The sequence below is a fragment of the Rhinoderma darwinii genome, chromosome 4 (genome assembly GCF_050947455.1).
Source record: "Rhinoderma darwinii isolate aRhiDar2 chromosome 4, aRhiDar2.hap1, whole genome shotgun sequence".
Classification (NCBI taxonomy): Eukaryota; Metazoa; Chordata; class Amphibia; order Anura; family Rhinodermatidae; genus Rhinoderma; species Rhinoderma darwinii.
Genome location: NC_134690.1, coordinates 380332804 through 380476982, shown reverse-complemented (window position 1 = coordinate 380476982; position 144179 = coordinate 380332804). Strand labels below are relative to the sequence as shown.

The following is a 144179-nucleotide window of genomic DNA, read 5'->3' as shown; positions in this document are numbered from 1 at the left end:
ATTGAAATCAATGGGCATATGTTTGGAGGCGTTCTGCTTCCGATTTTTCGGCTGTTTTTTTGGCCGTTTATGGCCCGAAAAACGGCGGAAAATAAGTAGTGTGAACATACCCTCAGGGTATGTTAACACGGGCTATTTTCAGCCATTTTTCGGGCCATAAACGCCCCAAAAAATGGCTACAAATGCGGGGGCTGAACGCCTCCAAACATATGCCCATTGATTTCAATGGGAAAAACGGCGTTCTGTTCCCACGGGGCATTTTTTACACGGTCGTTTTTTGAAATCGGCCACGAAAAAAAAAACACCTCGTAAAAAGAAATGCATGTCACTTCTGGAGCTGTTTTTCATTGACTCAATAGAAAAGCAGCTCCAAAAACGGCCGTAAAATGTTGCTTAAAAAACGTCTGAAAATCCCTTGAAAACAGCTCCGTATTTTCAGCCGTTTTTTGTTAAGCGTGCGAACATAACCTAGGGCTATGTTCACACGCTTAACAAAAAACGGCTGTAAGCAACTAGCATTTTTTTGTGGCATTTTTTACGGCTCCAAAAACGGCTCAAGAAGTGACATGCATTTCTTTTTCCGAGGCGTTTTTAACGTGGCGTTTTTAAAAACGGCCAGGTAAAAAACGTCCCATGGGAAAAGAACGCAGGTTTTCCCATTGAAATCAATGGGCAGATGTTTGTAGGCGTTCAGCCACAAACTTTTTGCCATTTTTCGGGGCGTCTACGGCCCAAAAAACGGCTGAAAATAGCCCTGTGAACATACCCTATAGCCTAAAAATCAAACTGAGGACAACCCCTGTGTAAATGCCATATTAGGGCACATTGACATCATAGACAGAGCCCCCTGGGGAAATGTGTGGTTGGCCACAGCTTCACCTGGTGATAACAGCTGATTACCAGAAGTGACAGGGTAAGGCCACACGGAGCGGCCCTGACACGGTCGCAACGCGGCCAACAACCGCGCTGGCACTATGTAGGAGCGGCTGTCAAATACCTTGTTAAGGAGTATTCCGGATACATGCGCATGCGCACTGCCGCTCCATTCATTCTCTATGGGAGCGCCGGAGATAGCCGAGTGCAGTGTTCGGCTTTTTCCGGCGCTGCCATAGAGAATTAATAGGGGTAAGTTGTTGTAATTTGCAAAATCGTGGGGCCATAAAGGGTGTATTAATTCATGACCGCACTATTTTGCAGATAAAGGGACAGCTTACCCGCATTAACATGCGGCCACTAACAGGCTGTTTGACAGTCGCACCGAACATGGTGCCGCGTGGTTGTTAGCTGCGCTGCGATCGTGTCAGGGTCACTCCATGTGGCCTTACCCATAGAAGCCCATCCATGGCGATCAGCTGATTGTCGTGCTAGCTTCTTTTGGATAAGGGTTTGTCTTTATGCGATGGGATGATGGAGGGGGCGCCCCCCCTGATTCTAACAATTTAAATTCCGCGGTCGCGATTGAACGCTGCATTTAAGGTTTTAAACGAGCGGAATCAAAGATCACTTTGATTCCGCCCGTTGCAGTGAGGTGTCAGCTGTGTAACACAGCTGTCACCCGCTGTGTATGGAGCGAGCTCACCTCATGAGCCCGCCCCATACTTCCTCTTAACGGCTGCTGCGTACCAGTACGTGACATGTCGTTAAGGGGTTAAGGATGTATTTTAAGTAATTAAAATACATGGGTTAAGTCATTTTCTTGTGTCGCAGGTTTTTAACAAAGTTTTCTAATTTTGCCACGTTTATGAAAACATAAAACAAACTTACACTAGAAATGCCTATATCTTGACCAAGAGTTAAAAAACACAAATGCATAAATACTCATGCACACCTCTGCAATATCATTGAATACAGCAGAACCTTTAATCCAGGTACACACAGGGCAGTTTGATTAAGTTTTTTAGCTAAAGCCATCATCACAGAAGAACTGAGATCATACACACATATATCCTATTGTGACACACAAAAACACTATTGTGACATCATTGCAATTGAGCAGCACAGCCTATAAATTCACAGAAGCACTATTGTGACATCATTATCATTAACAGAACAGAGACATATACACATACTATTGGGATATCATTACAATAGAACACAGCCTATAAATATACAGACACTGTGGCTTTTGTGGGCATTTGTCTGTGGCTTAGCTTTTTCCTATGGGACATGAACTGTTCCTTTTCTTAAGAGGCTTGTGACTGCATTGTTTTTTGGGGGCTTATAGGGTTATGCCAGTTCTTGAGGGCATGGGGCTGCGCTGTTTCTTGGGGGGAATGGAGATAAGAAATTGAATGTATTGAGTGTAATGTGTGGCCCTCAAATAAAGTCAAGGGATTCATCTGAGGCCCCCATGATGTAGTGGATTGCCCACCTCTGCCCTAAAAAACCCCCATGATGGCTACTGTGACATAATCATAATAGATTGCTGTAATGGATCTGCCAGGCACTACGTCTGTGGATACTCCCAGGATTAATCAATCGACACCTGAGGCCAGACCTCTTAGACTGACACCGGCTCCCACCAATCAGGGTGGCAGGCTCAGGAGTGGGAGAGCCTATCGCGGCCTGGTCAGTCGGAGTTAGCTCCGTCCCCTGTCCATTTATACCTGCCGTTTTCTCTTCCTCATTGCTTGTGATTCTTCTTGGTTTCCTGGCCCCACTGCTGCCTTGCTCCAGCCTGCTTCTGCCGTGCTTGTTATGGCAGGAAGGAGGTGAAGGGAACAAGTGAGCCCTAATCTACCCACCGCCCTGTCCCTGCCTACTTACAACGACCCGTCCTAGGCGACGGGGTACAACTTGGCGGCGGTCCCTACGCTGACTAAGTGCAAGGGGATACAAACAGGGAACAAGCAAGGGAAGAGGCAGTAGCCCACGGAACACCGTGAGGAAACGAAGTGGTGAACGAGCCGGTCAGGATCAGGATGTAGTGGAGTATACAAACGCAGAGCACGGAGCAGGAAGCAAGCCAGGGGCAGAGCGAAGCAGGATAAGTGGGAACTGAAGCAAGGCAGAAGCACGGCAGAAGCAGGCTGGAGCAAGGCAGCAGTGGGGCCAGGAATCCAAGAAGAATAACAAGCAATGAGAAAGAGAAAACGGCAGGTATAAATGGACAGGGGGCGGAGCTAACTCCGACTGACCAGGCCGCGATAAGCTCTCCCACTCCTGAGCCTGCCACCCTGATTGGTGGGAGCCGGTGTCAGTCTAAGAGGTCTGGCCTCAGGTTTCGACTGATTAATCCTGGGAGTATCCACAGACGTAGTGCCTAGCAGATCCTTTACAGTACTCCCCCTTTTATGAGGGGCCACCGGACCCTTACTAGGAGGACCCGGTTTAGTGGGGAAGAGAAGGTGGAACCTCCTGACCAATACCCCAGCGTGAACATCTCGAGCAGGTACCCAAGTCCTCTCCTCCGGCCCGTATCCTCTCCAATGGACCAGGTACTGGAGGGAGCCCTGGATCATCCTACTGTCCACAATCTTGGCCACCTCGAATTCCACCCCCTCAGGGGTGAGAACGGTAACAGGAGGTTTCCTCGAGGGGGACCAGGACGGGGAGCAGCGTTTAAGGAGGGAGGCATGAAAGACGTCGTGTATGCGAAAGGATGGGGGCAGCTCCAGATGGAAGGATACAGGGTTGAGGACTTCAATGACCTTATAAGGCCCAATAAATCGGGGAGCAAACTTCCTGGACGGGACCTTAAGGCGCAAGTTCCTAGACGACAACCACACCAGATCCCCGATGACAAACCGGGGGTTAGCAGAACGTCTTCTATCAGCCTGAATCTTTTGTACGCTCTGGGACGCCTCTAGGTTCTTCTGAACCTGGACCCAGACTGTGCACAGTTCCCGATGAACGTCCTCTACCTCGGGATTATTGGAACAACCAGGAGAAACGGAGGAGAACCGTGGATTAAACCCAAAATTACAGAAAAAGGGGGAGACCCCTGACGAGTTACTGACCCGGTTATTCAGGGAAAATTCGGCGAGGGGAAGGAATGAGACCCAATCAAATTGACAGTCAGAGATGAAACACCTTAAATATTGTTCCAGGGATTGATTAGTCCTTTCCGTTTGGCCATTAGTTTCGGGATGGAAGGCGGAGGAGAAGGACAGATCAATCTCCAACTTTTTACAAAAAGCTCTCCAAAATAAGGAAACAAATTGTACCCCTCTGTCAGAAACGATATTGACTGGGGCCCCATGGAGACGCAAAATGTGTTTAACAAACAAAGAAGCTAACGTCTTGGCGTTAGGTAGTTTCTTAAGGGGCACAAAGTGGCACATCTTGCTGAAGCGGTCTACTACCACCCACACCACCGACTTGCCCTGAGATGGAGGCAAATCGGTGATAAAATCCATGGAGATATGGGTCCAAGGTCTCTGGGGAATGGGCAAAGAACGTAGTAAGGCCGCAGGTCGGGACCTAGGGGTCTTGGACCTAGCACAAACGTCACAAGTGGCGACGTAAGCCCTAACGTCTTTAGGCAACCCAGGCCACCAATAGTTTCTGGTAATGAGGTGTTTGGTACCCAAGATGCCAGGATGACCAGATAGTGCGGAGTCATGGTTTTCCCTGAGTACCCTTAGCCGGTATTGCAGGGGGACAAACAGCTTGTCCCCAGGGAGGTTCCCGGGAGCTGAACCTTGATCAGCCGCAATGTCAGAGGCTAAATCAGAATCAGTGGCAGAAACGATTATACCAGGGGGTAAAATATATGTTATGGCAGGAAGGAGGTGAAGGGAACAAGTGAGCCCTAATCTACCCACCGCCCTGTCCCTGCCTACTTGCAACGACCCGTCCTAGGCGACGGGGTACAACTTGGCGGCGGTCCCTACGCTGACTAAGTGCAAGGGGATACAAACAGGGAACAAGCAAGGGAAGGGGCAGTAGCCCACGGAACACCGTGAGGAAACGGAGTGGTGAACGAGCCAGTCAGGATCAGGATGTAGTGGAGTATACAAACGCAGAGCACGGAGCAGGAAGCAAGCCAGGGGCAGAGCGAAGCAGGATAAGCGGGAACTGAAGCAAGGCAGAAGCACGGCAGAAGCAGGCTGGAGCAAGGCAGCAGTGGGGCCAGGAATCCAAGAAGAATAACAAGCAATGAGGAAGAGAAAACGGCAGGTATAAATGGACAGGGGGCGGAGCTAACTCCGACTGACCAGGCCGCGATAGGCTCTCCCACTCCTGAGCCTGCCACCCTGATTGGTGGGAGCCGGTGTCAGTGTAAGAAGTCTGGCCTCAGGTGTCGACTGATTAATCCTGGGAGTATCCACAGACGTAGTGCCTGGCAGATCCTTTACAGTGCTTCAGCCTTGCTTCAGTTCCCGCTTATCCTGCTTCGCTCTGCCCCCGGCTTGCTTCCTGCTCTGTGCTCTGCGTTTGTATACTTCATTACATCCTGATCCTGACTGGCTCCTTCACCACTCCGTTTCCTCACGGTGTTCCGTGGACTACTGCCCCTTCCCTTGCTTGTTCCCTGTTTGTATTCCCTTGCACTTAGTCAGCGTAGGGACCGCCGCCAAGTTGTACCCCGTCGCCTAGGGCGGGTCGTTGCAGGTAGTCAGGGACAGGGCGGTGGGTAGATTAGGGCTCACTTGTTCCCTTCACCTCCTTCCTGCCATAACAATTGCAGCCTATAAATACACAAAATCACTATTGTTCCAGCATCACATTAGAGTCCAGCTTATAAAGACACAGAGTATCGTCATCCAATATTAGCGTACAAGTTGACGTCCGCAAAACGTCATCTTTATTTTAATGTCTGATACCACCAGGCAACATTGGCTTATACAAAACCCTTTTTCAAGCCTTTCCATAAGCCAAAATGTTGCCTGTTGGTGTTGATGAGGCATGAAAATAAAGATGAAACTCTGCTGATATGAGCTTGTATGCTTTTATTGGTTTGGATATTGTTGGATATGGACTTATCCATCTAGATGGTGTTTGCATCCTCATCTTCTCCTACAGTGGAGACATTTAGGCTTTATTCAGACGAACTGGAATTACGTCCGTGCAACGCGCGTGCAACGCGCGTTGCCTTGGTGACGCGTCCTTGGTGACGCGCCTCTCTTGACATCGGGCCCCACCTCCCTGGATGACGCCGCAGTCCATGTGACCGCTGCAGCCTGTGCTTGGCCTGTGATTGGCTGCAGCCTGTGCTTGGCCTGTGATTGGCTGGAGCTGTCACTTGGACTGAATTGTCATCCCGGGAGGTCAGACTGGAGGAAGAAGCCGGGAGTTATCGGTAAGTCAGAACTTCTTCTTTTTTTTTTACACGTTCATGTATATTGGGATCGGAAGTCACTGTCCAGGGTGCTGAAACAGTTTAACTCTTTCAGCACCCTGGACAGTGACTATCTCCTGACGTCGCGTACCGGAAATTTTTTTGCCGGGTTCGGCCAAAACGAGTTCGGCCGAACCCGGTGAAGTTCGGTTCGGTTGTCCAGGTTCGCTCATCTCAAAGACACTCCGTTTGGATGTTTGTAAACAGAAAAGCACATGGTGCTTTTCTGTTTACATTCATCCTTTTGACAGCTGGTGCGCGAAAAAGGCAGTTCGCACGGAAGTGCTTCCGTGCGACCTGCGTGGTTTTAACGCACCCATTGACTTCAATGGGTGCGTGATGCGCGAAATACGCGGAGATATTGACCATGTCGCGCTTTTTGCGATGCAGACATACGCTGCGCAAAAAGCACGGACTGTCTGTACTGCCCCATAGACTTGTATTGGTCTGTGCGTGGCGCGTGAAAACCACGCGGCCCACACGGACCCAATACACGTTCGTGTGAATCCACTCTTATAGAGTGTGAGCTGTTAATACGCAAAAAACACTATGATAGCATCATAATAGAAGGCTGCTTTTAAATTAACATATACTATTGTGACATCATTATAGAGCACAGTCTATACATACAGATAACCAATTTTGTAAATGCATCACAATAGAACACAACCTAAAAATAAACACACTATTATGACAGAAATATAATAGAGTAAACACTATAATCCCACACAAGCACTTTTGTGGCACCGTTATAACAGAATGCAAACAATAAATACACACTATACTGTGACACACATAACAAAGTGCAGCATAGCAATATAAACACACACTATTGTGAAATGATAGTAGACCATAGCATCATGAACAGTACTGTGATATCATCACAATAGAGCAGTGCTCTGCATCACAATGTAGAAATGCACATACACACTGTTATGACTGCGGTCGCAGACCGCTGCCGCTCACCTTCGGCGAACGGCCACAACCGCAACTTTCTGTCAGTTTGCCAGCGTCTCCCTCCCGGAGACGCCAGCTAGTGCAGCCTTCCCGTCCTGGACTGTGTGATAGGGGTCATGAGCTCGTCCCCCAACTTAAAGGGCCAGCGCGCACACTCTTACTCCCTAACCTAACCTATAAAGTTCCCTAACCTATCCCCAGATAGCATTTTCACACAATATATGTAAGCTCCAAATAAATTAATTAAATTATAGTGACACGTAGCCACAACTTTGTGTGGCCAATAACTACTATTATTCTCGTAGAAATATCAAGAACCCTCTTCACACTATGCGATTTATAGCAGCACTACTGCGTTTGACCTTGAGTTCTCATACCCGATATATCATCTCTTCAATGATCTACATTTTACATGCATCACATGCCAGACAAATACTTAATATCATGATATATTAGTAGATCCATGTTTTATGTTCTTGACTTATTATACACTGCTGTGTTCTATATTGTATATGCATTATATGTGGCTAATAACAACTATTACTCTCTTACGAATATTGAGAATTCTCTTTACATTATGTGATTTACAGCAGCATCGCAGCATTTTCACACAATATATGCAAGCTTCAAATAAATCAATTAAATCATAGTGACACGTAGCCACAACTTTGTGTGGCCAATAACTACTATTCTCGTAGAAATATCAAGCACCCTCTTCACACTATGCGATTTACAGCAGCATTACTGCGTTTGACCTTGAGTTCTCATACCCGATATATCATCTTTTCAATGATCCACATTTTATATGCATCTCATGCCAGACAAATATTTAATATAATGATATATTAGCAGACCCATGTCTTATGTTCCTGACTTATTATACGTTGCTACGTTCTATATTGTATTTTGCGACACATTACACCTCAAGAACAACATACAAATTCTATCTTATATATTCAAATAAGAGTTCCCCCATCTTTATGTAGTTTACAAGTGCATCTGCTTGTTGTATTTCATTTATTTTGTGTCCCATTATGTGGCACATACTTATATTACAGCTCCCCTTTTGAATTCTATATCCCTAATGGTTCATAACCTATTTCAATTTACATTCTCCAAGCATAATTGTATATTAAGGATATTTCTAAAAAAATTAATTCATCTATACACTCATGTTCTACACCAAATAGTCCAAAGGACATGCTAATATATGTTATAATTATTCATGTATAGTGTTTCAAATACCTTCTCCCGTGTATACATTAATTGGTTATTCCTTAGGCATACATCGTGATTTTGTCATATGCAGTTTTTCAAATATTTGACATTATGATATATGGTTATATCTTTTTCAATTGCTTCTCTTTTAACAACATTTAACTATCTGTTTAATGTTTTTAATTTTTGCCTTCATATTTTGTTGTACTTTGTATATTTTTGAGTAAATAAAGTATAAATTTATTTCTTTGATCGTGTGTCCCGGTTTCCTCCACCATATGCCAAAATTCAACATTTAATTTGAATTTGTTTAGTTTAATATTACGCACAAATTTATTTTACTTATTTAGTTGAAATAACTACTTTGTTCAAAATATACAAATTCAGATAAATTCTTTTATTTATTCCCTGCATTGCCACTCCGTTATTCGTTACACATTAATTGCCCGGAGCTAATTACTGGCATTTGCATACTAATTTCAACAGCTGATATCCTGTGCATATAATGGAGTCCCAGACACACGTTCAACATCTTCCTGCCATGACTAAGAACGCAGACCGCGTTCGAAACGCGTAGGCTTTGGGTATCTACCCACATATCTCCTACCTTTGCCTTGGGACTGCGTCTCCTTTCCAATTTTAATTTTTTTCTACAATAAACATGGGACGTGCTTTTCCCTTTTAAATCAATATCAGCGCTGGATCAATCTTTTCTCTTCTCTACTACCATACCGTGGGCCGTCACGGGGATCCGACTGACGCTACCTGAAGACGCAGACCGGTGAGCTGGAGGTTTCTCCTTGTTTCTATATTACCTATTACGGCATATCCTCCGTGCACACTGGTGATCTATTTGTTATATGCACTCGCATCATTCTGACTTTTATGTCATTATATCTTGAAGACTTGAGCACTCTTGATAACAGTGTTGCTTCAAAAATATTTTCACCACGAGTGCAACAACCATTATTCCCGTGGCATATATACAATTGTACGCATGTATATGCATCTTATCAACAAATAAATCTCTGTTCATGCATGTTTTTAAAGAAGCATTGAAGATTACCATTATCATCTGATCCTTTGCAAATAAGTATTCACCTGTATTATTCTAAGGACAATACGATTACAATATGTCTATGTCTCAAACACCCCAACGGTCAAGGGCTGAAATGGCAGCTATTGTGTTTGGAGATTCTGATTTCTCTGATCTATCTAATGTTTCGTTGCATAATAAATTCAAAGAATTAGAAAAGCTATCAGTTACAGAAACTAAAGTTTGGTGGGATCTAACCACCCTCCAAAACTATATTTCTAAAAATATGATTCCACGAGGTCTGAGACTTAAAAAGATACCAACTCACATTTATTCAGATGAATTTTCCACAGAATGGAATGGTATTTTAACGGATTGCTCCATCAGTCTTATGCGGCTTATTACCAAACAGGAACAAACCAAACTATCAGAACTACAAATTGACATCAGTAAACTAAAACAGGAGATTAATTTATCCTCCAGCTCACCTGATTTTTCGGTATTGCAAAAACGAACCAATGACCACTTGGAGCAATTAGAAAAATCTATCGCAGAAATGAAGAAAAACAAATTTCAAAGAGATAACCAGGACTACAGTAAAAATGAGGTGTACACCTGGCACAAGTCCAACTTCAATAAATATAAGACGAAATCAATCTTAAGGAACAGGCGCTCTTCATACAAACATCATGCGGATTATCGCAAAGTTAGCTTCAGTTCTACAGAAGCCGAAACTACGGATGGAGCAGAAGAGGAATCGGACTTTGACATACCCAGAGCTAACACACCATCAAGATTTAGCCACACTGGCATACGAGATGCTTCAAAAAACGTGGGAAGAGGGGGGGTAGAAAACACAAGTCAAGCCAACATCGCACTACCCAGGAGATTGAGGAACCAGAAACACCAACAACTTTAGATGTGGTTAACCTCTCCTCCACCCCTTTAACTAAATCTCAAATCAAGGTCCTATCATTAGGGTTGAATTTTGTACCCAACCTAGACTTTGATTTATTTAATACTCTTCTTGATTTAAATAAGTTTATCCGCAACCTCACCATCCAAAGGCATTTCCTGACCCCAGAAGAATCCTTGACAATTTCACCACAAGTACCGTCTCAAACGCCAGTGGTTACTAATGTCTACAAAACATTATCCTTCACAGAACAAACGACATTATTACATCTTGAAGAATTAGCAGGACAGTGCACCAACCAGTCCCCTTTGATGACAACTAAATTTGAAGTAAAGAATCCGGGTTTTTATCCTATCCAATCCCGCACTGAATCTATGGATTTATTCCAACAAGTCATGGAACGTGAGCTTTATAAGATCCAAGAATCACTTAAAATTGAAGGATCCTCACATAATTTATCAGTTTTGGAGAAACAAGCTATTAAAACCTTACGGGACAATTCAGACATTGTTGTTCGCATGGCAGACAAGGGGGGGAGCATTACAGTCATGGACAAAGATGTTTATATTAGTCAAATCATGACACTATTGAATGATTTAGACACATATACCATACTACATCAAGATCCAACTACAAAATTCAGTATTTCTCTTAAAAAAATAATAGATAAAGGTTTAGTTCAGGGTTTTATCTCAGATAAAGAACACAAATATCTGTTGGTAGAACACCCCATCGTTCCCATACTACATGCTCTACCCAAAACTCATAAGGGAATCAATCCCCCTCCCATGCGTCCAATTGTCTCAGGTATAGGATCCCTGACAGAAAGAACTTCCGAATGGCTGGATACCTTTCTTCAACCCCTAGTTACTAGAGTACCAGGACACCTTAAGGATACTAAAGATGTCCTACGGGCTTTTCATAACAAAATATGGTACCCTAATTTCACCTGGTTATCCTGTGACGTTGTTTCCCTCTACACTAGTATTCCACACGCAATTGCCATTGAAGCTCTCACTTATCACCTGCATAAATACAGTGGCTATGATCCAGCTTTGCAGGCATTTTTGATAGAGACAGCCCAATTTCTCATGTTACATAACTACTTTAATTTCGCAGGTAAATTCTACCTACAAAAAAGGGGCGTATCTATGGGGGCAAAATTTTCTCCATCCATTGCCAACCTCACCATGGCTTGGTGGGAAGAGTTTCATATCTTCTCCCATACTAATCCATGCTCCCAATTTATTCACTGGTATGGTAGATACATTGATGATCTCCTGTTCATTTGGGAGGGAGATGTGTCTACCATACCGCAATTTCTATCATTCCTTAACAACAACACATCGAATCTCAGATTCACTGAAAATCAGGATGCAATATCCATAAATTTCCTTGATCTCAAATTGTCCTGCAAAGCTGGAGACACTATCCAATCTGTTATTTATCGCAAACCCGTGTCAGGCAATACTATATTGCACGCCTCTAGTTGTCATCCTACCCATACCATCTCTGCAATTCCCATATGTGAGCTAACGCGTGCAAAACGCAATTGTAGTTCACACACAGGTTATATCAAAGAAGAATCTGCCATATGTCAGAGACTTAGTGCTAGAGGGTACAAAGATTGGACATTAACCAGGGCCAAAAATATAGTTGGAACTAAAAACAGAGAATCCCTACTATTTGCAGACAAAACTAAAGCAGTCGCAACTAATTTTACTATGAACAGCAATACTCCAACTCTTGTACTTCAATTCAACAAACAATTTAACATTATCAAAAACATGGTTTTGAAATATATTCCATTGCTATGTGAGGATGCTAAATTAGATATACTTTTGAAAGACGGTTGTAGAATAGTTTCCAGACGAGCACAAACGTTAGGCAATATATTGTCCCCATCACTTCTTACAATGGATTCTCCCAAACCATCCTGGTTGACACACAAGGGATTTTTCAAATGTGGTGTTAACCCTTGCAAGGTTTGCACTTTTGTTAAAATAAACAAACAATACTCTAATTCCACAGAAACTAATACTTTTACAATTAAATCTTATATCAACTGTAATAGCGATTATGTTGTATATATCATTGAATGTACAACGTGCAAACTTAAATATGTAGGGTGCACCACAAGAAAATTCAAGATTCGCATTTTAGAACATTTAAGTTACATCAGGAATCCCTCTATTGTTAACATCTCAAATGCAGCAAGGCATTTCATTACATGCCATAATCGAAATATTAATACTTTCAGCACCTATGCCATTGAAAAAGTAAGAGGGACAATTAGGGGAGGAAATCTTAAACATCGACTTCTCACACGAGAGGCTTTCTGGATTTATAATCTGGAAACTCGCTCTCCCCAAGGACTTAATCTCAAAAAAGAACTTATGTTCCACTACTAAATATCGAGAATATCTATATTTGCGTTCTATGGTTCTCATTAATATTTATATTGACACTTCCAATGTCGGTGATTTTTGTCTTTATAGCCTCAATACAACTTATTATTTTCTGATAATTAATTAATTTTTACTCACCCTTGTGGTAAATATCATTCTCAAATAATATATGTAAGCTTTAAATAAATCATTCTAATTACAATGACACGCAGCCACTATTTTGTGTGGCTATTAACAATTATTATTCTCTAAGGAATATCGAGAACCCTCTTCACACTATGCGATTTATAGCAGCATTTCTGCGTTTGACTTTGAGTTTCTCAAACCCGATATATTCTTTTTTCAATGATCTACATTCTATATGCATTTCATGTCAGACAAATACTTAATATCATGATATATTAGTAGATCCATGTTTTATGTTCTTGACTTATTATACACTGCTGTGTTCTATATTGTATATGCATTATATGTGGCTAATAACAACTATTACTCTCTTACGAATATTGAGAATTCTCTTTACATTATGTGATTTACAGCAGCATCGCAGCATTTTCACACAATATATGCAAGCTTCAAATAAATCAATTAAATCATAGTGACACGTAGCCACAACTTTGTGTGGCCAATAACTACTATTCTCGTAGAAATATCAAGCACCCTCTTCACACTATGCGATTTACAGCAGCATTACTGCGTTTGACCTTGAGTTCTCATACCCGATATATCATCTTTTCAATGATCCACATTTTATATGCATCTCATGCCAGACAAATATTTAATATAATGATATATTAGCAGACCCATGTCTTATGTTCCTGACTTATTATACGTTGCTACGTTCTATATTGTATTTTGCGACACATTACACCTCAAGAACAACATACAAATTCTATCTTATATATTCAAATAAGAGTTCCCCCATCTTTATGTAGTTTACAAGTGCATCTGCTTGTTGTATTTCATTTATTTTGTGTCCCATTATGTGGCACATACTTATATTACAGCTCCCCTTTTGAATTCTATATCCCTAATGGTTCATAACCTATTTCAATTTACATTCTCCAAGCATAATTGTATATTAAGGATATTTCTAAAAAAATTAATTCATCTATACACTCATGTTCTACACCAAATAGTCCAAAGGACATGCTAATATATGTTATAATTATTCATGTATAGTGTTTCAAATACCTTCTCCCGTGTATACATTAATTGGTTATTCCTTAGGCATACATCGTGATTTTGTCATATGCAGTTTTTCAAATATTTGACATTATGATATATGGTTATATCTTTTTCAATTGCTTCTCTTTTAACAACATTTAACTATCTGTTTAATGTTTTTAATTTTTGCCTTCATATTTTGTTGTACTTTGTATATTTTTGAGTAAATAAAGTATAAATTTATTTCTTTGATCGTGTGTCCCGGTTTCCTCCACCATATGCCAAAATTCAACATTTAATTTGAATTTGTTTAGTTTAATATTACGCACAAATTTATTTTACTTATTTAGTTGAAATAACTACTTTGTTCAAAATATACAAATTCAGATAAATTCTTTTATTTATTCCCTGCATTGCCACTCCGTTATTCGTTACACATTAATTGCCCGGAGCTAATTACTGGCATTTGCATACTAATTTCAACAGCTGATATCCTGTGCATATAATGGAGTCCCAGACACACGTTCAACATCTTCCTGCCATGACTAAGAACGCAGACCGCGTTCGAAACGCGTAGGCTTTGGGTATCTACCCACATATCTCCTACCTTTGCCTTGGGACTGCGTCTCCTTTCCAATTTTAATTTTTTTCTACAATAAACATGGGACGTGCTTTTCCCTTTTAAATCAATATCAGCGCTGGATCAATCTCTTCTCTTCTCTATCCCCAGAGCACCCTGGACTATAAAAAGGGCTCCGCCCCTCCACTCCTTGCCTGAGCATTGTTGTAGTTTTCCCATGTCTGTATTGAAAATGGTCCCTTAGTGTTTTCCTGCTCCCAGTGTTCCCGTGCCCTGCTACCTGTCTCCTGTATCCCGTGCTGTGTTTCGTTCCTGAGACTGTTTAGTGTCGGAGTCGTGTTGTGCCGCCTACTGGAATACACCACATCTGGTGTCATCTGCCATCCCTGGTATCATCCGCCACGTCTGGCTCAACCTGCCACACCTGCTGGAATACACCACGTCTGGTGTCATCTGCCACTCCTGGTGCCATTCACCACGTCTGGCGCAACCTGCCACATCTAGCCCCATCTATGCCAGAAACTCTGCCGCCGTCTGGACTATCTCAGGTACCCTTGTGTTACGAACCTCTTCCATAGACTTTGCATAGACTGTGAGTTGGTCAGCCGCCTCTCCGCTACGGTGAAGCGGCCTAGTGGGTCCACATACCCCTAGATCGTAACACATAGAGTTACTACTATGACACTGTTACAAACAACAGGTGTAATAAACCTGCCAAACGCATCGCTCATTTGGCATATAAAGATTGTGGGTGCGTTACAGATTGGTATACAGCCGTATGTGCCAGACATAGTGACCAAACAGGTTGTTAAAGGCTATGTAAACCTTTGAAAGGCGATATATATATATATATATATATATATATATATATATATGTATGTATACAAAAATGTGTATCAGTGTGTTTGGTGCAACTTTACAAGTACTTTTTATTAAAAATTATTTTTACTTTTTGAGATATAGCTTCTTTGTATTCTCTATACAGAGCAGCTGTATCTAGTGCTATTCACTAAATCAGTCAATCCTGCGGACCTCACTGGTTCAGTGACAGAGGGGGACACGGAGGATCCACCCGTAAGCTATCACATCTAAGTTCATAGATCAATAACAGGTGGATCCTGCACCAAACACACTGATACATACACCTTTTTATTAAAAAAAAAAATAATTCCCACGTCGCGGATTTGCCACAGATTTTCATCGCAAATTTTACCCTTTGCAAAGCGTGAGATCTGCGTCAAAACGCAACAAAATCTGCGACAAATTTGCGACGTGTGAACTCAGCCTTTAACTTAGCATGAGCTACATTTCCATTACAGCTGTTACTTCATACATTAGGTGCAGTATGACCTTGAACACTAGAGGGCAGTGATTGACAAAAAAATAGCCGTAATCTAAAATCATGAAATTCTATGATCAGCTACTAAGATACTAAGGTATCTGTATTTAAAGAGAAGGTTCATCGTAGCATCCACATTACTTACGGTCCCACTGCAGTAAATTGGGAATTCTGACAAGTCAGAAGACAAAGTGGAACAGCAGATGTAGGAGCCCTGTGGCCCCTTCATTCTAGAGGTCGTTGGGTTCACAGTGCACAGACCCTTCACTGATGACATCTATCTTATTATAATTACAATAAAATAATAATAAGTTTCCATTTTATGTCAATCAGAAGAGATTTTATTTACAAAATACCCCTTTACGAAGACCTCACAATACATGTGATTAAAGAGGCTCTGTCACCAGATTTTGCAACCCCTATCTGCTATTGCAGCAGATCGGCGCTGCAATGTAGATTACAGTAACGTTTTTATTTTTAAAAAACGAGCATTTTTGGCCAAGTTATGACCATTTTCGTATTTATGCAAATGAGGTTTGCAAAAGTACAACTGGGCGTGTTGAAAAGTAAAAGTACAAGTGGGCGTGTATTATGTGCGTACGTCGGGGCGTGTTTACTACTTTTACTAGCTGGGCGTTCTGATGAGAAGTATCATCCACTTCTCTTCAGAACGCCCAGCTTCTGGCAGTGCAGATCTGTGACGTCACTCACAGGTCCTGCATCGTGACGGCCACATCGGCACCAGAGGCTACAGTTGATTCTGCAGCAGCATCAGCATTTGCAGGTAAGTAGCTACATCGACTTACCTGCAAACGCCGATGCTGCTGCAGAATCATCTGTAGCCTCTGGTGCCGACACGATGCAGGACCTGTGAGTGACGTCACAGTGCTGCACTGCCAGAAGCTGGGCGTTGTGAAGAGAAGTGGATGACACTTCTATACACAACGCCCAGCTAGTAAAAGTAGTAAACACGCCCCGATGTACGCACATAATACACGCCCAGTTGTACTTTTACTTTTCAACACGCCCAGTTGTACTTTTGCAAGCCTCATTTGCATAAATACGAAAATGGTCATAACTTGGCCAAAAATGCTCGTTTTTTAAAAATAAAAACGTTACTGTAATCTACATTGCAGCGCCGATCTGCTGCAATAGCAGATAGGGGCTGCAAAATCTGGTGACAGAGCCTCTTTAACAGATAAATTATTCACATGACTAATGTGCAGTCCACGGACATTATTTTAAAGCCAGATCTTTGATTAAGGTTCATTATTCTTCCATTTCTTGAAAGCATTCCCTCATAGACATGAATACGACATTTCTGCCAGTCTCCATTTGTCTCCATAACAGCAGAAGCAAAGCGTAAATGAAGGTGGCATCCATTAAGAAGACTGAGTAGTAAATCCCATATTGTATGCTACCAAGGAATGAGTCAGTCAGTAGCTGCACTTCTTAGGTCCCACGCACACAGGTGTATTATGGCTCTGAGTTTTCGCAGCCGTAATACCGCACACATAGCCGTCTATGGGACCATACTGTACCTCTGAATGGCGTACAGAATCTGAGTGATTAGTAAATCATACGGGCGTACAAATCATAGTGACAGGCTATGCGGCTGCATTGGGGCCCTTGGAGAGAGGGAGTCCAGCCCTAGGTGGTCCCATATTCTTTGATATCAGATGACAAGAGCCTGTGCAAGACCCTCCCTAGAGGACAGTGGCGGATTATCATATGGGCGTTTCGGGCGGCCGCCCGGGGCCCGAGGCTTCCAGGGGGCCCATGGCAGCCCGAAACGCACATTATCTCGTAAATCTATTCAGCGCGCTAGCGCTGCTAACGGCCGAAGATGGGGAGGAGCAGGGAATTCGCCGGGATCCAGGGGTAGGACACGCCTCCCTGACAGTGCGGGCCGCCGCCATTGAGTAACAGAACAGCGACGGACGGCTGTTCTGTTACTCCAAAGCAGCAAGAGAAGAGCCGGCGGGCGGTCACCGGCGCTGAGGTCAGTACAGGATTATCCTCCTGCCCAACTGGTTCCCGACCGCTGGCTGTATTTTTACGGCCAGCTGTCAGGGACGGGTGCTTAAAACCCGAGCCATAGACTTTCTACGGCTCGGGTTTTAACTTGCTGCCCGCGCGATCGGGCAGCTGAATGTCGGGTCTCCGGCTGTCGGACCCTGAGGAGAAGACAGAAGCAGCTTTCGCTGCTTCTGTCTTCTCCGATGTCTTCTTACACAGCGTTCAATGAACGCTGTGTACAGGAATAGAGACAGCAGCAGCGGCGCTGTCTCTATTCCTCCCGGTGATCATGTGACAGGTCACATGATCGCCGGGTGCCGTTAGTGGCAGACTGTTGCTGGGTCTTACTAGACCCAGCACAGCCCTATTAGTGACAATCGTCACTGTGAGAGGGCTGATTTCCCCTGTAACTGGGGCTGCTGTGCAGCTCCAGTTACAGTGGAAAAACATGGTGTAAAACAAAGAGAAAGTAGATATAAGGTTCCCCAAAGGTCTTTTTTGACCTTTGAGGATCAGAACATAGTAATAAAAAATAGTAAAGTGCAAAAAAAAAAAATAATAATAAATACACATAAAATACCCACCCCAAAAAAAACGTTCCCCCCCGCCAATCATTGTTGTAACGCTAGCGCTGACCCAATTACCCTAATATAGACATGTAATATATTAAAATTTACGGTAGACAATGACTATCACAAATAAAAGGTCTATTTTAGGGTAAAACAATGTTATTACCAAAAAAAAATAGCTGAAACGTAAAAAAGCTTCTTTTTTTACTATTATTTTCAAACTTTATGAATAAAAATTCTAAAATGGCAAAAAATGTGTGCATAAAAACGATAAAAAACGAAACCTGCATTGTCTACGGAAAAAACGTCGCAAAAATAACGTCGGTTTTATTTTTTTTTAATAAAAATGTGTGTTTGGTGCAACTTTGTAATTACGTTTTATTAAAAAATATTTTCACTTTTTGAGATACAGCTGCTTTGTATCCTGTATCCGTCAGGTCAGCAGGACTGACGGGATCAGTGAAACGGGCCCTGCGCTAAATTATAATCTTAGATGTGATAGATTTGAGGTGGATCCTGCGTGTCACTGATCCCGTCAGTCCTGCTGACCTGACGGATACAGGATGCAAAGCAGCCGTATCTCAAAAAGTAAAAATATTTTTTAATAAAATCAATCAATCACACTGATACACAGACATACTATATATATATATATATAATTATAATATAAAGTTTTTAAATGTGTACATAACCTTGTGGCACTATATACAAGGGGGAGCGCTGTGTGGCACTATATACAAGGGGGAGCGCTGTGTGACACTATATACAAGGGGGAGCGCTGTGAGGCACTATATACAAGGGGGAGCGCTGTGAGGCACTATATACAAGGGGGAGCTCTGTGTGGCACTATATACAAGGGGGAGCACTGTGTGACACTATATACAAGGGGGAGCGCTGTGAGGCACTATATACAAGGGGGAGCGCTGTGAGGCACTATATACAAGGGTGAGCGCTGTGAGGCACTATATACAAGGGGGAGCGCTGTGAGGCACTATATACAGGGGGGAGCGCTGTGAGGCACTATATACAAGGGGGAGCGCTGTGAGGCACTATATACAAGGGGGAGCGCTGTGAGGCACTATATACAAGGGGGAGCGCTGTGAGGCACTATATACAAGGGGGAGCGCTGTGAGGCAAGGGGGGGCTGTGTAGTGCTATCCACCGTGGTATGTGTGTGGCGCTCTTTATAGGGGGGGCTTTTTGGTGCTATTTACAAGAGGGGGAGGGCTGTGTGGCGCTCTCTACAGGGGGGCTGTATGGCACTATCTATAGGGGGCTGTGTGTAACGCTCTCTACGAGGGGGATGTGTGATATATAGAGGGGGCTGTGTATGGCGATATCTATGGGGGTGTGTAATATCTACAGGGGCTGTGTGTGGCACTATGTACAGGGGGCTGTGTGTATGGTGTTTTACAGTGTGTGGTATTATATTCAGGCGCGCAGTGTTTGGTGCTATTATATTTAGGGGTACACTATGTGGCACCATGATAACTTTATTTTCGTTTATAGGTGTGGAAATGTTGGAAAAGTGAGGAGACGTCTAAGTGGCAAATTCTGCAGAAATGAGTCATGGCCGGGAGAAGTCGTCATGAGCGCTGGACCGGATGGAGAAGAAAAGAGGAAAAAAACTACTAGAATCTGAGACGTCGTCACCTGTGAGTCACTAGATTTATAGAGAATCTGTCACCTCTCCTGACATGTTTATTATAGGAAATCCTTGTATTTCACAAAAAGTCTTTCTGCGGTCCAGGACTGATAGACAATTCCCCTTGTCAGAAGGTTGTGTCCCTGCACAGTGTGATCCTGTCAGTATGTAGGGACACCGCGCTGTGACAAGGGGAATCGTAACACTGTTAATGCTTGCCCAAAAAGGTAGTGTTAAAAATAGTTACGGTGAGGAAGGGGGGCCCAAGTTTGGGTAACAGCCCAGGGCCCATGGTCTACTTAATCCGCCACTGCTAGAGGAACTGCATTGATAGCAAGCAAGGGGATCGGGAATTAGACAAAGGGTGATGGAAAGTACATGGAGGAAGAAACAAAAACATCAGGACCCTCTGTCATAGGGGGCAAAATCAGCCCCCTCTCTTCTATGTAAGCCATTGGTGAACAGGATTTTTATAAATATTGCGTAACCCAAAATCATTGTTGCATTTGTTTCAAACTGCACAATGTACTACTCTGCTTTTTTAAATAAAAAGAAAAATGTGTATCAGTGTGTTTGGTGCAACTTTCTAATTACTTTTTATTAAAAAAATATTTATACTTTTTCAGATACAGCTGCTTTGTATCCTGCATACCGAGCAGCTGTATATAGCGCTGAGACCTGAATCCGTCAGGTCAGCGGGACTGACGGGTTCAGTGACAGCAGGTCCTGAGTGTCTCTGACATGCAGGATCCACCTGTTACCGATCACATTCAGGTCTCAGCGCTATATACAGGATGCTCGGTATACAAGATACAAAGCAGCTGTATCTCAAAAAGTAAAAATATTTTTTAATAAAAAGTAATTAGAGAGTTGCACCAAACACACTGATAAAAAATTTTATTAAAAAAAATAACAACGTTTTCAAAGGTGTACATAGCCTTTAAAATACAGTGAGAAGGGGGGCGCTCGCGAGCTGCAAACCAAGATGGCCGCATGCTGAGGTAGCTCCGCGACTCCTGGGCACAACAGCTACAAATAGCTTATATTTGAGGTGAATTCCCTCGCTCACTTACCCTTCTCCTCCATCCGGAGGATCTTCTGCCCGGATTGTCCATGGTTCGGAAGAGTGCGGTGGGGCGAAAGGACTTGAAACCACCGGAGTCCTCCGTCCCTGCCCCCACACCTGAGATTGCAACATCGCCCGCCATGTCGACCGTTTCTGAAGACGAACTACAGGCCTCGCCTGAGCTCATCGCAGGCTCCCAAGAAGACGGTTCACAGCTACCTGAACCCCAGTTCACTACCAGAGATGCCTCTCTGCTGCAGAAATTTAAACAGCTCTTACAGCAAGAACTGCAACTTACCGCGTCTAAGCTGTCGAGAGATCTTACCCGAGAGATACGTGAACTGGGAGCCAGGACTAATGTCCTGGAAACCAAGATGGACGACACCATCGAAGTTCTGAACGCGCACGATGCCGAATTTGACTCGATGAGAGCAGACCTGGATTCTACAATGCTTCGTTTAGAGGACTTTGAGAATCGTGCACGGCGGGGGGAACCTCCGGATACGAGGTTTGCCTGAGACATATGAGGACCTTAGTTCTTCCATTACAGCCCTGTTCCAAGAGCTGGCACCGGGCCTTCCAATAGACAGGTTGGAGATGGATCGGATCCATAGGTCGCACGGCCCTAAGCGACAAGGCGGCAAGCCACGAGACATAGTGGTGAAACTCACCTACTATGCCACCAAAGAAACCCTGTCCCAGAAGGCCAGAGCATCACCAACCCTCAAGTTTCAGGGCCACGAATACCAGATTTTTGCTGATCTTTCCCCGATCACTATACAGAAACGACGGAATATGAGAAACCTGCTAGCTGTTCTACAGAATCGCCAGATAAGATATCGCTGGGGATACCCCTTCAAACTCCAATTCACTCTGGATAATAAATATTATTCGGCCAACTCAGCGGAAGAGCTCAAGCAAATTTTGGTCACCCTGCAGCTTTTACCGGCTGACGCTGAACGCTCAAGCCAACCTTCTCAGGGACGCCGGGACGGGCCGCAGCTACGTCCCATTTGGAATAAGGTACCTCCACGCAGACCGCCTGGGAGAGCTGGAGTTGTTGCTGATGTCCGAGACGATCCCGGCTGATGGATGAGTACTTTTAACATGTTTCACCCTGTGTATTGGCCCACCTACAGCGGAGACTATTCTATGTTCTGAGGATTGGGCTGCCATGGCGGCCATGTTTTGCTGTATCCGACAAAAGTTTGCCGTTTAACTGATTGCAATGTTTATTAATTTGGTTCTAACCCTTCCCTCCATTAATATGGTTGTCATTGTTCTTTTTCTGTCTTGCCGGCCAGACACCCTTTGCCTTGCTTCCCGGCGGCATTGAATGTATGGCCCGCAGGGGTTCAATCTGCGATACAATTTGAGGTTATTGATGGGCCCGGCCCAGCCTTATGCTGATCGGAACGGGGACGTGAGTCTTGGCGCGGTGCGGCCTGCCTGTCACTCACTGCCCCAAGATTGGGGGTGGTGGGTGGCGGGTATGCGGCCCCGTGGCAGGCAACACAGTGCGGCGGGTTATGTTTAACTACACTGAATAACTGTCCGAGACGATCCCGGCTGATGGATGAGTACTTTTAACACGTTTTAACTTGTGTATTGACCCACCTACAGCGGAGACTATACTATGTCCTGAGGAATGGGCTGCTATGGCGGCCATGTTTTGCTGAACCTGACAAAAGTTTACCGCTTAACTAAATGCAATGTTTATTAATTTGGTTCTAACCCTTTCCTCCATTAATATGGTTGTCATTTTTCTTTTTCTGTCTTGCCGGCCAGGCACACTTTGCCTTGCCTCTCGGCGGCGTTGTGTGTATGGCCCGCAGGGGTTCAACCCGCGCCATAATTTGAGGTTATTGATGGGCCCAGCCCGGCCTTATGCTGATCAGAAGAGGGACAGGATTCTTAACCGTGGTGCGGCCTGCCTGTCACTCTCCGCCCCAAGACCGGGGGTGGTGGGTGGCAGTCATGCGGCTCCACGGCAAGCGACACAGTGCGGCGGGTTATGTGCAACTGCACTGAATAATAGACATGTTTGAACTTTGACCATATGATTGTAAAGGTCTCGGCGCGCCTGGTCCGCCATTTTATTTGAGGCAGAATGTTTTGGGAGATTATTGTTTGCAGGAATTTGGGCAATGCTCGGGATACAAAGTCAATATAGCTAAGAGCGAACTGCTGGAGTTGGGCAGGCCATTGCCAAAGACCTTTTGGCAATCCTTGGGTTGCGGGATATCACCGGTGGAACACTGCATTACCTATCTGGGTATCAAAATAGGGAGGGTACCAGACACTCTGTATGGCTTAAATTATCCCCCGTTAATTAAAAAAATACAAGCGGAACTCACTAGATGGGGCCAATTGCCGTTGTCCCTCCTGGGAAGATGTCATCTGATCAAGATGGTTAGTTTTCCTAGATTGCTATACCCCTTTCAAACGCTACCTCTCTTATTGAAGCATGTGGATGTCTCGAAATTGACGGCTTCATTCACTAAATTTATATGGGCAGGAAAAAGGCCGCGTATAGCACTCACCAAGTTCATGATGGGTAAACAAGAAGGGGGTGTGAACTTTCCGAATGTCAGGGGTTATAACGTGGTCTGTCTTTTGCGTCATGTAGTAGATTGGCTTCATGAAACAAGCAATTATTCCAATTTAGATCTGGAAGGGGAGTATGCTTCACCTTGGAACCTGAAAGCTTTGTTACATTGTAGAATCGCTTCTCTTCCGTGCCGTCTCAAAACCTCCATTGTATTGAGAGATACAGTTCTAGCTTGGAAAGTGGTACGTAAGCAGTTTAGGTTACCCCACCTGGTATCGAAGTATATGCCGTTGAGCGGTCATCCGGAGTTTTTACTGGGAATGGACAAGGGGGACGGAATTGCCTCATGGGGGAGGGTAGGCATTGGTAGCGCAGGGGATCTTATGCATACAGAGGAAAAGAGGTGGTTAACTGGGGAGGAAATCACCGCTAAACTCAGACCCATAGTAGATAGAGTCAATTTTTTGCAAGTACTTCAGGTACGAACATTTTGTACCTCCAGGCTCAGGGATTTGAGTAAGGAAGCTACTACGTACGCACACTCTGGATGATGTCATAGGTACAACAACTGGGCGGGCGACCATTTCAGGAATGTATAGAGCATTGAGAGAGGGTTTTGTTCGTCCGAAATTAAGGATTAGTTTTAAAAGCTGGGAACGGTGGACTCAGGATCCAGATATAGGAGAGACCATACTGGGGGGTTGGGAGACGGTACGGAAGAGTGTGATAAATGAGAGCTGGAGGGAAACCTATTTCAAGTTGATGCATACAGCTATATATGGCTTTAATATCTTGCCCTCACAATCTTTCCCTGATCGCATTACAAGTTGTCCCAAGTGCAATACACCACTGACGAATTTGTGGCATGGAGTGTGGGGGTGTGTACATACGAAACGATTTTGTGGGATGGTACAGAAATATATTAAGGACCATTGGAAAACGAATCTCCCAATGACGCCTCAAGCGCTACTATTCCATCAGGCGCGGCCGCCAGAGGAAGAGGGTGCTCGAGGAGTAAGATCACCTCCCGTGTTGGTGCACACGATTTTACTGGTAGCTTTGAGATGCCTCCTGAGTCACTGATTAGAGGCAGATACGCCGGGGTTAGAATTGATTGTGTCACGGCTGAAACAGTTATTGGTTCTGGAGAGGGTGGAGGTGGAAAGGCGGAAGGAAACGGGACCAAGAAGCTATTTGATAAGTGGCAAGTATTTATAGAAACGCAATGTACAACAGCCGAAATAGCGGAAATTGTTAGGCCTTTCCAGTACACAAAGTGGTACTGCACGCAGCTCTTGGCAGGCGTTTTAGGGAGGATGCAACTGTGAACCAGCTGGGGGAGAAAGGATGAGTGGAAACTCATTGATGATCTAGGTGGTGTTGGAGTTGGGGGAGTCATGTTTGTTTGGTCCATCTGAAGATCGACAATTATGTCATGTTTCTATGTTGGTGTGTTTATATGTTATGTTGAATTTAATTTAAAAGTTAATCCCATGACAGTTGAGTGCTGCGCACTCATGATGTAACTCTTACGTGAAATGTTTGTAAGAAAATGTGAAAACTGACAATAAAAAGGATATTTAAAAAAAAAAAAAAGAAACAGTTCTAGTAACATTTCCTATAACTGTCTCTTTAAAAAAAAAAAAAAAATCATGACATGTAATGCAACATGTGCCCTGGACCTTACTATGCCATTATTACCTACTCTTACATACCACAAGTATTTGTTATTTCATGGACCACTTGTAGGATGCCCTGACTACTAATAACCAAGTCACGACACCACCCATGACCCGTATCTCTAGTAGAAGTGTTGCTGGAACCTTAACTGCTTCTTCCTCATCCTACCTACAATAGGACTTTTCCAAGCTGGTAGATGCATGTCTTTATTGGGCCCATCAGCAGCGCCGTTATTACGTGTATTACCTGTGGATTTTGGAGCGGAATCACAGCGTATTTCACCCCTTCTACATTAAAAAGGGCGGAATCCGCTGGGAACATCAGTAACAGGAAGCGCATGCTGGGGATTTGAAAAACAGCAGCATGCCCTGATTTCAGTCCGGAAAATGCTCAGCAGAATGTGGGTAATACTTGTACAAATATCATCTACATGGCGGCGGCTGCTGCTGTAATCCCCGGCAGACTTTCCATGCACAAATCCGCACGAAAAATCCGCAGCATTTCCCTTCCATGTGCAGGGGGACTGAGTCGGGTCACATAGTGGAGTGTTTTTGTAAATATTTTTGTAATATAATGTGTATCCTACATGAATAAATAAGCAAAATTCTTCAATTTCTTGAGTGCCAGGATTTCATTTATTATTGACTTTGGGGCGGAAACATTTCCACCATCACCATGGCAGGATTGGCAAAGTGTCGACCACCATATCTTTGGAATCATGGCGCCCATCAATGAGCGTTCTTGTCTGGAGTATGGCATATGACAGCTGAGGTTTCTGATTGGCTGCAGTGGTTACATGTAAACACATCGGGAGGACCGCCGAAGCATCAACGCCTTCGGACATAATGTGAGAGGTAGCTCTCTGGCGGTATTCACCCTAGGCGCCCAGGGTCTTATGTCCCTTAATTCAAGCTTGGATCTGAAAATGGATGCCACCAAAGATATCTTGGCAGAATATACATCCTATTACAGCACGCTATATAAGATCATAGGTCGCTACACTGATTTGCCGGAGGCTCAACTGTCCTGGAAAATGTCAGACTATTTAAATAGTCATACGCTACCTAAACTACAGGAGGATGTGATCATTATATTAGAAGAAGATTTTAAGTCAGAGTTGGAGTTGGAGGTTGTGTTGAGGGACCTCAAGTCCTGGTCCTGACGGATTTACCCCTAAATTTTATAAAACTTTAAAGAGGTTCTGTCACCAGATTATAAATGCCCTATCTCCTACATAATATGATCGGCGCTGGAATGTAGATAACAACAGTGGTTTTTATTTTGAAAAATGATCATTTTTTAGCAAGTTATGAGCAATTTTAGATTTATGCAAATTAGTTTCTTAATGCCCAACTGGGCGTTTTTTAAATTTTGACCAAGTGGGCGTTGTACACTTCTCTCCATTCGTGTCCATTTGTACTCAGCACATCGCGATCTTGCGAGATCATGCTGTGCTGTCACATACACCCACATTAACTTTACTGAAGTGTCTTGAGAGTGAATAGACATCACCTCCAGCCAGGACGCGATGTCTATTCACAGTCCCGACACTTCGGTAAAATTTGTGTGGGACTTAATCACAGCACTGTGTGATCTCGCGATTGGTCAGCGCCATACACTTTTCTTTACAATGCCCACCTGGTCAAAAGTTAAAAAACGCCCAGTTGGGCAATAAGAAACTAATTAGCATAAAGTAAAAATTGCTCATAAATTGCTAAAAAATGATCGTTTTTCAAAATTAAAAACACTGTTGTTATCTACATTACAGCGTCGATCAGATTATGTAGGAGATAGGGCACTTATAATGTGGTGACAGAGCCTCTTTAAGACAGGCTTTGGGTGGCCCTATGTTGAAGTCCTTTAATGGTGTATTTGAAGAATCTTCTTTTCCGAATCATACTATCTTTGCCCACATTACGATATTACCAAAACCAGCGAAAGCGATCACTGCATCTTAGAGGTTGGCAGCAAATCGGCAGCCCTTCATGAGATCGCAGGGCTGCCGAATAATGCTATGGCAACAGGAGGCCTAACAATGGCCTCCTTCTCTGCCATTACGGAAGCTGATTAGACCCCGCCCGGAGGCGAAGTCTAATCGGCTAGCTGTCAGTGAACGACTGACTGATCTAATACATTGCACTACATAGGTAGTGCAACGTATTAGAAAAAAAAAATCAGACAGTTGGACCAGTGGGACTAAAAAAAAAAAGTGTCAAAATAAAAGTTGTAAAAAATATAATAAAACGTTTCAAGTAATAAAATAAAACACAATCGCCCTTTTCCCTTATCAAGTCCTTTATTATGGAAAAAAATAAATAAACCATACATATTTGGTATCGCCGCATCCGTAACGGCCTGAACTATAAAAATATTATATTATTCCACGTGGTGAACGACAAAAAGTTATGGTTCTCACAACATGGCGACACAGAAAATACATTATTTTTCCAAAAGTAATTTTACTGTGCAAAAAGTTGTAAAACATAAAAAAAGTGCTATAAATTTGGTATCGGCAGAATCGGACTGACGCATCGTGAACGCTATACAAAAAAACCTAAAAAACTATGTCAGAACTGCTGTTTTTTGGTCACCTGGTCTCCCAAAAAATAGGATAAAAAGTGATCAAAAAGTCGCATGTACCCTAAAATGGTAACAATAATAACGACCGCTCGTCCCAAAAAAAAACAATCCTCATGCCACTACGTCTATGAAATAATAAGATTAGTTAAGGCTCCAATAAGTCAGGAAATAAAAAATATGCAACTGTGCAAGCCCGAGGGGAACATTTCTCCTTCTTCAAGCGGCGATTTATCAACGCCCTAAAATTAGGGAACCAGGAAGGGAAGGATTCAAACATATCCGCTGGAAGCGAGGGCGCCCGTATTATACCAGGACAACACTTCCCAGCAAAATTCCCTAAAATTCAAAAGTGCGGAGTGTGGACTAAAAGGGGAATAAAAAAGGACACCATTTATCAGTGCGACATATCTATGGAAAAAATTCCCATCGCACACTAATTTCTGCAAAACACGTGCAGGGTTAACATGCTCACTACACCCCTAGGTGACTACCTTGAGGGGTATAGTTTCCAAAATGGGGTCACTTCTGGGGGGTTTCTACTGTTTGGTCCCAAAGGGGCTTTGCAAATGCGACATAGCGCCCAGAAACCAATCCAGCAAAATCTGCACTCGAAAAGCCAAATGGCGCTCCTTCCCTTCTGAGCCCTGCTGTATGCCCAAACAGCAGTTTATGACCACATATGGGATATTTCCATACTGCAGAGAAGTTGCTTTACAAATGTTGGGCTGCTTTTTTTCCTTTATTTGTTGAGAAAATGAAAATTTTTTAGCTAAAGCTACGTCTTATTGAAGAATTTTTTATTTTTTTATTTTCACTGCCCAATTCTAATAAAATCTATGAAATACTTGTGGGCTCAAAATGCTCACTACACCCCTAGATGAATTCCTCAAGGGGTGTAGTTTTGTAAATGGAGTACATTTTGGGTAGTTTCCACTGTACTGGTACCTTAGGGGCTTAGCAAAAGCGACATGATAAGAAGAAACCAATCCAGTAAAATCTGTACTCCAAAAGCCAAATGGCGCTTCTTCCCTTCTGAGCCCGGCCGTGTGCCCAAACAGCAGTTTATGACCACATATGGGGTATTTCCATACTAAAGAGAAGTTGCATTACAAATGTTAGGGGGCTTTATCTTCTTTATTCCTTGTGGACATTGTTGTTTTTTTTAGCTAAAACAACATCTTTTTGGAAAAAAACAAAAATTTTTAATTTTCACGTCCAAATTCTAATAAAATCTATGAAACACCTGTGGGGTCAAAATGCTCACTACAAAATGGGGTCTTTTTTTGGGGGTTTCCACTGTTTTGGCATCACAGGAACTTTTCAAACCTGACATGGTGCCTAAAATATATTCTAATAAAAGAAGGCCCCAAAATCCTCTAGGTGCTCCTTTGCTTCTGAGGCCGGAGCTTCAGTCCTTTAGCACATGATATTTCTAAAAACTGCAGAATCTGGGCAATAAATATTGAGTTGCGTTTCCCTAGTAAAACCTTCTGTGTTACAGATTTTTTTTTTATTAAATATGAATTGCTGCAAAATAAATATAGTTTGTAAATTTCTCCTCTACTTTGCTTTAATTCTTTTGAAACGACTAAAGGGTTAAGAAACTTTCTAAATGCTGTTGTGAATACTTTGAGGGGTGCAGGTTTTAAAATGGGGTGACTTATGGGAGTTTGTATTGTGTAGGCCCCTCAAGGCCACTTCACAAAAGGAACTGGTCCCTGTAAAAATGGCCTTTTTAAATTTTCCTGAAAACGTGAGAAATTTCTGCTAAAGTTCTAAGCCCTGTAACGTCCTAAAAAAATAAAAGGATGTTCAAAAAAACACATAGTAGACATATGGGAAATGTTAATTAGCAAATATTTTGTATGGTATTACTATCTTTTTTACAAGCAGATACATTTAAATTGATAAAAATTCAATTGATAATAAATTTTGGTGTATTTCACAATTAAATACTAAAGCCCCATGCACACGGCCGTATTTTCATCTATCCCGAAATACTCTCCGTAAATACGGCCCGTATTGCATACGTATTCCATCCATATATACGGATCTGTAAAAAAAGGGAAGATGCAAATGACATCATCGGCATGTTGCATAACAACACTTCCGTAAATACGGACGTATACGGATGCACATCCGTATACGGTCCGTATTTATGGAAGCTCCCATAGACTTCTATGGGAGAGTCTTTGCCATAATTACTGACAAGAATAGGACAGGTTCTATCATTTTTTCAGCACGGACACACATCAGTAAAAATGAAAGGTGTCCGTGGCCAATAGAAATGAATGCGTCCGTAATTACTGCCAGTAATTACTGTCCGTAATTACTGATGAAAAATACGGTCGTGTGCATGGAGCCTTAAAGTACAATGTGTCACGAGAAAACAATCTCAGAATCGCTTGAATAGGTAAAAGCATTCCGAAGTTATTACCACATTAAGTGACACATGTCAGATTTGAAAAATAAGGCTCTGTCAGGAAAGTCAAAAGTGCCTGCAGCAGGAAGGGGTTAAGAAAAGGTGACCATCAAGAAGACCACAAAATCTAGGTAGAAAATATGTACCTGAGTTGTCTCCGGAGCTGTGCTTCATAGGATCTTATAAGCAGATAAAAGAGAGCAAATGATCAAACAATGGAACTATGTCCAGAAGAAGCGGAGAGGAGGCTGGAGAACATGAAGCTCCAAAGTCCCAGGTAGTTTGGGAACTACGCACATCAATCATCAATGTCAAGTATTCCTGCAAGACCCAAAGACAGCGTTTCCCTAATTTCCAGACAATCATTACCAACATTGCAAAAAAACAAAAAGACCAAGAGGAAAGTCTACTAAACAACAAATGTTGACAAAATGTCCTTTCAATAAAGTGTTTCCTGCACACAATTGGGTTTTGTTATAACATGTCTTCTATATTTTTTTTGTTCAAAACTTTGTTTATTGATTTTACAGTTTTACTTGCAAACATTTCAATATACAAAAGACAAGTTGCAATAGACATATACAGTCATAAAGAAATTACAGCAGATCACATCAAAATAGAACAATTACAAATTTACATAAACAAGTAGATCCCAGTGCAATAACAAATAAAAACAGTAAACATATCCATCATAGTACCAACACTCTGCCCAAATAACGTATTATCATGTAGAAAGGCAAAGGAGCAGAAACCCATCCCAATAGATCCACTAAAATTCTGAAGGTGTGAGAAGTATTAGACACCTAAACATCTATTGAAACCATCAGGGTCAGATAGGAAATTAAGTCAGGGGAGCCAGATTTTATAGTATTTACCCATATTTCGTTGTGCCAGATAGCTCAATTCTTCCAACCTGGACATTTGTGCTATTTTCTGTAGCCAATGAGCAACAGATGGAGGACCCTCTTTGCGCCAATACAAGGGGATCATAGCTTTTCGCCGCTAATACTAAATGTGACCACAGAACCCCTCTAGAAGCTGATGAGGAATCAGGCAGTAAATTTAAGAACAATAGGGAGATAGATAGAGTAGGAGCTGTTGGACCGATAATTCTCAGAATCCGTTCCACCTCCTCCCAAAAAGGCTTTATTAAAGAGACTCTGTCACCACATTATAAGTGCCCTGTTGTTAGGGATCTGCCAGGTACTACGTCTAGGTATACTCCTGGGATTAATCAATCCACACCTGAGGCCAGACCTGTTCGACTGACACCATCTCCCACCAACCAGGGTGGCAGGCTCAGGAGTGGGAGAGCCTATCGCGGCCTGGTCAGTCGGAGTTAGCTCCGCCCCCTGTCCTTTATTACCTGCTGTGTTCTCCTCCTCAGTGCTTGTAATTCTTCTGGATTCCTGGCCCCACTGCTGCTTGCTCCAGCCTGCTTCTGCCGTGCTTCTGCCTTGCTGCTGTTCTGCTTAACCCGCTTTGCTTTGCCTCCGGCTTGCTTCCTCCTCCGTGCTCACTTGGGTATACTCCACTTCATCCTGGTCCTGACAACTCATTCACCGCTCCGTTTCCTCGCGGCGTTCCGTGGGCTACTGCCCCTTCCCTTGCGTGTTCCCTGTTTGTTCTCCCGTGCACTTAGACAGCGTAGGGACCGCCGCCCAGTTGTACCCCGTCGCCTAGGGCGGGTCGTTGCAAGTAGGCAGGGACAGGGCGGTGGGTAGATTAAGGCTCACTTTCCCTTCACCTCCTTCCTGCCATTACACCTGTCTCCTATATAAGGAGATGGGCGCTGTAATGTAGGTGACAGTAATGCTTTTTATTTAAAAAAACGATCTTTTTTCACAAGGTTAGGAGCGATTTTGGTTTATGCTAATGAGCTTTCTTAATGCCCAAGTGGGCGTACTTTTACTTTCGACCAAGTGGGCATTGTACAGAGGAGTGCATGACGCTGACCAATCGGCATCATGCACTCCTCTCCATTCATTTACACTGCACTAGCGATATAGATATATCACTATGTGCAGCCTCATACACAAGCCCTAACATTACTACAGTGTCCTGATAATGAATACACATGACCATCCAGCCTGGACATCATGTGTACTCAGAATCCTGACACTTCTGACTCTTTTTTGTGAGATTCCAGCAACGGATACGAAATCTCGTGAGATCACGGAGCTAAACGAGATTTGGTTTCACTTGCCGGAATCTCACAAAAAAAGAGTCAGAAGTGTCTGGCTCTGTCACCAGATTTTGCAACCCCTATCTGCTATTGCAGCAGATCGGCGCTGCAATGTAGATAAGAGTAACGTTTTTATTTTTAAAAAACGAGCATTTTTGGCCAAGTTATGACCATTTTTGTATTTATGCAAATGAGGCTTGCAAAAGTCCAAGTGGGCGTATTTAAAGTAAAAGTCCAACTGGGCGTGTATTATGTGCGTACATCGGGGCGTTTTTACTACTTTTACTAGCTGGGCGTTCTGACGAGAAGTATCATCCACTTCTCTTCGCAACACCCAGCTTCTGGCAGTGCAGACACACAGCGTGTTCTCGAGAGATCACGCTGTGTCGTCACTCACTTCCTGCCCCAGGTCCTGCATCGTGTCGGACGAGCGAGGACACATCGGCACCAGAGGCTACAGTTGATTCTGCAGCAGCATCAGCGTTTGCAGGTAAGTAGCTACATCGATTTACCTGCAAACGCCGATGCTGCTGCAGAATCATCTGTAGCCTCTGGTGCCGATGTGTCCTCGCTCGTCCGACACGATGCAGGACCTGGGGCAGGAAGTCAGTGACATCGCAGCGTGATTTCTCGAGAACACGCTGTGTGTTTGCACTGCCAGAAGCTGGGTGTTGTGAAGAGAAGTGGATGATACTTCTCGTCAGAACGCCCAGCTAGTAAAAGAAGTAAACACGCCCCGATGTAACAAACATAATACACGCCCAGTTGTACTTTAACTGTAAACACGCCCAGTTGGACTTTAGAAAGCCTCATTTACATAAATATAAAAATGGCCATAACTTGGCCAAAAATGCTTGTTTTTAAAAAAAAAACAAACGTTACTCTTATCTCCATTGCAGTGCCGATCTGCTGCAATAGGAGATAGGGGTTGCAAAATCTGGTGACAGAGCCTCTTTAAGTGCCACAGATTTAGTAGGGTTAATCCTAAAATTGGAGATCTCTTCAAAACAAACAAAAGCATTAGCAAGAGCCAAAAAGGATTCATTCGGATTTGAAGTTAAGATCAATAGATCATCTGCGAAGGCTGCTGTCAGATGCGTCTGGTCTCCAACTCTTATTCCCCTAATCTGTGCATTTTGGCGAATATTCTGAATTAGGGTCTCTATTGTTAATACAAATAAGAGAGGCGATAGTGGACAGCCCTGCCTCGTGCCATTTGAGATTCCAAAATAAGGAGGTAAAGTACCAGTAACATGGACTCTAGCTGAGGGACACGTATATAAAGCCATAATTTGAGTAATGGTAAATTCCGGTATGCCATATTTCCGAAGAGCTCCGACCATAAAAATCCAATCTACACGATCGAACGCCTTTTCAGCGTCTGTTGACAACATAGCTAGGGGAAGTTTCCTCTTACGAGCCAATTGGATTAAATGGAGCACCCTCAAAGTATTATCTCTGCCCTCTCTCCGAGTCACAAAGCCCACCTGTTCAGGGTAAATCAAATCTGGTAATAGTAGTTTCAATCTAATAGCCAGTGCTTTAGCATATAACTTTTCATCGACATTAAGCAGCGAGATAGGGCGATAACTACTACAAAGAGTTGGATATTTGTCTTCCTTAGGAAGGATGGAAATGTGTGCTTCTAATGTCTGACGGGTAAAACTACCAGCTTCAGAAAGAGAGTTAAACGTAGAAAGCATATGTGGTAAAAGCATTTCTCTAAAAGTTGTATAATATATCACTGGGAGGCCATCAAGACCCGGGCTTTGCCCTAACGGCATATCTTTCAAAGCAGCTTCCAGTTCAGCCAGAGAAAAGGGCTGAGACAATGTATCTTGTTGGGGACCCTTAAGAGAAGGTAGTTGTAAGTACTTCAAGAAATAACCAATCGCTATTCTCCTCTGCACAGCGTCACGGACACTGGGTTTGTGGACCCACTAGGCCGCTCTGCCGTAGCGGGGAGGCAGCTGACCAGGTCACAGTCTATGCGAACGTAAAATGGCAGACAGTAATGTTTGGGTACCTGAATTAGTCCGGGCGGTGGCTGTGGCTTCAGCACGGGTGGAGGCAGGTGCGGCAAGTGGCGCCAGATGTGGCGGGCAGTATCCGATGAGCGGTAGACACTTGACGTGGCAGATGGCACTTGACGTGGCAGATGGCACTTGATGTGGCAGAAGACACTTGATGTGGCAGATGGCACTTGACGTGGCAGATGGCACTTGACGTGGCAGAAGACACTTGATGTGGCAGATGGCACTTGACGTGGCAGATGGCACTTGACGTGGCAGAAGACACTTGACGTGGCAGATGGCACTTGACGTGGCAGAAGACACTTGATGTGGCAGATGGCACTTGACGTGGCAGATGGCACTTGACGTGGCAGAAGACACTTGAACGCGGGTAGACACAGGAACAATACGGAATACAGGAACGGTAACAGGGCACGGGTAACAGCTGGAACGGGAGACACTAAGGGACCATTTGCGAGACAGACTGGGAAAGACTAACAACGCTCAGGCAAGGATTAGAAGGCCAGGGGCCTTCTTATAGACCAGGAAATCGGGCCAGTTGATGATGATGATGATTTCCTAATTTCCTTTAAGGCCGGGCGCGAGCGTGCGCGCGCACCCTACGGGAGCCAGCCGGACGGAGCGGAAGTGAGCGCTGGCATCTCCTAGGAGGGAGACGGAGGCCAGCGCTCACAGATCCATGGCTGCGGGCGTCAGGAGGTGAGTAAACCCGACGGCCCGCGGCCATGGGCGCTACACACAGACTGTTCCCCAGACTCCCGGTTCCTAAGATTATAAAGAGCCTCATAGTATGTCTTAAATTGATGCGCAATCGCATCAGTATCCGTGATGTCCACTCCACTATCAGATCGAATAGTTTTAATATAGGCTTGGTCCTGTCTCTTTTTAGCCAAAAGAGCCATCAGCTTGGATCCCCTGTTACCATGTATATACATCGCATGCTTGGAGTTTAAGTAAGCCTTAAGGGTATGTGCACACACACTAATTACGTCCGTAATTGACGGACGTATTTCGGCCGCAAGTCCCGGACCGAACTCAGTGCAGGGAGCCGGGCTCCTAGCATCATACTTCTGTACGACGCTAGGAGTCCCTGCCTCGCTGCAGGACAACTATCCCATACTGTAATCATGTTTTCAGTACGGGACAGTTGTCCTGCAGCGAGGCAGGGACTCCTAGCATCGTACATAACTATGATGCTAGGAGCCCGGCTCCCTGCACTGTGTTCGGTCCGGTACTTGCGGCCGAAATACGTCCGTCAATTACGGACGTAATTAGTGTGTGTGCACATACCCTTAGAAGCTCTGGACAGTCAATTCATGTTGTGTCTGAAGAGCAAGAGATCATTTATGTTGGCCTTCCAGCAACAGGATCTTCCTCAATGTTTCATCAATGTCCCGTCTGTGTGCTTTCTTCACTTGTGAACCTAGTGAAATAAACTCCACTCGGATTACGGCTTTGTGCGCTTCCCAAGTTGTTGGCATGGAAACGTGGTCATCCACATTTTCCTCAAAATATTTATTTATACAGCTAGAAATATTCTGAGTGTGAGTACTAGATTTTAACAGCGTTTCATTTAGCCGCCAAGTATATGTTTTCTTGGGCGAGGATATTATATTGAAATCCATAGCAACTGGGGCATGATCAGATATGGCTATCTGCCCTATGGTTACCTTAGACACCATGGAAAGCTGTGAAGCCCTGACAAATAAGTAATCAAGTCGTTGATAAGAATGATGAGGTGCAGAAAAATGAGTGTAATCCCTATCCGTTGGAAAAAATGACCTCCACACATCCCGCAGTTGCAAGTCCAAAAGTGCCCTATGCAATAATCTGAGACTTCTATAAGACATTTGTGAGCGGCCCTTGGAGGAGTCAAGAGAAGGCTCTAAAGTTACATTAATGTCCCCCCCTAAAATACAGATACAGGTCTGAAATAATTTAAATTGCGTCAAGGTCTCAACTAACCATGGGATTTGCTGGGTGTTCGGGGCATATATACCTGCAATCGTAACAGGTGTATTGGCGATTACGCCTTTTACAAAAAGAAATCTGCCTTCTGGATCAGACAATTGGGAGGTGAACGTAAAGGGGACAGATTTTTTGACTGCTATAGTCACACCTCGTTTTTTCAAAGCAGGATGTTGCGAATTATACCATTTGTTAAAATATGAAGATGATAACAAAGGTATCTTCCCAGTAACAAAATGCGTTTCTTGTAATATAGCAACATCCGTGTTTTGAGATCTCAGCATCTGAAAAAGTCTGGATCTCTTAGTAGGTGAATTCATCCCCTTCGCATTCCATGTAGTAACGTGTACTGTGGACATGTTTGACAAAATAAACTAATAATACGTTCACATATGTGTTACAAGTATGAAGTCTAAGAAAACCCTAGAAACACAAGTAGTAATCTATGTAATTAAATTACAAATATAGATGGATGGAGAGAGGAAAAGGTTGTATACAAATTCTATACAGAACAACCATAAGCCATATCTAACAGCCATATTTAGCATGAAAACATTCACCCTACTAGGTAAGGAGAAAATCACAGATAAATATCATAAACATTATGAATCGAAGCCACATTCCAACATAACAGGAGTTAGAGAGAAAAGACAAACATCTCAATGAAATGGGTCTGAGGGACCCAAACAAAAAGGATACAGCAAGAAAAAACTCCACTGTAGAGGCAAATTATGAACACAAAACAATAATGTCTTCTCAGGGAGTCTCATGTAGATCTGCATCCGGAGGAGTAGAAAGACTCTTATGGCTGGTTTTCCCCCTAGCCGATGACCAAGGGGTAACTCTGTGTAGAGCTGGTAGAGAAGCTATGTCCGTGATCTGTAACCAGGACAGAGGCCGGTGAGGATCCAGACCGAGATCGTCGTATAAAGAGAAGAGGTCATCAGGACATCTAATATTTTTCATAGAGCCATTGAGAACAAAAGCAATTCCAAATGGAAATAACCAGCGGTACGGGATATCCTTGGCCTTCAATGCCTCGGTCAGCGGTTTGAGCTGTCGACGCTTATTCAAAGTGACCGGAGAAATATCTTGAAAAATAGTGTAATCATATCCATTATGTGACAAAGTGTGAGTTTCTCTAGCTTTTCGAAGAATCAGATCACGGTGAGTAGAATTCAAGAGCCAACAAATTACATCCCAAGGAGGATTCCCATCTTTCGGTTTCGGTCGCAAAGCTCTATGCGCCCTTTCAACCACCAGCGCATTAGCGTGATCTTTAGGCAATAACGATTTCAACATATTGAATACAGTGACCTGTATATCCGAAGGTAGAATCGATTCCGGAATACCTTTCAGCCGAAGATTATTTCTCCTACCCCTGTTATCCTGATCTTCCACGTATGAAAGAAGGCTGTTTGAATGTATCTAACAATTTTCCAAAGAGGTTGTGGTAGATTTGCCATGGTGAAGTAGTGAGATTTGGTTCTCTTCTAGTAGCTCGACTCTATTGTGCATGTGTCGCACTTCTTGTTTAATGTCCATAAGCTCCTTCAAAACAGGCTTAAGTGCAGTTTCTATTATCTTTTGCATAGCGGTCTTTGATAAATTCATGGAGCTGGAGCTGGCTCCTCTAGGAGCTTCATCCCCTGTGCTATCACCAGATGAATCCATCAATTCAGATTGTTGAGAAGTAGCTTCCATACTTTTATGGGCATCTCTCTTCAAAGTAGGCGATCTCTTACTCAGAAATGTATCTATGTCGGATTGACATTTTTTCTGTTTGGGGGTATCCCAGCTCTCAGCTTTATTGCCTTTGACCATGGCTATGCACTGAGCAATATGTGAGAAATGGCAAGACAATCGTCCCGAGCTAAACAAGCAATCCCTCCTCTCTCATTCCAGGAAATTAGGCTGAAACCATTGTACAGATAGTCCCAGAAAAAATTGGGCCACAGACACCAGCAAGAACAATATGAGATGTAGAGTCCCTGAGAGCCTCAGGTCCTCCGTAAAAATTTTAGCTATGCTCAGCAGATGTACTGGGTACGCAATGTCTGTCAGTATCACAGGGCCGGAGTTAGCGGCAGAAAGTCGACCCGGCAGTAGAATGCGCCACACAATAGTTGGGTAGCGAGCGAAATCCAGGCCGTGGTCGCAGGTGTCCAACAGGCCGCAATGAAGGGCAGCGGAAACCTCCAGATATCCCGGTGTAGGAACCTCCAAGAGTCCGGTCGGACAGTCAGGCAAATCCAGTAGCCACTCACCCCACTTGTATCCAAAGATGTGAGAGGAGGAGGAGCGGGCGTGCAGAAGAGAGCGCCTCGTGGCAATGCAGGCCCCAATGACAGAGCCCGGCTCATTTCCCAAGGTGTATCAGTGACGGAAATAATCACTGCAACTAGATCCGGAATACTCCTGTGCCGGTACAGCACAAGATCCAGGTGGAATAGTACCGCTTAACTGCAGGATTAGAGCAGATACAGGCAATCTCGGAGAGAGCTCTCTTCCTATGCGTCCATCTTGTTCAGCGCTCTATCCACGCCCCTTCTATATTGTTTTTTAACAGCTGATTTTGGCTATGTTCACATCTGCGTTTGTATTTATCTTTTTCGGGTCCGTAATTGGAACTTAAAAACAAACATAACAGAAGTGCCCGATCTGTCACATGACAGACACCAATGGAGCCCGACGTACCTGTTCATTCTAAAGGGGTCCGTCGGGTTTCCAACGTGGTGTCCGTAATTACACCAGAAAAAAATAGCTATTCTTGCTGCTCTATTGTTTACTTTAAAAACAAAAAGTTTGTTGTTCAGCTCACCTTTGGCGCTGTAACGTCCGTGGTCGCTGACCACAAACTCCTTCCATTCAGTCAACGCCCTTCTCTCCAGAGATGTCTGCACATGCGGCCGTCCGGTTCCACAGTGACCACCAGGGTGCGCTCCCGAGCTCAGTAGAGACTTAAGGGACTTAAGGAGCCAAAGCGCACACAGGTGGGAGATTGAGCTGATTGCTCACAGAGCACCCTGGGCTATAAGAAGGGCTGTGCCCCTCCCTGCAATGCCTGAGCGTTGTTGTCGTATCCTAGTTGTGTTTAAGCAAATGGTCTCCTAGTGTTTCCCAGTTCCCAGTGTTTCCCGTTCCTGCTAACTGTAACCTGTATCCCGTGCTATTCTGGTTAAGTACCGTGTTGAGCTGAAGTCGTGCTGTGCTATATACCACGCCTGTTTAGCTACACCACGCCTGGAGCCTGCCTGCTGCCTAGTCATAGCCGAGCCTGTCTTGCTACTGTCTGAGCTACCACAGGTAAACTATACGAACTATAGACTGTGACCTGTGTCCTGTTGGCCAGCTGCCATACCGTCAAGGCGGTACGGCCCAGTGGGTCCACGTACCCATCGTGACAGGCGATTGTACTGAGAGGCTTGCATGAGGCGATGCACGGAGCAGTACACTGAGCCGGTTACATGTTAAAACTTGTATACTTGGAATAGAGAGAAACTCCAGCAAGCGCATAGTAGATAAAAGTTATAAACTAACTTTTAATGAAAGAACAGGATAAAAACCATATGTGCACATATAAAAAATGGAAGAAAACCGCTGATGCATTTCGGACACCCTGTGTGTCCTTAGTCGTAGCCCACGACTTGTATCTACTATGCGGTTGCTGGAGTTTCTCTCTATTCCAAGTATACAAATGCGCTATTGTTTCATTTGCGTTTCAGCTCCAACGTATATGTGAATGAAGCCACCAGCCTACAGCAGATCAGCCTTCATAAATGTTATTTTTCTTAAATATTATGACTATTACAGAGAAAGTGTACATTTTAGGACTCATTCAGACAAAAGTGAATAACGTCCGTGTGCTGCGCAGGGAAATCACGTGCAGCACACGGACCCATTGATGTCAATGGGGCCGTTCACACATGCAGGAGTTTTCACGCAGCGTGTGTCCATTGCGTAAAACTCACTGCATGTCCTGTATTGGTGCGTCTTTCACGCACCTATTGCCCATTGAAGTCAATGGGTGCGTGAAAATCACGCACAGCACACGGATGCACATCTGTGTGCTGTGCGTGATTTACGCATCAATTCAATTGAAAATAATAATAATAATAAAAAAAAGATGTGTTTTGCAAGTGCGTGAATAACGCATGCCACTCGCAAAGCACACATGCAATAACGCAACACACGGACCAGATTCACGCCCGTGTGAATGTAGCCTTAGACCCTGCAATAATTTTAGAACCCAGGAATGTATATTAGTATATTAATAAATGACAGGTACCAACAACAATCATATGCTAAGGCTATTTTTAATATCTATCATTGCACCCTTGGGTGCTATTCAGGTGTGCCGCTCCATTAAAACATATGCCGAGGAGCTATTTCACTCTTAGGTCCATTACAATATTCTTCCGTCTAACATAATATTCTCCTCTCTGCTATTGTTTTACAAAAAGGGGTTGTCATAAAAAATGTATGGCCTATCCTCAGGATAGGCCATCGATACCTGATGGGTGGGGGTCCGCCTCCCGGTACCTTTGTCGTTCAGCTGTTTTGAAGGTTCCGCAGCGCTTGTGCGAGCGCTACTTCCCCTTCATTACTGTCGCTGCTCGTACTCTGAATCGCCAACACACTTGAGGTGACGGTTCACAGTATTACAGCCTTTTCCTATTCACTTGAATAGAGAAGGCATTTTTGGGGCATGTTACCTGACTTTTTTTTCCCAGCATTATTTCCTTTAAAAAAACCAAAAACATTTGCAGCCAGATGTTTGCTGTAAGCCAATAGTGAAATGTAAAACGAGCTACAAACACTGGGGCAGATTTACTAATACTGTTTTAGTTTTAGATAGTGTAAACTTAGCCAAACCAGTCAGAAAATATGCCAAATTTATTAAAACGGTGCAACCTGCATGATAAATTTGGCGCATTTAGCTAGACATACTAGACACTTTTCTCTTCCTTAGGGTCAGTTCACACGCTGCGTAAATACTACGGTTTTTCCGCAACTAAATTAGTTGCGGAAAATGTGCAGCAAATACAGTAGCAGCAAAGTGGATGAGATAGAACAAATCCCATCCACACGCTGCGTAAATACTGAGCGGAAAAAACGCTCAGAAATTTACCTGCAATGCAGAGTTTTATTCCGCAGCATATCAATTGTATTTGCTTAACCCCTTAATATCGAGCAATTTTGTAAGTTTTTCCATCGTAGCATTCAAAGATCTATAACTTTTTTATTTTTGTGTTGACATAGCTGTATAAGGACTTTTTTTTTTGCGGGACAAGTTGTATTTTATAATAGCACCATTTTGGGGTACATATAATTTATTGATTAACTTTTAAATAACTTTTTTAGTGGGGTACTGGAAAAAAACCTGAAATGTTGCCATTTTTTTTGCATCTTAATTTTATGCCGTTTACCGTGTGGTATAAATAACATAATAACTTTATTCAGCGGGTCGTTACGATTGCGGCGATACCAAATTTATATGGATTTTTTTTATGTTTTCCTACTTTTACACAGTAAAAACACATTTTTTTCAAATTTATTTGCTTTTGTGTCGCCATATTTTAAGAGCCATAACTTTTTTCTTTTTTCACCGATGCGGTTGTATGGGGGCTTTTTTTTTTTTATTGCGGGACAACTTGTAGTTTTTATTGGTACCATTTTGGAGTAGATGCGACGGTTTGATCACTTTTTATCAAATTCTTTTGAAGGCAGGATGAACAGAAAACAGCAATTCTGGCGTTGTTGTTTATTATATTTTTTACGGCGTTCACCGTGCGGATTAAATAATGTAATCGGTTTATAGTTGGGTTCATTACAGACGCGGCGATACCAAATATGAGTAACTTTTAACTTTTTTTCATAATAAAGTATTTTGTAAGGTGAAAAAGTGGGGGGTTTTATTTATTTTTACTTGGGACATTTATTTATTTATTTCAAACTTTATTTAACTTTTTTTTAACTTTATTTTTAGTCCCACTGGGGGACTTTACTGTGCAAACTTTTGATCGCTATTATAATACACTGCAATACTTCGGTATTGCAGTGTATTATTGCCGGTCAGTGTAAAACTGACAGGCACCTGTTAGGTCATGCCTTTGGCATGGTCTAACAGGCAATTACTAAAGGCAGACCAGGGGGTCTTTGTTAGGCCCCCAGGCTGCCAAAGAACCCATCGGCACCACGCGATGCACGCGGGGATGCCAGTGGGATGAGAGAGGAAGCTCCCTCTAAAATCACTCAGATGCGGCGCTCTGCGTGAACTCAGCTTTAGGGCGGATTTACACGAACGCGATATACGTCCGTGCAACCCGCGTGCTTTTCACGCGGGTCGCACGGACCTATACAAGTCTATGGGGCAGTGCAGACTGTCCGTGGTTTTTGCGCAGCGTGTGTCCGCTGCGTAAAACTCACGACAGGTTCTATATTTCGGCGTTTTTCGCGCATCACGCACCCATTGAAGTCAATGGGTGCGTGGAAATCACGCGCGCCACACGGAAGCACTTCCATGGGATGCGCGTTATTCGCGCAACAGCAGTAAAAGAATGAATGTAAACAGAAAAGCATCCAAACGGAGTGTCATAATGATGGCGGCTGCGCGAAAAGCACGCAGCCGAGCACCATATGAACATGACACACGGAGCTGTCAAGTGCCTTTTGCGCACACAAAATGCCGCGGTTTTTGCGTGCGCAAAACGCACACGCTCGTGTAAATCCGCCCTTACACCACCTATAAGTTGGCTTAGTTGATGCCAGTTTTTTGTTGATTTTTTTGCGCACAGTCACACTTTAAACCACGCTCCTTTTTCCTAGACTATGTCCCTTTGCCGCTAAGCCGCACCCTTTGTCAAGTGTGTCGTAAAAAGTGTTTAAAACTGTTAATAAATGTGGTGCACGGCTTGTACGACAGAATTTTGTTGCATTTTGAATAATCTGCCTCAGTGCTTTTTTGTTTGTAGCGTTTTCCTTTATTTTTGGTGCGTTTTTTTACTCTATGGTGTTTTGTTCAAATCGCAGCATGGTCTAAGTATTATTTTTTTTCCAGACGTTTCTCATGGGCTTCTCTAAATCACTTCAAATAAACACCAGAAAAAAAAACGCACGTTAAAAATTCTCTGAATAAAAAAACTTCACCCCAGAAGCACTTGTAACAAAACGTATAACATTTATGGCGTTTTTGACAAGCCAAAGAAAGAAAAAATGCCACAAAAAAACATGGGGGAAATGAATCAAAATAGATAAAAAGGAAAAGTAAAGTTGTTACCCATAGCAACCAATCAGGTTACACCTTTTATTTCTCAGAGGTTCTTTGAAATATGAAAGCACCAACCTGATTGGTTGACATGAGCAACAACTCCAATTTTCCTTTGTGCCAGTTTTAATAAATCTCCCCCTATGTGTGACTGCAGCCTTATGCATATTAGGGTATGTTCACACGACAGCGTCCGTAACGACCTGTCACATCTTGGGGCGTAATTGGAGCCGTTATTCATTGACTCCAATGAAAAGCAGCGCCAATTACGTCCGTAATGGACGCGGCGTTGAAGCGCCTGCACATGCCGTTACGGCTGAAATGACGGGGCTGTTTTCTCCTGAAAACAGCCCCGTAATTTCGGCCGTTACGGACGCTGTCGTGTGAACATACCCTAACGGCATGTGCAGGCGCTTCAACGCCGCGTCCATTACGGACGAAATTGGCGCTGCTTGTCATTGGAGTCAATGAATAACGGCTCCAATTACGCCCCAAGAAGTGACAGGTCACTTCTTTGACGCGGGCGTCTATTTGACAGCGGCGCGTAAATATACGCCTCGTGTGAACAGACAAACGTCAGCCCATTGCTTTCAATGGGCAGATGTTTTTGTCAACGCATTCAAGCCGTAATTTTGGACGTAATTCGGGGGTTAATACGCCCGATTTACGTCCGTAATTAGTGTGTGTGAACATACCCTTACATATTTTTCATTTTTGGAGGGTCTTTTATTTTAGAATAGGTGACATTATATTATATAACTGCAATATGGGCAAAAAGTAAACTTGCACCTGGACCAGTTCTTACACAGTGAGTGAGTGGTTCATCAGTTATACATGTGAGTGCTTTACACGGTACTATTAGAATGATGCCCTTTAGATGCCAGCCTGCTGTATGCGTATATATGTGCAGCAGCTGGCAGCAGTGACATGTGGCACACAGCAGTCCTCTTCGTCCAGTGCTGCAGGAGGTTCTTTGGAGACGGTCCCTTAATCAGCCTGTGCTCTCCCTGCACCCCCCACAGCCAAGCTAGGCTGAGACTGCAGCGCCGGAAAGTGCTGTGCCCTCACAAGTTGGGGGAGGGGGGACAAGTGCACACTTTGGAAGAAATAATCTTATTTTACAGGAGGAGGAAGAGGAGGAGGAAGAAGGATCCGTGTGTGTTCCTGGCCAGCAGAGCAGTGACGCTGGGAGATGCGCTGCACAAACTTCCCGGCAGCTCCATTGTGTCATCTGTGCCACTGCTGCTGGGGACTGGCACACACTTTTGGGAAAGCGCTTTAGGGCATGTCATGCGGGGCACTGTGACCTGGCTTTCTCCCTATGATGAGGAGGATCCATGGCGAATGGGAGTGGAAATATCATGCTGAAATGCGTGGTGGTGGGCGATGGGGCGGTGGGCAAAACTTGTCTGCTCATGAGCTATGCCAATGATGCCTTCCCGGAGGAGTATGTGCCCACTGTGTTTGACCACTATGCTGGTAAGTTTTACTTCGGTGTCGTGTATATGTGCAGGGTACTGGTGCCCACCGATGCCCTGGCAAGTGTATCGCGTGACTCGAGTGGCGCCATAGGACTTTTTGAGTCTCACAACTTTTTATTTCCCTCTAAAAATTGGCAGTCATGTGCTTTTCATCGGTTTCTATGAATGTCAACTTTTGCGCAACTCGGAGTGCACCGAAGTTGTATTACGTTACCCACGCTATGGGTACAGTGTCGCCCGGTCTCCTACAGAAGTAGATAGAAATGTCACCTGACTGTCATGGTAACGTACGGTTTCCAGTTACGGTGGAGAGCAAATGGCCATGTTGGACAGTCAACGTATTTGGCGCTCGCTACGTCATATTAGCGTCATGCGTAAAAACGGCTCCAAGGGTCTTTTTTTAGGGCCTGTTCACATCTGCGTTAGGGACCTCCGTCACAGATCCGGCAGAGATTACAGATTACATGCTGCGCTATTGTTTCCAGTAATACTACGGACGCCCCAACGGAAAGCAGATGGGACCCATTGAAGTCGATGGTGTCCGTGTTGCAATGGAACCGTTGCGTCCGGCATTTCCTTGTACTGCTCCTCTGATGGAGCAGAACAATGGAGTTCTCCTGACACAGATGTGAACAGTGCCTTATCTGCAACATGGCTTCCGTTTATATCAGAACCTACGACGCAGTGCCGGATCAGTAGTATGACTACTATGGATACTCACAGAGCCCGACGGACCCCATTGACTAACAATAGGGTCTATCGGGGTATAGTTGTGGTGTCCATCATTTTGATATCTGATGGAGTTTGCAACTGAGTCTCCAACGCAAATGTGAACGTAGCCTAACAATTTTTTCTCCCCAAAGATGCCAGCGTTGCCGTAGCAATCAGAGTATGGCATCTGTTTTTTTAGGTTCTACTGTATTTTCGGACTATAAGACACACCCAGGTTTTAGACAACAAAAAAAATTACATTTTTTTTTTTTTTTTTTTTTACTACTTTTACAAAGCAAAAACTATTGTGATTGGTGCAAATTTTAAAATAGTCTTTATTAAAAATGTAACTTTTTTTAGATAGTGCTGCTAGCTGTATTTAGCGCTAAATCCTGCTCCGGTCAGGTCAGTGGGACTGACGGGTTCAGTGTCAGCAAGTCCTTTGTGTCTGTGACATGCAGGATCCACCTGTATTCTATTACATCTAAGGCCCCGTGCACACGACCGTAATTTTGATTCTAGGATCAAGGTACGGGTCCATTAATTTCTATTGCCCATGGACACCTTTTCGTATATTTATAGGGAGGTGTCCGGGCCGTAGAAATGATCTGCAAAAAATATAGGACATGTCTGTCAGATGACTGTCCGTGGCCGGTCGTGCCCATAATCACGGACCATGGCTACGGCTGTGTGTAGGGGGCCTGGGTTATGAACACATCAGAGACAAGCAGGACCCGCTGTCACTGAACCCGTCAGTCCTGCAGACCTGACGGAACAAGATTTTAGCGATACATAGAGTTTCTCTGTATAGTATCTAAAAAAGTAAAACACATTTTTAATGAAGATTAATTAAAAAGTTGCACCAATCACACTGACTGACCTGTTTATAAAAAAAAATGCCCATCAAAGATTTACATAGCCTTTAAGTCCTGAAAAGCGCAGTAGACGACGTATGGATGACGTTTGCATACGTCACATGTATGTTTTTGTCATCCAATATTGGAAATTACCCAGATCATGTGACAAAACAGCATCTCCCCCTGCCGATCCCCTCGGAATGGCGCCAGAAAACACTTCAGCCGCTTCTACTACTTTTATACAGGGTGGGCCATTTATATGGATACACCTAAATAAAATGGGAATGGTTGGTGATATTAACTTCCTGTTTGTGGCACATTAGTATATGGGAGGGGGGAAACTTTTCAAGCTGCGTGTTGACCATGGCGGCCATTTTGAAGTCGGCCATTTTGTATCCAACTTTAGTTTTTTCAATGGGAAGAGGGTCATGTGACACATCAAACTTATCGAGAATTTCACAAGAAAAACAATGGTGTGCTTGGTTTTAACGTAACTTTATTCTTTCATGAGTTATTTACAAGTTTCTGACCACTTATAAAATGTGTTCAAAGTGCTGCCCATTGTGTTGGATTGTCAATGCAACCCTCTTCTCCCACTCTTCACACACTGATAGCAACACCGCAGAAGAAATGCTAGCACAGGCTTCCAGTATCCGTAGTTTCAGTTGCTGCACATCTCGTATCTTCACAGCATAGACAATTGCCTTCAGATGACCCCAAAGATAAAAGTCTAAGGCCTCATGCACACGACCGTATTTTTTCCCACCCGTAAATACTGGCGTAAATACGGGTCCGGTGTCACACGTATTCCACCCGTTTTGCACCAGTATTTACGAACCCGTGCCCGTAAATATGGGTCCGGTGTCACACGTATTCCACCCGTATTTACAGGCACGTTTTTGGCGGCAAAATAGCACTGCACTAATCGGCAGCCCCTTCTCTCTATCAGTGCAGGATAGAGAGAAGGGACAGCCTTTTCTGTAATAAAAGTTAAAGAAATTCATACTTACCCGGCCGTTGTCTTGGTGACGCGTCCCTCTCTTCACATCCAGCCCGACATCCCTGGATGACGCGGCAGTCCATGTGACCGCTGCAGCCTGTGATTGACCTGTGATTGGCTGCAGAGGTCACATGGCCTGAAACGTCATCCAGGACGTCGGGCCGGATGTCGAGAGGGACGCGTCACCAAGGCAACGGGCGGGAGACCGGACTGGAGGAAGCAGGAAGTTGTCGGTAAGTATGAACGTCTTTTATTTTTATTTTTTACAGGTTTATACTGATCGGTAGTCACTGTCCAGGGTGCTGAAAGAGTTACTGCCGATCAGTTAACTCTTTCAGCTCCCTGGACAGTGACTATTTACTGACGTCGCTTAGCAACGCTGCCGTAATGACGGGTGCACACATGTAGCCACCCGTTATTACGAGAGCTCCATAGACTTCTATGGACTGTCCGTGCCGTTATTACGGCCTGAAATAGGACATGTTCTATCTTTTTCAACGGCACGGGAACCTTCCCGTGAGAAAACGGGAAGGCACCCGTCGCCAATAGAAGTCTATGAGCCCGTTATTACGGGAGTTTTTACGGTCGTGTGCATGAGGCCTAAGGGGGTCAGATCGGGAGGCATTTCTTCTGCGGTGTTGCTATCCGTGTGTGAAGAGTGGTAGAAGAGGGTAGCATTGACAATCCAACACAATGGGCAGCACTTTGAATACATTTTATAAGTGGTCAGAAACTTGTAAATAACTCATGAAAGAATAAAGTAACGTTAAAACCAAGCACACCATTGTTTTTCTTGTGAAATTCTCGATAAGTTTGATGTGTCACATGACCCTCTTCCTATTGAAAAAACTAAAGTTGGATACAAAATGGCCGACATCAAAATGGCCGCCATGGTCAACACCCAGCTTGAAAAGTTTCCCCCCTCCCATATACTAGTGTGCCACAAACAGGAAGTTAATATCACCAACCATTCCCATTTTATTTAGGTGTATCCATATAAATGGCCCACCCTGTATTTTGACTTTATTGATCTTGCTAATGAATAAAAAATTTATACGCTTTTTGAAGTGAGAACGGACTCAAACGTATAACAATGTATACGTCAAAAATTTCTTTAACGTACACGTCTGTGTAAACGGAAAACGTGCGCACTAAACAAGGTGTGGGCTGAGCCTAATTTGGCTACTTGAGTTGTGGGTCGCTGGTCACGTGATGGGGCTTTTTTCCTCCATAGAAGTCAATGTTTGATGGATGTGCGCAATATCTACAGACCTTTGCGGACTTCTGCTCAAAACTATTGTAAACTAATTATAACAACACAACGTTGCCGCAGAAAGGCCTCCTGCACACGTAGCGGAGTTGTTGAAGATTTTCCGTGCGGAGCACCAGGCCAAAAATTTGCAGTGAAAAACTGTTGCAGGAATGTGGATGAGACTTAATAAAAATCTCATCCACATGCCGCTGAACATTTTCCGCACGGAAATAGGAGCATGCTGTGATTTTGTAATCGGTCAGCATGCATATTTTGGATGTTCACTGCGGATTTCACCCTCAGGCCGCGTTCACACTGAGTTTTTTGCAGGAGGAAAATCTGCCTCAAAATACCGTTTGGAATTTTGAGGCAGATTTTCCTCTGCCTGCATGCAAAATTTCGCGGCGTTTTTCACTCGCGGCCATTGAGCGCCGCGGGCATAAAACGCAGCGAAATACACTTTCTCTGCCTCCCATTGATGACAATGGGAGGTCAGAGGTGTTAAAGCCCGAAGATAGGGCATGTCCCTTTTTCCGGCGAGCCGGTTTTTCCCCTCGCGGTAAAAAAACGCCTCCGCCTCCCATTGAAATCAATGGCAGGCATTTTCAGCCTTTTTTTGGCGCGTTTTGCGGCGCGGCTTCCGCGTCAAAAAACGTGTAAAAAAACTTAGTGTGAACTCACCCTTAATGTAGAAGTGGTGAAATCCGTAACAAAATCCACAGCGGAAATGTTGCATAAACCACCTGTGTAGGTACCCAAAATTTGTTTTTGTTGCCCATAGCAACCACAGTTCAGATTTTGTTTCCAGAACTGCACTGAGAAAATGAAAGCTCAACTCGTGGTCGCTATGGGCAACATTGGCACGAAGGCTAGATTTACATATAGCGTATTAATCCGCCGCTATCAATCCACCACAAAATCTACATATTTTACATGCAAATTTTGCTGCGGACTTGCTGAATGCACAGTATTACGTGCAGATTTGCCGCGCGTGGTTTCATGCGGCAAATCCGCAGCGTAATACAGGACCAGCAAAGTAAATGAGATTTCAAGAAATCTCACCTACACGGTGAAAGATTTTTTTTCTGCGAGTAAATTGACCCGCACGTCCATTTATCCTGCGTTTTCTCTTGCGAATTGTATCTGACTAGATTAAAAGAAAAATGCACCAAAATACGCAGCATAAAACCGCACCTATTTCCGCATCAGAATGTAAATACTGCACCCGAAAACGCATAAAGAAAACGCACCATCAGCTGCGGAATTAAGTGCGTTCACCTGCGGTTTTTGTGTGGATTTTCCGCATCAAATTACGCAAAGTGTGCATGTAGCTTAAACCTTTGGATATGGATTTGCTGCGGACTTGCTGTTAATTTCACTTTTTGTAAGGGTAGGAACACACAGAGTGTGTCCTTGGCGGATACGCTGCGTCAAACATCACAGCGTATCCGCCCTGAATCCCACAGGGAATGCCGTCCGAAAAAGCAGTGACGGAAAAATTTGAAAAAAATCCTTCATACTTACCCCCTCCGTCTTCTCTGTGCGCAGTCTGTCTTCCTGGGATGACATTGCAGGCCGTGTGACCGCTGCAGCCTGTGATTGGCTCCGGCGGTCACATGGGATGAAACGTCATCCCAAGAGCCCGGACTGGGGAAGAAGCAGGGAACTCTGGGTAAGTATAACTTTATTTAACTTTTTATTACTTGCGTTTTTTGCGGCGGAATCGCTGTGATTCCACCGCAAATGTCGCAACTCACACCACTTTGTTGTGGATTTAAGCCCCCCCTTGAATTCAATAGGGAAAACCCGCAACAGAAGAGCTGCTGTTCCGCAGCATTAATTGACTTGCTGCAGCTGAGGAATCTGCACCGCAGGTCAATTTATGTGCGTTTTTTTCTACGCCTTTTTTTTCGCAGTGTGGGGAGGAGATTTGAAATCTCACCCACACTGCTGCTACTGTAATATGCTGCGGATTTTCCGCTATCAATCCATTGCGGAAAATCCGCAGTGTTTACGCCGTGTGTGTTCGTACCCTAAAAGTAAAATCTGCAGCAAGTCCATGGCAAATCTACAACAAAATCCACATTGAGGCACATTGTGTGACTAGTTACACGTCCTGGCATCTGCCATGTGCCAACGTGTGGCAGATCTATTCTAGCCTTTGCCTAAAGCCAGGCTTGTGTTACTACTTGTGGTGTGCGATTGAGTTGCGTGATTTTGTTTCTTCTTTGCAGAAGTCAATAGTAATAGTAATGTCACATGACCATCATGGTCGCCTGGGATTCACGTTGACTAATGCAGAATGCCGCGGTCGTGCGACACTCATCAGCTACAACACTTGTCACGTCGCAGACTGATGGAGCCGTGCGCATCGTGCTACTTAGTGGCAGTGTCTGGGGGGGGGGGGGTGTGTGGCACGCCTCATATAGATATGTCATGTACCAATTTGCAGCAGATGTCAGGCCTATCATTCTATGACTTATGCCCATTATACGTGGGCCTTCGAGAAACATTGGGGCATATTTTTCAATGCAAGTGAATTACGCCCGGTACGACTTCTCTAATCGGAGAACATGTAGAACCGCTGCCTGTTGGTTGTCCGCTCCGTGAGGGAGCTGCAGAAATGACCTCTGATTTCTGGTTATATGATGCCAGGTCAGTGGCACTGCCTTTGCCCGAGTTTCTTATTGCAATGGCTGCTGCTCCTGTCTGAGGCTGTCTCCTAGCTATCAGCAGCTGACCCTACATCCCACTCACATATACAATAGTTCTGTTGTCTGCTCTCCGCCTCCGCCCCATGGTTTCCTGGAAAGCAGTGGAATAATCCATAAAGATAACTGATTCCAATTGTGTCATCCTCGGTCCATATAATGTGATGACACTGAGGGCAGGAAGAGTTTACGATGGTGATCTGGGATTGAGAACGGAGACCATTATCTGGATGCAACGTGGGGTTTGGGAAACATTTGCTATGGTTTGTGTCGGTTTTATAATAAGCCTTAAGTTTACGTCCATGTTGCGGCCACGAGACGCTTAGCCCCCCCCCCTCACCGCTCTTATGAACTGAACTTAGATCACTATAGGATTCTAAGTACGGATGTTAAAATGCGGCCATATTATGACTGACGAAAACCGACCTTGGGATGGATTTGTAATATCTCCGGGAATACTACTTCCTTACTTCATTATTTATTTTCTTAAAGGGAACCTGCCGGGTGACTTCAGCTGCCGTATCTGAGAGCAGCATATGATAGAGGGAGAGAAGCTGAGCGCTGTGGTATATAGGTTTATATGATATGAAGCAGGATTTCTGAGTAAAAAGCAGAGAAAATCTTGACAAGACTCCTAGGAGCGACAGAGTCCTGCTTACCCCACCACACGGGCTGATTGCCCCCATAGTGCCTCCACGCAGTATCATACCTTCATAGTGCCCCTTCACAGTACCATGCTCTCAAAGTCCCCCAGGACAGTGGGACATAGCTGGAAATCCAGGACTGTCCTGCTGGATTTGGGAGTCATGCAATTGCTGGAGCACCTCGGCCCCTTCACCGTGCCAGACAGGGCAGCGCTTTCATACATGTGGCTGTATCTGGTACTGCAGTATATCCCAAGCTCAGCACCATGAATGGGGCTGAGTGCCAGTACCAGGTCCATCGATTTGTGGGGGGGGGGGGCAGTCACCCATTAATCCGCTATTGGAGCAGGAGAAGCTGTGACAAGACATACAGTGAAGTTTCAAATGGATAAGGTATTCTTAGATATTTCTCAGTTCCATGTGATCCGATGGTCTTGAGGTAAAGCTTTAGTTGATATTGTATTTGGCTCTGCTGAAACTTCCTCTTTCTCCGCTATATCGGGATGTGATACTGTGCACGGTCTGTCTGGGCCGTCATGAGAAAGCTGAACAAGTGTATGACATTGAGCCAATGTTCCCACATACTTCGCAGAATAGTCTGATACGCCAGGAAAGCCCCGTCAGCTGGAGCAGTCTTTTCTGGAGTATTTCACTGCATAGGCTTTGGGTCTTCTAAAGACATTGAAATTTCACATATTTCGTTTCAAAGTATTTTATTATGAGAAAACCTGATCATATGTTACAGAAAAAAGCAAATAATGCCAGGCAGGGGGCTAAAAAGCACTGACATTGTATGATAACACAATAGAAAACAAAACATATACGCTCCTTAACCCCTTAATGACCAGCCTATTTTAGACCTTAATGACCAAGCCATTTTTTATGTTTTTCCATAGTCTCATTCAAAGAGCTATAGCCTTTTCATTTTTGCGTCGACACAGATGTATAAGGTCTTGTTTTTTGCGGGACAAGTTGTAATTTTTAATAGCACCGTTTTGGGGTACATAGAATTTATTGATTAACTTTTATTAACTTTTTTTGGGGGGGAATAGAAAAAAAACAGCAATTTCGCCACACTTTTTTGCGGTCTAAATTTACGCCGTTTACCGTGTGGTATAAATAACACAATAACTTTATTCAGCGGGTTGCTGCGATTGCAACGATACCAAATTTGTATAGTTTTTTGTATGTTTTACTACTTTTACACGGTGAAAACACTTTTTTTTTTCAAAATGATTTGTTTTTGTGTCTCCATATTTGAAGAGCCGTAACGTTTTTATTTTTTCGCCGATGCAATTGTAGGAGGGCTTTTTTTTTGCGGGACGACTTGTAGTTTTTATCGGTACCATTTTGGAGTAGATACGACTTTTTGATCACTTTTTATCACATTTTTTAAGGCTGGATTCAAAGAAAACAGCAATTTTTGCATGTTTTTTTTTTATTTTATTTTTTACGACGTTTAACGTGCGGGTTAAATGATGTAATAAGTTTATAGTTGTGGTCGTTACGGACGCGGCGATACCAAATATGTGTAACTTTTTTACTTTATTTTGTTTGTTAATAATAAAGCAGTTTGTAAGAGGGAAAAGTGGGTTTTTCATTTATTTTTTTTTCCCACTTTTTATGAAAAAAATTTTTAAACTTTTTTACTAGTCCCACTACGGGACTTAACTATGCGATGGTCCGATCGCATTTATAATACACTGCAATACTTCTGTATTGCAGTGTATTATGCCTGTCCGTGTAAAACGGCCAGGCATCTGCTAAGTCATGCCAGAGGCGTGATCTAGCAGGCATTCATGACAGGCAGACCTGGGGGCCTTTATTAGGCCCCCAGCTGCCATCGGAGACACAGACACTCGGCGATCTTATCGCCGGGTGTCAGTTGGATGAGAGGGAGCTCCCTCCCTCTCTCCAAAACCACCCAGATGCGGTAAACGCTATTGTGCACCGAATCTGAGGGGTTAAACGGGTGAGATCGATACTAATATCGATCTCACCCGGCAGAGCAGGGACGCCCCCAGCTCTCAGCTGCCTCTGGCAGCTGAGAGCAGGGACATTTGACAGCTCCCTGCTCTGTTTACTTATTCCGATGCAGCGACGTAAAAAGTCTATGGCATCGAAATAAGGCCCGTTAGTGACCGACGTAGAAACACTATGGGGCGGTCACTAATGGGTTAACATTGAAATTGCAACACCAAGTAGGACAAGCCGTAAGGTTATACAAATGGAGGAAGCAGCGGGTGTTTCTAAGATCTGCACATCATCAAATTTTCAAGCACCCGGCTCCAATTTGTGGCATGTGTAAAGGGCGTAAATTCAGATTGAAAGCAAAAATCGGATCAAGTGGTGTGGGATGATGGTGCTGTTTGTCGTAGTGCCAGTTGACTTAACTTTGGAATATTTTTGTTTCCATTTTGTATCATTTGCATATCCTTAACATGTCTATCGATCCTGTGATTTTCACAATTCCAAAACTTTTCCTTCTTGGTGTTGCAATTTCAATGTTGAGGAGCGTAGTAGACAAGAATTAAAAGTGATCTGTACAAATAATAAACCGCTCTATACAGATAGCTAAACCCTAATAAAGGTAGGGAAAATGAAGAAACATAATTAAAAAGGGGGGCACACATTAAAAAAATAAGATAAGAAAAAGAAGGAGCAAATGGTTAATGATTCATGAGTTAGGTAGATATTACATGATGTATGACGGCAAGACAGAGTCCAAAAGGATGTCTGTCAATGGAAGCCAATGGACACGTTTAGTACGTCAAGAGTCTTCCCCGCATACACGTAAAAATGTATGGGAAAACTGTGATGTGAATGGGGCCTTAGGCCTTATGCACACGAACATAAAAATGCCCGTAATTACGGGCCCATAGACTTCTATTGGTCACTGGTACCTTCCCGTTTGCATACGGGAAGGTGCCCGGGCCGTTGAAAAATATGGAACATGCCCTATTTCAGGCCGTAATGACGGCACGGGCAGGCCCATAGAAGTCTATAGGGCTCCCGTAATTACAGGTGGCTACGTGTGTGCACCCGTAATTACGGGAGCGTTGCTAGGTGACGTCGGGGGATAGTCACTGTCCAGGGTGCTGAAAGAGTTAACTGATCGGCAGTAACTCTTTCAGCACCCGGGATAGTGACTACTGCTGGAGTTAATAGTATTCAAAGTTAACTTACCTGCTTCTTCCTCCAGTCCGGCCTTCCGGGATGACGTTTCATCCCATGTGACCGCTGCAGCCAATCACTGCGTTCCGCTGTGGAAACTCTGCCCAAAATGGCTGTCCCTTCTCTCTATCCACCACTGATAGAGAGAAGGGGCTGCCGATTAGTGTAATGCAATTTTGCATAGAAAACGGGTCCGTAAATACGGGTGGAATACTGGTGACAACGGGCCCGTATTTACGGGCACGGGTCCATAAATACTGGTGGAATACGGGTCGAATACGTGTGACAAAGTACCCTCATTTACGGCAGTATTTACGGGAGGAAAAAAATACGTTCGTGTGCATGAGGCCTTAGTGTGGGAAATTCTTTTAGAAAGAGTCTCGAGTTAATCTCCGACTTAGGGAAATGCCGCAGTGTTATCTTCCACAAAACAACAACTGATACACACACCTCTTAATAGATAAGGAGCATCTCTGGTGGTCCGTGAGCAAGAAAGGGAAATTTAAGCCACCTAGGAGCTGCCGTACATCTCCGCTATAATTTACACGAGTTTCCTGCGTAAATTATAGTCGATATGTCTGGCAGTGGGTGGCCACACCCCTTCCGTTAAGCCCTACCTACTTTTTTTTAGGTGGAGGAGGCATTAAATGGCAAGAACCTTTGATTCCCAAATTTACGGGAGATTTGTTAGGCCTGGCCTATTTTAAACTGTCATGAACAGACTAATATTTACGCTTTGTATGAACCGAGCCTAAGGCCTGATTTACACGAGCGTGTGTGTTTTGCGCGCGCAAAAAACGCTGCGTTGTGCGCGCGCAAAAGGCACTTGACAGCTCCGTGTGTCATCCGTGTATGATGCGCGGCTGCGTGATTTTCGCGCAGCCGCCATCATAGAGATGAGGCTAGTCGACGCCCGTCACTGTCCAAGGTGCTGAAAGAGCTAACTGATCGGCAGTAACTCTTTCAGCACCCTCGACAGTGAGTTCCGAACACAATATACACCAACCTGTGAATAAAAAACAAGACGTTCATACTTACCATGAACTGCCTGCTTCCTCCAGTCCGGTCTCCCGGCCGTTGCCTTGGTGACGCGTCCCTCTCTTGTCATCCGGCCCCACCTCCCAGGATGACGCGGCAGTCAATGAGACCGCTGCAGCCTGTGATTGGCTGCAGCCTGTGCTTGGCCTGTGATTGGCTGCAGCTGTCACTTGTTCTGTATTGTCATCCCGGGAGGTCGGACTGGAGGAAGGAGCCGGGAGTTATCGGTAAGTCCGAACTTCTGTTTTTTTTTACACGTACATGTATATTGTGATCGGAAGTCACTGTCCAGGGTGCTGAACCAGTTTAACTCTTTCAGCACCGTGGGCAGTGACTGTCTCCTGACGTCGCGTACCCGAACATTTTTTGCCGGGTTCGGTCAAAACGAGTTCGGCCGAACCCGGTGAAGTTCGGTGCGCTCATCTCTAATTTGACACTCCGTTTGGATGTTTGTAAACAGAAAAGCACGTGGTGCTTTTCTGTTTACATTCATCCTTTTGACAGCTCTTGCGCGAATCACGCAGTTCGCACGGAAGTGCTTCCGTGCGGCATGCGTGGTTTTCACGCACCCATTGACTTCAATGGGTGCGTGATGCGCGAAAAACGCACGATTATAGAACATGTGAGTTTTACGCAACGCACTCGCGCTGCGCAAAATTCACGCATCGTCTGCACTGCCCCATAGAGTAATATAGGTGCGTACGACACGCGTGAAAAGCACGCGCGCCGCACGCGCGTATATTACGCTCGTGTAAATGAGGCCTAAGGGTAAGTCCACATGTAGCAGACTTTTCCAGCCGTGGATTTTACTGCAAATCTGCATGTAGATTTATAAAAATTGATATGCCGCCAATTTGAAAATCTGCAGCATAGCCTGAAAACTTGTTTTGAAAGCTCCATTTAAATGCATTGTACTGTAAATTGCTGCTGATTTTTGTGTGGAATGTACACCAAAAATTCGCAGCTAATTCACAACGTCTGAACATCCACTAAGTCCTTATTCACACAGACATGTTTCTTGTCAATGTGCTGATTGTTTTAAGAACGGACAGCACCCTGATACATACATGTCAATGGGGCTATTCACACATCGTTTTTTGTTTTTTTTCAACGGAGCGTGTCCATTGTGAGAAACTCACAGCGTGTCCTATTCTGGTCCGTTTTCTTGCCCATTGAAGTCTATGGATGTGTGAATAAACCATACAGCACACGGACTACATTTGTGTGCGGTCTGTATTTCACGGATCAGTTGCTAGAGAAGTGCAGAAAAAGAAAGTGAAACCAGGAAGTCCTTGTAGAGGGGAAATTTGGACGAGAAAAGCGGATGACACACGGATACCTCACAAAACGGTAAACCGCATAAAACGGTCCTTTTTTTGCAGACGCAAATCGGAAACCCTCGTGTGGATAGTGCCTAAAACTGCAGCATGCCCTATTCATTGCCGATTTCACTAAATTTCTTATGAAAGGTAAAATCCATATGTTAATACATCCGGATTCAGTAATGGATATATGTTGTGATCGTGGCCGTACAGGGTTCTTTTCTACCTACTGTCTCTTTCATAATTTAATTCCACTTCATCAATTCAGCATGGACAAAACTGAGGTCATCATCGCTTCAATTGAATGGCCGAGAGCGGTACTGGGGAGGAATAAAGCTGACGGGGGTCACCACTTCGCTATAGAGATCCGAACCAGAGGTTGGACCCTCTACAATCAAAGATTTATATAATGTCCTAGATATACCTGTATTCCATCAATGTCTATAGTCGAAAATTGGAATCCCCTTTACGTACCATCTCGGCCGATCCTGTAAACGGCTTGCGCTACTCCAATCTGCTGTCTCTTTCCTCAATCTTGTAAACTTGTCTATTATAAACTTTTTATATCTTTTATGAGTTTGTATATTGTGTGTATATTTATGTATCCACCGCTATTAATGATAGGGAAATAAGTGACACCGTAGTACAATGAACACATCATCCATCGTCTTAGTATTTATTAGGGTATGTTCACACACAAACGCCAAATACGTCTGAAATTACGGAGCTGTTTTCAGGCGAAAACAGCTCCTGAATTTCAGACGTTTTTGCAAGTGCACGCGTTTTTCACGGCGTCCATTACGGACGTAATTGGAGCTGTTTTTCTATGGAGTCAATGAAAAACGTCTCCAATTATGTCCCAAGAAGTGACAGGCACTTCTTTGAGGTGGCCGTCTTTTTACGCACCATCTTTTGACAGCGGCGCGTAAAAAAAAGCCTGTCTGCACAGAACACCGTAAGACCCATTGAATTCAATGGGCAGATGTTTTCCGACGCTTTGGAGCCGTTTTTTGGGCCGTAATTCCAGGCGTAAAACGCCTGAATTACGTCCGTAAATAGGGCGTGTGAACATACCCTTACTTCTGCTGCTTTGTGAAGACATTATGTAGGAATGGGTCCATCGCACACTGTCTAAGCTGATGTGTTTGCTTTTTCAGTCAGTGTTACCGCCGGTGGTAGACAGTATCTCCTTGGACTTTATGACACTGCGGGGCAAGTGAGTATAACATGTGGCTCTGTGTTTTGGATTATTGTTCACTATTTCTCTATGTTCTCATTCATACTTCCCTACTCTCCCGGATTTTCCAGGAGTCTCCCAACCAGCAAATCAGGCAAGTCTCCTGTAAAAAGGTCTGCTGTAGGCACCACGACAAGGCGTGCTCTATAAGGTGGGTTCCTACGCTGCACATACACCCAGAACTGGGACTAAGCCTTCATATATCTGGGGATGGTAGGAACCAGCATTAAACTATTTAAAATCACCCTGGGCAGAATGGGAGGAGGGCAAGATCAAAAAATGGAGGCAGTTACTAACCCCACATGTATGCAGTACATAAGAAACAACACTTTATAAGGACCCACCTTATAGAGGACGCCTTGTCGTGGCAGATGGGCTCACACAATTTAGGCAAAATGTGCGCTAAGAACCTCACTATTGTAAGTAGATTCAGCAGCAATGCATATTTATTTATTTATAATGCTTAGGTGCCATTGGTGTTCGCAGAGTGCGGTCGCCATTTTCTTGTGTACTGTATTTTGCAGGCACAGGTGTTCTTGCATCTTTATACGCGTTTTGTTTCGTTTTGCTGGAATGTGCTGATCAAACTTCTGCGTCTCTTATGTATTGCATATATGCATTTTGTGATCTTGCACTCCTCCCATTCTGCCCTGGGTGATTTTAGTTAGTTTAATGCTGGTTCCTACCATCCCTTAGTATATGTAGGCTTAGTCCCAGTTCTGGGTGTTTGAGCAGCGTAGGGATCCACCTTATAAGAGAGGTCGTCGCCTTGTTGTGGCAGGTGGGCTCACACAACTTCATCAAAATGTGCGCTAAAAACCTCCCTATTGTAAGTAGATTCAGCAGTAATTCATATTTATTTATTGATAGAGCTTAGGTGCCATTGGTGTTCGCAGTGTGCTGTGGCCATTTTTTTGTGTAATATATATATATATATATATATATACTAGTCCTAATTAGAATATCATCAAAAAGTTTATTTATTTCAGTAATTCAAAAACTGAAACTCCTATATTATACAGATTCATTACACACAGAGTGATCTATTTCCAGCATTTGTTATGGACGCCAGGTTGCTTTGATAGCGGCCTTCAGCTCATCTGCATTATTGGGTCTGGTGTCTCATCTTCCTCTTGATAATACCCCATAGATTCTCTATGGGGTTTAGGTTGGCCAATCAAGCGCAGTGATACTGTGGTTATTACACCAGGTATTGGTACATTTGGCAGTGTGGGCAGGTGCCAAGTCCTGCTGGAAAATGAAATCAGCATCTCCATAAAGCTGGTCAGCAGAGGGGAGCATGAAGTGCCCGAAAATGTCCTGGTAGACGCTGCGTTGACTCTGGACTTAATATAGCACAGCCCACTGAAATTGGGCTTATTAAATATTCTAATTTTCTGAGATACAATATTTGGGGTTTTCATTAACTGTTACCATAATCATCAACATTAAAATAGAAAGATGCTGGAAATAGATCACTCTGTGTGTAATGAATCTATAGAATGAGTTTCACTTTTTTAATTGAATTACTGAAATAAATTACATTTTTGATATTCTAATTCATTGAGAAGGACTAGTGTGTGTGTGTGTGTGTGTGTGTGTGTGTATGTATATGTGTATATATATATATATTGCACTAGGACATGGTCCTGGTAATGGATGTTGAGGTGTGCTATTTGTCTGTGTCTCTGGACGATCCGTTTCCATTTTATCACTCTTGCTCTTCCATATATTTTTAACTGTTTATTAAAGATATAATTTATATATCTGTTGGGCGCTTTATTCTTTTAATTATTTAAACTAGAACATAAAGTATAAACTTCACCTTTTGCCTACTATTTATCATATAACCAACAAAGTAAATCTAGCATCGTTTTAATCCACTATATCTTCATTACCCTTTTTTGCTGTACTTTTTGAGTATAGTTGCTACCTGCAAACCATCAACAAAAGTTTTTTCTTTTTTACACTGCATTAAAAGCTAACCAAAAATTAAAAAAAGACAAAACTAATGAAGATCTATAATGAAAATCCTGGATTTTACACTTGCTGACCTAGAACCAATGTTAAGCAAAGGTAGAACTTCCTTTATTATCCCACATGGTAAACCATAAGTAACCACCTAGAGAATCTGAAATTGCAGCAGTAAAAATGTAGACCTCGAGGGGGAATATCCCTTTATCAATTCTTTATTTATAGAAATAAAAATTCACAATATTTTGCATAGCAAAGGAGATGATGACATTTTAGAGAAGCTCTACAAGTCATATGCCAGCAAATAACCGGTACAGACACAAAATATACACCAGAGATGTAATAAGCAAATACAGCAATATGAAGTACAGAAGAAACCTAACATAAATGTAAAAACTATGTACAAGGAGAGAGTGAGAACTGTGCTAATTAAAGACCATGCAAGTTAAGGGATTGAGAGACAATGGTAGAGAAGCGTAGGAAGAAAGCAAGGGAATGGACTAGGTACCTGAGGGGGGGGGGGGTAAATCAATCCAAAGCAATAGCGTCCCTGGCAGCCCTCCAAGGACCCCAGGTCTTCTCAAATCTAGCATGATTCCTATCTTCCCAACTAGCAAGCTCCTAAATCCTGCAGAGGTGATCAACCTTATCAACCCACATTCTAATAGAAGGTGGGTCAACAGACCTCTATTTAAAGGGGATAAGTAATTTTGCCGCGGTAATCACGAAAGTCACTAGATCATGTTTTGCGGGTTGAAGTGTTGGATCAGGTTTTCCACAAGAGAACTAAAGCGGCTGACAAAGTCACATGTTTGTTGCATACAGCTAGAATGGAGGAGGAGATTGCCCCCCAGAAAGGAATAATCTTTGGACAGCTCCACCAAATGTGCGAGAGTGAACCAGTGTGAGCTCTGCAACGCCAACCGAGATCATCTGGGGAGAAACCTAATTTGAACAACAATCCTATACAACCGAGTGAGGGTTTTAAAGGAGTTTTCTTGAACTCTCACACATCTAGTGAAACCATGAGAACCCCTAAGTTTCTGGGTTAAGTTGGGTTTGTCTATAATCCTCCCCAATTCCACTTCCCACGCCTGAATGAAATTCGGTTTTCCGCCTGCAGGGACTTTACAAATCATTGTCAGAATGGATTTTGGACAATAGTTTTTTAGGGGGTGAGGGGAAGCGGGTGAGAACATCTAGCCAGGAGGCTGCAGGAAGAACAGGGTAGCTATTTTTGAAAGTGTTACAGGAATGGCGAAAACCCAACAAGTGCAAAGAGTCAGTATGGTGCGATGGTAAAATGGATGAGACATCTGCGGAAATCAGGTTATCAAAGACCTCTGAAATAGGGATGTTCCATAATGAGTCCCAGATGCCCTCCAGTGGGGGTTTACCGCCCAATATAATAGGGACCATACGCAAGGGAGCATGCGGGGAAAACTGTGTGGTCGGATCTGAAGAGGCAAGATAGGAGCGAAAAGCTATTATAGTGCCTCTGGAGAGTGGGCTAATGTTTTTGGGGACCGGAAGGTGCGGAAACAATCCCCACAACAGCGGGGAGTGTATATCACCCAATAAGTGACGTTCAAGCGTGACGTGGGGGGGGGATCTTCACTTCCTCTGCACAAGGAAACCCATCTACTTAAATGTCCCGCCTGATAGTAATTAAACGGGTCCGGCAGACCAGCGCCACCCTGGTGCAGTTGTAGAGACAGTGAACGATACGACAGCCTGGGGTGTTTTTTGGACCACAAGAAACGCGCAAACACTCTCCTTAATTTAATAAAAAAGGACAGGGGTAGGAAAATGGGTACTGCCTGAATTAAGTATAAGAATTTGGGGAGAATGTAGGTCTTAAAGTTTTTCCTGCCCAACCAGGCCACAAAGGGTAAGGTTAGACCGTCCAAGTGTGTTTGAATGTGTTGTAAGAACGAACAAAAATTGAGAGAGTATAAAAGGGCCGGATCTCTAGGTAAGAGGATACCCAGGTGTTTAATCGCAGTGTCTGGCCATTTAAAGGGTAAGCTTCTTCGAATAGGATCTACAACCGTAAGGGGAGCCGACACGTTTAGAACTTCAGATTTAGTAAAATTGATTTTGAAAGTAGACGCTAGGCCAAAGTTTGCAAAGATCCGAAGGATCACCGGGAAAGCGGGTCCAGGGTTTCTGATAATGAGCAATAAACCATCTGCAAAGGCAGCAGTCTTGTGTGTAAAATTTCCTACCTTTAGACCCCTGATCTCATCTGACCCCTGGATCTTCTGGATGAGAGTTTCCATGGTTAGTATGAAAAGGGAAGGGGATAAGGCACACCCTTGCCTGGTGCCATTCAGTATTTGAAAGGATGGTGAAAAAGTGCCGTTAAGTTTCAATCTAGCCCTAGGGGAAGAGTATAATGAGAAAATGGCCTGAATAAACCCAGGAGGGAAACCAAATTTTGACAAAACGGCTCTCATGTATTCCCAATTGACGTGGTCGAAAGCTTTCTCCGCGTCAGTACTTAAGAATAGCAAAGGGACGTGTGATTTTCTAGCATAATGTACGAGATTTATTAAGCGGGTAGTGTTGTGTCTGCCGTCCCGGGACGAACCCAGCCTGCTCTGGACCAATCAGGTTGTGCAACAAGGGTTTAATCCTGTTTTCAAGTAACTTAGCCCACAGCTTCACATCCACATTCAGTAGGGAGATAGGGCGATAGCTACCACAGTCAGCCTTGTCCTTCCCCTCTTTGGGGATAAGGGTAATATGAGCTTCGAGGGCTTGAGGCAACAAATGGGAGCACTGGAGTAAGTCATTGCAAACAGCAAGAAATTTGCTAAGAAGGAGACCCTGAAATCGTTTAAGGTAAGAGATGGGAAAGCCATCAGGGCCCTAGCTTTTTCCCTTGGGTACCGAACTCAGCGTGAGGGTCAGTTCCTGTAGGGTAAACGGGGCCAGTAAAGCAATTCTATCCGTTTCGGAAAGAGAAGGCAGACTCAAAGAGCTCAAGAAATTTTCGATGTGAGTGGAGGATTGTGCATCTACCGGCAGATTATAGAGAGAGGTGTAAAAGGACAGAAATTCCTGGGTAATATCGCCGATATCCGATACGGTAGAACCCGTGTTCGTTTTCATTTCCGATATATGAGCCACCCCCACCTGTTTATTAACCAGGGAGGACATAACTTTAGATCCCTTATCACCGTGCGCATAGAATTTAAATTGACTACGTTGATATAGTTTGGCTGATCTGAAATTGAGAAGGTCCCTAAGTTGGCGTCGCAATGCACAGAGGTCGTCTTGCAGTGAGATCGCTAAGGATATCTTACCTATAGTTTCCATAGAAGACATTTGGGCTAGTAAGGAATTTAGTTTGGACTGTCTCTGTTTTTTTCAATCTGGAGCCTAAGGCAATGAACTCGCCCCGAATAAATGCCTTATGTGTTTCCCACACTAAATGAGGGGAAACGCCCGGAGTCTCATTCCTTTAAAGAAAGTCAGATAAGGCGTCCTCTAGTCTAGCAACCTCTCTATCGTCGTCCAGAAGTGTCTCATTAAGTTTCCATGAGCAGCATCGAGGAGGGAGGGAAGTAATAGCAAGTCGTATGAGAATAGGTGCATGATCAGATGGTGTGATATGTCCAAACTGCGTGGAATGTAAGATGAGAATCAGAAACGAAAAGGTAGTCTAGGAATATCCCTTTAAATATCAGCTAAGCTTTTCTCATAGCAGTCCATAGAAATTCGACTCATTCCACACTGTCAGGCACATGGTTATATTGCTTAATCTGTGTCATCTGTCATTGTAGTCCCCTTTTTAGATGAATGGGTGAAATGTTTTATTACCCGCTGCAGTGGAAAAAGAAATTTCAACAAATGCATACAGGGATCTCATTTTCGTTGGGGATTATACTCTCCACTGAGCAGGGCAGACGCGCAGTCCATCTGAATAGCTGGGCTTTACATATTGAAATCTGCTGCGCTTGTGTCTGTTCTGTTCCTGGAGTTTTCAGAATGGCAGCCGATCAGTAGTAATTGGATTTCTCCTGTGATATTCCTCGAAGCACTGGCATTTATTCAAGGTCGGAATATAAATTCTAAATACATGATATAAACTTGCCAATCCTTGTAAATATTATTTGCTGTGGTTTTTTTTTGTTTGGGTCCTCCGTTGCAGATCCGGCCGAAAATACAAGAAACAATAGCGCAGCATGCTGCGCTATTGCTTCAGGTAAAATCACGGATACCCGAGGGAACCTATTAAAGTCAATGCGTTCTGTTGGCCGCCGGTTGTGTCCGACGGTCAATGGAACCGGCTTTTCCGGTATTTGCCATGTTCTGCTGTTTTGACGGAGCAGAACAACGAAAAGCTGAACGCAGGTGTGAACGAAGCCTCATCCGTTCTGTGACTCCAGCCTGCATTTGCACAGGTATATATAATTGCTGCTTAAGCCACAGCTTTTATACACATGCGCATGTGCAGAGAATGCTACAAATGATGCAGTCACGTGATACATTACCTGATGGTCGAGTTCATCAATGCGCCTGTAATGGCGGGGAGGGAGACAGACAGGTGAGCCACTCAGTCCCTGCCTACTTGCAACGACCCGTCCTAGGCGACGGGGTACAACTGGGCGACGGTCCCTACGCTCAGTAAGTGCACGACAGACAAACAGACAAGGGTACACAGAAGCTAGGGAAACGGGGAGCTGCCCACGGAGACACCGTGAGCAACGAGAGTAGTGAACGAGCCGAGTCAAACCAGGAGTGCACGAGGTACAAAACGCTGAGCAGGAGAGTGGTCAGTAAGCCAAGGTCAATAACAAGCAGAGGATCAGTAGTTCAAGCAGCAGCAGAGCCAGGAAACAAGCAGAGCAGAGCTGAGTGGTGGAAGATGGAGTCAGTCTCACAGACATAGGAGCAGGTGCAGACTGATTACCCACGGGCGTCGACACAGAAGCTGTGTCTGACAGATCCTTTACAGCGCCACATTTGTTTACATGCTCCCCATTCTGCGGCGCATGTTTCAGATCTGACCTGGGGGGAACAAAATTTATAAAGACCTCTTATGGATCCATGAAATGCTTGGAAATAAGACATTCATATTTAAAGAGTGGCCAACCCCTTTAAGACAATCATGGCTTAGCGGTGGGATAAGCTATCATTGTCAGATTTGTTAGGGGTCTGACTGCTATGACCACAAACCATTGCAAGAAAGAAGCCGCAGTGGTTCTAGGAAAATACTGCACTATGCTGCATTTTTGGTATTGACCAGCCTTGCAGCCTCATTGCTATCAATACTTTCATTGGGGGAAACTCCTTTTAATGCGAACACCACCGATATTCGAGAGAAGTCACTGGATGATCACTGTGTCCCTGCCCTGTGTATACTTAGGACATTAGGCACACGCTGTAGCACATGGTATAGGTTTGTCTGACTTTGAGCTTGTTAACTGTTTCCAATAACAACCGACAGTATTGTGAATTCAGCTCTGGACTCTAAGGTCCCCTGCACACGTGGCAGATTTTGTTGCAGATGTTGTGCTTGTTGCAGAAACAACCCCGTCTAGATGAATGGAACTGATTTGCAGTCGCAGAAATTTCTGCAACAAAATCTGCAGGGTGTGCAGAGGGCCCTAAAGAAAAGCTCCCATTATTTTTTTGCCTGTTTTTAATGGGCATCTTGTACATCTAAATGATATTTATTTGCTCACCGAGAGTCTATTATACAAAACGCAAGCTCCGTTCGGCTCCCCCGTGTTGTCGCACAGCGTCTTGTGTGGACCAGAAGCCAGTTTCTCTATGCAAGTCTATCAGACTCCGTATGTAAGTTTATCGGAGTTCTTCTTTAAAGTGGCTAAACGAGCGGCAATCTGCAATACAATATGTTGATCGGCGATCATTTGCTCCATTTAAACGGATTAATGATCGTGATGTATGGGGTCAGACGATCGATAATACCACTGTTCAGTCCCATACATATGCATCTTGTCAGCAGTACATCCACCTGCTTACACAGGGAGACGTGCTGCTGACATGCGACCATTTTTCGGGCCGCATAAAAGATCTGATAAGCCGACAAACGTTTAGTTGCCAGCTGATCGCTGTCCCGTTATCCTCATGGGCCTGTGTAAAAGGACCTTTAGTTTCACAGTGGTAGCCGTCTGATCCGTGTACCTCATATGTAAGTAGGTCGTCTGAAGTCCTCACTGACTTTGCTGTAAAACTTTGACAAGTAGATGACCTCTTCTTGTGATAATCTGTTTAGTTTGCAGATATTTTGCTGGTCGTGTGGATTCGTCCCTCTGATACGTGATGATCTTGTAGTATAAAATGTTTCTATTTCCTCCCCTTGTGTTCAGGTTACTCCGCATTGTCATTCAGTACATTCCTCCTGGTTTTTGGCATTAGGTCTTGTATGGGTGTAAGACATTACGGTGGGGAAATAATACATTTTGATTAAATCCAATAATTACAAACTGGACGCGGTTACTATACACGAGACTGAACCAATGTTTCCAATACACTAAATACAAGACCTTGTACATTTCATACACTTGTTAGTATCTATAAGCTGCACTTATCACGGTCCTTTCATGGTTAAATATTGGAGTGGTGCCCAGCATTTATTTTCGGCTATACCGGATTGTGTCTCTCGGAGAGGCAGACTAGAATTTCTCTTTAAACCACAGATGTAACAGATGGTCTCTGATTTAAGGATCAGAAAATAAGAGCTGCTAGTTTGTAATTTCACTTTTGATATGACGCCTCACAACTATTCTCAACTCTTTAAGTTCAGTCTTGTGCATGGCGAGACTAAGGGGCATCTAAAAACTAAAAAAAAGCATCTTCCTAAATGGAAAATTACAGTTAAAACGTTACAAATTGAGGTGAGACTGCAGCTAACCCCAAGATGATACTTCATCCCCCCTTTATGTCACACTCCTAAGGGTCCAGGAAGCTGAGATATGGGGATATGGTTGGATTCCTCACGCAGTAGAGCGGCTTCAGTTAACCCTGCCTGTTATATGGAGGGAACCCTTTGGTCTTCAGTGATCTACAGGGTAAATAAACTTTCTAAAAAACTTTTGACATGTCAGAAGTTTTAAATGGTGGGGGACCGAGCACTGAGACCCCCCACTAATCACTAAAGCAAAGTGGCAGAAGTGCTTGGGTGAGTGCTGTGTCGCTTCGTTTCTGATTGGTTTTCCAAGGAAAGCCGGGCAAGCGTTTACGGACTTATGGACTTTCTGTTGAGCCAGTACAGCGCTCCGAGGAAAGCCACTAGAAATTAAACGGCACAGCGCTCACCTGAGCACTTCTGTGACTTTGTTTTAGCAATTGTTTGGAGTCTCAGTCCCCAGACCCCACCAATCAAAAGTTTTTTTAAAGTTTAGTTACACTTTAAAGGGCTGCGTTATTGGTGTTTTCGTCACCTGACAGAAGTTTGAGGGTATGTTCACACGGCGGGGGTCCGTAACGGCTGAAATTACGGGGATGTTTCAGCCTGAAAACATCCCCGTAAATTCAGCCGTACCGGCATGTGCAGGCGCTTGAACGCCGCGTCAATTACGGCCGTAATTAGCGCTGCTATTCATTGGAGTCAATGAATAGCGGCTCCAATTACGGCCAAAGAAGTGACAGGTCACTTCTTTGACGCGGGCGTCTATTTACGCGCCGTCATTTGACAGCGGCGCGTAAATATACGCCTCGTGTGAACAGACAAACGTCTGCCCATTGCTTTCAATGGGCAGATGTTTGTCAGCGCTATTGAGGCGCTATTTTCGGGCGTAATTCGGGGCAAAAACGCCCGATTTACGTCCGTAAATAGGCCGTGTGAACATACCCTAAGGCTCTGTTCACATATGTATCGCGGCTTCCCTATATAATGGAGGCCACGACACTGTGCCGGATCCGTTGCATGATGGATACCAGTAGCGCCTGACTGAGCCTCTTCAACTTACAATGGATCTGCCGTGTTCTGCTAAGGTGTCGGCGCTATTTTTTTTTCGGGAATCTGTGATGGAGGCCTAAAACTAACGGTGGTAGAGGCAACTATAGAATGTCTGAAGTCTGCATGAGAGATTTGCTGGAGAGACTTTGGGCGTTATACAGTTGCTTGACAACATTGGAGCTACCTTTTTAGCTGTCTATCCTGCACAACTCCCCCTTAGACGTGCATATTCAGATTGGCCAAGCATTACCATGTTAATTTAGTAGGCACAGGATGATCCCCGTGGAGTGCAGAGAATGCCAAGATCCTCGAAGGGGCCAGATGTGTATTTTTCACTGTAGATATAAAGAGTGGGTGGGTATTCCCTAAAGGGGAGGAGCTTAGTGTATTTTTGCTCTACATTCCATACAGGGCAATAGAGCAGAATAAGCCCTGCCCCTTTCTCCAAACTTTTGGTTGCACTGGAGAAGGTTGGGAGAGACCAAGTAAAAGCCTCCAGGGACACGTATAGAAGACTTATTATACATATATATATATTCTCTTCATTTTTCTTGCCATATGGGACAGAACAAGCTCTAGTGTCGGGGAAAGCATCCCTGGAAAGTAACTAATCACGTTCTGTGCTGTGTATAAGTATGTGACGACGTTCATGGTTTATCCGGTGAGCCTACATCACACGATTATTCAGTCACCCGCCTTAGGCAGTAATTCCAGTCATTGCATCAGTCACTGTCACTCTAAAAATAGTTTTCAACTTTCCAGTCACTTTGTCCTTGTTTATTTATCGCTCATTAAAACTGACGGGTTTTCTGTACATTAGTAAATCATAAAAATGGCCATTAAAATGCGTTCCCTCCGCTCTGTACGTCTGATCGCTGAGGCTTGGTAATTGCCAATATGTGCACAAGTAACTCATGATTCTGCTGATGAATAGTTTGTTGGCTTTGAATGGATGTATACATCCCGGAGCGCATGTAGCCTGAGGTGGATAGCTTACAATATTCAGTGCCCTGTAAAAGTATTTACCCCCACAATGTTTTTTCCTGTTTTTTTGTATTACAACGTTGAAGTAAAACTGATTTTTTTGGGGGTTTGTATCATTTGATTTACACAACATGCCGACCACTAGGTGCCAAATATTTTTCCCTGAAACAAACAATAATTTAAGACAAAAAAGAGAGATGTTAATGTGCATAAGTATTCACCCCCTGAAAGTCATTACTTTGTGGAGCCTTTTGTTGCAATTACAGATACAAGTCTCTTGGGCTATTTCTCTATTGTCTCGGCTCTTCTCGACACTGAGATTTTTGCAGATTCTTCCAGGAAAAACTGCTCCGACTCCTTTGTTAGATGGTTGTGTTTGGTGTTCAGCGTCTTCATGTCACAGATTCTCAGCTGGATTGAGTTCTGGGCTTTGACACCAAGACGTTTAATTGTCTCCCCTTAAACGCCCCCAGTGTAGATTAGTTCTATGTTTAGGGTCTTTGTCCTGCTGGAACGTGAACCTCCGTCCCAATCTCAAATCTCCGGCAGACTGAAACAACAGGTTTTCCTCAAAAATTTCTACTGCCATCCATCTTTCCTTCAATCCCGACCAGTTTCCCAGCCCCTGCCCCCACAGCATGATGCTGCTCCCACCATTCTTCACTGTGGGAATGATGTTCTTGTGGTGATGGGAAGTGTTGAGTTTGCACCGCACATGGCGTTCCCCATGATAGTCAAAAAAGTTACATTTTAGTCTCATCTGACCAGAGCACCTCCTTCCACGTGTTCGGGGAGTCTGCCACATGATGTTTGGAGAACTCATTAAGCAATGTTTCTTTTTTCTGCCACTCTTCTATAAAGCCCCTCTCTGTGGAGTGTACGGCTTATAGTGGTCCTATGGACAGATTCTTCCATCTCCGCTATGGATCTCCGGGGGTCCTTCAGTGTAATGGTTGGTGTCTTTGATGAATCTCTGATTAATGCCCTCCTTGCCCGGGCTGTGAGTTTTGGTGGGCACCTTCTCTTGTCAGGATTGTAGTTGTGCCATATTCTTTCCATTTTGTTATAATATATCAATGGTGCTCATAGAGATGTTCACATTTTGGGATCTTTTTTAGAATTAAACCCTGATCTATATCTCTCCACAACTTTGTCTCTGACCTGTTTGGAGAGCTCCTCGGTCCTCGTGTGACTTAGTTGTGTTACAGACTCTTCCGGAACAGGTGTATTTATACTGAATCATGTGACAGATCACGTGACGCTTTGATTGCACACACACGTATAAGTTTTTAAAGTTACAAAACCGTATGCATTTGTAACATATGCTTGCGGTTTTTGTAGTATGTTTGTGCCCTTACTTTTAGATACTTTTTTTTTGTTCTTTAGCTAACTCAAACTTTGTAAAGTCAAGATTTCCCATATATAGTGACCAAAACGTATACATTTTACGTATGCAATAGTTTAGGATTGCATACATCACCATTGACTTCAATACAAATAAAAACATGGGTTTTGGAAAGGTATTGAAAAGCATAGTAGACTACGCTTTTCAGGACATGGGGGGGGGGGATAGAACGTAAGCACACAAAACGTATGCACAAACTGCATCTGTCCTGACCATAGAAATCAATGTGGACGCTGTTTTTTTATGTCAAAACGTGCACGTCAGACGTATAGTAAAAACGAGATGTGAACTTTGCCTTATTATGTGACTTCTGAAGATAAATGGTTTCACCAGACCTTAAAGTGTGACTAAACTTTCAAAAAACTTCTGACATGTCATAATGACACGTCAGACGTTTTGATCGGTGAGGGTCCGAGAGACCCTCATCGATCGCTAAAACAAAGTGGGAGAAGCGCTCAAGGGAGCGCTGAGCCGCTTCGTTTCTGATCGGCTTTTCTTGGAAACCTGAGCGAATGGTGTACGGATTCATAAACTTACTAGTGAGCCCGTACACCAATTGCTCGGCTTTCCAAGAAAAGCCGATCAGAAACAAAGCGACTCAGCGCTCAATTGATTGAGATCTTCTGCCGCTTTGTTTTAGTGATTGGTGGGAGTCTCAGTCCTCAGACCCTCACCGATTAAATTAAAACTTCTAACATGTCACTATGACATATCAGAAGTTTTTGGAAAGTTTAGTTACCCTTTAAGTCTGTATTCACACGTCGCAATAACATATATTATTTTTTGGCTGCGAATCGCGTCAAAACCGAGGTGTTTTGCCATAATTTTAGGAAAATTGTGGCATAATGGCATGGTTGTGCTGTCAACCATGGCAATAACACATTTTGACCGCCATCTGAGAACTCCGCCTTAGGCTAAGTTCACACTACTGTTAAATTACGTTTAGCGCACTTCCGTCGTAGTATCTTACTTAGACATTGTAAATGCTACCATCATAAAGCTACAAAAAAATAATGTACTGTACAATGTCTAAGTAATATACATACATACTAAAATACAGTGATTAAATAATATGTGTGACTTTTGATGCCCCTGTAGCGCCTCATTTAGAAGGTGTAGCTAATGTGCCCTTGTGTGACTGGTAGCCAAGCTTAAATTATTGGTAAACGCGTTCTTTACTTTCGACATTTTGTGCTCGTATAGATGAACACATCAGGTTATTAACCCTTTGGAGTTTATAAAGTATGGCAGTGCAGGCCGGAGTGGGACCACATATATATATATATATATATATATATATATATATATATATATATAGTCCATGTATAGACAGTACACAGCACCTCCGAGCAGACTTGGTGCCTGAGATCTCGGCTGAGGGACCACTATAGTGTATATTGCTCATATACACCGTTCAGCCATAACATAAAACCACTGACAGGTAACGTGAATAACATTGATGATCTGGTTACATTGGCGCCTGTAAAGAGGTGACCTATATTAGGCAGCAAGTGAACAGTCAGTTCTTGTAGTTGATGTGCGCGAAGCAGGAAAATGGGCAAGTGTAAGGGTATGTTCACACGCAGTGGCTTCAGGCATATTTCGGGGCGTCAGCCATTGTACCGGTGACAGGGGCATGGGTGCCTACAGCTCATTAAAGCGCGTGGGGAGTGAGGGCTAGCCCATCTGCTCCGATCCCACAGAAGAGCTACTGTACCACAAATAGCTAAATACATAATTGCTGGCTATGGTAGAAGGATGTCAGAACATACAATGCATCACAGCTCGCTGGGTTTGGGTCTGCGGAGCCACAGACCGGCCAGAGTGCCCATGCTGACCCCTGTCCAACTTGGAAAGCGCCTACAATGGGCATGTGCATATCAGAACTGGAGAAATGGAGGAAGGTTTCCTGGTTTGATGAATCTTGTTTTCATTTACATAATGTGGACGATCGGGTATGTTGCTGACCTGGAGAAGAGGTGGCACCAGGATGCACTGTGGAATGATGTTGATGTTACTTTGTCACGTGCCACCTACCTAAACATTGTTGCATACGGAGTACACCCCTTCATAATAGTGTTCCTTAATGGTAATGGCCTCTACAAATGGATAATGCGTCTGTCACTATGCACAAATTGTTTAGGAATGGTTTGAGGAACATGACAAAGAGTTCAAGGTGTTGACTTGGCCTCCAAATTCCCAGATCTCAATCCGATTAAGCATCTGTGGGATGTGCTAAAAATCCAATCCATGGAGGCCCCACCTTGTAATTTACAGGAATTTGGTTGACCAGGATTAGAAAAACATGGCTGCCTTTTTTTACCGGAATCCGCGCCATACCTGTACAAAGGTTGTCTGATATTGCAGCTCAGCCCCATTGAAGTGAATGAGGCTTAGCGGCTGCACACAACCTGTGGACAGGAATCACACTGTTTATGGAAGAAAGCAGCCATGTTTTTCTAATCCTTACCAATCCTTTAAAGTCTTAAACATCTCTGCCAGATACCACAGGACACCTTCAACGGTCCTGTGGAGTCCATGCCTTGACGGGTCAGAACTGTTCTGGTGGCACAAGGGAGACCTACGCAATATTAGGCAGGTGGTTTTAATGATATGGCTGATCGGTGTATGTAAGCACAATATACATAAATCATGTGCTCTGTGATAAGTGCACATCTCATAGGCTCTTGGTACACACATCCGGCACAGTAATGTATTCCTCAGTGTGAACAGGATGATATAATCTCCAGTATTTGGCTGCGTGTTCCTCAGAGCATTAATCATTCCACTTTCTTCTTCTTCCAGGAAGATTACGATCGCTTGAGACCCCTGTCTTATCCCATGACCGATGTTTTCCTGATCTGTTTCTCAGTGGTTAATCCGGCCTCATTTCAGAACGTGAAGGAGGAATGGGTGCCCGAACTAAAGGAATATGCACCAAATGTGCCATTTTTACTGGTGGGCACACAGGTAGGCTTTGGTAACATTTAGAACTTCATGGGTGAATTATGACTGCACATATCCCCCTTACAGGGGTGTAACTAGGAAAGACTGGGCCCCATAGCAAACTCTTGACTGGGGGCACCCCACCAGGTGCCACACACAGCTCCCATTATAGATAGTGCCTTCTGTAGATTGTGTCATACAGCCCCCCTGTAGACAGTGCTATACAGCCCCGCCTCTAGACCGTGTCACACCCCACTTGTAGATAGCGCCCCCCACCTCCGCCTTCTATATAGTGCCATACAGCCCCCCCTTCTATATAGTGCCATACAGCCCCCCCTTCTATATAGTGCCACACAGCCCCCTCCCTTCTATATAGTGCCACACAGCCCCCTCCCTTCTATATAGTGCCACACAGCCCCCTCCCTTCCATATAGTGCCACACAGCCCCCCCCTTAGTAGATAGTGCCACATAGCCCCCCCCTTAGTAGATAGTGCCAAACACAGACCCCTGTAGATTGCGCCACACACAGCCCCCGTGTAGATAGAGCCAGTGCCCTCCCCATTGTAAATAGTGCCATACAGCCCCCCCTAGTAGATAGTGCCACACAGCCCCCACTTAGTAGTGCCACACAGCCCCTTGTATATAGTGCCACACAGCTCCCCCTTGTGTATAGTGCCACATGGCCCCCCTAAGTAGTACAAGGCAATGGCGCATCCAAGAAATTTGTATCAGTCAGGGGATGTCAATCAAACATGGAAAGGTGGGTTTGGAGGCAGGACTATGTTACTCTTCAGGATAGCGGCATCGCCCCATTACCCTTTTAATGAGTAATTAGCATATAGTGTGCGCCATTTTAAAAGTTGATTTTATAGATTTTGCTGCATCTGAAATAAACATGCATTTGGAAATATTGTTAGGTCATGTATTGCAGCATGGTGGTGGTTCAAGGGGTTAAAACTACCAGACAGGTTCCCATTAAATATACAATGAATTTAAAAGAATTTCATCTGCCCTGCAATTTTGTTATTGTAAATATAGCCTATAAAATTTCAGCTCCAGAACCAAACTCTGTACATATATACATCCCTAGAACCAAGCTCAGTACATAAATACAGCACTAGAACCAAGCTCATACATATATACAATACCAGAACCAAGCTCAGTACATAAATACAGCACCTGAACCAAGCTCAATACATATATACATCCCCAGAACCAAGCTCCGTACATATATACATGCCCAGAACCAAGCTCAGTACATACATACAACACCAGAACAAATACAGCTCAATTTAGTGTAACCCTTGACATATAGTTTTGTACGGCGTAAAACTACAGCTCTCAGAATGGCCCGAACAATGGTGAGGATATGCTGGGAGATGCTGTTTCACAAAAAAAAAAAAACATACCACCCATCATCTCGCTGCAGATCATACAGTGACTACAGTGCTGATTAGAGGCAGAATAAACATTTACATTAAGTGACTCACCGGTGACGTCTCAGATTCTAGTTCTTTTCTTCTCCCTCTGGTCCAGACCTCTATGATGGATTTCTCCCGGCCACGACCCATTTCTGCAGTTTTCCGCTCAGATGTCTTCAGCTTCTCACTTTTAAAACATTTTTGCACCTATAAACGAAGATAAAATTCTCAACACCTCTAACTATAATAGCGCCCTACACTGTGTACCTGATTATAACGCCCGACATATATGCACATGACCGTGTGTGCCATCTGAGTCCCGTCCGTGATCCGAGGAAAGATAGGACATGTTCTATCTCTCCTCAGATCGGAGACCCGGACCATTTTTCACGGACCCGATCCCACCCGCTAAAGTGAATGGGTCCGTAAAGACTATCGGGTGCCACTCGGATGCTGTCAAAAAAGGCCCGAGTGGCACAACGGTCGTGTGCATGAGGCATTATAGTAACACACACACACACACACACACACACACACACCGTGCCCCCTGTAGATAGTGAACCCCATAGAGCCTCAGTAGATAGTGCTCTACATAGAAGCCCTTGTAGATAGAGCCCCACATACAGCCCTCTGTAGATAGTGCCCACATATGGACTGCAAGGCAATAGTGCTAACCATTGAGCCACCGTGCTGCCCTACATATAGCTTCCCCTATAGATAGTGCTCCACATATAGCCCACCTCTGTAGATAGTGCCTCACATATAGCCCACCCCTGTAGACCGTGCCCTAATTATAGCCCCCCTGTAGATAGTGCCCCACAGGTAACCCACCACTGTATATAGTGTCCCACATATAGCCCAGCCCTGTAGATATTGCCGTACAAATAGCTTTCCCTATATCTAGTGACTCACATATAGCTCCCCGTGTATATAGTGTCCCATGTATAGCCCACCCCTGTATACAGTGCCCTACATATAGCTCCCCATGTATATAGTGCTCCACATCCCCACATATAGACCCCCCCTGCAGATAGAGCCCCCACTGTAGATAATGCCAGTCACAGTTTTAGTAGAAAAAAAACAAAACTTTTCCTACTCGCCCTGATCCCGTTCCCGTGCCGTCCGGTGGCAATGCAGATCTGCTCTCTTCTGAGCAGGTTTGCTGGAGCTTAACGACGCAAGCGGCGCATCGTTGAAAAGCGCTGATTGGCACGGCAGAATGACTTGCCCCTTCAATCAGCGCCTTTCAACCACGCCAGCTTTACAAAGCCATATAAATCTGCGTGATTATGTAGTACATACCACTGCTCCCTGCTTCCTCCTACTACTGCTTCCCCCAATGACATCATCGCGCCGTTGGAAGGCGCCGATTGGCGGGGCAAGTAATTTTGCCCCGCCAATCAGCTTCTTTGTAAGGCACTGAATGGTCGCGCACGTAACGTGCCCGGCCATTCAGCACTAATGCATGTGTTACACGCTAATGCATGTATTTGTGCTATAGACGCAGGTACAATTCCTGCAAGATGGGATGGCTGTCGCTAGCACCGGGGCCCCCTCCGGTTCTAGCGACGCCACTGGGCATGAAAGGGCCCGTGCTGCCCGGCCCATAAATGTTAAAGGCTCGGCCGGCACGGGCCCTGCAGTAGCGTCGCTAACGCTGTAGCAGCCATAACTGCTGCTAGCGGCACCACCGGGCATATGGGGGGGGACTTGTCGGCGGGCGGCACGGGCCCCCTCATGCTGCGGGCCCCTTAGCAGCCGCTACGGCTTCTACAAAGGTAGTTTCTCCACTGCCACCTTATGTTGGCCACTTTTATCACATTTGTTACAAACCGCCATAACATCTACAGGGCCCAGCTTTTCATGAGTCCTGAATGACAGATCTGCCTAGGTATGCAGATCTACATTACAGAGAAGTGATTGAACTAACTCCTAGGTAGTTCCAGTTCTCTTCGGACACCCAATATCCAAAAAACTGGCGTATCGTTAATGTGTAATCAGTGATTCTCCAATCCCTGGGACCCCCACTGATCAGCAAAGAGCGTCCCTGCCCCTTTAATGTGTATCCCAAGCACATCAGCTTGTCTGCAGTACCAGACACAGACGTATGTTCATATGAGTCACTGTGCCGGAATAAACATTGAAGGTTGAACCCCCACCATAACTCATTAAAGCAGTTTTCCCATCAGGGACATTTATGACATCCACAGGATATGTCATAAATGTAAGATAGATGCGGGTTCCACTTCTGGGACCCGCACCTATCTGTAGAATGAGACCCCCTAAACCCTGTTCTACCGCTCTGTGTTCCCGCTGAAGCATTTGATTTCCGACCATGAAGAAGAAAACCGCGTAGTACGCTGTTTCCATAACTCCCATAGTAGTGAATGGCATTTACGGAAGAAGCGTAGCATGAGAGCTACGCTGTTTCTGTAACTACTGTTCAGTTCTATGGGACTTGCGGACACAGCATAGCTAACACTATTCAGCCACAACACAGAGAGGTAGAACGAGGTTTAGGGGCCCCATTATAGAGATAGATGCGGGTCCCACCTCTGGGACCTGCACCTATCTGACATGTATGACATATCCTGTGGATATGCTATAAATGTCCGTGATGGGAAAACCCCTTTTAAAGACCGTTTCCGACAACTGTAATAAATTTTGGGGTCCATAATAAGTCCACAATGCCACCTGGATCCCCCACAGTTCTACAGAACCGAATTTAGATCACCACAGGGTGGAGAGTCTCGGTTTTGCGGCCGTATTATGGATCTGAAAATGTGGCCGTACTACACCCATCTGATATCAGCCCAAGTATTTACCCCCGTAAATAATGTGGAAATGATCCTTTTATGTAGGAGTGTTTTATAAGCCCATGACGGTTAATAAAAGTCCTGAGTTGTCCTCTTGTATGACGTCTTGTAGATGCTGCCACTAATGACCGCCAATGCAAGACCTGTACAGTTTGCCACCCAGCTTTACAAAGCCATATAAATCTGCGTGATTATGTAGTACATACCACTGCTTCCTCCTACTACTGCTTCTCCCATGTGTCAGTCTTCACTGCAATTCTAGTATTCTGTTCATGAATAAGTTTGTTCAGGGTCATAGGTTCAGCCCAGAGAGTTTTTGAAAATGTGCTACAGTACATGGAATTGTGGACGGAGACATGAAAGGAAATGAATAGACTTCCTATACGGATTATCTTCTGTAACGCTGCCATCATTGGGGCCTCTTGGAATAGCTCTTGAAATGTACGTGGAGCGGGTTTTAGTGTCAGTGAGAATATTGGGTCAGATCATTCTGTCTGGCTGTGCCCATTTCTTGGTTCTCATTAAATGTGTTATTAAAAAAAGATTCACTACAGAGGGCACTAGGGCATATGATGTTCTGTGTGTAATATTTCTCAGCTTCACACTTCTATTTGCTTTTTCATGTTTTAAAATATAAAAGAATAGGAAAAAAAATAGATTTTTACTTTTATGATTTGCAGATCGACCTAAGGGATGATCCCAAGACTCTGGCGAAGCTAAATGATGTGAAGGAAAAACCCATTACTGTTGAGCAAGGGCACAAGCTGGCAAAAGAGGTAAAATATATATAGTCCTATTTTTGCTGCCTGGGCTCCGCAGGTAAGTTCTCATAAATGGCTTAACTTAAGCAAATGAATGACAGACCGCTGAAATCAGCACGTCTGTTACTCCATTATGCTGCCCACAGCGAGGACAGCATAATATCAATGACCGGTTCTCTTCAGTTGTTCAGGTTATTAGTCATGTGGATACCTAATATGTGTGGCGCTATGTAGTCTGGACAAGGTAAGACAGAAGCGGTCCCTGGCCGTGTCTGACATCTGGGCGCCCGATTTGCTTCTGCTAGATTGCAGGAGATTTAATGCAGCGATGTCAAAAGACATCGCTGTAAACTTAGTACCTGTGCCACCCACCGGACACTAAAATAATATTCATGTGGACCGCTATAGTGTCTCTTTTAACCCCTTCTTGCTTTGGCCACTTTTGACCATCCTGACAGCCTCATTTTTCAAATCTGACATGTTTCATTTTATGTGGTAATAACTCCGGAATGCTTTCACCTATCCAAGCGATTCATGACACATTGGACTTTATGTTACTGGCAAAATTTGGTCGATACATTCAGTATTTAATTGGGAAAAACACCAAAATGTAGCTAAAAATTGCAAAATTTTTAATTTCTCTAAATTTAAATGTATCTGTTTGTAAGACAGGCAGTTATACCACACAAAATTGTTGCTAATTAACATCCCCCATATGTCGACTTTAGATTTGTATCGTTTTTTGAACATCTTTATTTTTCTAGGACCTCACAAGGCTTAGAACTTTAGCAGCAATTTCTCACATTTTCAAGAAAACTTCAAAAGGCTATTTTTTCAGGGACCAGTTCAGTTGTGAAGTGGCTTTGAGGGCCTTATATATTAGAAACTCCCAATAAATCACCCCATTTTAAAAAGTTCACCCCTCAAAGTATTCAAAACAGCATTTAGAAAGTTTCTCAACCCTTTAGATCAGGGGTCTCAAACTCGGCCGGGTAAGTGGGCCGCATATAGAAAAAATGGGAAGTTGACGGGCCGCATTACTTTCAAATTTGATACAATACAAAATTATTGTTAATCAATTAGTTATTTGAACGACTATAACACTATATTACTAGAATAATAATACTACATTACTATAATAATACTATATTACTATAATAATAGCGCTAGGTTTAAAATTTGAGATATTTCTCCACGTGCTTATTTCAACAATCCAGCTTTCCAGTTTAAGTGTCGCTAAATGCAGTCCGGCGGCTCAGTTAGCACACATGTCAAGATTGGGCAGCCCCTTTTTAGATAGTGCCGCAGTGCCCTCTGTGGATGCTGCCGCAGTGCCCTCTGTGGATGCTGCCACAGTGCCCTCTGTGGATAATGCAACACACCCCTAGATAAGGCCACAGTGCCCTCTGTAGATAAGGCCACAGTGCCCTCTGTAGATAGGGCCAGAGTGCCCTCTGTAGATAAGGCCACAGTGCCCTCTGTAGATAAGGCCACAGTGCCCTCTGTAGATAAGGCCACAGTGCCCTCTGTAGATAAGGCCACAGTGCCCTCTGTAGATAAGGCCACAGTGCCCTCTGTAGATAATGCAACACACCCCTAGATAATGCCAGTGTCCTCTTCAGATACTGTCACACACCCACTTATAGATAACGCCACAGTGCCCTCTGTAGAGGGCGCCACAGTGCCCTCTGTAGAGGCTGCCACAGTGCCCTCTGTAGAGGCTGCCACAGTGCCCTCTGTAGAGGCTGCCAAAGTGCCCTCTGTAGAGGCTGCCCCAGTGCCCTCTGTAGAGGCTGCCCCAGTGCCCTCTGTAGAGGCTGCCCCAGTGATGTCAGGGGCTTGCCCAGAGCTGGAGTCCCAGGCAGAGCGCTAGTTGGCTCTTCCTGGGACTCCAGCTGTGCTCCTGACATCACTGGGACTCCTGCTCTGGGGAAGCCCCTGACATCATTGTCGATGTATGGACAGCGATGTCAGAGGCTTTCCCAGAGTCCCGGAGCAGAGCCGATAATAGCGCTCTGCCCGGGACTCCGCTCTGGGGAAGACCCTGACACACTGTCCATATATGGGCAGCGATGTCAGGGAATTCCACAGAGTCCCGGAGCAGAGCAGACACCAGCGCTCTGCTCGGGACTCCGGCTCTGGGGAAGCCCCAGACATCGCTGTTCATATGTGGACAGCGATGTCCGGGAATTCCACAGAGTCCAGGAGCAGAGCCGACACCAGCGCTCTGCTCCGCTCTGGGCAAGACCCTGACACACTGTCCATATATGGGCAGCGATGTCAGGGAATTCCACAGAGTCCCGGAGCAGAGCCTGTACTAGCGCTCTGCCCGGGACTCCGGCTCTGGGGAAGCCCCAGACATCGCTGTTCATATGTGGACAGCGATGTCAGGGAATTCCACAGAGTCCCGGAGCAGAGCCGACACCAGCGCTCTGCTCGGGACTCCGGCTCTGGGGAAGCCCCAGACATCGCTGTTCATATGTGGACAGTGATGTCAGGGAATTCCAGAGTCTCGGAGCAGAGCCGATACTAGCGGCTCTGTGTCCCGCGGGCCGCAGATGACAGCCCCAGGGGCCGCATGCGGCCCGCGGGCCGCGTGCTTGAGACCCCTGCTTTAGATGTTTCATAGGAATTAAGGAAAGTGGAGGTAAATTTTCATTTAGTTTTTTTTTGTAGAAATTCATTTTTAATCCATTTTTTTTGTAACACGGAAAGTTTTACCAGAGGAACGCAACTTAATATTTATTGCCCAGACTCTGCAGTTTTAGGAAATATCCCACATGTGGCCCTAGTGCGGTAATGTACTGAAGCAGCGGCCTCAGAAGCAAAGGAGTACCTAGAGGATCTTGGGGCCTTCTTTTTATTAGTATATATTTTAGGCACCATGTCAGGTTTTAAGGGCTCTTGCGGTGCCAAAACAGTGGAAATCCCCCAAAACTGACCCTATTTGGGAAACTACACCACTCAAGAAATTCTCTAGGGGTATGGTGAGCATTTTGACCCCACAGGTTTATTGCAGAAAGGACTGAAGGAGAAAGAGCATCGCAACATTTGTAAAGCAATTTCTCCTGAGTAAAACAGTACCCCACATGTGGTCATAGACAGCTGTTTGGATACACAGCAGGGCTTAGAAGAGAAGGCGCGCCATTTGGCTTTTGGAGCACAGATTTTACTGGCACCATGTCGCTTTAGCAAAGCCCCTAAGGTACCAGTACAGTGGAAACTCCCCAAAAGTTACTCCATTCACAAAACTACACCCCTTGAAGAATTCATCTAGGGGTGTAGTGAGCATTTTGACCCCATAGGTGTTTCATAGATTTTATTCGAATTGGGCAGTGAAAAGAAATGAAAATCCTTTTTCTTCAATAAGACGTAGCTTTAGCTCAAAATATTTTCATTTTATCAACAAATAAAGGAAAAAAAGCACCCCAACATTTGTAAAGCAATTTCTCCCGAGTATGGCAATACCCCATATGTGGTCATAAACTGCTTTTTTGGCATACAGCAGGGCTCAGAAGGGAAGGTTCGCAATTTGGCTTTTGGAGTGCAAATTTAGCTGGATTGGTTTCTGGGCACTATGTCGCATTTGCAAAGCCCCTGTGGGACCAAAACAGTGGAAACCCCCTAGAAGGGAGCCCATTTTTGAAACTACACAAAGGTATTTACCCAGGGGTGGAGTGAGCATGTTAACCCTGCAGGTGTTTTGCAGAAATTAGTGTGCACTCGATGTTGCAGAGTGAAAATTGGATTTTTTCCATAGATTTGCCAATATGTGGTGCCCAGCTTGTGCCACCATAACAAGACAGCTCTCTCATTATTACCTAATGTTTTTCCTGGACATACGACCAGGCTCAGGAGTGAAAGCTTACCATGCGAAATGGAGGCCAAATTTGGCGATTTACAAAGTATTGGTTCACAATTGCAGAGGCTCAGATGTGAAATAATAAAAGAAGCCCCTAAGAAGTGACCCCGATTTATTAAACTGCACCCCTCAAGGCATTTATTAAGGGGTGTAGTGAGAATTTTCACCCCACAGGTCTTTTCCATAAATGATTGCACTTCGGATGGTGCAAAGTAAAAATACATTTTTCCCTAGATATGCCATTTCAGTGGCAAATATGTCATGCCCGGCTGGTGCCACTGGAGACACACACCCCAAAAACTGTTAAAAGGGTTCTCCCAGGTATGGCGATGCCATATATGTGTAAGGAAACTGCTGTTTAAGCACGCTGTAGGGATCAGAAGGGAGGGAGCGCCGTTTGGCTTTTGAAGCGTGGATTTTGCTTGGTAGTAGTTTTGTTTGGAGTTTTACTGGTATTTCAGTTTATAATGTAGGGCATATGTAAGCTGGGCAGAGTGCATCAGGGCCTAGTCAGGTGGTATAATAATGGGGTAAAAAAAAAACAATAAAATATTCCATAGATGTGTGTTACGCTGTGACACAATCCTTTTTGCACAGGCCAGTGTCGCACTGATATATGGCGTCCTTTCTTATCCCCCTTTTGGTCCACACTCCGCACCTTTGAATTTTGGGGAATTTTGCTGGGAAGTGTTGTCCTGTTATAATACGGGCACCCTCGCTTCCAGCAGGTCTGTTTGGGCTCTCCCCTTCCTGGTTCCCTAATTTTAGGGGGTTGATGAATCGCCTCGGGCCAACTGCATATTTTTTATTTCCTGACTTGGAGCCTTAACTAATTTTATTTTTTTATAGACTTAGTGGTATGACGGCTGGTTTTTTTGCGTGACGAGCTGTAGTTATTATTGGTACCATTTTGGGGTACATGCGACTTTTTGATCACTTCTTTTTATTCTAATTTTTGTAGGGCAAAGTGACCAAAAACAGAAATTCTGGCATTGTTTAAGTTTTTTCTTATGCTGTTTACCATGTGGAATAAATAGCGTAATTTTTTATAGTTCAGGCCGTTACGGACGCGGTGATACAAAATATGTATGGTTTATTTATTTTCAATAATAAAGGACTTGATAAGGGAAAAAGGCGATTTGTGTTTTATTTTACGACTTTTTTTTTTACACTTTTCTTCAGTCCAACTGTCAGAAGTTTTTTTTTTTCTAAAACATTGCACTACCTATATAGTGCAATGTATTAGATCTGTCAGTCATTCACTGCCAGCAAGCCGATTAGGGTTCACCTCCATGTGGGGCCTAATTGTCTTAAATAATGGCAGAGCAGGAGGCAATTGTTGGGGCTCATGCACACGGCATGGTCTGTGATCTGTGTTGTGCACGGCTTGTGATCTGCGGCTCAGACGGCCACAGAGCGTCACCTGCGGCCGCCCGCAAATTACGGGCTGTGTGCATTAATTTTAATAAGACATGTACTATCTTTTTGCGGTCCAGGCTCCCGGGCAATACACGGACCGTGGAAAACACGGTTGTGTGCATGGGCCCATTGAAATGAATGGGGCTGCAATTCACCCGCATTTTGCGGGCCAGGCTTGTTTAAATGAATGCACACGGCAATGTACGCTGCCCATGATTCGCGGGCGGCCGCGAGTGACACTCCGCGGCCATCTGGGCCGCAGATCACGGCCCGTGCACATGACTACGGTCGTGTGCTTGAGGCCTTAAGCCTCCTGTTGCATGGCAGGGCTGTCGATCTACTACCAACCTCTAAGATGCAGCGATCGCTTTCGAAGTACATGGAGCTGTGAATGCCTGGTTGGGAGTAATACTGTATTGTGAAAAAGCCTAAGGCCTCATGCACATGTCAGTATTCTGTTTCAGTATCTGGAAGCCAAAACCAGGAGTGGGCCCAAAACATGGAAGAGGTGCAAATCTTTCCATTATAGGTTTTCTCTGTTTATGTTCTACTACTGGTTTTGGCTTTCAAATACTGAAGCAAAATACTGACCAGAATAAGGCTGGGTTTCCACGGATCGGATACGCTGTGTAAAACTATGCAGCGTTTCTGACCTGGAACCCACAGCACATTCCGTCTGAAAAACCGCACCACATTGTGGTGCAATTTTTCGGGCGGAATTTTCATTGCGGAAAGCAGCGGAAGAAAAAAAACAACTTTCATACTTACCCCATCCATTGTCATGGTGACACGTCCCTCCTTTGCCGTTGTCGTGACACCGTCCAGCCTGGCCTCCCTGGATGATGCTGTAGCCCATGTGACCGCTACAGCCTGTGATTGGCTGCAGCGGTCACATGGGATGAAATGTCATCCCAGGAGGCTGGACTGGAGGAATAAGATGGGAATTATGGGTAAGTATAATTTATTTTTTTCTCTAGTTGCGATCTTTGTGGCGGAATCGCAGCGATTCTGCCGCAAAAAGTCACAACACTTCGCTATTTGTTGCAGGTTTTAGATCTCCAATGAATTCAATGGGGAAAATCTGCAACAGAAAAGCAACAAAAACGCTGCATTTTTTTTCCGCAGCGTGGGTGTGAGATTTTCTAACTCTCATCCACTTTGCTGCTACTGCAAATGCTGTGGAGTTTCCGAACAGAATTCTGTTACGGAAATTCCGCAGCAATTACGCTAAGTGGGAACCCGCCCCTAAGGCCAGCATCACAAACACACAGTATTGATGCCGTTTTTTTAAGCCAAGGCCGGAAGTGGATCCATAAGGAAAGGTATAAAGGAAAAACGGATGCATCTCCAATCTTTTGTGTCCACTACTGTCCTAGGCTCAAAAAAAACAGCGCCAAAAACGGTTAAAAAAAAACGGCATCACAACCGCCTGTGTGATTCTGACCTAAAAGTATATTCACACTCGGCAAACTTGTTGCAGAAATTTCTGCGCCTGTCCCATTCATGTGAGGTTTTGCGGAAAACCATGCTTATTCTGCAGAAACAGCCCCATTCACATGTATGGAATGGACATTTCAATCGCAATCATTTTTGCAGCAAATCTGTCAAGTGTGAACATACCCTAAGATGTTAACCCTGCTTAACGGAGTGCCACAGCCCTGTTCTTAGGATCAGTGGTGGTCGCAATAAGATTGGATCTCATCACTGGAAAGAAGGAAAACTTTCTCCTGACTGGATCTGATTCCGTGCCTTAGGCCGGATTCACACGAGCGTGTACAGTCCGTGATATACGGTCCGCAGGTCGGCCGCATTTCCCGGACTGAGCACACTGCAGGAAGCTGGGCTCCTAGAATCATAGTTATCTATGACGCTAGGAGTCCCTGCCTCTCCGGAACTACTGTCCCGTACTGAAAACATGTTTTCTCGTGCACACTTTCTCTGCCGTTTTTCACGGATCCGTGTGTCCGTGATTGGAACCGTGTGCTTCCCGTGTGTACTCGGTGTACACTTCCGTGTTTTAGTTTCCGAGAGGAAACTGAAACCTGTTCACACTATGTACACGATATTGTTAGTGCCGCACATGCTATTCCCTGTCCAGTGGAACTCACTGTCCAGGGTGCTGAAAGAGTTACTGCCGATCAGTGCAGCCCCTTAACTCTTTCAGCACCCTGGACAGAGACTACCGCTGGACAGGGAATAGCATGTGCGGCACTAACAATATAGATTAATGGTTCATTAAAGAAAACCTGCAACAACAAAAAAGTTACTACTTACCCAGAACTCCCTGCTTGCCTGCTTCTTCCTGAAGTCCGGCCTCCTGAGATGACGTTTCAGACCATGTGACCGCTGCAGCCAATCACAGGCTGCAGCGGTCAAATGGACTGCCGCCGTCATCCAGGGAGGTTGGACTGGATGTCAGAAGAGGGACGCGTCACCAAGACAACTTATTTTTCTTAATATCGCTGCGTTCCAGCACTCAGTGCTGACAGAGAGAAGGGGCTGTATAGTGCAGTATCTGTCTGTACGTGTACCTCTGCCCGCCCGCCCGTTGCTAGGCAATGGCTCAGTCACACACGGATGGCACACTGATTCCTTCCGTGTGCCGTCAGTTTTTTTTACGGCCCCATTGACTTGCATAGGCCTCACAGTCACGTAATCTCGGACAAAAGTAGGACATGCTCTACTTTTGTCGGAACGGAGCAACGGGACCGTCAAAAAAACTGAAGTGTGCATAGCCTCATTGAAATGAATGGGTCAGGGTGCTAGCCGTCAAAAAAACGTCTTTATCTTCCTGACAACTAGGTGGGCAGTGAGGTAGCGCCACTCTGAGATTTTGCAGAGGGACTTACAGCACATGGCACCGCTCATCCCCTTTCTAATATTACGTGGCTCATTATTTAAACTATTTTTCTGGAGGGGTGTATTTCTTCTCTTGCACTGTTTTGTCTGAAATTTCCATTCTACGTGTATCCCTGAAAGAAGATGCGTTCTGCACAGACAATTTCTGCTGCCTACTGAACAGGAAGATAAATTGTCTTTCAGAAAAGTGGTCCCATTTCAAGGACAATGTATTTCTTTCTATCCTTTCCAGGTAATTTAGCTTTACCGTCCTCAGACAGTTATCCGGCACTCACGCCTGCGTCACATTCATCAGACTTGTCCGGGTATTTTATTATTTAGCTTCTGTATTGCTGCTGCGATATGTTCGGAGGGGGGGCGGGGGGGTGTTACTGTGTATTTCAACTTTTTATTTTAACCTTGTTTTAAGTCATGTTTTGTCTTCTTCATCCCCATCTTTTAACACCAGGGGGGAAAGATGTATTAATACTGTGCCAGTCTTTATAAGAAGCAAGGAGTAGGATGCAACAAATTTACTCACATCTTTGGCCGTCCATGCTCTACTTAGTGAAATCTATGCCAGCCGTGAATTGCGTAGATGTCTGGTATTATTTGCGCCAGTTTTTGGCGTAAATGAAAGTATTTGCGTCAAGTGGTGACCACGCCCCTTTTTTGCTAAGCCATGCCTACTTTTTTTTGTGAAGCACGAAGAAACTACCAAAGGTCACAATTTTTTGGTCTTTTGCGACATTGCTACGCCATGGTGTAGAAATGTTAACTCCCCCATATGTCTTTTTCAGGTCCCAAACTGTGAAGACTCATTTTTTTTTATATATCTTTATAGCAGTCAGAGCACCATTTTTCTTATACAGAGCTCCAGATCGCCTGCAGACATAGATTTAAAACATAGCATTCTGTCAGCCACCACTAGAGGGAGCTTACCGCATACTATTTTATTAATAAGTTCAATGTGTAAACAGTTCACAGTAAGCTCCCTCTAGTGGTGGCTGCAAGAACCCAGAATACTATATTAACTCATATTTGGAACTTATTTTTAGAAAACAGGTCAAACTATTGTAAGGATAATTTCTTAATAGAATAACCTCAGGATTTTAAACTTACAAATAAATAAATGGTATTCAAAGATGGTGAGGGAAAAGTGCATTGTGGGAGCTCCTATGACAGTCACATCCAAAAAAGGGATGAAGCTGAATTTAATGTGTTTCCAAGAGCAGCAAGCAGAATTATAGGGGCAATGGAGGGAAATAATGACGTGAAATAACGCAAAATCACTTCTAAAACTCTGGGTAGATTTAAACAGTGAAATATTATTGAAATAGATCAGTGACTCGTGCAAAAAAATAGGAGCAAATCCCATTCTAGGCCAGAAGGAAAAGTTTTTTTGTTTTTTTCTGCTTGTCCGTTATGGGATCTACTCTTGCTTTTGGCAACAAATACACAGACCTAACAGACTGTCACTATGACCATGTGAATTTGCCCCTACGCTTCATTCATACAGTGGTATACTTCCGTAGTATAGCATAAGGCTTCCACATGGACTGTTTATACGGCAGCAATGTTCTACTCATGAGCATATCAAGGATTTGACTAAAAGACAATGATAAATGGGATTACTAGGCGTTTACGTTCCTGTCACTCGCTCTGCAGGATTCCCCACAGGTAGGATGGACCTCTCCACGCTATTAACATAAGCAGCAATAATGCATGACCCCCAAGGTGATCAGCGCTGCAGTACTTTGGTTTACCTGCAATTCTTTGGTAATTTTGCTTGGAAGAGCAATTCTCCGTTTGCCTGCAAAATGATGTAAGCGTCGATTAAACTGCCTCCCTTCTCCCCCCTCCAGCAGTGACTCACAAGCTGCAGTCTGCGTCAGCATCTCAGATCAGAGCCAAAGGTGCAGCCGCTTCCACAGAAAAATACAGAAAATGAGTTTACTAGTATACAGAAGGCCTTATACAAAAAATTGCTTGTATTGCGAATATCCTCATAACTCAGGACATAAAGGCCTACCCACATTACAATGACCACGTTGTCATCGCTGCAAAGGAGCCAGTTTTCATGCTTACGGTGCTTATCCTGGATCAACATTGCAGGAGAATAGTCTGAACTGGAAGGACTTATAAACTATGTTAGGCTCTGTTCACATCTGCGCTAGGTTTTCCTTTCTGTTCTGTCAGAAGAACAAAATAACGAGAAAACCTAGGAGCAGCAGATCTATTGTAAGATGGACACCAAATGCGTCCGACAGGACCCACTGACTTTAATGGGTGCCGTCAGGTTTCCAGCATTTTGTGGGACAATATAGCGCTGCTTGCCGCACTATGTTTTGTCTGGCAAAAATGACGGCATGTTCGACACAGGCCCCTGACGAAGCCTCCAACGAAGAAAGGCGACTGGAGAAGTGAGATAATCCTCAATAGCTTAACAATAAATAAAGGGGGTTTTCCACTATAAACATATTGCCTATCCACAGAATAAGCAATAAATGTTCGCTCCCTGGGACTTACGTTGATTACTAGTACAGGGGTCCCGAGTCCAAGTGGTTTCTGTTGCTAACATTTAGTTTGTATGAAGCAGCAGCAGCAGCAGCGTGCATACTGGCCCACCACCCCATACAAACTCCTCACTATGGTCATGCTGTGAGGTCGACCCCCATATTTGTAATCATGTGGATAAATGTTTATGGTGGAAAAAACCCGATAAATCAAAGTATTTGTTTAGATTTAACTCAAAAATGTTATTGGCAAGTGGCTAGGCTATGAGCTCTCCATTTATACGGCGAGTGTGTCCACAGCCCATATTGGGCCCAACGTAAAGTGTCCATTTGCAATACCTTAAGTAGTTTACTACGCATTTCATTACAAATGGATTCTACAAAAAATTCATACCACAGGTCAGTGGGTAACGTATGACATATAGTTGCATACGTTAGGGCTATATGTTCGGTGTACACATGGTTTGAACACAGCCTTAGGGCCAAATTCAGACGAACGTAGAGTACATCCGTGTGATGACCGTTAAAACAACGGCCGTCACGCGGACGCATGTATTTTAGTGGGACCGTTCACACGGCTGTTTCAATGAAGGGTTAGTTGAAAAATAGAACGCCCTATTTTGTTCCGTTTTCACGGATCCCTCTATAGACTCAAGTCTACGGGAATCCGTGAAAACGGAACCCGCACGGGATCACCTCTGAAGTGAAAAAAGATACGTTTTTCACGTCCAAGTTTCTCCACGTTCGTGTGAATCTGGCCTAACACTAAGTAAGACTTTTTATGCATGAGCTCGTGAAAAATAATTGAAGCTATTGACATAGAAAACGGCAGCTTTATCGATGATTCACACAAATGACTCTTTTGTATTGACAGATTGGGGCCTGCTGCTACGTAGAATGTTCTGCTTTGACACAGAAAGGTCTGAAATCTGTGTTCGATGAGTCCATTATAGCGATTTTAACTCCAAAGAAGAATCCCATGAAGAAGAGAATAGGCTCAAGATGTATAAACTGCTGTCTGATCACGTGAGAAATGCGCTCCGCTCCCACGGTACGTCTCATGCACACAACGGTTGTACCACGGCTGCACAAAAGACTTTTTTTTTATTGACCTGCTTTACAGTTACATTGTTGCAGCAACACATCGAGGACATGATTGCTTACATACTTTCTGAAGGAAAGATGTGGATGCTCAGGGTCTAATTTATAGCGACGCTACAGGTGCGCAGTGTGGCGACTGCGCTTGGTCTAGTCCTTCGCGCACACCGGAGCTCGACGGATCGGTCTGCTCTTACTATCTGCTTTTGTATGTGAGCCGTTTCCTGTTCCAGTAAATCCAGAATGGCGCTAGTAGAAGACCGGCAACATATCCAAATGTAGCACCTAGTGAGCAGGAGATCGGCCATACCTACAGGAAGAAATAAAACAAGCTTTATTAGCACAATGGTAGGAGCACAAGTAAAACCAGCACATTTCTATCCAGAACGTATACCAAGAGGTTTTTATTTACAGATTTATTAAAATTGTAAGAAAACATCAAATTCCTACTTTAGTGCCACGTCAGATCATAATATAGATGAACTAATAACGCTGAAGTGGTCGATGCAATTGCCTCTATTCACAGGCCCCTCAAATTGAAATCAGGGGGCTAGAAAATGAATATGCCCCGGTGGGAACCCTTATACCAGGGTTGAAAGGGGTGACGGAAATGTAATGCCAGGATCGCTTCTTCTGGACCCCTGATTGGGGGAGGGGATATGTAGTGCAATAGTGGCCAAATTTAAGATTAATAAGAATAAACCCGAAGTTGTAACGGGTGAATAAAACCTGTTAAACTTGATGGAGAGAACACTGCATCAAATAGGCCAGAGAGTTTACCAGAATCATTTTTTAAGTTGTCCTCATAAAAATTCTGTTCAGATAGCTCTTGACTTTACAACCAAAATGGCCACGTTACAGCACCCATGGGGTCCGTCACCCAGCTTTACCAGACTATAGTGATATCGGACCAGGAGATGCACAAGTAGATTTAGGCACTCAAATGTGCAGGAGTATGGAGGTATGCTGCGGCACGTGGACTGCAATACAGGTCCTCAATATGGATTTGTAATGCAGTCTTTGCACCTACGCGGGACATTGTATTTTTCTCTCAAATTTGTGCTTTTAGAGAAGAATTATTTTCAGTAATACAGTTTGCGATGCCTCATGCTATATCTTTCTCTGACTGCTACATAAAAAAAAACCACGTGTGCCTCTGTGTGAATACAGGATTGACACGGAGATCCAGTACAGCTCATATTCGGGGACTGTGTGCATATAACCGTATGTGAAGGAGTCTGGTAAGCTTTGCGACACTTCCTGAGGGTGCTGTAATGGGGGTCCTATTATTTTCCCAGCAACAGACAAAGTTAAGGCAACTCAAGGGCTTATATTCATTTTATGTTTGCTGGTTAAAGGCCATTACCCTTAGTAGTTTTCTTGACATAAATATCCACAGGCAAAGATCTAACCAGTATCCTTTAAACGGGTTGCCTCATCGTAGACATTGGAGGTATAGGACTCGTCCGACCGTCAGGGGTCCAAATGTGACTCCCACCAATGACTAGAACAAAGTGAAGCTAGTAAATCGCTTTGACGCTTCGTGCTGGTAATTTGGCCACCTCGCTATATCCAAAAAATGCCTTTGACAAGACAACCACTTTAATAAGGATCACAGAAACGTGCTGGAATCTGTATAAATATCATCGCCATGGATATAAAGTTACTAAAAGAAGGTTCAAACAACAATAGCTTACATATAGAAACCCAATGGGGGGGGGGGGGAACGGCTGCACGTCAGTATTATAGCGGTCAAAAGTTGCAAATTAAGGCACGCCATATTTATAACAAGATTTTTTTACTTTTAGCTGTTTTACGCCGGCTCGCCATTTTTGGAAAAGGTGCACGGGGCTTAGCATAAGGGGGAGGATCACCTGCAGCCGAAAAAAATGGCAAATTATAGCATAGCTGGCGTAGATTTCACTTTCTGGCACATGGACAGCAGAAGGCGCAGTAAATTTATTAAGAGGCATACACCTCTACACCTACAGGCATCAAAACAAGACTGGCACATAAAACGCCAGTCTTCGTAAATCTGCCCCATTGTCTAATCTATCTCCATTTTCCTGAATAGGATCAATGTATATTGCAGGCTTGCTGGCCCTAGCGCACTAACCTACAGCAGTAGATGCATTACATGTAACAGCCCCTCATAACATTGACTGAGTATGTGTGGAAATGTTTCAGAAGTCTAAGCCGTACACCATAGTGACCAACATCCACAGCACGGTCATACCGAAACTAATGTTATAATATAAACTTGGATAAAGAACTAAAAAAGGTACATAATTTTTTTTTAACCATATTAAATAAGTCGCGACCATTAGTTTAACCCTTTTTTAGTCAACTTGTTAACATGCCTGTCTGATGACCGGTGATTTGAGAGCCTCGGAGAAGACAAAATCACTACGAAGACCTGCAAGAAAATGACTGGATTCCCTCAGGACAGAAATGCATTTCCACTGCATTTCTGTAGCAAAATCTGCACGTGTATTGCGCATATTTTACCCCTAGTTCACTGAAACAACGTAAGTCCACTGTGAACATCCAGAACAGAATGAGGATGCTGCAGTTTTGAAAAACCGCAATGCTGATTTCCATTTAGAAAACGTTCAGTAGGATGAGATTTGTTCAAATCTGATCCAAATGTCTTGGACTGTAATCCCCTGCGGATTTTCTGCAATATTTGTGTCCTGTGTGAATCCAGCCTAAAACAATGTAAACCACAACCACCCTACCCCATCATTATGTTGTATGAAGCAACCCTTATAAAGGGGATGTCCCCAGATGGACATTCATGAGACCTTCGCACAGGGTAAATGATAGATGTGTGGGGAAAATAGAAGTTAAATCCAGCGCTTTAGGAGTAAAACATCCAATCTTTATTTCTTTTCAACTTTAAAAACTATGTAGCAACATCAGGGGGTGGGTGTGAGGAGCCTACATGTTTCTGGCGCTTCCTCCATCCTTACTCATGGCTCAAGCCACGTTTCACTCTGAATTCAACTTCTATTTTCCCCATGAAGACACGTCAGACGAGCGCTACACAGGAGACCCATGGCAGTAGTGGTAAGCTGGAAAAACGTTTTCTTATTTCTCATGATAAATGTGTAATCACGGGAGGCCTCACTGCTTGGACTCCCACCATTTACTGTAGTTGGGGGTCCCAATCCCCCATTTCTCCTCACCGCAATGACCTTTTTGGAGCGGCAGTCCAGCATGCACCCGGACGTTCTATTCAATGTCTATGAGATAGCAGAGTGCTGTACTCTCTGTCAGTTATTTATCACCTACCCTGTGGATAGGTGATGAATGTCAGTCTCGGGACAACCGCTTTAAGCTAATTCTCCAGTTGTTGATAAAGGAAGTAGTACTGAGCATACAATGTAATACAGTCTCTGGATTTCCCTGACTGCAGATTTCAGAGAATGTGGCTATGCAGACTGCGCAGTTTCTTTATCTGCAGAACGCTATGTGGTCGTTGATTCTCCAAGAACTTCTCTTTGGAAACAAATGTATACACAGCCTATATAACAAAACATGACACCAATCCAAAAAGGAGTCCTTCACGTCCATAAAAAGTATGTAAGTGGACGCCAGTTTCTGGTTGAACTTTAAGACTTTTACACTTTAATCCTAGTTTTTTGGAACATCAACCTTCAACGAGCGGAGAAGTGAACAGTATATGAGGAAAATGTCTACATTCAGTGCAAAACACAATGAATTTCCACATCTTGAATTACCAATGATTATGGATCTATATTTAAAGTGAGTGAAAGAAAAACTGGGTTATATACAAGACTTCTCTCCGTAACTAAACCGGTGTGGCTTTTGTATAGCTGCGTTTTTTAGATTGCTGCATGTTGTACATTAAGCTTCTACATAAATATTGCGTCAAGGTATTTTCTATTGCTCTATAACTACAAGGCACTGTGTTTTTAATATTGCTTTTTTTACATTCAAGCGGTACAGAAATAAACACAAAACACTGGGTTATTAAAAGACTTTGCAGAGCTGATGAGCAGCCGGTATTAAATATCAAGGATTGGTGGGATGTTGTTATTTTGTACAGTGAAGGCTCTTAAGATGCACATGCCAATAGTATAAGGAAACCGCATTGCCTAGAGCCGCGGCACCGTCTATCTTGTGAAAACGCCCATCACTTCGCTCGCGGGAAAGCTTGGCAAAAACTTCACTGCGAGCCTCTGCACAACTTTCATGCCAATGTGCCTCAGCTTTTCTTTAGAGCAACGATCTGATGTGATGAGCAGAGTTCATTTATCATTGCCTAATAAACCTGTGCAGTGTTTATTACAAGCGTCTCTGTGTACAGACTTTTCTTTCTAGTAAAATATGGCGGCCACCTGCACACAATGCACATCGAAGACATGTGGACTGACAGCTTAGGCTCAGTCACTGGGCTGTATTAAGGTTCTGTATCATGTCCATTGTTGAAAAAGTTCCAAATACGGGCTGTACATATTGCTGAATGCAGGAGGAGGCTGGACGGTGGTCCCCGTCAGAGATATTCTTCACTTGTCTTTATTTCAGCAAAATAAATCCATCATATTACACTATAACGAGAGCCTCCACTTACCAACATTTCCATCCTATTATCAAAGTAGTCATGAAGATTGGAATGGCTTTTAATAAGCAACCATGAAATGTAAGTATGTAATTTATGGAAATGGTTCCACATGAATAATCTGGAAAAGCTAGAAACTTTCAATGGAGAAATACATCTGAGGTCATTAACCAAGTGCATACTATGGCCTAATAAAAGTCATTTGCCTCCTCACCCGGCATGCCTGAAATGCTGAATGGGGCAGTGGAACATTTATTAATATTCAATGACTAATAAAGGGTATGCTCTAGGGTACTATTCACACGTGGCAGAAGTTTGTGCAACTGTCCGATTAATCGGAGGGTTTGCAGAAATCGATGTACAGACTGTAGAAATAAACTCTGATGTATAGAAGAAATTTCTGCAACACATCTGCTGCATGTGAACATATTCATGGGAACATGACCAGTGTACATGTTAATTTTCAATAACATTATAGAGCAGGTATGTGTACTATAATAGTTTCCCTAAATAACTTGTGTTAGCGATTTTTCTTCTAACAGCAGCACGGACTGTGTATAGTCTGTGGTGCTGGCGGCGGCTCATAACTGCAGTACGAGAGAGTGTACTGCTCAGTCTCCTGGGGTCCAATCGAGTGACCTCCAGCGCTGTAGGATCACATTATATTGTACAGTGCTGGAGGCCGTTCTGGAGACGGGAGCCGTAGAGACCGAGCAGGACGCTCTGTCTCCTACTGCAGAGTTAAAGGCCCTTTTACACCGGCCGGTGCAGCAAGCGCCAATCAATGAGACATCGTTGATCGGCGCTCGTTTGCTCTGGTCACACGGAGCTATGGATGGGGACGAGCGGTCGTTACTCCGATCGCTCGTCCCCATACATTATTATCATGTCGGCAGCGCGTCTCCCTGTTTACACAGGGAGATGTGCTACCGACAACAATATTATTTTACTTTTTTAAAACGATACGACCAGCAGATGATGGAGCGTTTGCTTGTTCATCTGCATATCACAGGCAATTATTGGCAACGAACATTCTATGAACACTCATCTGCCCGATAATCGCCCAGTGTAAAACCCCCTTTATGACTCGCCGGCAGCGCTGACCATACACAGTCCGTGCTGTGGTTAGAAGAAAAATCGCTGATGCAAGTTATTTTCTAAATAAATCTGAGTATAATTGGATATATGCATTAATACAAGGTCATTCTCCACCGTAAATCTAAATGACAATTTCTGATATAAAATGCTAGATGTAGTGTAAATACCTCCTTAACTGTGCACAAGCTATCCCCGTACATTTTACAGAGCATAGATCTGGCATGGGTACCAGATTTATGTTTTAGTATTTGTACAGCACCACATCCATTACACGTGACCACTACGGAGAGAGTGGGGTGCGGTAGGTGTGGGGGTCAGCTATTACGATATATTGCATAGAAATGAAGAACTAACCTGCCAAGGCCTATCCCAGTCTAGCGGTATAGGAAATGCTCCCAGCCAGGCTCCTACTATACTGCAGAATGTGGTTATCTGTAGACTGTGATCCCAGACTGACATCGCCCTGAAACAAACCAGAATAAAACATTTCACGTAACCCAGCAAATGCAATAAAAATCATAACATTAAAATATCAAGTCTATAAGGCCCCAATCATTTCACTCTTTTTTGGCCTATGTTTAACATATACGCTGGAAAAAGCTCCCAACACATACTTCAAAGGTAGGCTGTGACGGATGCCGAACAGCGGCATCAGTTACCCATAGAATATGGGATACGTTTAACGTATACGTCATGAACTATCATGACATCTGTTAAACGTATCCCACAATAGTCTACAGCTAGTGGTTGCCATTGTTCGTCATGTGTCACCCATAGGCTAATATGGCATCCGTTAAATATATATATGTCATGAAAAACGATTGAAAAGGCTGCTATGTTAAAAAATGTATACCGCATTAAATGTAGGATCAAAAAGGGATTTGAACAGGGCCAAACATATCTGACTAATACAACTTTCCCATGAAAGATTTTAATATGATCTCTACTATTCACAATAATCACCTGGGTTGGGACAGGATACCAGGTGTTCCTGCCGTCTGTAAATCTGGTCATACAAACTACATTATTTTGCCCAACAATGGACTTAAAACTGGATTATGAATGGCGAGATTCTGTGTGGGCCCTTGTTGTTTGAATTGAAGCTGCATTCATAACTTGCAGTTCCATTTCCCACCACATATTTTTATATATGCACCAATGCAACAGCGCCACCATCTTATTTTTGCATTGCTGGAACTTTGGAATGAAGCAAATCCAAGAAAAGAATATCTATAATTTAAATGTATAGAATGAGCTCTACAATAATCTGCTAGAGTTTTTTATTTATTTTATAAAATGTATATACCTAGATAAGCAATAGATGCAGAACTTACCCGTCCTTACTGAAGACCCTAATCCAAGCATGAAAGTTTGGTCCTAGTATACAGAGACAGCGAGAAGTGGTGAAGGACGAGAGCAGGCCTGCAAACAAAAAGGTTTCCCCCACTGATCTGTATGGAAAGTAGAAAAAGAATAAGCTCTATAAACCAAAATCTAGATCTGTTCTCGAAGCAAAGTTGCACACGCTTAAAGAGGCTCTGTCACCAGATTATCAAATCCCTATCTCCTATTGAATGTGATCGGCGCTGCAATGTAGAGAACAGCAAAGTGTTTTTTTTTTAAAAAACTATCATTTTTGCCCAAGTTATGAGCAATTTTATATTTATGCAAATGAGCTTTTCAATGGACAACTGGGCGTGTTTTCTCTTATTTCCAACTGGGCGTGTTTTCTCTTATTTCCAACTGGGCGTGTATTGTGTTTTTACCAACTGGGCGTTGTGAATAGAAGTGTATGACGCTGACGAATCAGCATCATACACTTCTCATCGTTCCCACCCAGCTTCTTTCACTAAAGACACACAGTGTGACGTCACCCACAGGTCCTTCAACCTTGTCGTCGGACAAAGAAGATACATCGGCTGAAAGGCGTCCAAAAGGTTAATATGCTTGTCTCTAGGGAGTTTACTATGCTTACCTGAACATGGTGATGCTGCTGCAAATTCAACTGTACGCCTGGAGCTGTGGTGTCTTCTCTCTTCCGATGCCAAGGTTGAAGGACCTGTGGGTGACATCATTCCCAGCCAGCTTCTTTCAGTGCAGACACAGCGTGACGTCACCCACAGGTCCTTCAAGCGTCATACACTTCTATTCACAATGCCCAGTTAGTAAAACAAGTAAACACGCCCAGTTGGAAATACGAGAAAACACGCCCAGTTGTCCATTGAAAAGCTTATTTGCATAAATGTAAAATAGCTCATAGCTTGGGCAAAAATGATCGTTTAAAAAAAAACAAAAAACTTTGCTGTTATCTACATTGCAGCGCCGATCACATGGCAATAGGAGATAGGGATTTGATAATCTGGTGACAGAGCCTCTTTAAACATCTCGATGCCAGATACCACAGGACACCTTCAAAGGTCCTGTGGAGTCCATGCCTTGACGGGTCAGAACTGTTCTGGTGGCACAAGGGAGACCTACACAATATTGGGCAGGTGTTTTTAATGATATGGCTGATCGGTGTATGTAAGCACAATATACATAAGTAGGGGGTTCATAAAAAAAAAAAAATTAAAAACCTGCATTTATCCAGAAACAGCGCCACCATGGGCTGTGTCTGGTACTACAGCTTCGCCCCATTCACTTGAATATTACAACAGACACCTCCCAGTGGTGCGGTTTCTAAAGGCAAAAACAGGAGACCTTTTATTCTAATCACATACAACCCTTTTAAATGTTTTTTTGTTCTCTTTTCACTTAGCACTACACAGAAAAAAAAAATGGTATTTTAGGGTTGTGCTGAATCAGAGAGATTATAAAAAGACCTGCTGCTTTGAGTAAGCGACAAGGGAGTGCAAAGCTCTGTCCACACTGGCGTCATGGCTTCGGTTTATGATGAAAGTTGTGACTCTGACGGATCTGTTATATGACATGGTGACTGACGGAAACCATTGGGTTATAATGGGGTCCATTGGGTTCCAACGAGGTTTCCGTTAGTTTTCACGTCATCATCCAGAAATCTCAACAGAACCCCGATAAAGACTTGCTGTGCAAGTGTGAACAGAGCCTTACAATTTGCTGCAGATTTCACCCTTTGTATTGTGACAAATCCGAAGCATGCCCTCAAATCCGCAGTGGAATAATCCACTACTCATGAAAGGGGTTTTCAAAAGCCCATAAAGGCTGAGTTAACACATTGCAGTCAATTAGTGTTATTTTCATGATCTTTACAAAATTGCATCAAAATTTCATGCTTTTGCCGTGATTTCGTGGCAAAAAAAACACAAATTGACCACGAGGTGTGAACACAGCCTAACATGTATGGTAATTTACTTTGTGGCAGAATCAGTCAGGGGTTCGGGTGTTTTTGATGGCAAGGATATGCCATATGTAGTGTAATCTATAAAATCGATGACTCGAAGACTAAAGAACTTATTATTACGTCAGAGACAAGTCAGAAGTGTATGTAAGCCGTCTTCAGGCTGACAAGGAGGGCGCTTCTGCACCTTCGTTTCAGCGACAGTGGGGGTCTCAGCACCCGGACCCCTAGCGATCCAAACTTTTAACTTGTCTTAATGACATATAAAAAGTTTGCTGATCGTGTAGTTACTATTTTAGGATACTATCCAGACTGTACATATTTACACACATGATCTGACCGGCTTGGAATTGTATCATTTTCTCATCAGGTAATATAAATCATACTCACTCTACAAGAGACGCACCGTACAGAACTATAATCCCATGGAACAGCAAGCAGGAAACAATGAAGTAAAGACAGGATCTGTAAAGTTTATTGACCTGAAAGAAATAGAAAATATTAGAAATCAGTTTGAAAACAGTAAAGGGGTCAAGGATTTGGCGCTCTTTTTGGAATGATTGCTCAGATTAGAAAAAAAGGACGGTTTTTTTTTTCTCTTTCCAGAAACAGTGCTGGACTTGTCAATGAGCGGTGTCTGGTTTTGCAGCTCAGCCCAATTCAAGTAAATACTGCAATACCAGATGCAGCCCATGGACAACAGGGGCGCTGTGCTGTTTCTGGAAGAAAAAAAATTATTAGTTTTTTTTATTAATCTCAGACAAGCCCTCTGTTACCTTGTGTGTAAATGAGCTTCTTTTGGTTGAATGATTTGGTTTGAGTGTTAAACGTAATAAAAAATTAACAGAAATGACACAAACGGAGCAGACGCAGAGCCATGTGAGGTGCGTTCCCAAAAGCGAGAATCCATCTAGGAGGAGTGGTGGGACGCAAAGAGAGAACAGAACGGCCAGTCCACACAGGACGTGTCCTACTGAAAGTCTCCTGATCTCCGTTTCATCCATTATTTTGCCTTAAAAAAAAAAGAAAGAAAAATAAATAATAAGAATGCACGGTTTTTCATCTACTATGTGAACCTGGATATATGCCATGATTGGATTATATTTTATTTTGTTTTACAAATTGCGTGTTGTTCAACTATGACGCATATTCTATGTGATTTTTTTTTTTTGTCTGTTTAAAACAAACTGTGAAAATTTGTCAATAAAAATGACATTTAAAAAAAATAAATAATAAGAATGCCATACACAAATGTTAAAGTAACTTTCACATATCAAAATGATGCGATAATACAAAGTTTCCCAAACCTCGTCCTGTTCTTTAGGATAAGTTCACCCAATAGTGGAAATGTATTTCTGAGCACAAGATCAAAAGTCTAAACCAAGATTAAATATGTAGGATCCTAAATAACTGCTTATTGCTAGAAGACATTATAACGTTATAAGACACGTGGTCATACAAGGTAATAAATCCCATCAGCCACTGCCTTGCTTGTTTGTCGTCCCCTCCAAGCAGAACACTCCAACAAGTTAGATTTTTAAAGGGGTTTTCCCACTATAATGTTTAATCATGTATGTGCAGGATAAAAGTATGATCGCTGGGGGCCCCATCGTGGGGACACCCACGATCACCATGACAGGGGTCCCCAGCCCCCCCCCCCTCTGTGCACACCCACAGTGAGTAGGAGTTTGAATGGCGTGGCGGCTGTGCAGGGCCCCAGCGGTGCTAAAGTTGTTATCCCATGAAAAACATTTAAGATTTCAGTGAAATTAACGAGGCTCTGTCACCAGATTATAAATGCCCTATCTCCTACATAATCTGATCGGCACTGGAATGTAGATAATAACAGCAGTGGTTATTTTAAAAAACGATCATTTTTGAGCAAGTTATGAGCAATTTTAGATTTATGCTAATGAGTTTGTTAATGAACAACTGGGCGTGTTTTTAATTTTTACCAACTGGGCGTTGTACAGAGGAGTGTATGACGCTGACCAATCAGTGACCGATCAGCGTCATACACTTCTCATTGTTAGGGCGGATTTTCACGCGCGTGGCACGGACCTATATTAGTCAATGGGGCCGTGCAGACTGTCCGTGATTTTTACGCAGCGTGTCCGCTGCGTAAAACTCACGACATGTCCGATATTTCGCCATTTTTCGCGCATCACGCACCCGTTGAAGTCAATGGGTGCGTGAAAATCACGCGCACCACACAGAAGCACTTCCGTGTGACGCGCGTGATTCGTAAGGCTGGGTTCACACATCACGTATTTGTTACAGAACTTGGGTTCTGGAATATACACCAAAAGTACCACAAAAGTAACAACCCCCGTTCACTTACAGTGTAAAAAAAATAAAGAATGTTGGATTCTAGGCAAGCGTGCACTGCAATGAATGAATGAATGAAATTTGGTCATTTTAGTGCCGTTTAGTTCAGCAGAAAAATATTTATATGATGTGTGAACCCGGCCTAAGGCCCCATACACACGACCGTGCTCGTAATCCTGGTCCGAGATTATGGGCAAGGCCGACCACGGACAGCCACCGGCATTTGCAGGCCGTGCAGCCATTATAAAGTATGGGAGCACGGTCCGCAAAATAAAATAAAAAATAGGACGTGTACTATTTTTTACAGAAACTTTCTTCGGCCTGGACACCTTCCCGTAAATATAAGGGAAGGTGTCCGTCGGCCATAGAAATTAATGGCTCTGTAATTATGGGTAAAATCTACGGTCGTGTGCATGGGGCCTTAAAAGGCATTTTTAACTGATTAAGGGGCGAGCCAAAGGCATTTATCTGAGAATTATTTTCAGGACACGGCCAGTTTCAGACAATCATAATACCGCCACAAGACCCGGACCCCCAGTGGTTCTACTGAACTGAACTTAGATCCCTATAGAAACCTATGGCGATCTGTTTGATTCAGTAAAACAAGAGGGTCCAGGTCTTGTGGCATATTACCGCTCCGTGCAGGATCCCCTCGGCTGCCATCTCATCCTTCTCTAAGTATATGACTATTGCATGAAGCCGTTATGTGGCTGTTTTCATGAGCCGCAGGTCTCCGCTCACACTGGTGTCATGGCGTCCATCTTTACAGGATCAATCGCAGATATGATGGATTTATCGGGATCGGTTTCCTGGATGCGTTATGATTCGTTTTTCTATCCCCATTGACAGGGTCTGTCAGGAGAATGACTGATCTTGGTCAAATTCTGAAAAATTTATTTTAGGGGATGTCCAAAGTTGACAGATGTCTCATCTGGACACCCCCTCCTTAGGATAAAGTAGCCAAGATGATGAACTAATCGCTGCATGTCTGGCTCCTCTACGGCAGGAGATCTGGAGTATTAAATGGCACCTATTCACTTATTATACATTGCCAGATTGAGTCCACCGGAGCGAGAGACGGGCTCATAGAGAAGGATTTCAATTAGGGGACACCCCTCAATGACATCCATATGCCCTAATCCAAATAGGACAACCCCTTTAAGGGTATGTGGTCACTCAATGTAAAACCTGCAATAAATTTCATGGAATTCCCCTCTAAGTCCTTGAGTTGTCCTCCTGCCAAGTTCTAGTCAGTCCTTTCTAATATCTGTATCTGATAAGGCTGGGTGACTACCAATATGGCCTCCATGACAGCCGCCACACTAGTTGTCACCCATACAGCCATGTTACGTGGTGATACATCTAGCGGTCACATATCTATATAACATTGCGGGGTCTGGGTGAAAACCGCAGGGGGAGCTGTTATAGCGGCCATATTGGCTGTCACAAACTAATATGTGACACTAGCAGGATGATGAACGTGATAACAGCGCTCCACACAGAGAAGTAGTCTCCATCATATACGTATATTACAGGGCTACACACTGTATCATTGAGTCGCAGCTCAGCACCTGACAGACGGTAAGGTCACCATGACGAGAGGAAAGCACTCACCTGCCCACTCACCACTCCTCCTCCATTACCTGCGCCCGAGCCAGGCTGACTCCTCCTACAGCCAATAAGAACGCCGATCCGTTCAACCAATCGGAGGAAGAAGCCAATAACACGTGATTCGAGGGAACCGGCGGAAGTGACGACACCGGATGTTTATATCAGTTTGCTGTCTGGAGTAAAGAGGAAGACGGGAGAAGATGGTTTGCGACAAATGTAAGTGTCACCTGACGCAGCGACCGGTTGTGTACTACTGTAGGTCGCTTGTATGATATGGCCGGACTTGTGGGGGTCTTTTGTCCTGATATTACCACCACAGCTGTCAGGCTTTATGTCTGCGATCTACATCGTCATATTTGTTTACCTTTACTTCCTAATGACAAATAGAAAAATGTCAGATCTGTTCGGCTGCGTTCACATTTCTACTCTGAAACAACCGTTGGTGATGGATCCGGTGCAAATGGTTTCCGTTTGTCGCCCTTGTTTGTCACTCATCGTTTTGACGGAATCAATACCATAGTCAACTGCGCTATTCATTCCGACAAAACGACGGAACCCTTAAACGGCGGTGACAAACGGAAACCATTGGCACCGGATCCATCACTATTGAAATCAACTCTGAAAACAACGTTCTCCACGCCAGAACTCCACGGACTGTTGAGCGCCCGTGGGTACGATCCGTGGTACGATAAATCCTGCAGAGCAAGTATGAACAGAGCCCAATTCTGTAGGGTCAGGCAATAGAATAGAATTGAATCTCAGTGGTTGGTGAATCATCCGCTGTCTTCAGCATGCCAAATCCATCATGTCCCTGATACCAACGGTGCCCCACGGACGCTATGGGGTCTGTTGGGCTCCATCGTGGTGTCCGTCATCTGCAAAATCTTAGGCCTCAGTCACACTTCAGTGAAATCCTTCAGGGTGCTATAGTTTTGTTTTTTTTAAAGGACATTACACTGACTCGTTCATTTCTATGGGGCCGTGCACACTTCTGTTTTTTTAACGGTTCCGTGCGTCTGTTCCGCAAACAATATAAGGTTCCTACTCCTGTCTGTTTTTCAGTCTCGGCCTTTCTACTCATTTGGTCCGTTAAAACAAAGGACCGCACGCACATGCCATCCGCGTGCGGTCCATGTTTCATGGATCAGTGATTTACGACCATACAAATAGCAGCGGACGTGTGCTCGAGGCCCGACCGTACCACCGATGGAGGCATTGACATGCGCCCTGCTGCTGCGTTCATAGTCTGCACTCTGGTTTTGGTTTGCCCCATAAATCTCGGATAGAACGTCAGGAAGCATTCTCGGCCGCTTCTCCATTCAGTCTCCTCCTAGCCATGGTTAGCGGGGGATGGGGGACTCGGTTTCCCCTTTCTGGCGATCGTGGGGGGGGGGCAGCGATTGGACCCCCACCAAGCTAACGTTTATCTGCTGTCCAGTGGATAGGTGATAAAAATGTTTTTGGATGGAATGCCCCTGAAAGATCCTTCCTTTTTTTTTTTTTTTTTTTTTTTTAAGTTATGAAAACCCAAACATTACGTTTAAAAAATGTAGGATGTAGCGAACCCTTTTCATTGGGTGGTTTTGATATATGTCATGAAGAGTGCAGGACACACTTTTTCTTTTTCGAACTGCTGCCGTATCTATATATGGAAAGAAATCACTGGAGTTGGACCGGAGCTTTATAATAAAATATAACTTGGATACAATATAAAATAGTAAAGCAATAAACATGCGTAATAGACACACAAAAAAAGGAAAATAAAAATGGTAGATTCCTCTGTTATAGGAAAATATGAGCCTCCAGGTTTATGGACCCTTCATAGGTGGCTCTTAGGGCTTATTCAGACGAACGTAAAATACGCGCGTGCAACGCGCGTGATTTTCACGTGCGTTGCCCGTAGCTATATTAGACAATGGGGCCGTGCAGACATGGCAGCGTTTTTTGCGCAGCGTTGCTCCGTTGCAAAAAACTCACGACATGTCCGTTGATTCAGCGTTTTCAACGCATCACGCACCCATTGAAGTCAATGGGTGCGTGAAAACCACGCATGTCGCACGGAAGCACTTCCGTGCGAACTGCGTGTTTGCGCAACAGCTGTCAAAAGGATGAATGTAAACAGAAAAGCACCACGTGCTTTTCTGTTTCCGAACATCCAAACGGAGTGTCTTTGCGATTTAGCGAACCCCGACAACCGAAGCTAACTTCACCGGGTTTGGACAAACTCGTTTTGGCCGAACCCGGCAAAAAAATTTCCGGTCTGCGACGTCGGGAGACATTCACTGTGCATGGTGCTGAAAGAGTTAAACTGTTTCAGCACCATGGACAGTGACTTGCGATCCCAAAATACATGAACCTGTAAAAAAAACCGAAGTTCTAACTTACCGATTACTCCTGTCTCCTTCCTGCAGTCCGACCTCCCGGGATGACACTTCAGTTCAAGTGACAGCTCAAGCCAATCACAGGCTGCAGCGGTCACTTGGACTGCCGCGTCATCCAGGGAGGTGGGGCTCGATGTCAAGAGAGGCGCGTCACCAAGGACGCGTCACCAAGGCAACGGCCGGGAAGTTCTCGGTAAGTAGGAACTTTTTCTTTTTTTTAACAGGTTTTTCGCTGTTGTGTTCGGCATTCACTGTCGAGGGTGCTGAAAGATTTAGCTCTTTCAGCACCTTGGACAGTGACGGGCGTCGACAAGCCTCATCTCTATGATGCCGGCTGCGCGAAAATCACGCAGCCGCGCATCAGACACTGATGACACACGCAGCTGTCAAATAGTGTTTGCGCGCGCAAAACGCTGCGTTGTTTGCGCGCGCAAAAACGCAACGCTCGTGTGAATCCGGCCTTACAATGTGAGTTGGATATTTGCCACAGAATGGAATTGAAATGAAGGAGTTTATATTATATCTCATTTTAGAAGGTTCCCATTTTGCATACATTAACATTTATTTAGGATTGTAGTTGAATTGGGGTTTTGTATGGTAACCCCCCCCCCCTCCCCTACCCGTTCCTGTTTGTAGATTGTTCTCGATCACATCGATTCATTTAGGGAAAACCCATTTGTAGTCCTAGGTCAGGGGATTTTTTCTCTTCTATATAATAAAACCTGATTTTATGTTTTTTCTTATTGAAGTGCAGGAAAAAACATAAAACAATACTAGTATTGGGACAAAAAATGCCATGTTCTCAGCTACAACATATGATTGGGATTTTTATAACTTCTCATCACTATTATTATTATGTAAGTTCTGGCTGCTTAGCTTCTATATGGAGACCACCAATCTGAAGTGGAACTTTTCTTATATTAGGGCACTCGTTGACCATATGCCTTATCAGAGCATGTAGCCATCATAGAGAGGGTGGGGGGGGGTCCTCCACTAAGGACCCTATTACATACTCGCACATTCATTTGAATGCCATGTGATACCACCCGTTCATGTAAATGGCCGCGGCAGGAGAAATGTGCGGCGTGTCACCGCTTCCCCAATAACCGCTGATGGTGTCGGATGCCGGACAGATGTGCATGAGGGATCTCATTTAGAAAAGAGGACGGCCCCTTTAATAACTATGCTGAAAACTTTAATTATGTAATGTATTCTGTCTGTGAATTATAAAATGTATCACCATGACTTAGATACATGACTGAGACCAGATGTGATGTCTGTTTTACAGGTGAAAAGAAGCTGGGCACGGTTATCACCCCAGATACATGGAAGGCAGGGGCCAGGAATACCACCGGTAAATCATGGATTACTTTTTGGTTATGGTGTGTCTTGTATGAACCTTGTTTTTCTAACTATTAGATGTTTTTTGTGTATTAAAAGAAATGGGCTGACATGGGCCCAATTCTAAAGCCTAGTTGACAGTTTTTTGACTGGCAGAAAATACCTACAGATTTTGAGTTACCAGCGTTGTCTGATGGTTATTTTTTCGTGTTTTTTTTTTTAAATTATTATTTTTTTTTAAGCTGTAGAAGCTAATGCAGAAACCATGTGCAGAAACCGCCGCAAAACGCCCCAAACAAGCACCGCAGGTTTTTTCTGCCTCCCGTTCATTTTGATGAGAGGTCAGAGGCCGAGACTGCTCGAAGAAAGAGAAGGGCGCTTTTTTTTTCTTCCAGCGAGCGGCCAAAAGCTGCCAGGGAAAAATAGACGCCTGGGGGGCAATTTGGGCCATTTTTATTTTTTTTGCACTGATGCCGATGTGGTTTCCACGTCAAAATTAGCGCTAAAAAACCCTCTATCTGACTCTAATAGTCTGAATAAAAAAGTGGGGGAGGAGGGGAAAATCTCCAGTTCCACACTCGGTTGTGGCGGCAGTGCCATTGGCGACCGTCCACGCATCATAACATAGATGGATAAACCCAATCTAAGGTAAGTGCTGCCTCCATTGTGCTTCTAGAGGACCCGTCAGTTCTCTTCCTTTATTTATTTTTTTGTAGTAAGTTTTACATTCCTCATAGAATCGCGTCTTACCCGTAGTCCAGTATTAGCTGGGATGTAATGTATATGTGCAGGGAGCGCGGTCCGGATTGTTTCTAATTTATTTGCATTGAATAAATGAATGTATAATTTATTTTATAATTAAACTTGCAGAAAGTGGCGGCCGAAAGCTGAATGAAAACAAAGCGCTGACGGCAAAGAGATTTAGGTTAGTGCATTGCGCAGTAACAAAACGTATCTGTTTGAATTCTGTTCAATGTTTGTTATATTATCATAGGAATATTCACTGATCGTTGTCTCTCTAGATTGTGCCTGCAATTTAATTCTTTAGGGAAAAGCCAGACAACGGTGATTTGCATATAACCGTTAAATAACAAATGATAATATTTATACCAATGAACACAATACAGCTTCATTGGTTGTCTTCAAACTGTTTTTTGACCACCTTTTTTGAAGCCCAATTATAATATTTTTTTTTTTTTTATACGTCTAAAATAAAAGTTTGACCGCTTAGCAAATAGTCTTTATTTAGAAAAAAAATAAAAATAAATCCTACCGTTTTGCATCTACAGCTCCTATGTGTCTCCACTGTTAGGCTGTGTTCACACAGAGTTTTTTGCAGGAGGAAAATTCCTCCTGCAAAAACTGCTCCAGACGGTTTTTGCACAGTGGTTTGACAAAAACTCATCAAAACACTCGTCGAGGCGTTTTTTTCCTCTTTCTGACTGATTTGAAATGGGGTTTTGGAGGCGGAAACTGCCTCAAGATGGCTCATGACGCTTCTTTTTACCGCGACGCGTTATTTTTTTTACTCGCGGTAAAAAAACTCGTCCAACTCCCATTGAAATCAATGGGAGGCATTTTCGGGCGGTTTTTGAGGAGTTTTTTGGCTCGGTTTCCGCGTCAAAAAACTTTAGGCTCTTTGCTCTTTGAGTATTTTTGCCGCGTTTTCTGCCACGGAAACTGTGGCAAGAAACGCCTGAAATTGACTGCCATCGATTTCAATGGGAGGTGGAGGCTTTTTTTTTTTTTTAACCACAAGCAAAAAATAATCGCTCGTGGGAAAAAGCCGCGACATGCCCTCACAACTCACAATTTTCCACCTCAAAAACCCCATTGAAATCAATGGGTGACGGAAATAAACACTTTTTTTTACGCGTTTTCCGACAAGAAAACGCTCACAGTTATTCCATCTTTCTGTTGAAGAGATCGCTAAAAATCGTGGCAAAAAATGCGTGTGGTGCAAAACCACTTAAAAAAAAACCGTAGCTCATTTTTCCAGGCAGAATTTTCTGCCTGCAACAAACTCAGTGTAAACATACTCTAACAGACTACAAATAAACCCTGTGTGTAGTCGGGTCCTGCGGTCCCACTCCCTTCCGTCTGTCTCCCGCTACTTGCTGACCTACATTCAGAAGGTGTACATACCTGTTAACAAGACCCCGTTCACACACCCCATTCCTACTCTTTATTGTGAGAGGCAAAATGTGACTACGTGGAGATGTTTCCATGGTTTCTGATACTGATATTTAGTTCATATGTGTTGGGTTTGAGCTTTAAAAGTTTATTATTCATAATGTAGCACAAAGTTTCTATTTTTGTTTTATCAATCTTAGGTTTGACCCATATGGAAAAAATCGATTTGCAATCTGTCGTATCTGCAAAAGTTCTGTTCACCAGCCGGGATCTCACTACTGCCAAGGATGTGCTTATAAGAAGGGTAAGTAATGGAAAACTCTTTTGCACACGACCGTATTTTTCATCCATAATTACAGCTTGTAGCCCATAGATATTACAGACCCATTTATTTCTATGGGCTACGGACACCTTTCCGTATTTTTACGGATGGGTGTCCGTTCCATAGAAATAATCGGTAAAACATAGAACATGTCCCATTCTTGTCCATAATTACAGCACGGACTCCCCCTAGAAGTCTATGGGCGCTTTTGTAATTACGGACGGCTACGGATGTGTAGCCATCCGTAATCGGAAGCATTGCTAGGCCACACCAGGTTTGCAACTATTGTACCTTATATGACCAAAAAGAGAAAAGATGCCACAAAACAAGAAAATATGGGAAAATAGAAAAATACTTTAATGAAAATGACACATAAACATACAATAATAAAAAGAATCCATCAACCAACAGGTTTAAAAAAGACATACACGCCATGCGATGTATAAGGTAGGTAACATCGGAGGTAAGCAAAAGGGAAATAGAAACGAGGTGGTATAGTTAGATGATGAGGGTATGTCGGTACATAAGTATGAATAAATACAAATATGTGCCAAATAGAGTGGTCAAATGAAATGTACTCAAAAGTATGAAGATATAATCATGAATAAATTACATCAATACATAGGCAAATATGGACCACATATAATAATAAAGCACATACCCATTTAACATCAAGATGAATGCACGGCAATGTGTCTGCCCCAACGTGCGTTTCGGCGCAACTGCCTTCGTCTGGGGGTAGCGTTAAATGATGTGTATTCCACTATATATGGGGGATGGCCAACCAATCATAGAGTATACAAAAAGAGGGGGAGGGGGAAACCCAATTATAAAAGTGTAATAATACATGTATCGCCACATGTTTACCGGTCGCTTACCTCATGGTGAAGGTGGTGGCCGCGCCTACCGGAAGCGCCAATCACGAGGGGCCAGGATTGGATGCACGTCATCGCGTCAATAGACGCGGTCACGTGAATCCCGAACCCGGCGTGTCATGAGGGCGGAACGGAGGCCGGTCACCCGTACACCAATCAGAGGGAGCGACGCTTTACTTTATCTGAACCATCTTAGATCCATGCTGTGCTTTTTGGTTATAACTATTGTACCTTATTTGTGGTTTTCTTCTTCTTTTTGCGGATCCGTATATACGGAGGCACTACAGACCATATTTGCAGATACCGTTCCGTATATGCGGATAAGTTCCGGATGACTACGGATCCGTATTTACGGACTGCATTTACGGATGGATGACCATACGGTCGTGTGCATGGGGCCTAATTCTGTTGTGCATTAGATCATCACCACAGGTCCAGCGTCAGAAACCCCAGGCGATGAGCTGATGTTGCCATGGGAAGCTGAAGGCAGCCACTAATCTCCCTGGCAGCAGCCTCTGCTGGTAAAATGTAGTATTACATGGCGCCAATTCAAGTTAATGGGTGACCACGTAGTACATGGATGAGTCCTGCAGAACAAGCAGGGGTTGTCCACTCTGGCTAACAAAGGGTGTCCTGATCAATGGAACTCCTCTATGATATCCATATGTCCTCATAGGGCATATGTAAAGGGGTTGTCCTGAATGAACTTATTTTGAGTGTCATTGCATTGTCAACTAGATGATTCATGCAAAGGACCAATTGCAGTCCTTGCTGCACAGACCAGCTCTGGATGTACCTGCTATGGCCGTCACGTACATTTATCTCATAGAGTATCTCTGCTACTGCTGCCTAGCAGGCCACAATATATAGAAATGAGCGCAGGACGGTGTGTTTTTCTGTATTAAATGGATTTTCCCCCCTAATAAAGCTCATTACAGGTCACGCTGGAGCTCTCCCAATGAGCTGATATTGCCAGGGTGATTTGCTTATGCTGCAGTGCCAACCACGTCATTGTGTCTTATAGGGCAAATCACATCGGTTTTGTCTGTTTTAGTAAATACCTTTATTCCCCATAAAATAACAATGCTGGGGAATCTTTTCTTAGAACTCTGCATTGTGCCTTTCCTCTGTTATCCCTCCTGGAAATGTACGTCTAAGTTGACAACTGGGTGTTGACATTCCCCTTGTCAATATACTAAGCCTGACACACCCCATTGACAATAGGAATTTTATACATATGATTGCAGGCAGAGGAACAGCACAACAAGATGTTCGGGCATTATTTTATGGGGCATACGAGTATTTACTAAAACAGACGTGTCAGGGGGAGGGGACGGGTCTTCTCTAAAGAGCTTTTGTTGATAAAGGTCCTCCGTGTTTCTTATTTATATCGGTTTCTGGCTACTGTAGGGTTGTCACTGACCGCGGTTGTCATCCAGCTTTTCTTATTTCCTGAATGGTAAATCTGCCTAGTAGTGAAATGATACAAAAGTAGAGGATGTAACAGATTTTCTATCCTGGAGTGGGAGAAAGCTGGGTGACCACTGTGGAAACTGTAATTAGTCCTCACTGGTTGCAACCCAGCTTTCCCAGAATATGATAGAACTAAAATGTGTGAGCAGGAACCTACTGAAGAGGGAATGTCAATGTACCGTTATATTATCATATTTTTTTCATAGAGGAAATGCTCTTGAGGGTATGTCTGTGCACACACGGCGGATTAGCTGCCGTTTTTCCGCAACGGATTTCATTGCAGAAAATCTGCAGTTTATTTTAGTAGCAGAAAAAATCCGCTGAGAAAACGTTCATAAATTGACCCGCGGTGCAGATTTTTAATCCGCTTCATGTCAATTTATGCTGCGGAATCGGTGCACTTTTGTTGCGTTTTTCTCCTCGTTGAATTCATTGGGGAGGTAGAAGCTGCAACAAATAGCAAATGTTGCGATTTTTGCAGTGGAAAAGCTGTGATTCCACTACAAAAAAAATCCATACCTGCCTTCCTGATGTTGTCCTAGCGACGGCTCCTTGTATCCCCGGCTGTTCTGCGTTGCATTGGCCTCCTGGGATGATGTTTCATCCCATGTGACTGCTGCAGCCAATCGCAGGCTCTAGCAGTCACATGGGCTGCAGCATCATCACAAGCGGCCGGCCAGCACGGAGACCAGAGCAGGACGTGGCACTATGACCATGCCAGTGGAAGTATTGATTTTTATTTTATTTTTTATTTCATTTTTTTATTCTATTCCGGTTTTTCCACAGCGGCGAAATGGACAAAAATCTGCACCACAATTTGGTGCGGTCTCTCGGCCGTAATTCCCTGCAGGTTCTTGGTAGGATGCGCTGCGTACTTTTCCACAGCGTGTTTGACCTGTATGAACATGGCCTTAATCATGAGAGACCACAGAGTGTTGTGTAATGGGAGCTCCAGCATCCACTACATCAACTGTCAGAAGCAAAGTTTGGTTGCAGAGCCTGGCACTAGTTATTTAGCCCCTCAAACTATTCGGGAATTCTTAGCTAATGGCAGGAGAGTACTGTTCAAGACCCTGATCGATTAGGGTATGTGCACACACACTAATTACGTCCGTAATTGACGGACGTATTTCGGCCGCAAGTCCCGGACCGAACACAGTGCAAGGAGCCGGGCTCCTAGCATCATACTTATGTACGACGCTAGGAGTCCCTGCCTCGCTGCAGGACAACTGTCCCGTACTGTAAACATGATTATACTACGGGACAGTTGTCCTGCAGCAAGGCAGGGACTCCTAGCGTCGTACATAAGTATGATGCTAGGAGCCCGGCTCCTTGCACTGTGTTCGGTCCGGGACTTGCGGCCGAAATACGTCCGTCAATTACGGACGTAATTAGTGTGTGTGCACATACCCTAAGAGTGAAGCGCTTTTACAAAAAGTCTCTCCCCTGGAGGACCCTGCACATCCACGCATAAATACATGGGCCAATAATCTGCAAACGAGCGTTCATTTGATCGCTCGTTCCCGATCATTGCCCTGTGTAAATAGGGAAACAATCAGCCGATGAACGAGCAAATGCTCATTTATCGGCTGATTTGCTAGTTTATGCGGCAATAAGATGGTCACTAGTCGGCAGCACTTCTCCCTGATGTGCTGCCAACATGATGGAAATGTATGGGGCGAACGATCGTAGTAACGATTTCTCGTCCGCATACATAACTGATCAGCGCTCGTTTGCTTCTTTCACAAGGACCAATGATCGACGATCTGTCTTGTATGATCAGCGTTAGTTTTCACAACCCATATCCGGCCGTGTAAAAGGATCCTTACACGAACAGCCAATTTATTTTAATAAGCACTGTGTAATGCTTTATTTGCCCTGTGGTGGCGCTGAAGAAAACTGAACACGAGCTGCTGGATTCCACTACAGATTACAGCTGATCGTTGGGAGCCCCAGCCTTGGGATACCTTGTGATCAGCTTATTGTTGCGGGACCCTTCTAACAATAGAGATTGTCCACTTCTATGTATAGATGTTTTCTATTTAATTGATATAAACCTGTTCTTTGTTTCCTTTCAATCTTCCAGGGATCTGTGCAATGTGCGGAAAGAAAGTCCTGGACACAAAGAATTATAAGCAAACGTCTGTGTAAAAACTGCATCAGAATCACATTGTCCAAGCCTCATGGACTCCGATCATTTCCTTGTGTATTGATAATGTAAATATTTCGAGTTATTCTTTATTTTCTTAAGACGTTGACCTATCCGAGATTTTCATCAATGAATATCGGTGGACGAACTCGGTGAATGTTTAACTATATATTCTAATTACGTTTTTGTTTTTCTTTCATTTTATGATATATTTTTATTTTCTCTGTAATCCTAGATCAGTTGTGCACATTAGGGTTTATATGCGTTTTTAAAGAGACTCTGTCACCACATTATAAGTGGCCTATATTGTACATGATGTGATCGGCGCTGTAATGTAGATTACAGCAGTGTTTTTATTTAGAAAAACTATAATTTTTGGCGGAGTTATGACCTATTTTAGCTTTATGCTAATGACTTTCTTAATGCCCAACTGGGTGTGTTTTACTTTTTGACCAAGGGGGCGTTGTGGAGAGGAGTGTATGATGCTGACCAATCAGTGACCAATCAGCGTCATACACTTCTCCCCATTCATTTATTCTGCACATAACGATCCTGCGTTCACTATGTGCAACCACACACACATTAACGTTACTCAAGTGTCCTGACAATGAATAGACATCACCTCCAGCCAGGACGTGATATCTATTCAGAATCCTGACACTTCGCTAACGTCTGTAGTTTATTTACAGCAAGGCAAGCGTAGTCTCGCTGTAAATGACATTTTGCAGCGTAATCTCGCGAGACTACGCCTGCTGTGCTGTAAATCAACCACAAACGTTCGCGAAGTGTCAGGATTGTGAATAGACATCATGCCCTGGCTGGAGGTGATGTCTATTCATTGTCAGGACACTTGAGTAACGTTAATGTGTGTATGTGGCTGCACATAGTGAACAACGCAGGATCACTATCTGCAGTGTAAATGAATGGGGAGAAGTGTATGACGCTGATTTGTCACTGATTGGTCAGTGTCATACACTTCTCTCCACAACACCCACTTGGTCAAAAAGTAAAACACGCCCAGTTGTTCATTAAGAAACTCATTAGCATAAAGCTAAAATAGGTCATAACTCAGTTTAAATAAAAAACACTGCTGTAATCTACATTACAGCGCCGATCACATCATGTACAAGAAAGGGAATTTATAATCTGGTGACAGAGCCTCTTTAAAGATTTTAATAATTGATCCTGTTGATTTATCGGTCTAGCAAGTCTTTTGATTTTTCATTGGCTTTACAAAAATTCTACATGGTCCAAAGAACTAATGGGGGGGGGCACTTTAGTTGCATAAAAAAAAAGTCTAAAATTTGGGCGCTCGCCACATTTGCTCTAAAATTTGTGACTTTTTATCTCACAACTTTTGAAAAGGTTAAGCTAGAGTGAGCGTGGAGAAAACTGCATATTTGGTATGCCGGAAATTGGCACAAATTATAGCGCAAAAAATAGTGCATTATAGCTCATAATAAATTTGGCACATTTCACTCCGGCATACATTTTGTCTTAAGTATGAAACGCCAGTTATAATCCCCCCCCCCCCCCCCATGTTTTGGAATTGAAATAAAGACTGAATGCTTTTAAATCCTCTGACGTGTCGTAATCTATGTGAAGCCGTTTTGGATAGGTTTCTATTTCTTATATTTAGGAATTTCATTAAGCTTGTGTCTATTCTACAGGATTGGAATAAAGCATATGTGGCGCCAATTTATTTATTTTTTGAAAAAAAAATACAACTTTAGTCTAGGGCTACATGGCGACTTTGGTCGTTTGACAAAAAAAATGTGCGATTTGTCTGCTAGTTGTCGCATTGAAGGAGCACAACTTCTTTAGGGTGCAATTTGGTTGGGAGTCGCGTGCAATTTAGAATTTGCAAATGAGCCGCCTAACATTGAACTCTGGAAAAGTCACTTGCGATTTGCCATCTGCAACCAATAATCCATTTCTATTTTTCACAACTGTCGCGTCGCGCTCGCATCACATTTCGTGTGGTAATTCGACCACTTTCACGAGCATTACTTCGGGTTGTGGCCAAAGTTATTGTGTAGCCATAGAGGGCAAGTAAATAATTTTCGTATTAGGTTATCACGGATTTAGCTACATAATCCTCTTCAGCCTCTGGTTGTTTTGAATGCGGCTATATTATCATGTGGCTTCAAATGTAGCGGTTAACTTCATCATGTTCACCCAGGACTAGTAGGGGAAGCCGTACACGCACATGGGGTTCTTTTACACATTCGTACTTGAGGTAAATGTTTTCTTCTTCTTCCCACTGCCAAGATCTGCAGCACTCAGCGACTGCCCACAGTGTCCCACATGTCTCTGCTGACCCTAGAGCAGGTGAGCAATTATATAAGAACCATCTCCTGCTCCTGTTCTACGTCTATGACCTCCAAATACAGAACCCCTGTCCATTCTCACTATTGGGAATACGGCTGTCATGGAGGGGAATGTCCCGCTGTATGCCAGTGCGGGCAACCATTGACAAGCAGCATTTCTGATGGACTCCAGCCATCTATCTATTACATAGACGTCCATTAATCTCAATGGCCACCATGTAATACAATATTTTCGCTGGCTGCTGCAGGGAAAGTGAGCAGTTGGCCGCAGCATGAGCTAGCTAAAAAAAAAAGGTGTGTGTGTGTGTATATATATATATATATATATATATATACACACACACACACACTTAATGGAGAGATGGTGGGTCCTAATTGAAAAGAATATGGGATAGTTGCATGAAGAATAAATGGATAATTATATTCTTTTTACAAGTGTCTGCATTAACGCCTACAGGTCTCATATGGGGGTGTAGATACATTGTTAGGACATTGGCAGAAATATGATGACTTAGTCGTTTCCCTGCCCTATGACATGTCAGAAGTTTGTTGAACGTTTAGTTACCCTTTAACGTAGCAGAGGGTCCCCATTTCCTACTGGGCCCCTGTGCAGCTGCACATATGACATATCCGCCCCTGTCAGAGACTAATATGAGCCAGCCCCATGTCTCTCCCATAGATGCCAAAGAGGGGATAGAGAATCAGGAGGAAAGCCTTCCCCAGCTGCGACTGCTCATAAGGCCGGGTTCACATAGTGCATTTTCATTTTTGATGCAGCTTTTTGCAGCCAAATCCAGGATTAAACCTGACCTCTTTCTTTTGTACTTTCCATCTCCTGTTTAACCCAATCCTGCGCTGTGTGAACAAGTTATTAACAAGGCGTGTCTGGTATATGAGGTTTCTAGAAAGGGACAGAGCAGGAAGAAGGAATACCTTTACTTTGGGAAATGGTTCCTGTCTAACCTCAGCTGGGAACACAAGGGGGGAGGGGTAGAAATTGGAAAGACAGTATGGACAGATATGGATGTGTAAACTTTACTGTATGTCTTTATGATGTTTTCTTCCAGGGACGCTGTGCTGGAGATCAGTGATCCACATTGCCTTCTCAGGTGTTCCAGAGGAGTAGACTAGTATTCTATTAACTCGGGTACTAAACAATATCTCAGTCCATAGTTACTCACATTGGAGATCATCTCCTACACATTCTATATTTCACACACTATTAAAGATAATTGCAGCAAGCTGCCGCTTAGTGAGCCCTGTGCCTGTAAGAAGTGCTGAGTGGCTCGTGTCAGTGTATCCCTGTGTCTTAAAGGGAACATGTCAATTCCTCAAATAAATAAAACTCCAATCAACGTGGACAGTGTCAGAGAGACTACAGCAGCGTCATCTAGTCATCGTTCACATCTGCGTCAGGGCTCCGTTCAGGCGTTCCGTCTGAGCTTTCCGTTAGAACGGAGCCCTGACCGAAACGAACGGAAACCATAGGTTTCTGTTTGCATCACCATTGATTTCAATGGTGACGGATCCGGTGCGAATGGTTTCCGTTTGTCTCCATTGTGCAAGGGTTCCGTTACACAACGGTGACAAATGGAAACCATTTGCACCGGGTTCGTCACCATTGAAATCAATGGTGATGCAAACAGAAACCTATGGTTTCCGTTCGTTTCGGTCAGGGCTCCGTTCTAACGGAAAGCTCAGACGTAACGCCTGAACGGAGACCTGACTCAGATGTGAACCAAGCCCTCTGCACACAGCCGTAATCCTGGTTTGTGATTACGGCAAAGGCCGGCCGCGGACAGTCACCCGCATTTGCGGGTCGTGCTCCCATTATAAAGTATGGAAGCACGGTCCGTAAAATAAAAAAATAGGACGTGTCCTATTTTTTGCGGAGCCTTTCTACGGCCCGGACACTTTCCTGTAAATATATGGGAAGTGTCCGCGGGCCATAGAAATGAATGGGTCCGTACTTTGATCCGCAAATAAAGGTCCATAAGTGCGGATCAAAATTACGGCCGTGTGCATTGTGCCTTACATATCTCACGAGCGGGGAAGAGGGGGTGCTTCTGTGTTGGTTCCTGAACCCATACCAGAGGAACGGAACAGAAAAAAAAGGTTCTCTGAAATCGAGTTAGGAAGGAATGAAAGTATGCCCAGTTTTTCTTATTTGAGGATGTGACATGTTCTCTTTAAAGTGAAGGTATCTCTCTCAGGGGAGCTTACTGCATACTGTTGATACATTGAACACAGTAATATGAAAGTATGCAGTAAGCTCCCTCTAGTGGTGGCTATACTGTATATAAGACCTAAAAACAATATGGTGTTTAAACACATGAAATGGCAGCTGGATGGATGATCGTTCAGCCAACAGCTCTCTCCCCCGAATCACACAAAAAAACATGCGTGATTGGATTTACTACAACAAGAAAAGGGGGATAATCTGCCACCTAATATCTCTGGTACCGTACATCTAACAAGCCGTTCCTTCTTCCCACCAACTGGGCTCATTAAAGTGCAGGGTGCCGTTTACATACAGGAGCGCACGCACAGCTCTGTCGGTGCCGCCGCCGCCACGGAACAGAAGAGAAGAAGAATTCACATCCACTATGACAGTGGCGGTGTCGGAGCTGTGCCTGCGCGCGCACTCTCTCTTCTCTCCAGCTCTTGTAAGACAGTGATGACAAGACTGTTTGATCTCGCGAGAGATATCACACAGCACAAGCCGCTCTGAAACTGTCCGTGATTGGACAGTGTCAGAGCGCTAAGTATCACGCCCCCATGCCTTTTCCATGAAAGTAAATGCCCCATTGACAGTACAGGGGGTCATTTACATATCAGTCACCAATAATAATGGCAACGATATCTCAAAAACATAGGAACCCATGAACGGAACCATAGCTTCCATTTGCATTACCATTGATTTCAATTTTAATGCATTGGTTGCAAATGGTTTCCGTTCGTCTCCGTTCCGTAAGGTTTCTGTTTTTTTGGCGGAATTAATAGCGCCGTCGACTAAGCTATTGATTCCGCAAAAAAAAACCAGAAACCCTACAGAACGAAGACAAATGTAAACCATTAGCAATGGAAGCGTTACCATTGAAATCAATGGTAATTCAAACGGAAGCTATGGTTTCCGTTCATGGGTTCCCCTGACAGAAAGGTCTGACGGAACCCAAGAACAGAACCCCGACGTTGCGCATTGCAGTTCCGTGTGTCATAAGTGTTTGCTGCGTGGTTTTCACGCATATGCCATCCTTATGACACGCGGTTTTGACGTTTAGAAAAATAAATGAAGGAGGTAGTTTTATTTTTGCCTTCATTTCTTGATCTACTGTTGCGCGAATCACGCGCGACACACGGAAGCGCTTCCGTGTGCTGCGTGTGATTTTCACGCAGCCATTGACTTCAATGGGTGCGTGATGCGCGAAAAACGCCCAAGTATAGGGCATGTCGTGAGTTTTACACAGCGGACACATGCTGCGTGAAAATCACGGAATGTCTGAACGGCCCCATTGACTAACATAGGTCCATGCGACGCGCGTGATTTTCACGCGCGTATCACGGACGTTAAACATGTTCGTGTGAATAAGGCCTAATTCTGCAATAAAACAAACTCTCATAAAGCTTCATTCATGAAAAAAAAAAGTTATGGCTCTCAGAATGCAACGACACAAAAATGACTCTTTTTTTATTGTCCAAAAACAATAACTCTGCGAAAACTATATAGATTTGGTATCACCGCAATCGAAACAACCCATAGAATAAAGTTGAAATTGCTGTTTTTTTTCCATTCACCACGCAAAAATAATTATAAAAATGACTCAATAAATTATATGCACCACAAACGATGGCAATAAAAGCTACAACTTATCCTTCAAAAAACAAGCCATGATATGTCTATGTCGAGGGGAACAAAAAAAAGTTATGGTGCTTGGAATGCGGCAATGAAAAAACAATTAAATCGCTAGTTCTTTAAATGCCCCAAAAATGCCGGCCCTTAAGGGGTTAAGTTCCCAATCTCCACCAGAATGCAGAGATCCTGCAATGTCATCAGGGATGGCACCAGGGCTTACTGCTAGATGGCTGCCCCGGTCTACCCGTGTAAGGATTATTTATTTGGAAATCTGAAGAGAGGAGGGGGGTCACTAAAAAAATCATTTCAATGGGATAGGCCAGGTTTTTTTTCCAGATTTCCCCTTTCATCTTAAATATTGGCATGAATTCAATCCACAATGACGCACTGACCGACATTATTAGGGGATTGCATCGTTTTTATTAGTCTTTTAGGTTTCCAGTTAAACAAAAAAAAAATACAAGTTGAGCACCATTTGTCAATGAATCGCTAATATTACAGGTTGATTGTGTTTAATATAATACTTTGCATTTATAAAAGAGCTGATAGATTATTGTTTGATCAGTGAGAGGAATTCTTCTCTGGTCTTGGGATCGTCTCGGAAGATTCCGTGCATTGTGCTGGTTACTGTTTTGCTGTTCATCTTCTGTACACCTCGCATTACCATACACATGTGCCTATGACCAAGAACACAAACAAGACTTCATCTATGGCCTATGGAATTCAAAATGTGTGCCGCCCCCTCATACTGGATTTTCTCATTCACAGCGTTAAAATGAATGTCTACCCTTGAACACCATTTTTTAGTTTTTGAAGGGTTATTCCCATTTTAGACATTTATGGCATATCCGCAGGAAGCCTGATAGATGTGGGTCCCAGCTCTGGGACCACCACCTATCTCAAGAACGGGGTTCCCCACCCCTATCTCCACCTGATGAGGTGTCCACCAGCCGCCTCATCCAGACAGAGACTCAGTGGAGAGGTGGCTTGGGGTACGGAAACAGCAGAGCTCGCTTTTCTACTCTGTTTTTGTAACTTCCATTCACTTCTATGGGAGTTACGGAAACAGCATAGCACAGCGAGCTCGGTTCTTTCCATAATCCTGGCCACCTCTCCACTGAGTCGCCTCCTGGCAGCGGCCGCCTCACCAGACATGGACAGGGTCAAGGGACTTCTTGCTCTCAAGATAGTAGCAGGTCCCAGAGCTGGGACCCCCATCTATAAAACGTCCTGTAGATATGCCATAAAGGTTATATGATGGGAACCCTTTTAATCTAAATAGGTCCAAAATTCTGTTTTGATACATTTTTTACATATCTTCATAGCAGTCAGATCTCTGTTTTTCTGATACAGAGCTCAGAGTCATCTGCTTTGGCATTCAGTTAAACGGATTGTCTAGTTTATAAAACCCATCATAGATCCTATTAGGGAATTCTGAGTTAATTGTGGGTTGCCCCATGTTGAGGATCCTCATCTATTAGCCAGCGTGGAAAGCGGTTACAAAGACTATCTCTCGCTCTGGAGGACCTGTCCTGTCCTGTAATACACAGACAACTTATTGATTTAAAAGGGAACTGTGTAATGCTTCATTTTCCCTGTGGGGGCGTTGCAGAGAAATTGAACACTTACTGCGATGTTTCCTTGAATATAACAGCTGATTGCTGCTTGTCTCGAGAGGGAGGGACTATGTGATCAGTTTATTGTCAAGGGATCCTTTCAAAAAGTAGGAATTTTCCGAAGTGGAGAACGCCTGCTGGCTACCTGCAGCCACCACCATAGAAGCATACTGTGTTATCATTGACTTTAATGTATAAAGTTTACGCCCTCTAGTAGCGACTGCAGACAGCGAACAGTATGACTATGCAGGGGATTTAGCTCTCTATATCAGGAAAATGAAACTGACCTCTATAAAAATATATTTTAAAAACTCATCAGCGCAGAATTTTGGACAAAAAAGCGACATGGTGTTAAAAGGTAGACATTAATTTTAAAGCACAGGCTTACCTTTGTGATCTAAAAGCGATCTTACACTTGTAAATTAGAGAACTGCGTACACGGCTTCTCCCTATTATACCTATTATTACAATTGCTACTTCTATATGATCAGTCATAGAAAAGGACATAAAAACTGAAAAATATTCAGACATTTTCCCGTCATCCTGTGTGTGTTGCGCTATAGGTGGGAAACAGGTGGCCATAATTAACCCACTGTATGCTTCTTGCACTATCCTGCTCTACTATCAATTGTGTCTGTTTGGCTATGAATAACTTTAAATATATGTATTTTTTATTGCATGTACCTTTAGGAAAAAAAAAATGATTTGCAATTGGTTTTAATTAAACGTTATCTGCTGTTTCTCTTAGGCAGCTTGCGTGTATTACCATACAATACAGGCAATAACACCAAACGGCATATGCCCCAATGTATAAATGGTCTCCCCCTGTCGAAGCCTGGTGGCGAAACGCATTGGATGTAAGTGGGCTCCAGGCACATTGCTACTCTTTACCTCATTGTTTGTCTGCATTGTTTGTTATCTGGTTTCTAATTTTTACTTTTTGGTTATATTTGCCAAGAATGTCCATCTATTATAATAGTCAAAGTTTATCTGTCCAAAGATTCATCTCTAGCTTACCATTGTAGACTATTTACAAAGTATTATATCAAGGTATAGATGTTATTGCCAGCAGCCCATCTACTAATTTTACATCTGTGTGGACTCTTTTATTATTCCTATTTTATGCTATTGTTGTGTGTGTCTTTTAAAATTATATTTTAATAAAAACTATTTTATTCAAAATGTCTGGTCATTTAGCACCGGGTGCTTGTATTGGTGTTTAATACAATACAAGCAGCTCAATCTTGTTCTGTGCTCATTCCGTCAGACGACTCTCTGTCGGGTCAGTCTGCAGACCCTCTCTCTTCTCTAATAGACACTAATCTAAACTCAAATCTTGTTTGATTTGAGTTTATTTTATTTCATGTGATTACATTTAAGTTTAGATTAGGGTTCAGGAGAGAGAGGGTCTGCAGACTTACCCGACAGAGAGTCGTCTGACGGAATGAGCACAGAACAGGATTGAGCTGCTTGTATTGTATTGTGATACATACAAGCTGCAGTAGGTAAAACAGTAAAAAATGTTTCATTAAATCCAATGGCAAATCTGTTTTATTTCTGAAAGTGCATGCAATGCAATAAAAAATATGTTCATTTGCAGCCATAGACTTTAATTCTATTCAAGGATTTAATAGCGTTAACCACTTAATACCCTTTAATTACAAAATATTCATTATAAGAAGGGGAAAATACACACAAAGGATGCTACTTACGAAGCTTCCATGACAACTGCTACTCCCATTGGTTGTAGGGCCTCATTAATTGCAAGAGCAATTTGTTTTGTGAGACGTTCCTGAACTGTAAAATACACAATGTTATTATCACTGCAGTTTACATTTAGCAATATGCCACTAACGATGTAAGTATAGGAATAATGCCTGCATCACTTGTAATGTATGTCTTTATAGGAGTGGTTACAGTAAAACATGTGGAAGTATAATTGAATATTCTGTCACTGGCGGCATGTCTATAGGGGTTGCAGAGAGTGCAGTTATACCTGGGCCCCGATGTCAGGGGGCTCAAAAAGCCATTTAGAGGATATGCTGCTTGTTTGGGTTCAATGGCACTGAATTCTAATCGATTCATAAAAGTAAAATAGAAAGAGCTATTTTTATTAAAGAAATTCTCCTTTTTAGGCTATATAGCTCCTACTATATAGTATTTGTAAACAGTGAGAGCATCGTCAATTAGGTTGCAGCCCCCAATACTTTGCACTGGGAATCTACCAGTTCTGCCACCACTAGAAGTAGTGCCAACCCTGCCACCATATTCAGGAAATCAGCAGACACATGCTATTCACATGTGTATGTATGTCCAGGATAGTGTATATTCCCCCTTTGAGCACCACTTTGAAGCCGTAAATATAATCTACATAAAAAACAGTCATTTTGTAAATACATTACCTACTGATCCTTAGGCCTGATTTACACGAGCGTGTGCGTTTTGCGCACTAAAAAAACGCCGCGTTTTGCGTGCGCAAAAGGCACTTAACAGCTCCGTGTGTCATCAGTATATGATGCGCGGCTGCGTGATTTTTGCGCAGCCGCCATCATTATGACACTCCGTTTGGATGTTTATAAACAGAAAAGCACGTGGTGCTTTTCTGTTTACATTCAGAGTTTGACTGCTGTTGCGCGAACCACGCAGTTCGCACGAAAGTGCTTCTGTGCGGCATGCGTGGTTTTCACACACCCATTGACTTCAATGGGTGCGTGATGCGCGAACAGCGCACAAAGATAGGACATGTCGTGAGTTTTTTTCAGCGCACTCACGCTGAGCAAAACTCACGGACTGTCTGCATGCCCCCATAGACTAATATAGGTGCGTACGACACGCGTGAAAAGCACGCGCGTCGCACACACGTATATCACGCTCATGTAAATGAGGCCTTAGTTACAGCCTTTATTATACTTCACAGCTGCATTCACAATACTTCAGACTTCACAGCTGAAATCTCCCAGCATTCCTTGCTGGCTCAATATCTACACAGAGCTTGCATTGATGATCTGCATTCTGCGAAGTGTTATTTTTATACCAGACACTGTACACTAATCCAATGTAAGAAAAATAAACTGCCCCCTGCATTATAGGAATTGCCCTGACAACAAGCTTGCAGACTGTTTCTATTGACAACCTGCAGAGATGTGAATGCAACTCTTGGCTATAATACAAGCTGTAACTCAGGATCAGTACTGGATAAGTAATGCAATGTATGTACAAAGTTACTCAACTTTTTATGTAGATTATATTTATACTGTAAAATGTTGCTCTAAGGTGGACATATCCTTAAAAGTGTTTCCAGGGTTACAAAAACATGGCTACTTTCTTTCAAAACCAGTTCCCCATCTGTCCAGAGGTTTTGTGTGGTATTGCAGCTCAACCCTATTCACATAAATGGATCTAAGCTGCAATACCTGACATGACCCATGGACAGGTGAGGTGCTGTTTCTGGGAGAAAGTAGCCAAGTTTTTCTAAATTTGGAGAACCTTAAATTCCTTGTAACTTTTCTGTTTAATTCACAAAAATTATGCAGATGTATAAACTGATATCACCTTACCTTGTAATCTCCGACTGAAGATTTCAACAATTCTGAAAGTAAAATAAAATGTTTGTAGATTGCTTCAGTTTGGGCATGCATAGCTGGCATAAATCCCTTTAAAGGGTATGTTCACACGGCCTATTTACGGACGTAAATCGGGCGTTTTTGCCCCGAATTACGCCCGAAAATAGCGCCTCAATAGCGCTGACAAACATCTGCCCATTGAAAGCAATGGGCAGACGTTTGTCTGTTCACACGAGGCGTATATTTACGCGCCGCTGTCAAAAGACAGCGCGTAAATAGACGCCCGCGTCAAAGAAGTGACCTGTCACTTCTTTGGCCGTAATTAGAGCCGTTATTCATTGACTCCAATGAATAGCAGCGCTAATTACGCCCGTAATTGACGCGGCGTTCAAGCGCCTGCACATGCCGGTACGGCTGAAATTACGGGGATGTTTTCAGGCTGAAACATCCCCGTAATTTCAGCCGTTACGGACGCCCTCGTGTGAACATACCCTAAGGAGGACTTGTCATGTTTTGTTTTTTTAATCTCCATTCCTCCCCTTATTCCCCGCCTCCTCCCGATCCCAGCGCTGTTAAAATTTTTCTTTATCCCCCTCCCTGTCCCGCTATGGCCCCTGCTCCATTTGGCACCTAATATACCAATTAGATAGCTCCTTGGAATGAGAGCCACATGACTATAATTGAGCTATATTCCAGTAGCAAACACTGCCAGACAAGATCCCTGAGAGGACATATAATGCCTTGTAGAATCATTTAAAACGGGAAGTCTACGGGGCAAGACAGCTGTAAGGCTGAATTCCCACAGTGCAGATTTGCTGCAGATTTTGCATTTAGTTTTTAAGCAAAAAACAGAAACGGAAGCTAGTATGGGAGCACGGACCGTAAAAAGCAAAAGATAGGACATGTCTTCGGCCAGGACACCTTCCCGTAAATAAACTGGAAGTTATCCGTGCACAATAAAAGTGAATGTGTCCGCAATTTATGAAAGATTTTTCCTGTCGTGCGCATGGGGCCTTATAGGTCTGATCTCCAGGATCCTGGATCCAATTCTGTTTCTTCTGCTTACAAAATGCCTGCAAAGTCTGCAGCAAATCTGCACTGTGGTAACTCAGCCTCAGGGTATGTTCACACAACCTATTTTCTGTCGTTTTTTGGACCGTACATGCCCAAAAAACGTCCGGAAAATCGGAAGCAGAACGTCTCCAAACATCTGCCCATTGAAATCAATGGGAAAAACGGCATTCTGTTCCGATGGGCCATTTTTTTACGCGCCCGTTTTTAAAAACGGCTGCGAAAAAGTAGTGCATGTCACTTCTTAGGGCGTTTTTGGAGCCGTTTTTCATTGACTATAGAAAACAGCTCCAAAAACGGCCGTAAAAAACGCTGTGAAAATCGCGAGTGGCTCAAAAAACGTCTGAAAATCAGACGTTTTTGAGTTTGCATGTGAACGTACCCTCACATGTGATCATCTCGCTTACTGTGAATGCTCTATAAGGGGGGTGCGAATTATGCCCTATTTTAAAGGAGCTGTCCTGCACAGAGTAGTTTTTGGGGTATGGTCTGATTGTATACTAAGCTCTTGTGTCGCTGCCACCAGGCATAACACAACATCTTTTAATTCACAAAATGACTCATTTCTGCCGGCTGATCCTATCAATGATAATCAGGTATTTGTTATGTTGTGCCATTCGTTTTTCACCCTTACCTTGCCAGTTTGCTCAGCCCAACAACTTTTTTATTTGGTAAATAGCCGATGTGCACCTACAAATGCAAGAAAAAAAAAAGGTTTATGATAATTTTGCTCTACATTATCTTATGATTAGTGGAGTGGTAATAGGGGGTACAGAGCTGGCACTCACACTCATGCGGCTTGGGATGCACTACAGAACACTCTGCTGTATCAGAGGGAAGAATTGCTGTAAGTTGGCTGGATCAATCTAGATCACTATACAAATAGACTTTACTTTTCTAGTCTAAATTCCTTGCAGTATGACGCTATATGGCCAAAAGTATGTGAACACTCCTCCTAATTATGGAGTTTATGTGTTTCAGCTACATCCATTGCAAACAGGTGCATAAAATCAAGCACACAGCCATGTAATCTCCATAGACAAACATTGGTAGTAGTATGGGTCATGCTGAAGAGCTCAGTGACTTTAAATGGGTTGTCTCAAGATTAAAAGTTATCCCCGAAGCACAGGATAGGTGATAACATGTTGATCGTGGGGGGTCAGACCACTGGGACCCCCACCGGTCAGGAGAACGTGGGTCCCGTTCCTCTAAAAGAATGGAGTGGAGGTTGCACATGCGCACTGCTGTTCCATTCACTGTCTATGGGACTGCCGGAGATTTCCGAGTGTTGTACTCGGCTATCTCCGGCAGTGCCATAGTGAATGAATGGAGCAGCAGGTCATATTCGCGACCTGCCGCTCCCTTCATTAAGGGGAACGGGACCGACGTTCTCATGATCGGTGTGGGTCTCAGCAGTCTGACCCCCACCGATCAGCATGTTATCACCTATCCTGTGCTTAGGGGATAACTTTTAATTTTGAGACAACCTGGGGCTGCACCTAGACTTTCTATCACTCACTACAAAAAATCACTATGAAATCTCTATCCATGGGAACGCATTGAGAAGCTTGAAAATCTCTTCGAAATCGCTTCATTCAAGCGATTTGCTATTGATATATATTTTTTTCAGTTGCTAGCTACTTTTTTCCTCCATAGAGTAACATGAAAATCGCTTTGAAATCGCTTGCAAATTGCTTCTTAAGGTTTGGATTACTCTATTGAAATAAGTCTTACTAAAAAAAAAAGTCCTAGGTGATTCCAGAAAATCCTCAACGAATCCGCAACAAAATCCGCTTCATGTGGATGCTGTTTTCAAAACCCCATCCACATGTATTGTACTGTAGATTGATGATGAATCTGCACTAAGGATCTTCTGCAATTCCACAGTATGTCACCTTTGTGTCAGTGTGTGAAATTACTGATCTGCCCCGGTCACCTGTAAGTGCGGTTATTGTAAAGTGGAAGCATCTCGGAGTAACAACAGCTCAGCCATTAAGCTGTAGACGTCGCGAACTTACAGAGCGGGTAGCCAAGTGCTGAAGTGCTGATTCCCAAACTAATTCTGGAAGTGACATCAGCACAAAACTGTGTATCAAGAGCTTCATGACTTGGGTTTCCATGGTCCAACAAGCTCCTGTACAGTAGGTGTGATGGATGGTCAAGTGTCCACATACTTTTGGGCATATAGTGGTTACGTACTGCAGGATTAGTGCTGTGTGAGTGCTAGCCACTAATTCATACTTTTAGGCAATTTTAAATTTGTGAGATCATATACATTTACACAAAAATAAAATCTACAGTACAACTCTTAAAGGACTCCGGTCACAAGGAGGAGCCGCTTTATATTAGGTTATCTGATGTAGATGTAGAAGGTGAGTCAGTGGGTTTTATTTTGCATCCCCCCCCAAGTGCCAAATTGCTCTAAATCTAATTTAATTTAACACTAGATCTTCTGTGTCTTAGTAATATACAATATATCAACATTTTATGGTGGCGCCTTTAATTAGTACAAAGTGACAATGTGGCCCTAGGACCAAAAACTTTTGTGCTGCCCCATCTACAGAGTACGACATAAAACCGCGTCATTTCTTATAAGTGATCTAAACCTCTATAGTCCTCTATGTATTGATATTGATGGGTTTGGTACTTACCTTGCCAAAAAACGGTACCAAGTGATGTTCACAGAGCGAAAAAACATCAATGTCCTTTACGATGACAATTTCATCATGGTTTTCATCAAATATGGCATTGTTGAGTATATCTGCACCATACAAATACATAAAATATATAAACTGTTGATTATTAGGACAATTGTAACAAATATATCGAAGTATGTAACAAATGTATCAAAATATGTAACAAATATATCCAAATATCATCTAGTTCTCACTTTAACCCCCATTCACTTCCCTTGTAGTATTGTTGTGTGACTGTTGTGTCATAGGGTGTTCCACAGGACATGCCATAAATTTCTTATAGATCGGGGTCCAACCTCCGGAAACCCCACCTATCACGAGTATGTCTCCCCTCCCCTTTCTGCAAGCAATGGCGGCCAACAGCAGCTGCATAAAGGAGAAGAATAAATGGAGAGGTGGCGCCCATGAAGACATGGTAATTATAAAGACAGCTATAACATCCTTAAAACTTTTCCTTGCACAGCAGGAGCCAAGGGACCTCTGTTCTCTGAGGAGGGGGACCCCCACTAATCAAATATTTTACATATGAAAATAAATGTAGGAAAACCCCATTAATTCATGGGCAATAATATGCATCTGTATTTACACTGTTTTACTGTTGTCTCTTCTTCTAAAGTGCCCTGTTATTGCACCACTGCCCTTCCCTCCAGACTGTGCACCTTCTGGTGTGTTATTATATAATCCATACATGCCCCAGGCACTACAAGGTTGGTCATAGGAGTATTTTACTAAGAAATATTTTTTAGCATTCTTCTAAAAAAGTTGTGTCTGGTTTTTGTTCAATCACACCTGCCACCCCTCCCCCTAATGTTACCTGGGGTCACACCATAGGTGTCCTCCTACACTTTCTACCCCATTCTCTATAACTATATACTATAAGGCCCCATTGATTACATGATTACAGTACGGGACAGTTGTCCTGCAGCGAGGCATGGACTCCTAGCATCGTACATAAGTATGATGCTAGGAGCCCGGCTCCCTGCACTGTGTTCGGTCCGGTACTTGCGGCCGAAATACGTCCGTCAATTACGGACGTAATTAGTGTGTGTGCACATACCCTTAACAGAGAGGAATGCATTGTGGGAGCTCAGAGGATAGTCACACAGTGCATATACGCTGCGTAAAAATACACAGCATATCCGTCCTGGAACCTGAAAGGCATTTCGCCCGAAAAAATGCACCAAATTGTGGTTCCGTTTTTTTGGGCGGAATGTCCGCTCCAGAAAACGGTGCTTGAAAAATTTGTAAAAGTTTATACATACCTCATTCTCCGATGGCGACGTGTCCCTCAGTTGTCTGTGCAGTCCAGCCTCCTGGGATGACGCTGCAGCCAATATGACCGCTGCAACCTGTGATTGGCTGCAGCAGTCACATGGGATGAAACGTCATATCCCAGGAGGCCAGCCTGAATAGAGAATAGAAAGCATCGCCATGACAATGTCCGGGTGGTAAGCATGACATTTTTATTCATTTAGAACCAAAAAAAGTTATGGTTTTTTTTAGTTGCGATTTTGCGGCGCATTCGCAGCTATTCTGATACAAAAATGACAACATTTGACCTCACCGCACTAAATTTTTTTTTGGCAGAATTTTTTTACGCAGCGTGTGGATGAGATTTGTTCAAATCTCATCCACTCTGATGCTACTGTATTACGCTGCAGATTTTCCACAATGAAATCCATTGCGTAAAATTTTCAATGTTTACTCTACGTGTGAACTTACCCTTAAGGTTTAGGTCACATGACTGATGTGCAGATAAACCACATACAGAGTTTTTTTTTACGCTTACTTCGAGTGAGAATGGAGAAGAAAACAACATAAAGCTCAAAATTAGAATAGCAAAGTATGGACAAAGTTACTCAACTTTTTTTTATAAATTCTAACTTTGTAATGTTATTAAATTGTAGAGATTTCTTTTAAACTAGTGCCAAGAATTTTCTGGTTTTATGTAACTAAAGCTTTATCACTTTAAGCTGTGCATGGTATTGCAGCATTGTCCCATTCACATGGGCGCCGCAGCCCCTTAAAACAGCGGATTGATCTATTATTGATGACCCATCCTAAGGATAGGACATCAGTTTTTAAATCCTAAATAACCCTTTCAAAAACAGGACTAGGACCATATATATTTTTGTATCCCCTGGATGTAAAAAATAAAGTTTTCACCCACTGACAGCAAGCAGCATTCTTGAAAATGGTGAGCAATTGAATACACAAAGTATATTTGAAAGCTTTACTAGATCGCATATAGTTTTTACTTTTCTTTCTTGTAAGACAAAAGTTATCTAATAACATCTGTCCAATCAATCAATCAATCAATCAATCAATCAATCAATCAATCAATCAATCATGGTTTTACAGTATCTCTGAGTCTCCAGAGGTTCTCAATTTTAAGAAAATAATCTTATTAATTGTCCAATGAAAAGTTATGGATTCAGCTAGGGATTCAGCTTGCAGTCAGTGAGATCCTAAATTGATTGCTTTTTTGGGATAAAAATCTGCCCTGGTCATGTGATGCTCACACAGGTGCACGGCTCAGAGCTCTGATATCTGTATCTTTACCTGCAATGAGCTGTGCACCTGTGTGAGCATCACATGACCAGGGCAGATTTTTATCCCAAAAAAGCAATCAATTGTGATTATGTGATCATCGTGATCAAGACAGATTTAAATCCTCAGTAAACAATAACGGTTCTCATTCAATGACTGCCAGCAGAAACTGTGAGCAATTGAAATATAAAGTATATTGAAAATTCAATTACTTTTACTTTAACAAAAAGTTGGGGGCAGTGGCATTTTTTTTTCAATATGCAGCCTCCTTCTGAGTGGGGCATTTTTTTGTGTCATTTTTTCCATAGGTTTCTTTATGGGACTTCAAAAACACTGGGGAAACGCATGTACAAAATGACACTAAATGAAAAACGCATGTAATAAAAAAACAACATAAAAAAACACTCGAAGCACATTGTGTTTTAAAAGAGTATGATCCTTCTGCAGCTTGCACTAACAATGTCTATCAGAGACGTAACTTCTGGGTCTGATTCAACATCTATATCAGGGACCCCCAACATCACATGTCACACTGATGAAGCAGAGGAGCCACTGGGCCCCCACAGGTGCCATGGCCCAGGGGTGTCTTCAACCTCTGCACCCCCTCAAGTTATGCTCTTTATTATGTTATCTCTATGTAGTATCAAGCGGAAACCTTGTACATGGTGCCCTAGCAATGTGTATGTGAACTCACCATGAATGGACTCCTGATATCCCTTGGTGAAGAACTGCATGGCCTTGGCGGCTCTGAGAGGCGTCTTCAGCAAGCCTTCCCTTTCCGGATTCTCGCCCAGCTCTCTTAGGATGGTGGTGTAGGCAGTTTGTAAAGTTGGCAGCTTATCTTCTTCATGGTGCTCCTTATTGCACTGGTTCAGACTTTGCTGCACCAAAGTCTTTTTCATGTCCATGGTTCCATTGTAACTGGGAATAAAGTTGCAGTTGACTTCTCCATTCACGTGGTTGTTCATGGCTGATGTGATTGTTCTCAGTGGAGTGACAGCACTGATGGACCGGGTACCTCAGTCAGGCAGAGAGTCTTCAGACTCATTTAGGGAGTCCTCTGTATTTATACATCACCAGAGCACCAAGGCCAATCTTGAATGAAAATCTGTGACGTTGAAATGTTACACTTCAGTACTAATTCCGGTGGCATGGCCTCTTCTCCCGCAGGCTAAATTGCAGATGACTGATGCACATGAGATGAAGAAAGAAGGTGTCTGATAAACGGTTAGCTATGCTGCTCTTCCAGAAGAGCTGGCCAGATGCCCTCTCATTCACTGTGCTCTTACAGACTGTAATTATCATGCTAATAATGTACACGAAACAACGAGCAGAACATGGTCAAGTTCTAATCACCATCCCATATCTTGCGTGTAGCCACAAATAGGCAGGTATTTTTATAGACAGATTTTTAATAATGGAAGTAAAATTGAGTTCCGTGTATGAGGTAAGAAAGCCAATAAAAGTATTTCTTAAAGCGAATGCCTATTTTTATCTTAAGGTTTTAAGAGAAGCCTTCACTTCTCCTGACGTCTGTTTAGTAAATAATCGTATTTCCCATGAAATAAAAATTCTGGAGCGTCTTTTCTAAGTATTCTATGTTGTGCCGTTCCTCTATTATTCTTCCTAGAAATTTATGAATACATTGACAAGTGGGTGTTACCAGTTGGGGGGTGTGTCCTTACACAGACTGACACTGTCCAATCAGTGCTGACCGAGTGAGACTTTGTAGGGACACGCCCCTTTGACAAAGGAGAATGGTAACACCCAGTTGTCAATTTACTTATACATTTCTAGGAGGAATAACAGAGGAATGGCACAATGCAGTTCTAAGCAAAGATGATTCAGAATTGTTATTTAATGGGGAATACAAGTATTTACAAATATAAAAAGGTCAGGAGAGGTGAGAGGTCCTCGTTAAGTTCCAACATTCTGCGCTGATTATTTCTTAATATATTTATTTGGGTATTGGAGCTCAGTTTTTCATATACAGAGCTCCAAATTCTCTACATAGAATTTTGGCAGCCTAAAATCTCCATGATCATGGGATTGCAGACTTCTCTCCGTCAGTAACACTACCATTCTTCTAACTGCTGAACTGGCCCCCTTGAACCCAAGTTACCCATCCAATAAACACACCAAGACATTGGGTTGGATAAATTCGGCCACAGCAGCCATTTATTGACAAACACACATAAAATACACAACATTTCGCATAGATAAAAACATAACGAGGAAGGGGAGTCCTTGGAGCTACAAATCTGGTGCAAAATGGCCAACCTATATAGTATTTTCCCCCAGCTGTCTCCCCACAGGCTCAGGGGCACCGTTATAAACCGCATTTGGCTTGTTATGAATGTAAACCACTCCCTGGGACACCACCCAGCAGGAGCCCAAAATAAGCCAGACCACTGAGCAATTGTAAAATTTGGGAGGGACCACACCCACGTTGAAACTCCCCACACCAATTTACCACCAACTCCAAGGACGCCCAATCTGCCACATGAACATACTTAGAAGTATGAGAGCCCCCACCAATCAACAAAGCCCGCTCTATCCCTTCCTGAATCCATAAGGACCAAAGGTCAATGCCGAACGCATTAAGATGGACCCCATCACCTAACCAAAAATTCCCCTGGCCATCTTCAAAATTTAGTGACGGAAAAAACGTCCCCATTCCTGATTACAAAACTCGGGACTGCCCGATTGACTTTCACGCAAGCTTTTATAAGGCACGCCACGGAGCGAGCATGCGAATCTGCGATGTCATTTTTATCTCCAGGCACATGTACCGCAATAATCCACACGTTAAGGGACAAGCAGCGTGACACTAGCTGATGCAGAAGCCGGACCACCGGATGGAAGACGGCGATAGGTTATTGATGGCCATCACCACCCCTATATTATCACAATAGAAACGCACCTTGCTATCCTGGAACCGCTCACTCCAAATCTCCACTGCCACCAAGATAGGAAAAAGTTACAGAAGAGCAAGGTTACGCACCAATCCGAGTTCGACCCAGTCCGCCGGCCACTGCGACGTGCACCATTGACCCCTACAATATGTGCCGAAGCCTACTTTCCCAGAAGCGTCAGTATATAGCTCCCAATCAAAGTTATATACTACTGGAGACAAGGAGTGATGTTCCCATTGTACAATTGCAAGAATTCTAACCAGACCTTTAAATCATCTAGATGTTCCCTGTTCAAACGAACAAAATGATGAGGTGCCCTAACACCTGCCATCGCCAACCGCCTATTAAACAACCTGCCCATAGGCATAATTCGACATGCGGAATTAAGTTTTCCCAAAAGAGATTGCAGGTCTCTGAGGACTATCTTTCGCAAGTGCCTAGCTCTACTGACCTCAACCCTCAGGGAATCCAACTTATCGACGGGGAGACGACACTATGTTAACAGAATAAATCAACAGAAACACCCTAACAGCTGCACTGGGAGGAGGTGGAAAGCAGACTCGATATCTGTTTTTGCCATCAACGCACCCCTGTCGTAACGCCGCACCCACCCGACCGCCAAAAGATGTATACACTACCGAGCAAAGCTCAGAAGCAATGCCGACATTGACCGACGCCGAGGATGGGACAGGTGGTGAATTCGGCTCCTTTTTAAGCACAACCCCGAGTGGGGACACCACTAAATCGGGGAAAGAAATAGTCAAAATTGGCAATGACAAAGAGATATGAGTCGGCACTTATGCAAACACATGAGTCGCACTCACCCAAATCTGAAGTTTTCTATATGCTTTATTGCTCGTAAAACATGCGGGAGGGAGACGGAGACCTTCACAGACAACAGCTGTTTCGCGTAGAAACGCTTTCTCAAGCTGCTCCAAAAATTGAATAAATATATTCAATAAAAGTTTTTTTTTATATATTGATACTATGTATATTTTGGTTTGCATGACTCCAATTTGGTCGAATGTCAGTGTATCATATTTATATGGAGTTGGAACCATGTTTAAATTTTTTGGACTGTATTTAAGTGTATCCAAAAATGGGCCTGTCATTCTCCCCAAAGCAACCTCCTTATTAAACTTTTGCGGCACCACAATATTGCAGCGAAAAGGGGACCAAATGGGGAGGGGCAAGGATCTTAAAATCAAACTGAAAACCATCTATCAACAGCCCCGCTTTTGCCCTGTCAGGGAGTCTATTTAGTTAGGGTTCCATCTCTAACCACCTCACCTATCTTGACATATTCATCCTTCCATATCTTTTCCCTAACCTCCTGTTTAAAATGACCACCCAAAACAAACATATACCTCCGCTTTCACCCTATCATCTAACCACACTCTGTCAACTTCCTTCTCCTTATCTGTTTGAACTGAGGCGGTTACCCCAGCCTCCCTAACCAGCGACCCCTCCCCCGAGGGCTGAACACCTACTACGACAGGCCCTACCGACGGCGGAACCCACGCTGGAACAGGAGAAGGAGCCACCCTCGCAACCACCCTCGCAACATGCTAGAAGTTCCCTCACACAACCCAGCAATTCCTGAATCTGGCCCCCTCTGCTATGTCCCAGTGCCGGAGGCACACCACCACTACCTAAATCTACCGTCGTCCCGGCCCATGAACCAACCCCCACCTCCGGGGACCTAAATATAGCCGGGAAAGAACAAGAAGGTTATATAGACTCACCCGGCTGTGTAGGTGATGTGTCCCCATCAGCCAGGGAAAAGGAATCCTCCCTACGGCCATCCTCTTCCAAGACGTCCACGTCGCCAGCATCATCCGGACCACCAGGACCCGAAGAAGAGCAGCAGGAATTACAGCCACGGCCCTCAACAGCGATAGCAGGAACCTCCACAGATGACCAGGGCCTCTACGCTCGTCCGTCAGGAATCGCCAGATCAGAATTGCTAGTGGAGCGCCGCCCACCGCTACTTTTCTGCGCCACGGCCGGTTGCGGCCTACGTACAGGTCCTGGGCCTTCATCCAGATAATCGGTGGGCTGTCCAACTGGAGCGTCACCAGAATGACCCAACTCAGATCCCAGAATCGATGAATGGGAGACAGGGGGCGGTCCCAGATGCAAGGGAGCCTGCCGCCCCATCTCCCCAGGGCCAGGCTGGTTCTTAGGATTCCTCTCAGACCGGGACCTGCGGCCCAGGGCACTGGAGCCTTCGGCCCAGCCTAGAGGGTCCCCCTAGGAGCTCCTTATCCATCGCCTGACCCTCGGCAGCACCTCCGGACTCAGGCGCTCAGGAGGACGCGCCCGCCGAGAATGCCGCCGCTGGGAAGATGACATCACCGCCTGTCTTCTGGAGGAGCGCAGTTCAGTGCAGGAAAGTGTTGCCGGAGCAGAAGGCCCCAGCGATTCACCAGGCCCGGCAGCCGCCAACACTACTCCTGACAGCTCAACCGAACCAGTATGTCCCACCTCTATCTCCAGCCACGCCATCCCCCACTCAGCCACTGCCGCCCGAACCTGTGCAAGCAAGGCCTCCATAATGTAAGTAAAGTGCAGACAGCAAGACAGCACAACACCGCTGTCGGCTCAGATTTTTTCTGCCTGCAAAATACTACGTGTGAACATGGTCTATTCATCCATGGATATTTAAGGCTGACTGCTATTTCACTTTCTTATCTGAGCTATAGATTCTATTAATTCCTGTGATCTGTGATCCATGTGAACGTTGTCTATCCTTACCCTGTACCTGTTTACACCTGTTGCAAAAATTCCGCCTGCCCTGACCTTGGCTTACATACGACTACGCTTCTATCTACCATCCTGAACTGTACTTCAGATCTCCAGAATGTTTGCATGTCAGCTGTCCATAACGGAGGTTCTTCCGGGAAAACAATCTGGGGATTCTCCTGGAAGTCCATAACCCTGTAAGTAGGTTCATATCACTGACAGAACGTGAATATAGTGATAGGAACTAAAAATGTACTTTTATTCAATATACATTAAAATAAATTGTGCTTACTGACATCCACCACAAACAGTTACTGGGCATGCACGTCAGACCAGCTACCTATACCACTATCTGACCCTGTGTAGACAGGCGTAAGACAAAAGAATTGAGTATAGAGAGGTTGTTGATGAAAAAAGAAGGGAGCCTTTACCTAAGTAACCCTATGATGTTCTTGGTATACTGACTAACTCTCCTCAATTAGTTGATATAGCTCTATACTGCCTGATAACTGACTGCACCCCTTAGGCTCCATGCACACAATGTATATTACATGTGGTTTTGCCGCGCGTATTTGCGTGCGGCAAATCCACAGCGTAAAACAGTCCCAGCAAAATAAACGAGATCTCAGGAAATCTTATGTACACGCTTTTGGGCACGTAACTTGACCTGCGGTGCGTATTTAAAAAATCTGCAGCATGTCAATTTATCTTGCGTTTCCGCTTGCGAATTGTATCTGCCTAGTTCTAAGGAAGAACGCACCAAAACCTGCAGTATGTAAACGCACTGAAAAACGCAACAAAACGTAAAAACCACACCAAAAAATGCATCGGAAACGCGGTGTGGTTTTTACCTGCACATTTCCTGCATTTTCCTGTGGTTTTGATGTTTATTTTCTGCAGCAAAATATGCACGTTGTGCATGTAGCCTTAATGTGAACACTGATTGGTAGTGTTCATATTAACAATAGTATCTACAAATAGACCATTATCTCACCTTATAGATCTATTAATTCAATGCGTTTCACCCCTAAACATTTGGGGGATCCTCAGGAGATCGATACGGATATTAAGAGAAGTAAAAACGGCTGTTGATGAATAATAAATCAGATGAAGAGCAATGAAAACTGCCAGAACCCTGAGGTGGACTCCAGCAGAATGATGTAAAGCGGGTGAGTAGTTTCAAGGGGAAAGAACGGATTATCTTTCAGACTCCACACCCGGTCTAGCCCTACGGCAAATCTTTTAACAACCCAGCCATGTCTATCTGTTGCATTCAGCTGGCAGCGCTTGCAAGACAGCAGTGGAAACGATGAAGTTGTGTATAGAACAATAGTGCTATTGTTAGCTTGCTTCTTTTTGTAAGCAATGCCAATGGTAACAATAACATTTTTGAAACAGCGCCACTTCTGTCCTTGGATTATGTATGGTATTGCAGCTCATTTCCATTCAAGTTAATAACAGGCACAGGCCATGATCATAGGTGGTTCTGTGTTGAGGAAAAAAACTGATCATTTTTTTCAACCTCCTTAAAGCAACTCCATACTGGAGCTTCATGGTAAAGTACACCGCTTTCCAAATTATTATGCAAATGGTATTTTTCGCTGATTTTACTAAGTAGTCGATGCAAATGACTGTCAGTATAATCTTCAAGCCATCAACCGTTGGAGTATAATGCGAATTTTATTGAACAAATGTCCTAATGATAACAGATTTTTTTTAGAAGTAAAAAACTCAAAATGCACTGTTTCACATTATTATGCACAACAGAGATCAAAACATTTTAAAGGTTGTAAAGAGAAGTAAAATGGTAATTTGTTGAATTTGCAGCATCAGGAGGTCATATTCACAGAAATCAAAAGCTCTTTCAATAAAAAAAAACTTAACAGGCCAGGTTACATGTTAACATAGGACCCCTTCTCTGATATCACCTTCACAATTCTTGCATCCATTCAATTTGTGAGTATTTGGACAGTTTCTGGTTGAATATCTTTGCAGGATGTCGGAATAGCCTCCCAGAGCTTCTGTTTTGATGTGAACTGCCTCCCACCCTCATAGATATTTTGCTTGAGGATGCTCCAAAGGTTCTCAATAGGGTTGAGGTCAGGGGAACATGGGGGCCACACCATGAGTTTCTCTAATTTTATGTCCATAGCAGCCAATGACACAGAGGTATTCTTTGCAGCGTGAGATGGTGCATTGTCATGCATGAAGATAATTTTGCTACGGAAGGCACGGTTCTTCTTTTTGTACTACGGAAGAAAGTGGTCAGTCATAAACTCTACGTACTTTGCAGAGGTCCTTTTCACACCGTCAGGGACCCTAAAGGGGCCTACCAGCTCTCTCCCCATGATTCCAGCCCAAAACATGACTCCGCCACCTCCTTGCTGACGTTGCAGCCTTGTTGGGACATGGTGGCCATTCACCAACCATCCACTACTCCATCCATCTGGACCATCCAGGGTTGCACGGAACTCATCAGTAAACAACACGGTTTGAAAATTAGTCTTCATGTATTTCTGAGCCCACTGCAACCGTTTCTGCTTGTGAGCATTGTTTAGGGGTGGCCAAATAATAGCTTTATGCACACTTGCAAACCCCTGGAGGATCCTATACCTTGAGGTTCGCAGGACTCCAGAGGCACCAGCGGCTTCAAATACCTGTTTGCTGCTTTGCAATGGCATTTTAGCAGCTGCTCTCCTAATCCTAATAATTTGTCTGGCAGAAACCTTCCTCATTATGCCTTTATCTGAACGAACCCGTCTGTGCTCTGAATCAGCCACAAATCTTTTCACAGTACGATGATCACACTTAAGTTTTCTTGAAATATCCAATGTTTTCATACCTTGTCCAAGGTATTGCACTATTTCACGCTTTTCGGCAGCAGAGAGATCCTTTTTCTTTCCCATATTGCTTGAAACCTGTGACTTGCTTAATAATGTGGAACGTCCTTCTTAAGTAGTTTTCCTTTGATTGGGCACACCTGGCAAACTAATTATCACAGGTGTCTGAGATTGATTACAATGATCCAAAGAGCCCTAAGGGTATGTGCACACGTAGTGACCAAAAACATCTGAAAATACAGAGCTGTTTTCAAGGGAAAACAGCCCCTGATTTTCAGACGTTTTTTGAGCAACTCGCGTTTTTCGCGCCGTTTTCGCTGAGTTTTTTACGTCCGTTTTTGGAACTGTTTTCATTGGAGTCTATGAGAAAACTGCTCCAAAAACGTCCAAAGAAGTGTCCTGCACTTCTTTTGACGAGGCTGTATTTTTACGCGTCGTCGTTTGACAGCTGTCAAACGACGACGCGTAAATGACAGGTCGTCTGCGCAGTACGTCGGCAAACCCATTCAAATGAATGGGCAGATGTTTGCCGACGTATTGTAGCCCTATTTTCAGACGTAAAACGAGGCATAATACGCCTCGTTTACGTCTGAAAATAGGTCGTGTGAACCCAGCCTAAGGGTATGTTCACACGAGGGCGTCCGTAACGGCTGAAATTACGGGGATGTTTCAGCCTGAAAACATCCCCGTAATTTCAGCCGTAACGGCATGTGCAGGCGCTTGAACGCCGCGTCATTTACGGCCGTAATTAGCGCTGCTATTCATTGGAGTCAATGAATAACGGCTCCAATTACGGCCAAAGAAGTGACAGGTCACTTCTTTGATGCGGGCGTCTATTTACGCGCCGTCATTTGACAGCGGCGCGTAAATATACGCCTCGTGTGAACAGACAAACGTCTGCCCATTGCTTTCTATGGGCAGATGTTTGTCAACGGTATTGAGGCGCTATTTTCAGACGTAATTCGGGGCAAAAACGCCCGAATTACGTCCGTAAATAGGCCGTGTGAACATACCCTAAGACACAATACCATCCATGAGTTTAATTGAAAAACTAATAATTAAATGTTTATGACACTTAAATTCAATGTGCATAATAATTTGGAACACGGTGTAGATGCCCATTCACATACGTCTATCTAAATTGGTGCCTTAGAAAAGACGATTGTTTAGGTTGTAGCTATAAAAAGACAAATGATACTGTAAGATCTCGCTGTGGATCTTCAGCAGAACAATAATTGTCAATTATTGTTCACGAATATGTCACATATATAATATTATAAATAATGAAATATAAATATCTGACAAATATTTGCTAAATTTGCTGAATTTTATTTTCTATGAAATATCTTAGATTTCCAGGATGCGGAGCTGACATTCTCCTCATGTGATCTATCTTTTCTTAACTGCTAAGCTCACATCTTACTGTAAATTTCATGCAGTTCTTCATTGGCAGGGTGGTGATATCACATGGGTGGATTAGTAATGTACCTTTACATCACATGAATATCATCTGCGTTCTCTTTAATTCATGATTTTCTACATTCCTAATACCTGCACGGTCTATAATGTAAAATGATTTGTTGTTTCCATTAGTTAAATGGGTTTTCTGAGAATCAGATCATTCCCAAACTGGCAAAAACCTGAAAAATCAGAAAATTAAGATTCTACTATACAAATACTGAAATTCTTGTCCTGTACTATTGCACCACTTGCGACCAGTACTCATCAAACCTTAGTGACATTGAGTCCACAATGACGTAACGTCGCATTGTCTACTTGCTGCTGCAGGGTGTCACATCAGTATGGACACAATGTCACTGAGACATGTAATAATTGGAATTAGAATGTTTTTTTATTCTTCAATTGTTTCAAGGTTTCTGACAGCTTGTGAATACCTATTTATTGGCTATAATTTTCTATAAATTTATTGACCACAGTTCACTTTTCATCCTCTGGCACATATCACACCCTCACTAACTGATCAGTAATTGTACTGATCTGCGATCGCTACCTTGGGTGGTGCCACCGCATGATCGCTTGCTCATTCTGCCTTTTTGTGATTATTACATTCTTTTTTTTCTATGAATGTTTTTGTAAGAATACAAATTGTAAAAAAAAATACTAATTTAAAACACGAGGTGACCACCTGCATCCCATTTGGCACATAGTAAATGTGGCCATGCAATTACTGCTGGATGAAAGTTGTCTGTTCGGCATTACCCAAAATATTCTCACTGTAATGCTAGTGCAGCCCAGCCTAAGGCCTTATGCACACAAACTTATTTTTTCCCTCCCGTAAATACTGGAGTAAATACGGGTCCGGTGTCACACGTATTCGACCCGTTTTGCACCGGTATTTACAGACCCGTGCCCGTATATATAGTTCCGGTGTCACCAGTATTCCACCCGTATTTACGGGCAAAATTGCACTGCACTAATCGGCAGCCCCTTCTCTCTATCAGTGCAGGATAGAGAGAAGGGGCAGCCCTTTCCGAGGTAAAAGTAAAAGAAATTCATACTTACCCGGCCGTTGCCTTGGTGATGCGTCCCTCTCTTGACATCCAGCCCGACATCCCTGGATGACGCGGCAGTCCATGTGACCGCTGCAGCCTGTGATTGGCCTGTGATTGGCTGCAGCGGTCACATGGGCTGAAACGTCATCCAGGGATGTCGGGCCGGATGTCAAGAGAGGGACGCGTCACCAAGGCAACGGCCGGGAGGCCGGACTGGAGGAAGAAGCAGGAAGTTCTCGGTAAGTATGAACGTCTTTTTTTTTTTTACAGGTTGCTCTATATTGTGATCGGAATTCACTGTCCAGGGTGCTGAAAGAGTTACTGCCGATCAGTTAACTCTTTCAGCACCCTGGACAGTGACTATTTACGGACGTCGCCTAGCAACGCTGCCGTAATGACGGGTGCACACACGTAGCCACCCGTCATTACGGGAGCCCCATAGACTTCTATGGGCCTGCCCGTGCCATTATTACGGCCTGAAATAGGACATGTTCTATCTTTTTCAACGGCACGGGCACCTTCTCGTAAGAAAACGGGGAGGTACCCGTGGCCAATAGAAGTCTATGGGCCCGTTATTTCGGG

At 43.7% G+C, this 144179-nt stretch overlaps 4 protein-coding genes across 4 annotated transcripts; 2 read left to right on the top strand and 2 right to left on the bottom strand.

Annotated features, from left to right (window-relative positions):
* The first annotated feature begins 44938 nt into the window (after positions 1-44938).
* On the top strand, positions 44939-95610 carry RHOQ (ras homolog family member Q). Its single transcript, XM_075863213.1, has 5 exons — positions 44939-45368; positions 59237-59295; positions 74421-74585; positions 79480-79575; positions 91070-95610. The coding sequence occupies exons 1-5, from the start codon at positions 45227-45229 to the stop codon at positions 91223-91225; spliced, it is 618 nt and encodes a 205-aa protein (XP_075719328.1). The 5' UTR covers positions 44939-45226; the 3' UTR covers positions 91226-95610.
* PIGF (phosphatidylinositol glycan anchor biosynthesis class F) lies at positions 91281-104321 on the bottom strand. Its single transcript, XM_075863212.1, has 6 exons — positions 104235-104321; positions 101069-101304; positions 100683-100774; positions 98311-98427; positions 97331-97439; positions 91281-91603 (listed from the first exon to the last, which is right to left on the bottom strand). The coding sequence occupies exons 2-6, from the start codon at positions 101294-101296 to the stop codon at positions 91490-91492; spliced, it is 660 nt and encodes a 219-aa protein (XP_075719327.1). The 5' UTR covers positions 101297-101304; positions 104235-104321; the 3' UTR covers positions 91281-91489.
* A 42-nt stretch (positions 104322-104363) lies between these two features.
* CRIPT (CXXC repeat containing interactor of PDZ3 domain) lies at positions 104364-115351 on the top strand. The gene is made up of 5 exons (XM_075863211.1): positions 104364-104447; positions 107901-107966; positions 108824-108878; positions 110287-110390; positions 114843-115351. Exons 1-5 carry the CDS (start codon positions 104432-104434, stop codon positions 114905-114907), a joined length of 306 nt encoding a protein of 101 aa, XP_075719326.1. The 5' UTR covers positions 104364-104431; the 3' UTR covers positions 114908-115351.
* Positions 115352-121509: 6158 nt separating this feature from the next.
* On the bottom strand, positions 121510-133567 carry LOC142761382 (GTP cyclohydrolase 1-like). Its single transcript, XM_075864572.1, has 6 exons — positions 133279-133567; positions 129990-130099; positions 127973-128028; positions 126262-126293; positions 124417-124501; positions 121510-121765 (listed from the first exon to the last, which is right to left on the bottom strand). The coding sequence occupies exons 1-6, from the start codon at positions 133550-133552 to the stop codon at positions 121639-121641; spliced, it is 684 nt and encodes a 227-aa protein (XP_075720687.1). The 5' UTR covers positions 133553-133567; the 3' UTR covers positions 121510-121638.
* Positions 133568-144179: the final 10612 nt, after the last annotated feature.

Bases quoted from the DNA above. Each gene is read 5' to 3' on its own strand.
- RHOQ (XM_075863213.1), top strand. From the start codon at position 45,227: ATGGCGAATGGGAGTGGAAATATCATGCTGAAATGCGTGGTGGTGGGC. The intron at 59,296-74,420 runs GTGAGTATAACA...TTCTTCTTCCAG, and splicing joins TTTATGACACTGCGGGGCAA to GAAGATTACGATCGCTTGAG. The intron at 74,586-79,479 runs GTAGGCTTTGGT...TATGATTTGCAG, and splicing joins TTTTACTGGTGGGCACACAG to ATCGACCTAAGGGATGATCC.
- PIGF (XM_075863212.1), bottom strand. From the start codon at position 101,296: ATGGATGAAACGGAGATCAGGAGACTTTCAGTAGGACACGTCCTGTGT. The intron at 97,440-98,310 runs GTAAGTTCTGCA...GGTTTGTTTCAG, and splicing joins AGGGTCTTCAGTAAGGACGG to GGCGATGTCAGTCTGGGATC. The intron at 91,604-97,330 runs GTTAGTTCTTCA...TTCTTCCTGTAG, and splicing joins ACTGGGATAGGCCTTGGCAG to GTATGGCCGATCTCCTGCTC.
- CRIPT (XM_075863211.1), top strand. The intron at 107,967-108,823 runs GTAAATCATGGA...TTAAACTTGCAG, and splicing joins AGGGGCCAGGAATACCACCG to AAAGTGGCGGCCGAAAGCTG. The intron at 108,879-110,286 runs GTTAGTGCATTG...TATCAATCTTAG, and splicing joins CTGACGGCAAAGAGATTTAG to GTTTGACCCATATGGAAAAA.
- LOC142761382 (XM_075864572.1), bottom strand. From the start codon at position 133,552: ATGAACAACCACGTGAATGGAGAAGTCAACTGCAACTTTATTCCCAGT. The intron at 124,502-126,261 runs GTAAGGTGATAT...TGTATTTTACAG, and splicing joins CTTCAGTCGGAGATTACAAG to TTCAGGAACGTCTCACAAAA. The intron at 121,766-124,416 runs GTAAGTAGCATC...TCTTGGTCATAG, and splicing joins GCAGTTGTCATGGAAGCTTC to GCACATGTGTATGGTAATGC.